General features: G+C 40.0%; 2 protein-coding genes across 4 annotated transcripts; one reads left to right on the top strand and one right to left on the bottom strand.

The window, feature by feature from the left end:
* On the top strand, nucleotides 26,494–81,942 carry APPL2 (adaptor protein, phosphotyrosine interacting with PH domain and leucine zipper 2). 2 transcript variants are annotated; one of them, XM_018048205.1, is made up of 21 exons: nucleotides 26,494–26,766; nucleotides 35,069–35,167; nucleotides 45,807–45,866; nucleotides 46,432–46,503; nucleotides 51,821–51,908; nucleotides 54,441–54,482; nucleotides 54,599–54,657; nucleotides 55,614–55,760; nucleotides 59,025–59,107; nucleotides 62,370–62,528; nucleotides 64,167–64,355; nucleotides 65,791–65,833; nucleotides 65,925–65,981; nucleotides 66,082–66,170; nucleotides 71,793–71,951; nucleotides 72,110–72,162; nucleotides 74,052–74,226; nucleotides 78,120–78,156; nucleotides 78,544–78,684; nucleotides 79,499–79,546; nucleotides 80,807–81,942. In XM_018048205.1, the coding sequence occupies exons 1-21, from the start codon at nucleotides 26,713–26,715 to the stop codon at nucleotides 80,939–80,941; spliced, it is 1,989 nt and encodes a 662-aa protein (XP_017903694.1). In that variant the 5' UTR covers nucleotides 26,494–26,712; the 3' UTR covers nucleotides 80,942–81,942. The 2 variants fall into 2 exon arrangements, with proteins under 2 accessions (XP_017903694.1, XP_017903695.1); XM_018048206.1 differs by having other exon boundaries at nucleotides 26,500–26,766; nucleotides 81,023–81,942.
* KIAA1033 (KIAA1033 ortholog) lies at nucleotides 84,070–143,747 on the bottom strand. 2 transcript variants are annotated; one of them, XM_018048203.1, is made up of 33 exons: nucleotides 143,600–143,747; nucleotides 140,513–140,652; nucleotides 139,568–139,621; nucleotides 139,409–139,474; nucleotides 138,570–138,615; nucleotides 138,039–138,106; nucleotides 133,569–133,651; nucleotides 132,031–132,073; nucleotides 131,289–131,392; nucleotides 130,586–130,706; nucleotides 128,847–128,970; nucleotides 128,618–128,745; nucleotides 127,540–127,700; nucleotides 122,953–123,079; nucleotides 117,531–117,656; nucleotides 115,397–115,504; nucleotides 114,775–114,921; nucleotides 114,571–114,650; nucleotides 113,326–113,431; nucleotides 112,729–112,845; nucleotides 111,445–111,613; nucleotides 110,617–110,771; nucleotides 107,845–107,919; nucleotides 107,485–107,589; nucleotides 105,008–105,142; nucleotides 102,292–102,400; nucleotides 97,764–97,830; nucleotides 97,179–97,265; nucleotides 94,357–94,504; nucleotides 91,240–91,336; nucleotides 90,130–90,326; nucleotides 89,700–89,799; nucleotides 84,070–87,770 (listed from the first exon to the last, which is right to left on the bottom strand). In XM_018048203.1, the coding sequence occupies exons 1-33, from the start codon at nucleotides 143,658–143,660 to the stop codon at nucleotides 87,703–87,705; spliced, it is 3,522 nt and encodes a 1,173-aa protein (XP_017903692.1). In that variant the 5' UTR covers nucleotides 143,661–143,747; the 3' UTR covers nucleotides 84,070–87,702. The 2 variants fall into 2 exon arrangements, with proteins under 2 accessions (XP_017903692.1, XP_017903693.1); XM_018048204.1 differs by lacking the exons at nucleotides 139,568–139,621; nucleotides 140,513–140,652; nucleotides 143,600–143,747 and having other exon boundaries at nucleotides 85,513–87,770; nucleotides 131,289–131,404; nucleotides 139,409–139,427.

Here is a 144,179-nt window from a genome sequence, read left to right as displayed (position 1 = left end):
ACAAACCCAGGCGGAGGCAAAGTCAACCTTTAGATTTCAATCCATCCTATTTCCAATCCATTTTTAACCTGGTACAAATCAGCATGTCCAATGTACAAAGGGATTGTGTTCTAATTTGTTTGTTTAGAATTGGTACCTGTCTTCTCACAGGGTAGGGCTCCCAGATCAACCCCCAGAGGCTTATTTATGCCTTGATGTTGTTCAGTTTTATCTATTTGCAGGAAAAAAGGCAGGAACAAGAAGTTTCAATGGTGGTAATGAAAGTAAATACAAAAGTGATGCAATGAATGAAGAATGTTTTTTAAATATTAAACGTCTGTCTTGGGGAACTCAAAAATGAGTTTTCTTTTACCTCAAAAGAAGAAGTAAAGGAGGTAAGTGAAAAGATTTGTGAAAATTATGAACATATATCCCAACCAATTTTGAGCACTTTAGAGGTGATTAGTTGCTGGCTGTTTGTTGTGAATTTCCCATTCCTTGGTCCTGATGCACCAGCAACATTCATTGTATGAGTATCAAAAAAGATAAAAGGTTCCTTTTTTTAGTTTTGCACCGAACAAAGAGGCGTTTGATGTAAAATCAAATGCATGAACTTTGGAACCATACAAGGATTAAAAATCAAAGCTCTGCTAAACAGAGACGCAATTAAGAAATCTCAGTTCCACTTTAGCAGGGCTTAAGTGAGTTTGTAAGCGGAAAGCATTAACTTTCAGGGTTTCTGGTCATTTCTCTAAAGAGAATAGGATATGAGATCTTGGGCATTATATATATTATGTAGTTTGAGTAATTGGGTGGCTAAGTAGAAAGGCTGAAAATAAGACAGGCGAAAAAGTATTATGAAAAACCAAAAAAAAAAAAAAAAAGAAAGAAATCTAAATGAGCAGAAATTAGCATGTAAAAAGCATCAACTCTGATTCCAGCCTTGGAAAAAATCAGTCTATGAACAAAATGGTACCACTAATGAATCCGAAAAAAAGAGGCATTGAACTGGTAATCTTCCAAGATGTTCTTCTCTGCAGTCAAGCCATAAAAGAAAAAGATAAGAAGAGATGGTGAAAATGGAACCAGTTACATTTTTTTTGTTCTTGCTCAAACTGCTTTTACATAAAACCAGAAAGTAAATCTTGATCCATTGTTTAAAAATACCCAGAAAGTACTCCAAATCTTTTCTCAAGAATAATTGTTAGGGGACTTCCCTGGCAGTGCAGTGGTTAAGAGTTCACCTGCCAATGCAGGAGGTGTGGGTTGGATCCCACATGCATCGTGGCCAAAAAACCAAACTGTAAACAACAGAAGCAATACTGTAAAAGATTCAATAGACTTTAAAAATGATCCACATCAAAAAAATTATTTAAAAAAAATGATTGTTAGAAATTGACATTCTCTTGAAAATTTGATAACCATCTCTTTTTATTAAATATTTTGCCTCTTTTCAATTTGTACTCTTGCAAAGAAGTTCTTCAATAATGTTGACTGGGAGACTAATAGCTTTAAAATCCAAATAAAATTCTCACCCTGATATTTAAGAACCAACTGACTGCAGCTATTTACAGTTCTTTCTTAAGACAAAAATAACTTTAAATACAACAGATCTTTTCTCAGACTGTCAATGATACAGTAAAGAAAGGTTTTTTTTTAAATCCATAAAATGTCAATAAGTATCTTTTGTATGAAAGGTAATTTCTAAAAACGTATTTATTTCCCCAATTTGAAAAATAAACATGCAGGTAAATCAACAGTTTCTACTGGGTTCCTTTTAGAGTTTTGCAAAACCAAGATTTTTCTCTTTTGACAGCATTCTTCTTTCCATAAAAGAAATAATGTTTAGGAGCACATTTCATTATTTACAAATGGAGTGACCATGGCCACAGACTGAAAAAAGAACATGCAGGTCTGTTAAGCATCTTGAGATGAATGGTTCCCTTGGAAACTGACAACACCCCCTGTTTCCTCTTGTCTACTGCCAAGGGGAGGGAGCCACACATCCGCTAGGTAACAGGGTTGATCGGGGGCTTGCATTTGGGACTAAAGCACAGACTGAGGGCAGAGAGAGCCATGAAGCCATCTACGGGGCCACAGAAGTTCTCTTGTGCTACTTCTTCAAAAATTGTTTAAACCTCTGGGCATAGCAATCTAGATCCTGTCTGTATAATATATACTTAATAATGGGGTGATTATCTGACACACAAATGGGCCTTTTCTCTCTTGCTGTAGTTGGTAATATGTTACATTCCCAGATCAAAGCAAGCATGCTTAAAAAAAAAAAAAAGAAGTAAGCCCTGTTGAAGCTACATTCAATAAGAGAGCAGTTGGTCTGGTCTCAGGACCCCAAGGACTTCATATATATGTAAAATTTGTTGAAAGGTTACTGTGTGCCAGGGCTTACTTGACATACATTTTCTGCATTAAATCTCACAGCGGCCTGATAAGACTGGTATTAATCTTTAGGCTTAAATACTGAGACAAAAGAAGGTTAAAATTCTGCCAGGGATCTTCCAGCTAGTCATGGCGTTCAGATTAGCTTACACTGACTACCGTGGTTAATGATGCATCTACCACCAGTATCCCCCTTACAGCCCTCACCAACTCAGCGTGCTCCAGCTGATGGAGCTCGAGCATGGGCATCTTGGGACCTAAAGGGCTCTTTTTGGAAACCTGTAAGGCACTTTCAATGACATGTGTTTGCAGCAGGCTGGAAACACCAGGAAATTATTGCAGCTTTGTCTCACTCCAATGACCCTCCTGCTCAATCTACCCCAAGCCCTTGTCCCTCAGGTAGGATTATTCTGAGATGTGTGTTTCATACTGTTTCCCAGAATTTCCCTATGGTATTATATTTCAGTTGCCCACTGAGGCCACTGGTTTCATAACACCTTCTTTACTGGCTTCATCCTTTCCCTGTAGCACTTGTCCACTCTCCTAACAATGTTCCTTGTACTTGCCAATAAGCAACTTAACATTCAAATCCTTGCCTAAGGGTTTGGTTTGGGAAGAAACTCTAAGACAGTCATGTAACCCAGCTCAGATATATAACTAGTCTTCAGATCCATAACTAGTCCTTAGGAGTATACTTCTTCTCAGGTTTCTACAAAGATCACAAATGAAGAATGTAATGGAACACCATATAGAAGGAGAATTATATGCATTTTATTATTCAGTTAAAAATAATGGTATTGATAAGGACAGGATAGGATGATCAAACAGTTAGCTTAGAAACCCTTAGAGAATTGTTGATAGAGAACTTTAGGGGAATTTGGCAGACCACAGTAAGACTAATGATCACTCAAGAAAATAATGGGAAAATTTTGAAACAATGTGAGCCTGCTTGACTCATAAAGTAAAACAAGTCACTTTGCATCAAAGTCAGACGGGCTTGCCTAATGATGAAATCAAGCTAACTTGCTTAGCAACAAAGCCATGCAACAGAAATAGGAGACATGCCCCCAAACAATAGAACATTGGTGGCATGAGACCCACATCCTACCCAGGGAGCTCAGTGAATTAGTAACCACAAAGCATGTTCTTTGTACCATGCCCCCCAAAACAATAAAACAATAGTAGAAAATAAGGCCTACAAACTACCCAATGAAATCATCAAGTTAATGACTTCCAAAACAGGTTCTGTGTATACACACACACACACACACACACACACACACACACAGTCATTTATGGGAAGGTGACTTTTCAAAATGAAAGAACCTAATTGTACTGACACCTGAAAATATTTTTCCAAAGTGTTAGCAACAGTCCTGGCCTGACCGTATAGGGAGGGACAAGTAAACTTCCCTGCCCTACCTGGGGGAGGAACTGATGAAGGAAACATGATGTCTACTCAAGAAAGACAAAGGAGATCAGCTCCCCCACACACACCTTCTTTCTCTATTTATAAAAACATAACCCATTGAGTACCCAGGGCAGCGAGCTCAGTGCTTGCCTGCCAGCTTGTGAACCTTACAAGCATCCTATTCTAATAAATCACTTCTTATCTATCACTTTGTCTCTCACTGAATTTCTTTCTGTGTTGAGACATAAAGGATTAAGGTGCCAGAGCTCTTCAGACACCTATAACACCTAACGGTTTCAGTATCACCCACTACCTCGTAGTAGTCTGAAGCCATTCATTCTGCTGATGTTCCGTGTGCACAGTTCTGGCAGGATGCAATCCCTGCTAACGGACTTTTTCAAGCATTAACTTACCTACCATTTTCAATCAATTGCTCCCCTGTGGACGGGCAGGGATCCAATTCCATTACTCTTGATGGACGGTGTAACTTCCTGGATGCAGTTCAGGAAGATTCTTCCCTGGGACCTGATGGTAGGTAACATCATCAACTATAATTTGGGACCACAGGAGTTACCGCTCAAGGCGGCTTTCTTCTCCATTTCATTTTCAATCCTTTTCTTGCTCAGTATGCCATGAAGGCAGTGGTTCCCAGTCTCATTTATCTAGTGTCATTTGAGAGGTGACACAGTTTTCTAATGATTTACACTTATGGTTTTCTAAATTTGAGAAGATTCCTGTTATCCTTCTAATAACTGGGTTTTCACTTTGTTTTCCAAAGTACTTTCTCTAGTAAGAAAGAAAGGGATGAAATTGAAGCTAAACCCCAGGGACCTGGAGATGGAAACTTCCTTAGCACATGGGAGTAGCATGGGGAGGACTGAGAACTCCTGGGAGGGCAGGCTCCTGTCACATGAGGCAATGCTCAGCATTTGGGAAAGCTGACATGAAGTGGGGGAGGGAGGAGGCTAGGGACTCAGAGACTTGAAGTTTTACCAAACAACAACGCAACGATTTATTATGGGCCTGTCATTATTTAAAGAGCTTTGTATGTATTATCTCATTTAATACTCAAACAATAAGAAGCATTTTTACTATCACACTCATTTTTTTTTTTCCCAGAGAGTTAGACAACCTACCACAAGTCCCAGAGCAGCAGGGTGGGAACTGAACTTGGCAAGTCTGACTCCAGATTCTGTGGTCCTCAAAATACTACATCACTCTGATTATTGAGACTCATCTCAAGAGTTTCTTTGTGTTAATTCCCCTATTTCCAAAACCCACCCCTTCTGTTAATTACATGAAATTAAAATAGAGAAGAAGGCAGGCTTCTCTGCTACCATCCTCACTCACTCATTTGCTCATCCATATATTAAACTGACAACTTTACTGAGCACCAGCTATGTGCTAGGTGCTCTGCTCCCTATGTGAGGATACAGCAGGAAACAAGACAGAAAAGACCCCTCCCCTCTCAGGGGAATTATACCCTTTGGGCTTGAAATTGACAATAAATATATAACAAATAAGAAAACTGAGACAGTGATAAGTTCCCAGGATATTATAAACATAAATGATGGAGAGGGTCTAAGGGGCGATTTTAGATTCAGTCAGCAATGACATCAGGGCTGAGACCTGAGTCACAAGAAAAGCCTTAATGACAACATCTGAGTAAGACAGCCCCAGTCAGAAGATAAAAGAACCAACTTGATGTCTTTGAAAACAGATGAAAGGGCAGCATTCTTGGAGCGAAGCAAGTCGGGTTGGGGTCAGGGAGCATAGGTAGGCAGGGACCAGATTAGGCAGAACCTCACAAACCATGGAAAAGACTTTAGATTTTACAGAAATTTGATGAGGAAACATTGGAGAGCTTGAACTGGGAAGTTAGATGACCTGCTTCACATTTTTAATGTTTTTCATTCCCCTCCGTCACTGCTTGCAGAAGGCAAAGTTCCCTCGTGATTGATAGACACTTATCTTTGCCAGTGTTGATCCTCAAACAGGTAGCTGCCACTAAGTTCCTTTCCTGATTTCTGGAATTCTGTAGCATGTGTGCGTGTTCAGTAATATCTGACTCTTTGCAAACCCGTGGACTGTTTAGTCCACCAGGCTCCTCTGTCCATGGAATTTTCCAGGCAAGAATACTGGAATGGGTTGCCACTTCCTACTCCAGGGGATCTTCCCCACCCAGGGATCGAACCTGCGTCTTTTGCATCTCCTACAGGTAGATTCTTCACCACTGCAGCACCAGAGGTGATCTTAGCGGTACAGCTCCCCCATTTGTGACTTACTCTTACAGCCCATGATTAGGCTACAACATCGTCAGCCAGCCCCTAAGGCAGTGCCCAAACTCTGTTTGGCCTGTGTGCCCCTCAGTGTGTTGGGAGCTTCCTAGGCGTCCTCTAGCTTCCCAAAGAGATCCCTGAGCCATGTCTGCTAAATTGTACCCTAATCTTTGTGACCCCATGGATCATAGCCCACCAAGCGCCTCCGTCCATGGGATTCTCCAGGCAAGAATAATAGAGTGAGTTGCCATGCCCTCCTCCAGAGGATCTTCCCAACCCAGGGATCAAATGCAAATTTCTTATGTCTCCTGCATTGGCAGGTGGGTTCTTTACCACTAGCGCCACCTGGGAAGCCTGGAAACATTAAATTCACAGTTCATCTGCGTGACAAATATGTGGTGTGTGTGGGAGAATCCCTGACGAATTACTCCATTTGAAAAAATTGATAATATTTGAAAAGATAATATTGGGCAGATACATAATGAAAAAAGTTTGCACAATGTGAGAGTTTTAAGTTAAGGTTTATTTGGGGCAAAATGAGGACTGCTGCCTGGGAGACAGCATTTCAGATAAACTCTGAGAAACTGCTCTGAAGAGGCGAAGGGAGGAGCTGGAATGTATAGGAGTTTTCCCATCTCTCTTTACATTTTATGGTAAAAACTGAGGCCCGTGAGGATTGTATGCTTTGCCAAGTCACACTTTTAGAATGTGGCAGTGTTGGGCTTTGATCCAAGATCTTTTGACTTCAATAACTGGATTCTCCTCTTCAGGACACATTATATCAAAGAAAATGTTAAAGAAGCATTTGCTTCACCTAGACGTCCATCAGCAGATGAATGGATAAGAAAGCTGTGGTACATATACACAATGGAATCTTACTCAGCCATTAAAAAGAATGCATTTGAATCAGTTCTAATGCGGTGGATGAAACTGTAGCCTATTATACAGAGTGAAGTAAGCCAGAAAAATAAACACCAATACAGTATATTAACACATATATATGGAATTTAGAAAGATGGTAATGATGACCCTATATGCGAGACAGCAAAAGAGACACAGATGTGTAGAATAGTCTTTTGGACTCTGTGGGAGAAAGCAAGGATGGGATGATTTGAGAGAATAGCATTGAAACATGTATATTATCATATGTGAAACAGATTGCCAGTCCAGGATTGATGCATGAGACAGGGTGCTCAGGGCTGGTGCACTGGGATGACCCTGAGGGATAGGATGGGGAGGGAGGTGGGAGGGGGGTTCAGGATGGGGAACACATGTACACCCATGGCTGATTCATGTCAATGTATGGCAAAAACCACTACAATACTGTAAAGTAATTAGCCTCCAATTAAAATAAATAAATTAATTTTTTAAAAAAGAAGCATTTGCTTCAAACATAAATATATTGTTGGAAACACAATAATGACATTAAGTAACATTTCTTTGAACGTTGATTATGCATTGGGCACTCAGTCCTTGCAGCAACTTATGATGTAGACAACTGAGACACAGAGAGGTTAAACAACCTGTCTAAAGTCACACAGCTAGAAAGTGTCAGGGCTAGTATTCAAACCCAAGGTTCACATGCTTACTAGCATACAGCCCCTCCGGCTAACTGAGTCTACCACCTTGCAACCTCTTGTGCTGGAAACCTAGGTGTGGCTCAGCTAGAGGAAGACCCTGGCCAAGAGGTTGGTGGGTTCTTAATAGTCAAAAACAAAAATCCTCGGACTTCCCTGGCAGTCCAGTAATTAAGACTCTGCACTTCCACTGCAGAGGGCACGAGTTTGATCCCTGGTCAGGGAACTAATATTCTACATGCCATCTGGAGTGGCCAAAAATGAAAACAAATCATAAAAGTTCCCAAGACAGGAAAGTAAAAAAAAAAAAAAAAAAAAAAGGGATCAAAATTGTATCTGACTTAGGAAATGGTAATCCGCAGAAGCTAATTGAAAGTAACTCAAAAGATAGAGAGAAAAAAAAAAAAAAGACCATCTTGAATACAAATCCAGTGGGCAACAAGAAGTTTTATAAATTAATAGTGACATTTATTGCTTGGGAAACTTTTATTGCATTTCCTTGAAATTACATAGTGAAATTATTTCAAAATGGGCCATTTAAGTTGATTAGCACTGAAAATCCCTCCCTAGCATGAAACAAAAGAGTCTAACACAATTGCTACTTTTATTTTGCTTCATCCTTATTTTTTTCTGCTGAAAGCAGCATATTTTGCATACAGACTTTGTATCTGTCTCTTGAATAGACTCTAGGCTTCTCACAGTCTCCCATCCCAACTGCAGGAAGGTTTATGTCACACTCAGCAATGCCTCGGATGGCTGAATACTTTTTCTTCCCCAGATTCTGATGAACTGAGGTCTTTCTGTGCTCTTTTAGAAAGAAGTTCTTCAAACTATCTTGAATCCAGTTTTGACATGTGATGGCTTCTATGTTTATAGTGACAGTTTTGTAGCATCACAGTCTACAATGTTTAATTTTTTATCGAGATGCATGATAAAGCTTTATCAAGACATTTTTCACAATCAACTATAGGTATTTTCAGCTTGTACATGTGAGTTTATGTTAGAATGTATACATGCTGGAACAGAATAGAAAACAAATTGGAATTTGAAACATTACATGTGTTAAACAGAATTTGAGAAACAGAGACCCGATTGAAATAAAAAGACGTTTATTTGGGGTTTGTTGGGACTATAGCCTGGGAGCTACAGATTCCAGAGGCACTTGAATTACTTTCTGCCAGACTACAAAATGGAGCAGAACTATATAGGCAAAATCTCAAGCTTACAACTGGTTACATGAGTTATTTATCAAGAATTATAGTTGGATCTGCAAGGAGATCAAACTGGTCAATCCTAAATGAAATCAACCCTGAATATTCATTGGAGGGACTGATGCTGAAGCTGAAGCTCTGATACTTTGGCCACCTGGTGCGATGAGCAGACTCATTAGAAAAGACCCTTATGCTGGGAAAGATTGAAGGCAGGAGGAGAAGGGGCCCATGAGGATAGGATGGTTGGATGACATCGCCAACTCAATGGATATGAGTTTGAGCAAACTCCTGGAGATAGTGAAGGACAGGGAAGCCTAGCATGCTGCAGTCCATGGGGTCACAAAGAGTCGGACACACTGAGCAACTGAACGATAGTTGGATCTGGCAAGAAGTAAAGGTGTTGTTAAGTAAGGATTGGTTGTAATCCAAAATGGTTGCATAGATACAAGGGGAAACCTTGAGACCATAAGGTTGTAGCTGGCAAGTGATGTTCTGAATATGGCTGACGATATCCTTGGGTCTGGTACAGTACACAGAAAGTTCAAGTTCTCAGTGCAGAGATCTGCCTGAGACCAGATCCTCAATGTGCACCCAGTTCCATGTTTATTTGCCTGAGCTGTGCTCCATTATTATTTCAATTTATCATCACTTGTATTCAATATAGAAAACTCCACATCCACATTCAAAACAGGCTTAGTAACTGAGGGAACCCAACACTGCCAGGAATGAGAAAATCTGAGTTCCTTCCATAATAAAGCCCCATGATTTGGGAAAGCTTGTTAACTTTATAAATTCATTTCCCCATTTGTAATCATAAATTGAGATTGATTTTATTGCCATCACTGAAGCTTTTCCCCCAGAGCTTTGATTACTTTCTCAATGAGATTATTTTCTACATTCTAGGAGAAATTTCATATCATATAAACTTCAGCTAAGTCTGACATTTAATACTGTTAATCTGTTTCTAAAACGAATCTTCCTGCCCCGTATCAGTTCAGTGCAGTCACTCAGTCATGTCCAACTCTTTGTGATCCCATGGACTGCAGCATTCCAGGCTTCCCTGTCCATCACCAACTCCCGGAGCTTGCTCAAACTCATGTCCATTGAGTCCATCTCATTCTCTGTCATCCCCTTCTCCTCTTACCTTCAATCCTTCCCTGTATCAGGGTCTTTTCCAAGGAGTCAGTTCTTCACATCAGGTAGCCGAAGTATTAAAGTTTCAGCTTCAGCATCAGTCCTTCCAATGAATATTCAGGACTGATTCCTTTAGGAGTGACTGTTTGGATCTCCTTGCTGTCCAAGGGACTCTCAAGAGTCTTCTCTAACACCACAGTTCAAAAGCATCAATTCTTCAGTGCTCAGCTTTCTTTATAATCCAACTCTCACATCCATAAATGACTACTGGAAAAACCATAGTTCTGACTAGATGGACCTTTGTCGGCAAAGTAATGTCTCTGCTTTTTAATATGCCATCTACATTGGTCATAGCTTTTCTTTCAAGGAGAAAGTGTCTTTTAATTTCATGGCTGCAGTCACCATCTGCAGTGCTTTTGGAGCCCAGGAAAATAAAGTCTGTCACTGTTTCCATTGTTTCCCCATCTATTTGCCATGAAGCGATGGGACCATTTGCCATGATCTTTGTTTTTTGAATGTTGAGTTTTAAGCCAGCTTTTTCACTCTCTTCTTTCACTTTCATCAAGAGGCTCTTTAGTTCCTCTTCACTGCCCCATATACAGTATGCTAAATTAGCTCTTCGTGAAAAGTACTCAATATTTCAGGGGGAAAAAAATAGGTTAAGACCATAAGTGGTCCAGCCAAGTTTCATCGCTGAAAGTAAAAAATGATCATTGCTTTACATTCTTTTCTTCTCCCTCGCCATTCCATTTCTCTTTAACTCTTTGCTTGAATCCACTTACTTAAGCCAAGCATCCCTTTTCTTTAATGGAGAATGTTCCCAGCAGTCAGCTTTGAGCTCAATTCTGCTCATTTCTAAGAAGGTTTTCTTTATCTATGAAGGTCTCAAACAAAAATTATTTTCCATGAGGCCTCCTCAGGCCATCCCCTGTAACCCTCTCCCCCAGAAAGTTTAATCATTCCTTCCTCCATATCCAGTAACACTTTGTAACCACCGCTGGTACAGCACATAAAACATTGTACTATTTTGGGGGAGGAACTGTTCCTTACTTATCTTTGTACCCTCAGTGCCTAGATTTATGGCTTGTATAACAGTGCCAAGCATAATGCTAGGCCTTATTATTGAATTTATTGAAAAAACGCAGTAACATTTTAGGGACCTCACTTAAGATCCTTGATTATGATGAATATCATGAGGAGAAGGATGGATTTTTATGGCAGAGACTGTTTACAATCTTCATTTTCCATTTCCTCCATCATAATAGAACCACTGGTTTTTGGTTGGGCACATGGCAGTACAGAATAAAGGTTGAATTTCTCAGCCTCCTTTGCTGTTGGGTAAGGCCATGTGACTCAGTTCTGACCAATGGGTTCTAAGCAGAAGTGTCATGTGATAGCTTCCAGGGATCCTCCTAAAAGGAGGGCAAGTTTATACCATCTGTTCTTTCTTTTTTCTACTTCTTCCTGCCTTGGATTAAATTTGATGGATACATCTGTGTCTCTTTTGCTGTCTCGCATACAGGGTTATCGTTACCATCTTTCTAAATTCCATATATATGTGTTAGTATACTGTATTGGTGTTTTTCTTTCTGGCTTATTTCACTCTGTATAATCGGCTCCAGTTTCATCCACCTCATTAGAACTGATTCAAATGTATTCTTTTTAATGGCTGAGTAATACTCCATTGTGTATATGTACCACAGCTTTCTTATCCACCAAGTAAGCTGGTACAAAACTGAAAAAAAAAAAATTGATGGATGGAGTCGAGCAGCCCTCTTGGGTCAAGAAGTGACTCAAGGGGTCAATGTATGGTGAAGCATCAAGACAGAGAGAGGAACAACCTAAGTGTCTGTGGATGGATGAATGGATAAAGAAATAGAGAAGTATACATTATTCGTTTAAAAAAGAATGAAATCCTGCCGTTTGTGACAACATGTATGAACCTGGAGGGCTTTACACTAAGTAAAATAAGCCAAACAAGGACAACTATGGTATGTTTCATTCGATGTGGAACTTTTTTAAAAAGTCAAATCATAAAAACATAGTTGAAAGGTGGTTGTCAAGGGCTGAGGATGCGGAAAATGGGGAGATGTTGGTCCAAGGGTATACACTTAGTCATAAGATAAATGTGTTCTGAGGATCTAATGTACGTCATGGTGACTATAGTTAACAATTATGTACTGTGTACCTGAAATAGGCTAAGAAAATAGATTTCAAGCATTTTCATAAAAAAAGTAACTATGTAACATGATGAATGTGTTCATTGACTTGATTGTGGTACTCAATTCACAATGTACACGTGTATTAAAGCATCAAGTTGTACACTTTAAATATATATGCTTTTGTATATTATACTTCAATAAAGTTGGAGGTGGGAGGGGATTAGAGACAGCCTAAATCTCTGAGGACCTCACAAAGTGCCATCTTGACATTAGACTGCTAATTCTGGGCTTTTATGTAAGAGAGAAATTTCTATGTTGTAGAAGCCACAGTTATTTGAGGTCTCTGTTACTGCTGAACCTAACCTTGATATTATATTGCATTTTGTTGCTTCTTTGTTGGTATATTTTGTAATATCTCATATCCCAAAACCTTCCCCCAGAGGTTTAGATGAATCATATCTGAAATCTCTAGACTAGAAAATTAAATTTATTATGTCATCAATTACACACACACATGCATTAGGGGCATCAATTAGCTTTTGTTATTGACTGCTTAGTGTAGGCCAGATTTGATGTTATACTTTATGTGCACCATTTTATTTAATTATTATAAAAAAGCTTATGATGTCAGGACTTTATTAACTTCTTATCAGTGAGGAAGCTGTAGATCAAGAAGCTAAGTAAACAGCTGGCTGGTAACCAAAGCAGGGCAGCCTTTCCTCTAAACCCATGTATTCACTGGACACTTGCTACAGGAGGGTCTCAGGAGAGACCCTTCCTCTGTCTACCCATCAGAGAGCTTTACTTGAAAATCCATTGACTGCCAACGCTGCAACTGCCAAGAACTCCAGGAGTGAAATTCTGCTATTGGCCAGGTAACCTGATACCCTCCTGGGAGAGACGCAGAAAACTAAAGAGTAAGGAAGGAACCCTCTGCTGACCTCTCTAGAGAAAGCCAGAGCCCAGAGGAACTCTCCTTTTGGTGAGTAAATTGGTGGGGGTAGTGGGAGGTGAGCGTTGGATTCACAGCACAAGCAGAGCTATGAAATGAAACCTGAAGTCAGAATGACACAGGCACACAGAAGCTATCAAATCAGCTTCATATCTAAAGATTTAGAGCGTCATGGACCTGAAACTCACATTCACAAGAAAGGCATTCAGGAAAAAAAAAATGATTTATACGTTTTGCTACCCTGACCACAATGATAACGCCCCAAACATGCTGAAAGGAGTTCAGGGTGGAGATTAGGAATAAAGTGTCCTGTGCTCTGGGAAAAACTGGCAGAACAGGCTTTAAGAGAGTTCAATATTTTCAGGAGGAGGTTTTATGAGCTCGAATTCTTGCATCTTGTCATATCTACAAAAGCACTAAAATCGTTAACAGTGACATCTGCTCCTCATGACTAGCAACAACCCTCTGCCAAAACGTGTGTCTGACTGCACGTACCCGCCTCTCCACTAAAACCATCTGTAACACTGACCGTCCCACCTCTTCTTTGAAGCAGTTCCTCAGAGCTATCTGAGAAGCTGTAGCCCCCTGGGGTATAGTTCTTATTTTGCCCCCAAAGAGCTCAACTCACAACTCTCATGTGCTTTATATAGATATTTTTCAGACAACAGTGATTATGTTCCCTTCATCATCCAAGGCATAAACGCTCATTCATTCAAGAAATATGTATTGAGGGACTACAACATGCAATGGCTTTGCTAAGCAGGGACTGGGTCACCCCGGATAGGAAGGAACCCTCCAGGATGGTGGCATCAGGTAGGAGACTCAGGTGTAAACAGATCTTTATAGCGCAGGGTGCCATCCACCTTTATGGAGGTAGGTACAGTGAGAAGCCATCTTCTGGTCAGTGAGTGTCCAAGACGATGGGGCAGGAGGGACATCCAGGAAAGAGTGGCAAGAAAGGGAGAGAATGCTCCTAAGAAAGGAAGGTGCAACTGCGCAGGCTCAAGAGAACCTGTTGCCTTCCAGAAAGTGTGCTTTCTTAGAAAGGCTGGAGCCCAGGTGTAAGGACAGAGAGTAGTTCTTAAAGTGATCAACTTCATGAAATGCTGCAGCAAATTTGCATTTTTCTGGTTGACCATCATTCATAGCTCCTGCCTTCACTTTCCATGGTGTTTGAAAAACATGATTGTTTCAAACTTCTCTCCTCCAAGAACAATGCCGTAAACCACTGTAACCTGGAAGGGTTAATTTTCACTCCATGCTGGATCTGTTTCTATGACTTTAACCTTTGTTTTTGTTATTATAGTCATACATAAACCTAGACAGTGTATTAAAAAGCAGACACATCACTTCGCCTACAAAGGTCCATATAGTCAAAAGTATGGTTTTTCCAGTAGTCATGTATGGATGTGAGAGAAGGCCATAAAGAAGACTGAGTGCTGAAGAATTGATGTTTTCGAACTGTGATGCTAGAGATGACTCTTGAGAGTCCCTTGGATAAGGAGATCAAATTAGTCAATCCTAAATGAGATCAACCCTCAATATTTATTGGAAGGACTGATGCTGAAGGACTGAAGCTCCAATACTTTGGCCACCTGATGGGAAGAACTGACTCATTGGAAAAGACTCTGATGCTAGAAAAGATTGAGGGCATGAGGAGAAGGGGTTGACAGAGGATGAGATGGTTGGATGGCATCACTGACTCAATGGACATGAATTTGAGCAAATTCCAAGAGATAGTGAAGGACATAGAAGCCTGGCATGTTGCTATTCATAAGGTTGCAAAGAGTCAGCCCACTGCCACTTCCAATGTGTCAGAGCTCAGCTAGGGTCATCATTTAAAGGCAAAAAGTGTAGCGAGAAACTGAGGCAGTTGATGTGGTCTGTCTGGACTCTCACAGGCCCTGGAGAGACCCAGACTATTCGACAGTGACTAGCACTTAATAGACATGTGTGGAAATTATGACCTCTGCAGACTAAGAAGTCCAAGATCAAAGTGCTGGCCAATTCCTGGTGAGAACCCTCTCCCTGACTTGCAGACAATCGTCTCCTCACTGTGCCCTCACATGGTGGGGAAGGAATGACCTTTCTTTCTTCTTGTAAAACCACTAACCCCATCACAAGGGCCCCACCCCATCTCATCCAAGTCTAATGACCTCCCAAAGGCCCCATTTCCAAATACCATCACATTGAGGGGTCAGGGCTTCAACATATAAATGAGTCGTTGAAGTTTACTTGCTAAATCATGTCTAACTTTTCTGTGACCCCCACGGACTGTAGCCCACCAGGCTCTTCTGTCCTTGGGAATTTTCTGGCAAGAATGCTGAAGTGGGTTGCCATTTCCTTCTCCAGGGGATCTTCCTGACCCAGGGATCAAACCCATGTCTCCTGCGTTGCAGGCAGATTCTTTACCACTGAGCCATCTTGGAAGCCCATATGAATGGGGGGGAGTGCATAATTGGGTCCACAGTATGCCCCAAATGAGACTTCATCTCTTAAACATTTCTACAATTCTCTAAGTCATAAATAACTCCTGAAAGTGAGACTGGTCCAACTTCCCAAAATATTTGTTTTTTTTTTAGCCATGATTAAGTGTGAAACATTTTATCTCAGCTGGGAGAACATCAGGAAAAAATCAGTTCTGTATGAGTCAAAGTTCTTTAATATAGAGGCTTTGTGACATTCCTCTTTCCTAAAGAACACTTAGAAATTACACGAGGGCAGAAGGTCACAGAGAAGTGAAGGGAGGATGGAAAATAAGCCTATGTCACCCAGAACTCAAGCTTCCAAACAGCTCTGTTCTCTTGCTCGTTAGCCTGAGCTCAGCTCTGGAAACAATTGCACAGCAAATGAGACACACACAGTTTTGATTACAAGGAAATACCTCTAATTTGTTTATTTTGGCTGTGCACAATGCAGGATCTTGGTTCCCTGAACAGGGATAGAACCCATGCCCCCTGCAGTGGAAGCACAGAGTCTTAACCACTACACCACCAGGGAAGTCCCATAAATCTCTAGTTTGTGAGATAGAAACAATTAGGGGAGGGGACAAGATTAAAAACAGTAGTCAGCATTGAGTGATTTTCTTGAACTGGGGGAATTATCCCCGGAATAATTTAGTGAGATGGCCCGAGCTGGTGCAGGGGCCAAAGGGTTGATTTCATGTTCATTCCACATTGATCTCTGCAGTGGTTGGAAAAAACGAAACAACTCTGGCAAGATCAAGCATCCATCTCTTGGTACCTGACAATGAAGCAGAGAAAGAGACTCCTGAGCAGAAGGTGGAAACAGAGAAAGTCTTAAAATATGTATGACTGATTTGGTTACCTCTTAGGAGGCGCTGGGGAAGAGGGAGGAAGTAAAATCACATTTCTTGAGAGGTCACTGGAACATGAGGTCTTAGAAGGAAGGGAGCCGGTCCATTTGTTCACTAGTTTGTTTCCAGCTCCCAGCATAAGTCCTGACGTGCAGCAGACATTCACTGTTTGTTGAAGGAAGGACAGACATGGCATAGAGCAACCAGTGGCAACCAGTAACTATTTTGAAGGAATGAATCTATCAATGAATACCCACTGTATGTCAGGCACTGCGTCATTCTTTCATTCAATTTACACATGTTTTCCTGAGTGAGCTCCTATCATTTGCCAAGCACTCTGCTGGACACCGTGGATTCCAACAAGAAAAGAAGCAGTTCTTGCCCTCAAAGAGCTTACAGTCTCGGCAACATAGACCTACAGGCAATGGTGATGCAATATATAACGATCACAAGCTGTATATCAGAGCTCAGGCACACATAGAAGAGGTCTTAAACCTTCCTGGAAGAACCAAGGCAATCCCCACAGAGGAGGCAGCCTTTGAACTGCGACTTAAAATGTGTGAAGGATCTCAGACATTTCAGGCAATGAGGATGGTGTGAGAGAAACTTGTTTACTACAAGAAGCTCATCCTTGGAGGAGAAAAAAATTCTGTGCGGCAAAGAAGTGGGAGAATGGATAGAGAAAGGAAGGGAGAGGCTTCCAGCTACTCATAAAAGGTCCAGTATTTCATTTAAAACAGTTGAACTCACCCTACAGAAAACAGAAATCAAGTTCGGCTTCATGGGTGTGTAGCTGGTGCAGTCCCACGGGACTTCATGCTTGGTTGGGCCCCATGCTTGGTTTAATGCTCTGCTGCCAGCTGTTCTGAAATTCTCAATAATTTAGTCTTTTTTCTTATTTATTTATTTAATTGAAGTACAGTTTTTGATGTACAGTGTTACTTGAATTATCCTCATGTTTAGTTGTGTCTGACTCTTTGTGATCCCATAGGCTATAGCCTACCAGACTCCTTTGCCCATGGAATTTTCCAGACAAGAATACTGGAGTGGGTTGCCATTTCCTACTCCGGAGATCTTCCTGGCCCACAGACTGAACCCTCATTGCCTGCACTGGCAGACAGACTCTTCACCACTAGCGCGTATTATACAGTGATTCACAATTTTTAAAGATTTATGGTTATTATGAAATACTGGTTATATTTCCTGTGTTGTAACTTACTTTAAATTTCTTCTTCAAAAAATTAATTAATTTAATTGGAAGATAATTACTTTCCTTGTAGCTTACTTTATACATAGTAGTTTGTAACTCTCAACCCCCCGTCCCCCCGACCCTTATGTTGCCCCTCCTACCTTCCCTCTCCCCACTGGTAACCACTAGTTTGTTCTCTCTGTCAGTCTATTTCTTTTCTGTTATATTTGCTAGTATGTTGTATTTTTCAGATTCCACACATACGTGATATATATGGTATCATGGTATTTGTCTTTCTCTGTCTGACTTATTTCACTTTAGCATAAGACCCTCTAAGTTGCCCCATGTTGTTACAAATGGTGAAAGTTTATCCTTTTTTATAGCTGAGTAGTATTCCATTGTATATATATGCGTATAGATCACATCTTCTTCATCCATTCACCTGTTGATGGAAATACTTTTATCTCTGAATTTGTGTTTCATAAGTGAAGTCCAATAAGACAGTGGTGTATACACACAAGCAGAGGAGGTATATGCCACGTGTACTTCTGCGTTATCTTGCTGCTTCACTCACCTGCAGTCTTCACTGATGCTCCATGAGCACAAAATTAAAGTAGGCACACTAGAGCCCCTTAGGCATTCTTAGCCCCTGAAAGCAAGAACAAGGGAAGCATATTGTGAAAGGCTCCAGCTCCCCCTAAGTGTTGATAGACCATGTGCATTTTAAGAAGTGAGATAAAACAGCTGGGCTAGTTTTGTTCTGTGGGCTATAAATACAAATTATATCACTTCAGTGATTCCTCATATGACTTAAACACTCATATTTCCATTTAAAACTGGCATGTGCAGATGAACAGTAAAGTTCATGCTAACCATTTCTCATGCAAAATTTTCTTTTCTTAGAATATTGTGGCAAATAAACATACCGTGACATGTTGAAAAAGAGATGACCAAAAAGGGGAGAACTTTATATTTTAGTAACTTTAATGGCACTCTCCCCTTGCTTTCTCAATATTTTGCGCCAGGTCCCATAAGCTACGTAGCCGGCCTTGATGGGGAGCTGTTAAAAAATCTTGACCAGGGAAGAAAGACACAAGACAAGTTATTTTTTCTTTAGAAAAATAACTCTCAGCAGAGTGGGGAAGTTAATATGGAAGGAGTTACAACAAAAAGAAAGAACACCTATTATTACCATCACACAGATGAAGGATGGTGAGTCCTGTGCCAGGGCAGTGGCGGGGGATGGAGAGAAAGTGATAGATGTGAGAGGAACTTGTAGGCAGAGTTCAAGGGCTGGGTGAGTCATTCCACTAGGGGAGGGGAAGATAGCTCGACTCCAGACTCCTGGCTTCAGCTACTGGGTGAAATTATTCACTGAGACGTGGAATAGAAGACAGAGTAGGGATGGTGAGGGAGGAGGGATAGGTTGAAGGCTGAGTTTGGTCTGGGAGAGGGGGTAGACTCCTTAAGCCTGAATTTATACAGTACTTCCTCTGTTGTCTTCCGGTAACTAACCCCATCTCCTCCGGCATTAAGGGTGTGGTCCTGACCTGGGCCAAGCCCTTTGTGTTTCAAGGTAGCATGTGCACACACAGCCACAGTTAGTGATCCAAGGAGTGGATAAGTAGGGGTCCTAAGGCAGGATTACCAGAGTCCTTAACTAACTAAAGACGGGAGACAGTCCTTTGCTCTTCAGTGCCAGAGATGAGCCTGCAGCTGCCAGCAGACACGCTTCTAGAGCCTGGGACTCAGGGCTGAGAGAGGGAAACCTACATGGAGAGGATAACTGGTGGAGAGCCAGCCCTGAGGATTTTGAGTTTCTCCTTCCAACAGTCTCCAGCTTCATGAATGCCCTTCCTGGTTAGACAGTCTCAGAAATCCAGCCTTCCCTCATGCCCCTCCACTTTCTCCCAGCTGTTTATATTTTCCTTAAGCTAATCAGAGTTCTGCCATGTGTGACTGAAAGAGTCCTATTTAAAACAGTATAGCTGGTCAGGTGCCCATGGAAACAGGCTTTGTAGATACTATCATTCCCATACCGTAGAGAAGTGATCTGAGGCTCAGAAGGTTTGGAAAACTTGAATAACTTGCCTGAAAGTTTCACAGCTAGCAAACCACGATGCCAATGGTTGAATACAGGTCTAACTGCAAAGTCAGTTATCTTTTTATAATGCCACACTTTCCTCATAACCTGTTCATTATTCTTAGCATTCTTTTCTATAAATATGGGGCTTCAACTTTAGGGATGGTCTTCCTACTGAACATCCAAGTTTCTTGCTTGATAACCAAATGCTATGAGGACCAGACAGTGGTTACTCTGGAGCATTGCCCATGCTCTGATTATTCCAATTTAAAAGTCACTGCTAACAGAGAGCCAAGTTGTTAATTTTGCAGAAGTTTAAAGTCAATGACCTTATGACCAAGACACTATTTTCTGAAACTGTTTTGTTTTATGAGTTCAAATGGAAAGTCAAGTCTTTAATCTTCAGCAAGGAGGTGATGATAAACTGAGCCCATGGCATTAGAACTTGAGAATATCTCTCTGGGAGTTTTCTCAAGCCTGCTTCTCTGTTCATGTCACGTACTCTTCTTCTTTTAAAAATTGAAGTATAGTTAACTTATAATGCTGTGTTAGTTTCAGGTATACAGAAAAGTGATTCAGGATACATACATACAATCAGGTTCTTTTTAATATGGGTTATTATAAGATATCAGATATACAGTAGGTCCTTGTTTATCTATTTTATATATAGTAGTGTATATGTGTGGAGAAGGAAATGGCAACCCACTCCAGTGTTCTTGCCTGGAGAATCCCAGGGACAGAGGAGCCTGGTGGGCTGCCATCTATGGGGTTGCACAGAGTCAGATACAACTATAGTGACTCAGCAGCAGCAGCAATGTATATCTGTTAATCTCAAACTCCTAATTTATCCCTCCCCTTTTCCCTTTGGTAACCATGAGTTTGTTTTCTATCTGTGAGTCTATTTCTGTTTTATATATAAGTTTATTTGTATAATTTTTTAGACTCCATATATCAGTGATATCATATGCTTGCTTTGTCAAACATACTTCACCTAGTATGATAATCTCTAGGTCCATCCACGTCACTGTAAATGGCATTATTTCATTCTTTTTTATGGCTGAGTAATATTCCATTCCTAAAGGAAATCAGTCCTGAATATTCAATGAAAGGACTGATGTTGCAGCTGAAGCTCCAATACTTTGGCCACCTGACTCACTGGAAAAGACCCTGATGCTGGGAAAGACTGAAGGCAGGAAGAGAAGGGGATGACAGAGGAGGAGATGGTTGGATGGCATTACCGACTAGATGGACATGAGTTTGAGCAAGCTCCGGGGGTCGGTGATGGATAGGGAAGCCTGGTGTGGTCCAGTCCAAGGGATTGCAAAGGATCAGACATGACTGAGTGACTGAACTGAACTGAATATTCCACTGGGCTTCCCTGGTGGCTCAGATGGTAAAGATTCTGCAATGTGGGAGACCAGGGTTCAGTCCCTGGGTTGGGAAGATCACTTGGAGAAGGGTATACCCACTCCAGTATTCTTGCTTGGAGAATTCCATGGACAGAGGAGCCTGGTGAGCTACAGTCCATGGGGTTGCAAAGAGCCGGACACGACTGAGCTACTAACTCTTTCACTACTTTTCAATATTCCATTGCATATATTTATCACATCTTCTTTATCTGTTTATCTGTTAATGAACATTTAGGTTGCCTCCATGTCCTGGCTATTGTAAATAGTGCTGCTATGAAGACTGGAAAATCCCAAGGACGGAGGAGCCTGGTAGGCCACAGTCCATGGGGTCACTAAGAGTCGGACATGACTGAGCGACTTCACTTTCACTTTTCACTTTCATACATTGGAGAAGGAAATGGCAACCCACTCCAGTGTTCTTGCTTGGAGAATCCCAGGGATGGGCGAGTCTGGTGAGCTGCCGTCTATGGGGTCACACAGAGTTGGACACAACTGAAGCGCCTTAGCAGCAGCAGCAGCATGAACATTGGGATGCATGTATCTTTTTGAATTAAAGTTTTTGTCTTTTCCAGGTATATGTCCAGGGTTGGGATTACTGGATCACCAAGGTACATTCCCACCAGCACTGTAGGAGGGTTCCCTTTTCTCCACACCCTCTCCAGCTTTTATTATTTGTAGACTTTTTGATGATGGCCATTCTGACTGGTGTGACGTGGCACATATTCCTCTTTACAGAATTTTTTCCCCTTTTATTCAAATTAACCTAAATGCAACCCAAAGAGAATCATCAATTAACTCATTCTAGGAAACTATAGCAGAAACCACTGTCCCCAAATTATTACTCCCCTTTCTTTTTTTTTCAATGATTGAATAGTATACCATAACACCACATTTCATTTACCCATTAATAGTTTTTTAAATAATTTTTTTTAAATTGACATTTTTGGCTGTGCTGGGTCTTTGTCGCTGCATGGGCTTTTCTCTAGTTGCAGTGAGGGGGGCTACTCTCTAGTTGTGATGTGCAGGCTTCTTAATTGTTAAGTGACTTCTCTTGTTGCAGAGCATGGGCTCTAGGGTATGCTGGCGTCAGTAGTTGCGGCTCCTGGGTTCTAGAGCACAGGCTCAATAATTGTGGTGCGTGGACTTATTTGTTCAACAGCATGTGAGATCTTCCTAGACCAGGGATTGAACCCATGTCTCCTGCATTGACAGGTGGATTCTTTACCACTGAGCCACCAGGGAAGCCCTATCTATCGATAGTTGATAAACATTTGGGTTGTTTCCCACTTCTTGGCTATTATGAATAATGCTACCCTGAACATTCATGTATAAGCTTTGGTGCAGAGAGATCTTTTCAATTCTCTTGTGTTTACACTAGGAAGGAGTTGCTGGGTCATTTGATAACTATGTTTAATATTTGGAAGAGCTGCCAAACTATTTCCCACAGTGCTATGCCATTTTACATCCCCACCAGCAGTATATGAAGAGAGTCTTTGGTTTTAGCTGGGCATACTAAGCCTGGGAAAAGGTGAATTTTCTAGCTTCCCACATATCTACGTGTGGCCATAAGAGAAAGTTCTGGCTTAGGAGATGGAATGTAAGAAGAAGAAGTACAAGCACTTTCTGGGGGAAGCATGGCCCCTGCTGCTTTATTCAACCTGCTGGTTTGGAAGGTAGACTTAATGACCAGAATACCAGCAGCCATCTTGGGCCATGGAGTGACTTTGGGAAGGGAAGCCGGAGGACAGGATCGAAGGAATCAGTGACTGATACTGTAGAAGGCCATGCCACCATCTCTAGACTTCTTAAGTGCTTAAGAGAAATAAAGTTCTATGGTGTTTGACACCATAATCTTTTTCTTATTAGTTACAGCCATATTTAACCCTACTGATACCTCACTGAGCAAATTTTCATTGAAAGCCAATTATAAATCAAGTCCTGAGTTTGGTGTTGAAGAAATAAAGATATATGAAGTAAGGCCTGAGAAAATAAAAGCAATCAGAAAAGAGCTCTTCCATTTTACTCCATTTAATCTACCAACCTACTGTCTTATCTATCAACCTGAATGCTCTATCCCTGCTTCTATTCCCCCCAGGGGTGACTAGGTTCCCACTCCTTTTTATCTGCTCAAGGATTGTGTTCCTGCAATTATCTCTCCACCCTTCTGTATCTTCCGTTTCCCCTGTTCCACTGGTTCATCCTCATCAGTGTACATATAACCTAAGAAATACAGTCTTCTCATCTCTCCATTTCTCCCAGACCTTTATGTTTTCTTTAAGCAAACAGGAGTTAGGTTTCTGTCAGTTGCAACTGAGAAAGTCCTGACTAACACAGGATACATAGATAGTTGCCTATGGAAACAACACTTGTACTTTTCCCCATTGGTCTTCAATGGGTAAAAAGATTGTAGCTCCGTAGAGTTCAGCTGTCTCACCCCAGAGGACATGGCAACTCTAAATTGTCCATTTCTCTACTTCCTGTCAGCAGCCTCACAGCTGTCCAGGGATTTCAGATACAGCTGGGTGGATGTTTGCAGTCTACCCTCACAAGAGGTTAATAGGGGCAGATACTTATAACGAAAAATGTCTCTTGTTTACATAAAAACTCCTCTTACATAGTTTTGTACAGATTAACTATTGAAGAGGAGAATCCTTGGCTTCAGAATTTAAATGAGAATCACAAAGAAGGCAGTAAAATAAGTGGGAGACACAGCGCTTAACATCGAGCAGCCTATATTTACTACATGAATGAATAATTGGATAAATTAATGAAATTAATTAAACATTTACAAATGTGTTGTATTTCCAGGTTGGTTTTATAACTCAGTTGTTTTGAATTTGGGATGTATTTTCCCGTAGAAACAATTTTATAAATGGTACTTAAGTGCCAAGAAATCCCACTAAGGCTGTTTAGCCCATAATGTAGCAATAAAACATAGAAAAGTAATGGCATCATGTAAGAACACAGTTTAAACAATCTTGAATACTGGTGTTTCAGGAAAAGTAACTTTAATCAAGAGATGAGGGGGTGCATGAAAAATGTTGTGGTAATTCCCAATGGGACTTCTGAGACCTTTCAAGTATTCTGTCCCCTTTTTACATCTATTTCAAATAAAAATGCATGCAATATCTCTCCCTTGATACAATCTTGTACTATTCTTATATTCAGAAGGACTTTCAGTGTTTGTTTGGTAGGCAGTTAACAACTGTTGTGTTTCTAATTGAATGGAAGGGTAGAAACAAAAAGCAAGATGGAAGGTTGAGGGAAATTCTTCTTAATTGGAAAGGAGTTGGAAGAAATAAGTGTGCTATAAATAGCAAACTTGTATTTGTTATTATGTGTCTCAGTATTCAGAATAGAGGGAAGGTGATACAGAGAGACTCACTATTTATAGACAGAGTAAGACCTGCATATAGAAAGAAAAGGCCCTACCAAGTAAGTCATGCTGGATGACAATCAAGTCACATCAGATGACAGTCAAGACTCAGAGAAGGTAGCAATCTTTGGTGCCAGGAAGGGAGAAGAAAGTGTTTGAGTCTGACCTTGTGGAAAAGGATTTCAGTCACAAAAGAGTTGGGAGGGGGTATGAGGTGAAATTAACTGAATGATGTGCATGAGGGCTAAGCAGCCTAAGTCCTGTCCGACTCTTTGCCACCCTATGTACCGCATCCTGCCAGGCTCCTCTGTCCATGGGATTCTCCAGGAAAGAACACTGGAGTGGGTTGCCATGCCCTACCTGTAGGGGATCTTCCAGACCCGTGGATCCAACCAGCATCTCTTACACCTCCTGCATTGGCAGGTGGGTTCTTTACCACTAGCGCTGAATGATACTTGACAGAAAATACAGGAAAAGGAAGAAACATGGTATGAGCGTGGTTCTATTCAACAAAAAGAAAGAATATGGTGGGGAAATGTTGGTGGATGATTTCCCCATGGAGCCTGCACCATGGCTCAGGAAAGGTTAATGCTGTCTAGAGCCAGACAGGGAATAATGGGCTTGGATTTTTCAAGTGATCAGGCAGAACATCACTGGCTTTTCAGAGGTGTTTGCAATTCAGACTGTGCCTTAATATACCTAGGTGTTTCTATAAAACACAGAATTTGTGTTTTTTAAAAAGTCATATTCTGCTTGCCTTTTTTGTTTGTTGGTTTGGTTTTGGTGTTTTTGTTTGTCTGTTTTTGGTGATATGTCCTATTACAAAAATCTTAGATTCCTAAAGGAGGAGATTCTGAAACCCTTGCCCTTGGTATAAGAAGATACCAAGTTTCATTTGCCAGTATTCAGCATCACCTCCTCTTCCCTCTTTCTCTTCTTCCTCTAGCTTCCATAACTGACTCTGACCAAATCATTCTTAGGGTCCCTTTAAAAAAAAAAATCTCTAAATGACAACACTGAACTAGATCATCTACCCTAAAAACTTAATTAGGACATTTTCCAAAATGATAAAACAGCAGTTCACGAGGATGAGACCTAACCATATTAGCCAAATAGCTGTGGTTTCCCAAAAGGTTACTTCTAAATACCACAAATGATTCAGTTACCTATTTTTTTTCCCCCTAGAACTAGCTGACCTCTCTGCTCTCAGAGCTGTCCGGAGGGCACTGAGATTTCTCTAGAAAAAGTGGTACGGGGAGCTTAAGATTTTCACACAGCATTTCACAGATTTTCAAAACCTATCGGTTCTTAATCTCCTTTACTCAAAAAGTCTGGGTACCACAAGCAGATAAAACCTTATCTTTGCGCTCTTGTGGCTTAGCTGGTAAAGAATCTGCCTGCAACGCGAGAGACCTGAGCTTGATCCCAACCCTGGAGAAGGCAAAGGCTACTCACTCCAGTGTTCTGGCCTGGAGAATTCCAAGGACTGAATAGTCCATGGGGTCACAAAGAGTTAGACATTACTGAGCGACTTTCACTCGCTTCCGCTCTTGAGTTCCCCCTCCTGGGCTTTAAATGCATTCACGAGCTTAAGCTGCTGCTGCTGCTGCTGCTGCTGCTAAGTCGCTTCAGTCGTGTCCGACTCTGTGCGACCCCATAGACGCGGCCCACCAGGCTCCCCCGTCCTTGGGATTCTCCAGGCAAGAACACTGGGGTGGGTTGCCATTTTCTTCTCCAATCCATGAAAGTGAAAAGTGAAAGTGAAGTCGCTCAGTCGTGTCTGACTAGTAGCGACCCCATGGACTGCAGCCTACCAGGCTTCTCTGTCCATGGGATTTCCCAGGCAAGAGTACTGGAGTGGGATGCCATTGCCTTCCCCGACGAGCTTAAGCCCTGACCCCTTAACCACGGACCCTCACACTCTACTCGCTCTGTGGGAGCCGGGCGGGGTATGCGGTTTCCCGCGAGAGAAGGGCTCTGGCGGAAGAGGCGGCCGCCACACTTCCGGTGGCCGCGTAGGGCGCTCGCCACACTTCCTGTTGATCCTGCTCAGCTGAGGGCTGGGCTGAGAGGAGGGCCGGCGGGCGGACGGCGGCGGCCACTGGCCAGGCGTGGGCGCGCGCGGGGCCACCCAGGGCACAGAGCATACGCTCGTCGCCTGAGCCTGGAGCACCCTCGACTGCCGTGCCATCCGCTCTCCGTCCTTCCATCCGGCCCTCGGCTCTCCGCGCGGCACCATGCCCGCTGTCGACAAGCTCTTGCTAGAGGAGGCGTTGCAGGACAGCCCCCAGGTACCTCCCGCCGCCCGGGTCCCCCTCGCCCGAGGGCTTGCGGCCGAGGAGGCCCTTCCAGCCCCGGGGTGGAGGCGGGGAGTACGCCGGGCCACCTTGGGGGCAAGGAGGGGTCGGGTCCCGGCCCAGAGTCCTGAACCCGGGATGCTCCGGGACATGGCATCCCTCAGGCAGAGCTGGAGACACCGGGAAAGCAACCCCCAGTCTTTGTGTCCCGACCCCTTTCCAAACTCAGCTGAAACTGGGGCTGCTTGGCCTACACCTGGGCTCCACTGCTTACTAGCCGAGCGCCCCGGGCAGATAATCTTTTCTGCCTCAGTTTCGTCATCTGTAAGATAGGGATAATAATTGTACCTGCCTCCTAGAGTTGTTAGAATTAAAGAAATGCCTGTAAAGTTGTTAGCGAGTAATGTCTGGCACAGAATATGAAGTCAGTCTTATTCCTGCTGCTGATATGCTGGGACCTGGTGGATTTAGGGCCAGAGTGAGAGGCAGAGAGCCTCGACCTCTTTCCCAGCGGTGCCAGACCTCCCCTTGGCCCCACTTTCCCATTCGTGAAGAGGAAATTGTAATAATACAATACCTCTCTCATTTGTCGCACAGGGAAACTTCATTAGCACTCCCGAGATGAGATTCAAGTCCTTTGAGCTCTGCAGAAAGCTGGTGTGTAAATATAGTGAGTGCAGAATGACTTTAGTTCCTAAATCAGTACACCTTTCCCCAGGGAAGCTTTGTTCACCTTCATTAACGTTTCCCCAGCTTCTTACTTACCCTAGTGGCTCTGCGTCCCTGGGTTATTTAAGTAAGGCTCTTTATTCCCTAGTATCTCAACTCTTAAAAAATGAGAGTAAGATTTTCAGAGTAAACTATTTTCCTCTCACAACTTCTCTTTGCTTTTTGCTTCCTTTCTATTTTCTTCTTAATGTAATTGGGCCTCCTGGAGATGATCCTTTGATGAACTTACCCACTCTACATCTCTCCACTTCAGACTTAGTAATCGAAGGACTCTGAGCTTAGAAACTTGTGCCCATTTCTTTGTGATCTTCCTTACATAGTCAAGAAATTGTAAGGAAGCCGTGATTTATTATTTTTTTTAATTGGCATCCTCAGGTCTGATTGACTTTTTCAAAGACTGCTTTGAAGTCTCTGCACTTCTGGCATTTTGATGGGACAAAAGCCCTTGGTAGAAGTCATTTTGTCCATCCTCAGACTTGTTATGTGGGATCTGAAGATAATAAAGTGGGATTTGTATCATTTTGAACAAGGATTTCCACTTGCTTTGTAGTTGGAGAAACTGAGATGCAAAGATACATTGCTTTCCTAATGGAGCATGGTGATGGCTGAGCCAGATTAGAGAGGCTGCACTAACTGAATCTCAGTGTTGCCGTCACTGAGGAGTTAATATTTGGAATTTTTGGCTCTCACATCAGTGAATATGCACTAGTTCTGAGTGTTTTCAGGATGTACTCAGCTATCAGGCAGGCTAAAGAGGACTGGCAAGCAAGTTGGGACACCTGGGTCCTAATTGTGGCTCTAACATTAACTCATCATTTGATTTGGGTGAATTCCTCATCCCTGTCCTGTGACTGGGGCTTCCCAGGTGGCACAGTGATAAAAAACACACGTGCCAATGCAGGAGACACAAGGGACCCGGTTCAAACCCTGAATCAGGAAGATTCCCCTGATGGAGGAAATGGCAACCCGCTCCAGTATTCTTGCCTGGGAAATCCCATGGACAGAGCAGCCTAGTGGGCTCCATGGAGTTGCAAAGAGTGGGCATGACCGAGCGGCAGCACGAGCCCAGTCGTGTGACTGGCTCGGTTTTTCCCATCTGCAGAATGAGGAGCAGATGATCTTTAAGGGGCTTAAAGTTTTATCATGCTTGAGGAAGAAGAGGTATGGAGGCCTTGTCATTCGTCTTTAGGGTTCCTCTTTATGTGATGAATTTGTCATTGCTTTTGAGACGTGAGTGCCACTTACAAGGGTTCTTAGTGAGGTTTGAAAGGAAGCTAACTTCTAGGACGATCTCTGATAACCATCAGAGTATAGTGTTCTTGTGTGGGGCCTGTGCCTAATGTAGCTTTCCCTCCAAGAAATTCATAGACTTATAATTGGAAAGAATCTAATCCAACTCCTTCATTTTATCTATAAAGAATAAAAACCATAGCAAACACCTGTATCATATATGCATTTTATGTGCCAGGCACTGTTCTCAATACTTTACGTATGTTAACTCATCTAATCCAACAATCTTTTGAAGTAGGTCCTCTATTAAAATTACCAAGGAGCAGAGAAGTTAAGTAATTTGCCCCGAAGATTATACATTAGAGTATAAGAGCCAGGATTGGAATTCAGGCAGTCTGCCTGTGTTGTTGAAGTTAGCCCAACCCACCTAGCACCTGGCTTTTCTGTCATCAGTGACCTAGAATATTTCACTAAAAGGAAGCATTCTTAAGAAACCATCTATTGTTTGTTTCCTCTTGTTTTATGTGGAGTATTTATGAGGGTTACTCCGGTAACCTGGTTGCATAGGATTCGTTAATGAGCACAGAAGCTTTTATGTTTAAACTCAGTGACCCAAGAGGAGCTGAATAACGGTTCATTGACCTTAGATACATCTGTTCACGTCCTTTTTTCTTTATAGTTCACAGCCCTGCACAATGTAGTATAAGACTAGTTGATGAGTGTACATGTATTATCTCTGGTTCAGTTCAGTCGCTCAGTCATGTCCGACTCTTTGCAACCCCTTGGACGGCAGCATGCCAGGCTTCCCTGTCCATCACCAACTCCCAGAGCTTATTCACACTCATGTCAGTCGAGTCAGCGATGCCATCCAACCATCTCATCCTCTGTCATTCTGTTCTCCCGCCTTCAATCTTTCCTAGCATCAGGGTCTTTCTAAGGAGTCAGTTCTTCCCATCAGGTGGCCAAAGTATTGGAGCTTTGGCATCAGTCCTTCCAGTAAATGTTCAGGACTGATTTCCTTTAGGACTGATTGGTTTGATCTCCTTGCAGTTCAAGGGACTCTGAAGAGTCTTCTCCAACGCCACAGTTCAAAAGCATCAATTCTTCAGTGCTCAGCTTTCTTTATAGTCCAGCCCTCACATCCATACACGACTACTGGAAAAACCGTACATAGCCTTGACTAGATGGACCTTTGTCAGCAAAGTAATGTCTCTGCTTTTTAATATGCTGTCTAGGTTGGTCATAACTTTCCTTCCAAGGAGTAAGCGTCTTTTATTTTCATGGCTGCAGTCACCATTTGCAATGATTTTGGAGGCCCCAAAATAAAGTATCTCTTTGTTTCCACTGTTTCCCCATCTATTTGCCATGAAGTGATAGGACTGGATACCATGATCTTCATTTTCTGAATGTTGAGTTTGAAGCCAACTTTTTCACTCTCCTCTTTCACTTTCATCACTTTCATCTTTAGTTCTTTGCTTTCTGCCATAAGGGTGGTATCATCTGCATATCTGAGTTTATTGATATTTCTCTCGGCAATCTTGATTCCAACTTGTGCTTCTCCAGCCCAACATTTCAAATGATATACTCTGTATATAAGTTAATAAGCAGGGTGATGATATACAGCCTTGATGTCCTCCTTTCCCCATTTGGAACCAGTCTGTTGTTCCATGTCCAGCTGTAACCGTTGCTTCTTGACCTGCATACAGATTTCTCAGGAGGCAGGTAAGGTGGTCTGGTATTCCCATCTCTTCAAGAATTTTCCACAGTTTGTTGTGATCCACACAATCAAAGGCTTTGGCCTAGTCCATAAAGCAGAAGTAGATGTTTTTCTGGAACTCACTTGCTTTCTCAATGATCCAACGGATGTTCACAATTTGATCTCTGCTATATGAGCAACAGAATGTTTTAGGGATTAAGATACTTGTCTCTGTTGCTGTTTGGGAGCCTCTGAACCTGGCTGTGCTGTGCTAAGTCACTTCAGTCGTGTCTGACTCTTAGCAACCTTATGGACTGTAGCCCACCAGGCTCCTCTGTCCATGGAATTCTCCAGGCAAGAATACTGGAGTGGGTTGCCATTCCATTCTGCAGGGGTTCTTCCTGACCCAGGGACTGAACTTGTGTCTCCCTTGTCTCCTGCATTGGCAGGTGGGTTCTTTACCACTAGAGCCACCTGGGAAGTCCGCTGCTCCTGGCCAAGTGCTGGTAAATGCTGGAATGTAATGACAAATAAGATAAGAATGCCTGCCCTCTGCTGGTTCAGAGTCTGTTCTGGGAGACAGATAAGGAGAGCAGCAGTTCCTGCACTGTGTGAATACTACTGTGATAGGAACACAAATGCAACTTTGAGCTGCTGTAGCTTGCCCTTCTCCAGGGGCTCTTCTTTTTCCTGTACGTGGTGTGCTTTTGAGATAAAGTGAAGCGCTGTTGCTTGCTGTTTTGTTATGGTGTTTGTTTCCTTTGCAGTTGGCACAACTGAAGCACAGACAGTGTTAAGACTAAGTTCTGAGATTATGCAGTGAGAGGTCCAACTGGGAAACCAGGCCTTTTTTTAACTCAAGCAAGATGCATCAGAACATTACCTAGTGGTTTTGTCTTCATTGTGGAAGACTTTTGTCCTGCTGTACTCTTTGTTTATAATACATTTTTATTTCAGTAGACTTGGTTCTCAGAGAGGGCAATGGCACCCAACTCCAGTACTCTTGCCTGGAAAATCCTATGGACAGAGGAGCCTGGTAGGCTGCAGTCCATGAGGTTGCGAAGAGTCGGACACGACTGAGTGACTTCCCTTTCACTTTTCACTTTCATGCATTGGAGAAGGAAATGGCAACCCACTCCAGTGTTCTTGCCTGGAGAATCCCAGGGACGGAGGAGCCTGGTGGGCTGCTGTCTATGGGGTCGCACAGAGTTGGACATGACTGAAGCGACTTAGCAGCAGCAGCAGCAGCAGCAGACTTGGTTCTACTGAGACATTTCTGTCCCTCTCCCATAATATGGGACTAAGAGTTTTGTTTTTACCTTAGATATATATATGTAGTATTTATACTTGTATATATTATATGTGATAAATATTGAAACATTTTAAATATATATAAAATATACACATACGTGTGTGTAAATTTTATAATCACAGCTATTGAAATTGTGCCATTATATAATTAGATGCTGTTTTTAGGTGTGAAAAATGTTTAGGACTATTTTATTAGATTACACTTGGTATCTTTATTGTAAGATAGAAGGTAGTGTGGAGCTAAGGCTAAGGTGTTTGGTTTTGTTCTTCTATCCAGGCATACTCTTTATAGAGTAGTAGAGAAAGGATGGAATTTAAATCTTGATCTAGCAGGTGACTCAACCTCTCTGAGCTTGTGTTTCAGCCTGTGTAAAATCACAATAAAATACTTGCTTAATTCTTATGAAGAATAAGTAACATACGTAAAGTGTCAATATCTCCATGCTTGCATGTTACAGTAACTCCATAAAGGATTGCTGTCATTGTCCTTATAATTATATGCAACAGTGTCCTCTGGATTTTTTGGTAGAACTTTCCAGCAACTAGTGTACCTTTGACTGGTCCTATTCCTTCTTCTTATCTCAGAACATTCCTGTTGTTCCATGTATAAGTTTAAACAGATAAGAGAGCTGATAAATGTGGATATTAAAACAGTGTCTGAGATAGCTGGGTATTTTTTTTCAAGGATGATCGTGGCCTCGTTCAGTTAGAAAGGGAAGATAGGAATGTTTTTGTCAGTTTTAATGAGTATCATGATAAACATGTTCAGGATATTAAAAAAAGACTTGTGATGTAGTTTTGGCTGTTATCACAGGTAAGAGCATGATAGTAGGATGACCAAAGAGAAGCCAGCTCTAGACAGCTGCATCCTGCCTCCAGACAGGATGGGGGGCTGTGGGCCAAGGAGCATGCCCGCTGACGAGACCCACCTTTGCTGGGTGATGGGTGCAGACTCCTGTGGTGGAAAAAAGGTCGGCCATTGGTGCCAGCCTGACTTGGGTTTACATTGCAGCCCTGCTGCTTCCCAGTTGTGGGAGGTTTCTTAACCTTGATGAGCCTCAGTTTTATCATCTGTAAAATGGGTTAGTTTAACTGTGGTATCTAATAAAGTTGGTGGAAGGATTAGATGAAGCAGTATTTAGTGCTTGACACAGTGTCTGATACATAGGACATACAGAGTAAATGGTAGTTTTTCGTTTTCTTTCTGCTCTCTTTGTGGAGGATATTTTTACAAGCCCTCTCATTTCATCCTACAGCTCATTTTCCATTCTGTTTTGTTTCTAAGAGTTTTAAAAACAGTAAGTAAGATTCAGCTAAATGGTTGTGAGTAGTGTTTTAAAAAATTAAATAGCCTTGATCTAGTTGTATCACTCTTTCTTTCTCTTAGACATACTGTTATAGCAAAGAAAGGAGCCCGAACCATAAGGAACATTGAAGAACTCCGTCATCATTGACACCATGAGTACCGAAAGGGTCTCTCCTATTAGCTGATGTTTATGTCAGTAGTTAACTGTGTAGATAATGTTGCCGTAGTGTTGAAATGAAATCATGCGTGTGAAGCCAATGTGTAATAAGCAACCGACATTCATTATCTGCTTCGTGATCACTATCCTCTGCTGCCACTATGTGTTAGACACTGGTAGGCACCTTAAGTATTTTCTCTACTTCTAGTGCTACCTGCAGATTAGTGTTAGGGCCTGAATCTGGACCCAGGACTGACATGGTCCCAAGGGGATCGCAGAGCCTTTGAGAGGCCCCAGTAGACTATAAGCTTCTGGAGAACAGAGCTGGTTCTGATCACCACTGAATCTCAATTCCCATCACAGTGTTTCATCCAATATTGGATGAAGGCCAAAGTATATACATGAATGAATGACTCCAGAGTAATAGACTAGTCACTGTAGGTTCCAAAAACATCTTTTAGCAATCTTTTTTTCAAATAGTATATTTGAAAGAGATATAATAAAGAATTCTAAACCAATGTTTTTCACCTACTCATTGACATCCAGTGATGGATTAAGAGATCCAGTGGGTCACAGCCATGATTTTTGTTTTATTTGTTCTGATCCTTCTGTTGATAGGAATTGGTACTGAAGAGTTTATTGGTTTCAGAGAAGGTATTTTTAGCCATAAAGACCTCAGGCAAAGCCAGGATAATATATACTGCTGTGAAGTGCCCCAGAGTTTGTCAACAAAATCAAAGGTCAGACAATTCAAATGCCTGGATTTCTCTTCTAGTTAATTGGGGGATGCTTTTGGGTCAGTTATTGTTCTCTTGCCCAAGATAAGTTAGAAAAAGAAAGAAGGAATTGAAATTAATTTGCAGGGAAATTATGCACCTTAATGGATTGTTCTTTGTAAGCTGCCCTGGAATCACCTTATTAAAGACATTTCTGTAGTTGCCTCTCTGTTCTGTGCCTAGTGGGTTGTCTTCTGAAATAGAGATCCCATTGTCACTAATGTTTCCCATTGTGCTGGACACATTAACAGTAGTCCCTTGAACAGACATGGTCTCTTATGTGATGCCGTGATACTTCTTTAGACATCTTCCAATATATAACTGTTTTCTTAGTGCTCAGCAGATCAGGCACTCTGCATGAAAATGGTAGGAAATACCTTTCATCTAAGACATTGCTCAGCTGTTCTTGAAACCCTGAGTATTCCCAAAGGAACGGAGCTAGCGTTCTAAGTTTCTATTTGAGTTTTGTGCCCAGAACTTCTGCTGGCATGCCCACAGTACATGAAATTTCCTGGCCATGAGTTTTAAAACGTGGTTTACTAGAGTGTGACGAAAGACATGGAGATTGATTGTAGTGTCTTAAGCAGAAGGAATGACACACTCCTGCAAGACACTCAAGATTGCAGAAAACCAGACGGATGGTTAACTACTGCGATGATGCAGTGCTGGGTGACCACACCCCAGGTACACAGACAGGACTGACACTGAGTTCAATTTATGGGCTTGAAGGGAGAGGCTGCCCTTTTTAACACTATTTTATTGGATGAACTTTACTGGTGCTTAGGTAGAGGCTAAAGTCGAGACAGATAATAGCCCTTGCGCCTTAACCCTTTAGAAACTGGCTTTCCTTCTCTGTTCCCAGTACTCGAACTGTATTCAGTTTGGCCTTGGCCTTGCACTGCAGTCCAAAGGATTAGAAAAGGAATTCTAAATTAAAGCTCCAGGAATCAACTTGTATCAGTATTAGCAATAAAAAAATAAAGCCAGAGAACAGGCATCTGCCCTTCCCAGTTCTGTGTGTGTATGTGTATTTGTTTTACTTCTTTTGTAACTTTTCCACTTAGAAATAATACTGGCCTCTTTTCTTGCAGACTCGCTCTTTACTGAGTGTATTTGAGGAAGATGCCGGCACTCTCACGGATTATACCAACCAGCTGCTCCAGGCGATGCAGCGCGTCTATGGAGCCCAGGTATCCTCCTGCCCGCTCACCTGGAGAGGAACAGAGTAGGAGCCCTCTGCCCTCACCTTGAACTTCTCTCAGGAGGTCGAGAGATTTGAGTCAGAACACCCCCCTTTATATTTTTAAATAAAATCACAATTGTTTTTCTCTTCTCTTCATCTCAAAAAACTAAGGACAGTTTGCTTTCATAGCCTAAGAAAGAGGGTAATTTTCCTGTAACTAGTAGAACCAGTAGAAAGGTACATCACTGCTTTTTAATAAAAAAAATGCAGTCCCAAAAGGAAACATTTGGGTCTCCTCTTCCTACTTGTGAATGAGTGGGTTCAGTACTCTGAGGCATGGCTCTTTTGTTTCTCATGAATATCAGTCTTAGATGTCAGTGCAGGCACATAGAGATGTTTTTTCAAGTGCTTCCTCTGAAAAGACTTGAGTCAGTTCTAGAACAGTTGGGTGGTTCTTTGTTTTGAGGAACAAGTATCTTTGTCTTGCAAAACCATGGAAAATAAATTGCTGAGTAGCAAAAGTGAATCTTTTTAAGATCAAGAATTGCCTATGTATGTTCCTTTCTAGGATAAAACTTGAGAGTTACTTTAAAATTTGTTACCTTACACATCAAAATATTATGGCAACCGGTTTCATTATTAATTCCTAGCTGACTTAAATCTGTCCATGTTACTGTTTCTTTTTCTCACCTGTGATCTCTAAATAAATACCACATTCAGTGTATAATAGTATATATTAGTAGTCATGTGTAGTCATTTATTATTACTTATTCTTCATGTATAACACTTTTATCATTGTTTTATTAATCGCTCGTTCATATCATATATGGGAAAAAGACTCAGTCCTTGCCATTAGGGAGCTTACGGCTGGGTTGGGAGACAAAACAGTTAGCAAAGCGTGTAGAGGTGCTGGGAGAGAAAGGGTGCCTAACCCGGAGGATTGTGCTGGACACCCAAAAGGAGGACGATTGTGACGGTTGAGATTTATTGACGACTTCTTAAGGCCCAGGCACAGTTTCAGAGGCTTTTACCTGTAATCATTTCACTTAAATTCACTCACAACTCTGTGAGGTGAGTGTTGTGACTATTTTCTTCATTTTCTGGGTCAGGACATTTAAGGATTCTGACGATGAATGACTTCCTGCGTCCACCCTGTTAATACATGGTAGAGCAAGTCAGCCTGAAGCCAAAGCCCAGACTCTTAACTGCTAAACATAAGAGTGGTAGCCTGAGCTAGGGCAGTGGCAGCGGCAATAGGAAGAGGTAGACTGGTGACTGACTGAATGTGAAGGGGTCAGGTCAGTGAAGAGTGAATCAAGAATGATGCGCAGGTCTCTGACTTGAACGACAGGGTGCACAGTTGGGAGAACACAGGAAGAGGAGCAGGATGTGTGTGGGGCTGTGTGTGAGTGTGACAGTGACAGGGATGGCAGAGACGCCAATCTTAATCCTTCAAAGGCTGAGGTATCCATGGGACATCAAAGGGGGGAAAGAGATCGTATTGAAGGTTCAGATCCAGAGTTCAGGCTAGAGATAGAGATCTGCAAACTACTGTGTTATAAAAGTGTTACTTATTAATTGGAACTAATTTTAGTGACCAAAAGAATCACACAGTTATTTGTGGTTTTGCTTCTGGGGTAAAGCATTCAGAAACTAGGAGACCCACTTCGTCAGTTTTTCAAAAACCCTATTTATTTCGATTACGTTTTTTGTATTTTTTCCCTGAATATTAAAAATTTAAGAGAATAGAAAATTTTTTTACTGAAATTTGCTTGCTGTTCAGGAATTTGAGTATTGTTGTCAAATGATTGGTCTCCTGTTCAAGGTTTTAAGAGTCCCAAGACTTAAGGTACCACAACTCCGCCTCTCCCAAGAGTCTGTGCTCTGCCTCTCCATGTCTGTCAGAATCATTTACTTGGAGATGTCCAGACACTCTCTTATGTGTTTTTTTTTTTTTTCTTTTGAGCCCAGAAAACTGCGTTTTGCCAAAATTAAGTGGGTCTTGCATTCCAAGAGACTGTAACCGGCTCTCAGTTCACGCCACATGATCATCACATGGGCTCTCGTGCTGGCAGAAACCCTTCCTTCTGCCTAGGCGTTTCCTGTGGCAGAAGCTTAGCAGGAGCGTCTGGCTAATGCTGCCAGCGCAGTGACGGATTCCGGCAGTGTCCGGGGGCACTCAGATTGGCTGAGGTCAGGGCTAGTTGTTTTTCAGGTTTATTTGAACATGTTTTGTTTCTTAAGAAAACTTCTCTAACTCCTCTTTGACCCATTTGTTTATGTCCATGTATGTGGTTGGGAAGAAAGAGAGAAAGAGAGGGAGGGAGAAAGAGAAAGAGCTGCCACTATTTTCATTCAGTGTTTTCCCCCTAGGTTATGTTTTCTTGGTTTTATTTAACATTCTTCCTTAAATACTTCACACCTAGACCTGTTAAATTATATTAATAGAGTTTTGTAATTTCATTTTAAAATACAGGTGCTTAGCAAGATGTTTTTCATTATTACATTTTTGAACCAGGTTAATGCTGTTAATAAATGATAAATGTTCATAAAAGATATTTTAAATCAAGCCACATGGTAATTTTCTGGATTTTAATACAGTGAACTTGACCATTTGGGCCTTAGTTTTAGAAAGAGGAAGAGTGAAAAAAACTAGAGGAAAGTTCTGTGAGCAGTTTTGCTGATATTGGCTGGTTTGGGGGATATCTGTAATTTTATTTGTCTTAAGCAGTAGAATGAAGCTATGGGCTCTAAGCTGTTTTCAGCATTTTGCAGCAGTCCTTGGATCGCTTGTGGTTTCCTAAGTGTCAGACACACCATTGCGCACGCAGGGGCTGCGTACTCCATTGTGGGTCATCTGAATGAAAGAATTTATCTCCTGCTGCAGAGATGGTTTGCATACTTAGAAATCTCTGCTGTCTTTCAAACTATTGACTAAGTAAGTTTAAAACTTACATAGTATTTAAATATATGCATGTGTATACATATTCAGTAAAAATCTGCCCAAGTTTTGCATTTAATATATTTGTTTTGATTTCGTATATCAGCTGTACTTTTGTTTCTTTCCTAGAAAGGTTAAGGTTTTTAAAAATCTGTAAAAAATGGATTTATTAGGATCTGGCAAGTTTACTTTGGTAATACAGCTTCTCTCAGACACTGTACTGAGGAAACAGGGGAAGGTCAAATGATGTTACCAGCAGTGTTAGTGAAACCTGGCATCTCCTAGAACCCGTCTTTCTCCTCCAACAGATGACAAGCATCTGTAGTTGGTGCCTTCAGTCTGGATGGGTTTTTTCATTTGTTCTGGTGTTGTTTTTTTTTATTACATTTGGATGGAATTTTTTGACGTGAGAACCATGGTTCAGGCTCTTTCCCTTTCCTTCAGCAAAACATGGCTCGCTTAAACATGGTCTCATCTCTGCAGCTGTTCCTTTTTTATTTAACTTTTTTTGTTAAATTTTTTTTACAACTTTAAAACACACCCTGCAGCATATGGGATCTTAATTCCCCAAACAGGGATCGAACCCATACTCCTTGCATTGGAAGGTCAGGTCTTAACCACTGGACCACCAGGAACATCCCTTTGCAGCTGTTCTTAAACAGACCTTTTGGCGTGCAGAACTCCTGATCCTAAAATGTAAAAGCCCACACTGGAGTTGGGAATCATATCTTTTCAAACTGGGCTTAGGCAGCGGGAGGGTATAGGAGTAAAGTACTTTGCAAGATATGCGTACATTTGTTATTATAAAGAGGAAAATACTTTTCTTTAGAAATGATGATATATATATAGATACAGATTATAGATATCAGCTAAATAAGTCAATGTTCCTCTTGGGAAACAAAGTAGTGGGCATCCAGGAGTGTGAGCTTGTAATGGGGGAGAGAGAAGGATTTGGAAGGCTTCCAAATAGAGGATCAGAACTGTGTATTTTAATTATAAAAATAGTACGAGACACATAAATGTACCACACACTGGGCAAGACACCTCTTGTGTATAATTTCATTTAGCTTGCCCAATAAAGGAGAGGCATTATTATAGTAGGTGTTTACAGGCAGGGTAACTAAGAGAGCTTATGCAGCTTGCCTGTGATCATACAGCTGATGAGAGTCAGGATCAGAATTTGAACTCAGGTCTTTGACTCTAAAACTTTACTGCACTCGCATGCTATACCGCCTCGCTGTGCTCTCTTGACATACTGGTCTCTGGTAATGTCAGCCGAGGCTAAGGAAGTGGGAGTCTTCAACAGTTGTTCTTGTCATCACAGAACAACCCTGCTTAGCAGCCTAGCAGCTCTGTAGTGTGTTAAAGGTGGGAGCCAGCTCCTTTTTGTGTCCCAGGGAAACTCCCCTTATTTAATTGGGTTTTATTCATAATGGTTTCAATCAGTGCATTTTAACAGCTCTCAAAAACAGTCACATTGAGATTCATATGACAGGGATAGAGGAACATGTGTAGCTCAAGGCTGAGGTACAGGAGCAGAGAGCCCCTGAATGGTTCCTGGAAGCAACCTCAGAGACCTGGGTTTTTGCACTGGGTTTGCATATGGAATCTACACCCTTCCCTCGTACCAACATTGAAGGCGTTCAGATTGGTAGAGAAGATTATTCTGGGCCAGGCTCATTGCTTAGGTATGAGGTTAAGTGTGTGACCTTAGATGTATCAGCTCTGAGTTCGAGTCTTGGCCACTTGCTGGGTGACCTTGAGCAGGTCACTTGATTGCCTGCGTTTCCTTATCAGGTAAACAGAGGTCATATTGATATTAATAACCACCTCATAGGTTGTTGTGAGGGTTAATGGAGCTAATCCCTGTAAAGTATAAGATCAGTCCTTGGCAGGAAGTGCTCACCCTTAACATAACCACCTTCTCAGCCTTAGAATAATCATAGTTACGATAGCACTGTTACCCTGGGTCCACTGGTTGGATTAAATAGAACTTGGTCCTCTGATCTTGACTTTCCTGAAGGAGCAGTGTAGCTGCGTTCCTGACTCCTCACTGCGTCATTGATGTTTGCTCCTCATTCTAGACTTCATCCCCCGCTGGCTGCACAGGCTGCTTAGTGCCTGATTCCCAACCCCTGTCCACCTTCCCTCCCGGGCAGTCCCCGACGCTGGTACCAGCGGCCCCTGCACAACTAACTGTCTTTGTTCTCTGTGACAGTGTCTCTCCCGAGTCTCTGCCCACCATTCCTGATTGTTTTCTTGTTCTGGCACCCTTTGCTGCCTACCCCTTAAGTCTAATTCCACAGGAAGCCTTCTCTGGTTAGTCTCTACTAGCTTGCTGGTCAAGGTCACTGCAGCACAGCCTGGCCATTTCAGAATCTATTTCCAGCCCTCATCTCTAGGTCCTATTCCACACGACCTTTGCCTCTTGTCACTGGAGAGTGAGTTTTCCACTCTTACCTGGGCTACTGCAGCACCAGCCTAAGCAGTTTCCCTGTAGTAAGGGGATTGTCTTTCACTCTTCTGTCCATTCTTTACCCTCAAGCTACCACATCCAAACCTTCCCTCCCTCCCTTCCTGTCTCCAGATGCTTCTGTGGCTCCGAGATGAACCCCCTCAGTAAGGCACGCAGAGCTCTTTGTGCGCTGAGTCTCGGCCTGCTCCTCTAGTTTCGTCTTCAGCTGGCCCAGTGTGCCTGGCCCTGCACACATCTTGAGACTGTGCTGTGCCGTTCCTGCTGCCCGGAATCCCCAGGGGCCCCTTGTCCTGGCAAATGGCCTTCCCAGCAGGTGACTTTTAAGGCTGACTTCAGATCCGAGGTATCTGACGCCTTTCCTGTGTTCCTTTTCTCCCTTCTGACCAAAGCACCCAGACACCCTGTGCTTTTATGGGTCAGAACTCTGAGGGACAGCATGTGGGATTTTTTTGCCTCTCTGTGCACCGTGAGCTCCGAGAGCAGATTTTCTTTGTCTCCAGTGCCCAGCACCTTGCCTGGCCTCACTCACTAGTTGATAACTAGGTGTTAAATGAAGGATTGATGAGAATGTCGCTGTACCCTCACTGTGTGCTTGATCGTCCCTCCCAGGTCTGGGCCCCGCGATCAGCACCTTAGCTTGGGGCACTGCCATCGTGGGTCATCCGGTCTAGGGTCCAGCCATCTTGGACTCCTTCTCCTCTCCCATTCACTCAAGCCTGATGTTTTTGCCTCAGCGATACCAGGCAGATCTCTGCTGCCTTCTCTACTTTCTGGCTTCAGTTCAGTCACTCAGTCATTTCGGACTCTCTGTGACTCCATGAATTGCAGCACACCAGGCCTCCCTGTCCATCACCATCTCCTGGAGTTCACTCAAACTCAGGTCCATCGAGTCGGTGATGCCATCCAGCCATCTAATCCTCTGTCGTTGGCTTCAGCCTTTTCTCTTTCTCACTCAACTTCAAATGGTCTCCTGACTCTCATGTCATCCTCTTTCTCCCTTCAAGGTTTCTTTTACAACACAGCCACTTACGGAATTCTGCTCACGTCTGACCTTGTTATTCTCCTGCCCAGGTTCCTCAGGGCTTCCCTGGTACCTGCAGAGTATTGTCGGAGTCCTCAGAAGGCATCCCTCAGGGCCTGCCCCAGTCAGGGCTCTCTAACCTTTCTCCTTGCCTCGCTCCAGCCTGGGCTCCTGATCCCATCAGCTTGCGGGTAGTGCTGTGATGAATGAGACTCTCAACCACTTGACTTTAGGTAACGCTTCTGGCCAGATATTTGGTGGAGTTCACAGCAGTGCCTCCGCTGTGATGGTGACCCTAGTGGATTTCCTCTGCCCCCACTCCCGGCCTCTCCTTTCCTGTCCAGGGGCCTTCAGGCGGTTTCAGGTGACGGTTGCAATTGGTGAGTGCTCCATGCCACCATGAGGTAAACAGTTCTTTGTCCAAATCTCAGTTTTCCTCCTGGGAAAACTGGTCAACCACTGGTCTTTCTGCTTGGCACCAGCCTTGCGAAGTGCCGTTTAAAATAGAACATTCTGTCAGTAAACCCTTCATCAGGTTCTCTCTCTAAGGATTCCTATGACGCATCTGATAGAGTAGATAGTGACCAGAGCGCTATTCCAGAGTGCTGAAGGACTCTACTCCCAGAGCTCCATTATCCATAGAGTCTACATTTTAGACCACTGCTTTTGCTGAGCTACAGCTAGAAGAATAGAGAATTTATGCTGATATTTATAGGCCCTACGAGGCCTGCCCATGGAGTACAACTAAGTACAGTTTTGGACTTTGGATAGGAATAGTATTGGGTTGGCCAAAAAGTTCATTTGGGTTTTATAAATGAACTTTTTGGCCAACCCAATATATTGTTAAGAACTTGTGCTTTAGATTTTGAGTCTGACAGTTCTGAGTCGAGTTGTTGCCATTCTGGTTACTAATTGTGTAGTTACAGAAGAACCTTTCTCCTCATTTGTATGCAAGTAAGAATATTCTCTATATTGTAAGTGCCTTATAAGGAGTAAATGTGATGATATATAAACAATGCTTAACAGCAATTCAGGTACTTAGGAAAGACTCAGTAAATATTAGCAGCTACTTTTATTATTGTTACTACTAATATTTACTCTTCACACAAGTTCCAGTTTTACAGGTCTTATTGCGGAGATAATTAGGCAGGCTTACCTCACAGGGTGTGGATTAATTAATTGATGTTGGTAAAGCGTTTCATGAAACCTTTGTGTACAATAGATTAAGTATGAGTTAAGATTAAAGTTGGTCTAGTTTAAAAAGACTTCGTATCCTGTGCTCCGTACAGGGGAGTTTCATTTCTTTTCAGGGCAGGTGACAGGCCATTTTGTAACATGTATTGTTTTTGTCTTTGATGGAGTCATGCTTGTAGAACAGAATCTTGGTGCCTGGAATCACACACATCTGGAATTCACAGGACTCTCAGAAACTGCTTCTAGTGGAGACCTGGCAGAGGCCACTGTGCACAGGAGTTTTGGAAGCAGTTGTGTGGTGTTTGCTCTGCCCCTTCTCCCTGCGCCTCAGTGGCGTTGTGCACATAGCGCGTGAGCACCTCTCCCCATGAACACCCCCCGCCCAGGCCTGGGCACTGTCAGGTGCCGGCTGCTCCCTGGCAGGTATCTCCACTACACGTGAGGGTGCTTGCCAGGACCCTCCAAAGTAGAGAAGGATTCAAGCAGCCTGTGGCCCTTGCTTGTTATGAAAGCAAGGAGTGTGGTTATCCTGTTGATTGGTCTCTAAGGAGGCAGATATGGGGCAGTAATATTTTAGACTTAGCTACAATAAAGAAAAGAATGGACTAGAAGTGCAGAATCTGTTCCTGACTCTGAAGAGTTGTAGCTTCATGGAGAGCCTCCTGAGGGAGGTGAGGCCGAGGACAATCTGTGAGACATTTACTGTCTAAACAGGACCAGCACTTTATGACCCTTGGACTGGGCTCTTATTTGTAAATAAAGTTTTATCGGAACAAAGCCACACTCTTTTGCCCATGAATTATTTATGGCTGCTTTTGTGTCATGACAGAGACCATCCGTCCAATGAGTCAAAAATAATTGCTCTCTGGCCTTTTATAGGAAAAGTGTGTCATCTCTAGCCCAAAGTTGTGGTCTTCTCAGGTCTTTTCTCTTAGCAGGACTTAGCATCTTAAGAGCGTGGGTTTTAGACTCAGACAGACCTGGACTCATATCTCAGTCCTGCTGCTAACTAGCTGTGTGACCTTGGGCAGATGGCCTAATGTCTCTGTGCCTCCATTTCTTCTGTAGAATCAAGTTAATAGTTAGAACCTTCCTTACAGGGTTGCCAGGATGAAATGACACAATGCCAAAAATGCACTTAGTGTGTGGTATCTGGCTTGAATTAAGAGCTCTGTAAATGTTCACTGCTGTGGTTAGGATGATTCTGTGGCTCTGCAAATCATAGTCTCCATTGTGCTGTCTGGGGTGACTTGAACAGATCCATCTCAGACCCACTGCCATGAGCTCAAAGAAGAGGAGTAGGGGGTTTTCTGACACAGCAGAGTAGCAGCTCAGTGAATGGGCTGAGACCCTTGTTCCCCTGCACCCCAATCGCCAGAACAGCACTGCTGAAGATGGTGCACAGACTGTCTCCTGGCTGACTGCATCATCCCTGTCCACTCTGTATTCTGTTCCCCCCTTGTTTGTGATGTTGCCTTATACGATTAGGAAGTATTTTTGTCCTTATGCTGTGATCCCAGGTATTGTTTAAAAACTTGAAATTTAGATGAGGCTTCTAACTGTTTGTTCCTCCATTCATTGAGCACTTGTGGAGTGCTTCTCTGTGCTGAGAACAGTTGCACAGTCCTGTCTAGATCCAGGACACAGTGCTTCTGGATTTGTTCCTTTGCCTCCCTCTTGGCTACATGACTGCCAGCTCTAGTTTGTTTTCAAAGTGGTGGCACCCCAGTAGGATGCCAAAGCTGGGAATTTTTGTTACGTTTGCTGACTTTATCCTGGGGGAGAAGAGAGCATACCGCATTTCAGGGTCTACTGATGGCTGTTTCTTGGGACAGAAGAAGGAAACTGGGGAACAGGTTGACCAGTTATCTGCAAAGAAGGCCAAAAAACCATGGGATTAGGCTCTGATGGATCTTACAAAGGAGGCCCATGAAAAATAAAACAAGCCCTGGCAGAACTCAGGCCTTCACCCCTAGGGCACAGCAAACCCAGGAGAATTAGAACAGCAGTGGAGGTCAAGGCTGGCCAGTACCCTCCCCTCGTCTGGCACCGTTCCTCTCTTAGGAGTATACCCTAAACCTAAAGAGAAGCCTTCACTGAGCTATAGACATGTAAGACACGTTTTCTAGGCCGGATGTGTTGATGCTGGGAGGATAGTGGTAGACAGCTGCTGTGTAGCCAGAGATTGGAGAGAGAAATACAATAAGGTGAAAGTGGACCATGTCTGCCAGTGAAAAACAGTACAAAAGGGACCTCCCCAGGCACTGTAGCTGTGCTTCTGAATTGCCATCCATCGTTGGTAACACAGTGGTAACACATGGGTAACACTGACTTAGTGCTGTGTTTTTGGTAGAATCCGACTATGTGTCGTGTCGTAATGCTGCTTACAGCTGGGCCACAGAGTCCTGCATGCCCTCACTCTGCCTGCCTTGCCAGGCTTGTCTCACTTCCACACCCTGTACCCCAAGCTCTAGCTACACCCAGCTTTATAGCTTTTCAGACATGCTGGGTGCTTTTCTACATGCCCATTCCTCCTGGAAAGCTCATCCCTGTGGCCAGTTCCTGGTCTTTCTCCAGGGATCTGTCTGCTTGAAACATCTCTTCATTAGAGACCATCCAGCTCCTCCCGTCAGAGCCTCCTAATGCATCCAGTCTTTCCTCTGTGGGTCTCATCATGCTTGTAACTAGTTTTTAATGTCTGTTTCCCCAACAAACCCTGTGAGGGCAGGGACCAAACCTTGGTTGGATGTTTGGCACACTTTAGTGGTTTACTACATTTGTTTACTGACTGAATGACCAGAAGGAGCATTGATTTATAAATGGTGGGTATGAGAAAAGCTTTTTTATAAAAAAAATTTTTTTTTTGTTTTGGTCTTCTTTTTCAAATAATTTCTGAACAAAGTATTTTATTATTTTATAGATACATGTTATGTTTAAGGGATTCTCTGACATGGCATTATTTTCAGTGACTGTATGTGCGCTGGACAAATCTTACTTTTCTCTTTTCCCTACAGAATGAAATGTGCCTGGCTACTCAACAGCTTTCTAAGCAACTGCTGGCATATGAAAAACAGGTAACTTGATAAATATGTGGCATATGTCTTAAGAGAGTCCTAGGTGGAGTTCTTACAAAGGAATGTTCTGGGGGCATCCTTTAAAGACCTTCCTTCTAACTTTGTTTTTTTCCATAGGCCAGTTCCATTTTTTCTTGTTCTTGCCTTTTCTTATCCACTGATAAATTCTAACTGATGATTATCCGAAAGTCTTTATGGTATATTCTTATATATGTATTCTTAAAATTAGCTTACAAAAGTAATCAACTGCCCTGAGGGTTCGTATTTTTTGAGGGACTACAAGTGCATCAACACTAAGAATTCCAAGCGATAAACTGAAAGATACTATTATATCTAGATAGAAGGGTGATGACCAACAACGGGATAGCCTGGGAAGGGCAGCTGACAGCGTGGCTGGGGCAGAACAAGGGAGAGCTCTGGTTCTCTGCAGTCAGACACTCTGACATCATGTGCTCTTGGGACGGGAGGAAGTCAATCTAGAGGGCAGTGTCTTGTGGGATGATGCTATAGTGCTGAATCCCCTGGCATTTAGCTAACACCTGGCACTTTTTTCCTTTGGTCTTAGAATTTTGCTCTTGGCAAAGGGGATGAAGAGGTCATTTCTACACTCCACTATTTTTCCAAAGTGGTGGATGAGGTAAGATGGCAACATGGCAATTTTTTTTTTTTTGATTGAAGGATAAAGGTTTTACAGAATTGTGTTTGTTTCTGCCAAACATCAACATGAATCAGCCATAGGTATACCTAGCAAATTTTTATTTGATTCTTTTTTTGAACTTTCTTTCCTCTTTATTTCGGCCTACTTTTTATTTTTAGGTATCTACTTAAATATCTGAGAAGGTATCTCAGCCTTATCTTCCAAGGCTCATTTCATAAATGAGATTTGTATGTGGTTATGTTTGATTTTGGCTTGAAGGGACAGGCCTTGGTCCACATAAGCAATAGACTGAAAGAAAGACTTCTAAGAATTCAGGTTCCTAAGGAGGAAGAATTAGTGTCTCGGGGCTGCTGTAATAAAGTTACACATAGGTGGCCTGAAACAATGGAAATGTATTCTCTCACAGTTCTGGAGGCCACAAGTATGAAATCAAGTTGTTGGCAGGGCCACGTTCCCTCTGGATCATCCAGAGGAGAATCTGTCCTTGCTTTTCCCAACTTCTGGTGACTCTGGGTGTTCCTTGACTTGTGGCAGCATCACCCCCGTCTCTACCCCTGAGTTCACATGGCCTTCTCTCCCCACCCTACCACCGTCTGTTTGCTCCATGTCTGTGTCCTATTCTCTTATTAGAACACTTGTCAGTGGATTTAGGGCACACCTGGATAACCCAGAGTGATCTTATTTTAAGATCCTTTATTGTATCTGCAAAGATCCTTTTCCCTAAAATTCACATGGTATAGACATCACTTTTCGGGGAGTGTGAGTCAACCCACTACAGAGAGATTTTGACAACTGTTCTTATGGCTCTGTTGTATAATATATTTGGAATATTTGTGAAAAGCATGTGTTGGTATAGGAAAAGTGTCTACATCCTGATCATAAAAAACTCAAGAGCTCAGGTGCTACAGGTGCTGGGCAGCACCCTCTGCCAAATTAGATGAGCGTAAACGACTTCATTTTTCAGGGCGTTTGTAGCGCTTACAGCAGAACATCTTCAGAGAATAAGCAAACAAGACAGCGCGCAGGAGCCGTTGCATTGCGCCACCGTCGATACGAAGGTGACGCTGTCTTCAGTTTAGAAAGCGAGAAACTAATGTTCACATAAATTTGTGCCAGTTGTCTGTTCATTCAGTTCACCAAGTCGATATTCATTCAACAAATACTGACCACCTGCTATTTAGCAGACGCAGTTCCAGGCACTAGGGATGTGGATACAAACTGTCCAGTTGGTAGTGAACTTTGTCCTCTGTTCCACTGCTGGGGCTCTTTGTATAAGAATATGGATGCATGTCTAGTCCAGAAGAGGAGGAAGATGAATGGAAAATGGAATTAGGGAAGAGCAACAAGTAATTTTGTTGAAGGTGAGAAGAATTTTCCTTAGTTAACAGTAAATGAATAGCCCAGGGGGAGAAGCGGTAGGTAGTCTGCACTCACTGAAGTTATGTTTTCTTGACCAAAAGAGAGTTGCTAAGGAAATGTGGTTATGTGTCAAAACCCTAAATTAGGATTTCCACTTTAAGATCTTTACTCTTAACTATATTTTCCTGGGCAGGAATGATGATTCTTCTCCTTTTTTTTTAATGAATTGATTTTTATTGAAACATAGTTGATTACAGCAAAGTGATTCAGATATATATTTTTTCTTTCATATTCCTTTCCATTATAGTTTCTTACACAGTATTGAATATAGTAGGGCCTTGTTGTTTATTTTATATGTAGTAGTTTATATCTGCTAATCTCAAACTCCTAACTTATTCTTCCACACCTTTTCCTCTTTGGTAATTTTAAGTTTGCTTTCTATGTCTGTGAGTCTGTTTCTGTTTTGTAAATAAGCACATTTGTATCATATTTTAAATTCCATATATAAGTGATACCACATGATTTCCATAGTAGCTGCACTGGTTTACATTCCCACCAACAGTATAGGAGCCTTCTCTTTTCTCCACACCCTCTCCAGCATTTATTATACCTCATTATAGTTTTCATTTGCATCTCTCTAACAATTAGTGATGTTGAGCGTCTTTTCATGAACTTATTGGCCAGTGATGATTCTTTCAGTGGGGAATGATTATTCCAAAAGGATGGAAGCTTGGAAGTGTGATTTTTATAGGCAGTATCATAGCCTTCTGGAAACTTAGCACTGTGACTTTTCACACAAGCCTCTTGATGTCAAGACTTAAGCCAGTGAAAGCAGTTAACTCAGGTGGGAAGTAGAGAGTAACTTTTGAGGTAGTTTTCTCTACCTGGGTCTATATCAGATTGACAATTTTTCAAAAGAAGTAATTTGACTCAGAAATTGAAAAATCCAACTAAAAGTAGAGATTTGTGTCACTTATATTTAATAGGATGTGTTGGATTCAGATCTTTGATATTATAGGCATATAGAGCTTTTTATCCTTGATGATTTCACCAAAAGCAAGATTTCTAGATTACTTATTTTTAGTGCATCTGAGACAGGAAAATTTTGACATTATTGATTCCATTGCCCAGTGTGTCAGGCCCTCTCCTCTGAGTGTTACTCATTCACGTTATTGTTTTATCCTCAAAAGAGTCATGCAAGGAGCATGCTGTGTTGCCCATTTTCTGTGTGATGATACTGAAGTGCCAAGAGAAGGTCTGTGTTCTTTGCATACTTCTCAGCAGAGGTGGTGTGTTTGGAAGTGATTATTCCTTACCTCCCAAGGCCCCAAAGGAAAGAGTTGGTGACACAGATCCCTTGATCCTTCAGAAGAAATTAGGAAGAAAATGAATAATTCGGAAATTTGCCATTCCTGAGGTATATAACCTTTAGAAAGAAAACCATTTAACCTCTCTGTGTTTTGGGTTTTTTCATCTGTAAATGACAGAAGCGGGATAGTCCACTTAACCAAGCTGTTATAAAGATTATATTAAATAATTAGAGCATTTGATGCAGAGCCAGTTCATTGAATTCATCTAATTAATTGTTAGTAAAAAAAAAAAAGGTACATTTCCTATTGCAGTTATTCAGGAAAAGTAGTTAACATGTTCTATCCTAATGCGTTTTTTGGCATGGCATTTTTCCCATGTGTTCCCGCACAGGGAGAAAAAAAAAAAACAACTGCCATCCTTTGGCTTGATTGAAAGACAAGGGGAACATTGACTGGCCAGCTGCTCCCTTGCTTGACAGATGGTTGACCTTAGGCCAGTTTTTAATCTTGTCAGAGCCTCTGAAAGCTCCACCCTGAAGGACCAGATCTGTTGGGAGATCTGTGTGCAAAAGGGGGATGTGGGTGTGTCTTTGATCGCTGCTGAAAGAAACTTCGCCTAACATTTACCCCAAAAAACAGTCCCTGGGTGATTTCTCCTTATACACACAACAGGAATCCCAGAGCATCCTCATAGTATCTGGAAGTCAGGGCCTTCCACTGTGTTCATTACCAACTACCACATGTTAAATGTTTTGGCCACTTTGTGAGCATGAAGGACAAACTGTATCCCAGACAATGTTTTGAGAAGAGCGTGAATTTTAGATCTCAGTAGCCTGATTCCAAATAGGAAAAGGAGTACGTCAAGGCTGTATATTGTCATCCTGCTTATTTAACTTATATGCAGAGTACATCATGAGAAATGCTGGGCTGGAAGAAGCACAAGCTGGAATCAAGATTGCCGGGAGAAATATCAATAACCTCAGATATGCAGATGACACCACCCTTATGGCAGAAAGTGAAGAGGAACTAAAAAGCCTCTTGATGAAAGTGAAAGAAGAGAGTGAAAAAGTTGGCTTAAAGCCCAACATTCAGAAAACGAAGATCATGGCATCTGGTCCCATCACTTCATGGGAAATAGATGGGGAAACAGTGGGAACAGTGTCAGACTTTATTTTTTTGGGCTCCAAAATCGCTGCAGATGGTGACTGCAGCCATGAAATTAAAAGACGCTTACTCCTTGGAAGGAAAGTTAATGACCAACCTAGATAGTATATTGAAAAGCAGAGACATTACTTTGCCAACAAATGTCCATCTAGTCAAGGCTATGGTTTTTCCTGTGGTCATGTATGGATGTGAGAGTTGGACTGTGAAGAAAGTTGAGCTCCAAAGAATTGATGCTTTTGAATTGTGGTGTTGGGAAAGACTCTTGAGAGTCCTTTGGACTGCAAGGAAGTCCAACCAGTCCATTCTAAAGGAGATCAGCCTTGGGTGTTCTTTGGAAGGAATGATGCTAAAGCTGAAACTCCAGTACTTTGGCCACCTCATGCCAAGAGTTGACTCATTGGAAAAGACTCTGATGCTGGGAGGGATTAGGGGCAGGAGGAGAAGGGGATGACAGAGGATGAAATGGCTGGATGGCATCACCGACTCAATGGACGTGAGTTTGAGTGAACTCTGAGAGTTGGAGATGGACAGGGAGGCCTGGCATGCTGCAGTTCATGGGGTCACAAAGAGTTGGACACGACGACTGAGCGACTGAACTGAACCGAACTGAGCCAGGGATTAACATCCTAGCTGTTCCACTGATTTGCTCTGTAGATTTAGATATTTATTTGCCCACTTATAAAACTGAGTATAATAAATAATACCCATCTGACAGAGTAGATGGGAACTAAGTGATATAAAAGCACAGAAAGCGGGCACACAAAGTGGTGCATGAGGTGCTCCAAAGTGTTCGTGCTGGTGATGATGATTTTTATTTCTCCTAGACCTTTTACAAAGACAGGATTTAGTAAGGCCTTGAGATGGAAGAGAGGAAAGAATCAAGAGCTGTTAAAATTATCTGGTGAGGAGGAGCATATCTGAATATAGCCTTCTTGTTCCTGGAAAGGTCTGCAATCTGGCTGGGTTGTCTCCGCAGGGAGCTTTCTCTCTCCATAGCATTTCCCAGGTCCCCAGTGCCTACACTTGCAAGGTAGGTAGGTTCCGAGCAGGCCAGTCTTTAAGGTATGACCTCAGCCCCATCTGAAAGAACATGCTCACACAGAGGCCTGGCAAAGTGTGTGGGCAAAGTGCCCACACATCAGAGCTTTTTCCTTCTCTAGGGACACGTGGCTCACGTCAAGAACACAGAGCCAGAATTTGCACAGTAAACAAACAATAACCATGGGCTCAGAAATTCCTGTAGTAAACTTAAATGGTGCATTGGCCAGTTAGAACCTTGACTTTAGTTTTTAATACCTCTTTGCCTATGTCATTTACTGCTTTATGAAGGGTAATTTATTTGCTGAGAAGTCTAACTGAGCTCTTTAATCACATGGAAGTGTTCAGTGTGATTGCTCGGTGAAATAAGACAGTGTCAGAAATAGTAGGTATTATTTTCTTCAACAGATTTCTCTTTCTTTCAGCTTAATGTTCTCCATACAGAGCTGGCTAAACAGTTGGCAGACACAATGGTTCTACCAATTATACAATTTCGAGAAAAGGATCTTACAGGTAAAATATCTGAGTTCAATGCCATATACTTTCAGAATATTAATTCTTTTAGTATTTTTTTTCTGCAACTATTTCTTTTAAGTGTGTGGATCATTGAGAAATACCCTCTTTTTCAGCTTTTATTAAATCCTCACAGTGTTCTTGGCTCACCTAAAGGAAGTCAAAGGCTAATAAGAAAACAGAGTTGGAAACAATTGTAATGTGACTAGGGCAGCTTGATAGGGCTGTACAGGGAACAGAAACAGCACATAGAAAGGCGTTATTACCCTTTGGAGGGTAGGGTGCCAAGGAAGGCTTCCGAGAGAAGATCTCTGAGCTGGGTTTTGGTAAATAAATGTTTACCAAGTAGACAGAGATAACAAGACTCATATTACAGGTTGTTGTTGATCAGTCGCTAAGTCATGTCCAGTGTTTGTGACTCTATGGACTGCAGTAAGCCAGGCTTCCTTCCGTGTCCTTCACTGTCTCCTGGAGTTTACCCAAACTCATGTTGGGGGCATTTGTAAAGGCATGCTGTTCTTGTGGAGCCATGAATACTTTGGAACGTAAGTGGGAAGCTTCAGGAGGAAAGGCCAAAGTGGGGACCATGCGGTATCCGTGCTCGATTCGGGGATGTAGCTGTGAACAACAACAGTGGAGCTCACATTTAGTGGGAGGGAGTACCTGTGACTAGTTCAGAGAGCCTAGTTGCTCTTTTGGATTAATTTTGGTTCTTCAACTAAAATAAAACTTTAGAATAATTTTATATCATTTGAAATGAAGGTAGTGAAAAAAAATATAATCTTGAAAAAACTTAGTTAATATTACTTTTGGGAATGTGGGTTTTCTAGTCCTTTTGTCCATTTTTATTTCATTGAAAATGTTCATTGCTCAGAGAGTAAAGAATTGTATTTTCTACAACACCGATATAAAAAATTGCAGAACAGAAAGTCTGAACCTGAGTGCTGAAAGCTCTGTTGTTCAGGATAGTACTTCGTCTTTAAAACTACAGCACCTTAAAGTTTTTGTTTTAGGCAGAAAAGATGCCATTCATGGAAGGCCAGATCTTAAACATGGAGCTTTCTTCCCCCTCACTTTGAGATCCCCTGTGATCATGTCACCCTAAACTCCCCCCAAGTAGAGCAGCACTTGGCAGCAGCAATGCTTGATAAATAAAACGTAATACATGTCAGCTTGTATGAAGAGAAATCTCAACTGAGCAGGATTTTTTATGTTTTTTAGTGTTGCTCATCTATAATCGCATGTAAATCCCAGAACTAAATACAGTCCTGTCCTGTGCTTTTTATCCAGTGGTAACTGAAAACTTCATTGAGTACATTTTAGAAAAAGATTTTCTCTAAATGAAAATATTAGAAACATGTAGGGGTGTCATTTGAAAAACAAACTCTTAAGTCTTTTGGAGACAGAAGAATCCCCCTGACGACTTGTATGGTCAGACTGATGTTTCTCAGGTTTGTTGGTGGGAACCTCAGCCTGAGGTGCCCTGCAGCCTTGATGACATGGCCCTTGTTAGTCCAGAGGGCTCAACTTGTGGAGCAGTAATATTTACCAGGATGATAATTTTTTTTTTTTAAGAGAATAAAAGTATCCAGTAATAGTGAAAAGAGAAGTCTCTTAGTATTCATGAAAAAAGTTGTTATCCTTTTCTGATAACACCAAGACAGAGATTTGAAGGGTTTACCTTGGGTCATACCAACTCTTTAGTGACCCCATGGACTGTAGCCCACCAGGCTCCTCTGTCCATGGGATTTCCCAGGCAAGAATACTGGAGTGGGTTGCCATTTCCTCCTCCAGGGGATCTTCCCAACCAAGAGATTGAACCTGGGTCTCCTGCATTAGCAGGGGGGTTCCTTACCACTTGAACTATCTGGGAAGCCTGCTTACCCACCAGTATAAGTACATAATCTGAATGAATATAATACAAGAGTTTTTAAGCAAGTGATTTAAAATTGATAAGGAAAAAACTCTAAAACTGCTCCGATGGGAAGTAAAAGATGAGAAAGAAAGAAAAAGAATAGAAAGGCAGAAAGTAGCCTCCATATTAGAAAGAATAACAAAAATGTGAAGAGAAATTTATAAGCTGGAAGCAGTTTTGAGACAAAAAAACAATAGAAAATGTGAAAATGCTTTTCTCTGTTGATAGAGTAAAAATGGATTATTTTAGAATTGTAGAAAGTGTCGCTTCCTTTTAAATATCTCCATGCTTTTAAGTTTTTAACCTTGGATGGTCATTCTCTCTAACATTGACTTTGTTGTTTTGGTCTTAGACTTTGTTAAGCCGTCTTTATACATGATGTGTGTGGCACCTACATGGGGTAATATTTATTGGTATTGACTTGTTCCAAGTACAGTATACTAGATCGCTTCAGAAGTTTTTCATTAAAGCAAGCATCCCCAGTCACCAGGACCTGGGAGTGCTGGTGAAGACTTTCCCCTTCCTTGTACATATCTTTTTTCCTGGGAAAGCACAGAGCTCTGGGTTGGCATACTTTCTTTTTCTTTGTTTTAAGATGTTTCTTTTCTCTTATTCAGAAGTAAGCACTTTAAAGGATCTTTTCGGACTCGCCAGCAGCGGTAAGCATCTTCTCTGGTCTTGGTATGAGGGTTTAGTTTGTCTGTGGGTAGAGATGCTGAATGAATGTTCTTGCCTTTCAACCCATCTGGGTGCTAAAATGTCTGTTTATTTTTAGAGCATGACCTGTCAATGGCAAAATATAGTAGGCTTCCTAAAAAAAAGGAGAATGAAAAGGTAAGAAAACCTACCTTCCGTGTTATTTTTCACTTCATTTATTTAAGCTCCTTTCATGTTTTCCTGTTATGAATTTGTGGCATTGAGGGTGTCCTGAGAATTTTTTTTTCCTACACATGGATTTTTAAAAATACTTATTCCAAATCTCTTAAGTAGACTTCTGCTTCCCTATTCTAGCTTTTCAAACTGGTTTATTAAACATGAACTTGGAACCATTGTAAAATGATAATCATGTAATGATTCTAACTTAAGCTTGATACCTCATATGATTATCTGACTCAAATATACTCAGGCACTTGATCTCCTTGCCCTGGATGTAGCCTCTGATTCTTTAACTCATGCTTTCTAGCTTCTTAGGTGCTATAGAGAATATCGGGGACTTCCCTATAGCTCAGATGGTAAAGAATCTGCCTGCATTGCAGGAGACCCAGCTTCAGTCCCTGAGTCAAGATCCCCTGGAGAAGGAAATGGCAACCCACTCCAGTATTCTTGCCTGGAGAATCCCATGGACAGAGGAGCCTGGTGGGCCACAGTCCAAGGGGTCACAAAGAGTTGGACACAACTAAATGACTAACACACACACGCACGGAGAGTATCGAATATTTTCAGATGTATAACTTTCACTTCCGTTCCATGATTTCCTGGGAACAGTCTTATGAGTGAAGCAGAATGTGTATGGCTTTGATCGCATGCTGCCATATTGTTCTCCTAAAGGACTGTAGTTCTTTGTAGTACTGCCAGCAGAAAGTCTTGGCTTCACCCTCACAAACACTGAGATGCCATTACTTTGGTGTTTTTAATTTGACTTCTTAAAAAGTTGGGGGAGAACCTTATGTTTTTTGTCACAAGTATTGCTCTAATGAATAAACAAACATGTTTTGAAGTTGCCAGCCCGTACAGAATTGCCGCTTGCTTTGGACAGCTTGCCATTGGTTTTCCTTTCCTCTCTTAACCAGGTGAAGGCTGAAATCATGAAGGAGGTGGCAGCAGCCCGGCGAAAACAGCACCTTTCCTCCCTTCAGTACTACTGTGCCCTCAATGCGCTGCAGTACAGGAAGCGTGTGGCCATGATGGAGCCCATGCTGGGCTTTGCCCATGGACAGGTAGGGCTGTCCCCCTGCCCCGAGGCCTCAGACCTGACCAGCTGTGGAGAACAGCGTGGTGGTCTGCTGACGAAGCCCCTAGGAGACATGGAAGCATCATCAGAGAAAAAAACACAGATGCACAGCCTTCCTAGAAGCTACTAGATGCCAGCACTTGGACAGCTTCCAGAGGGGCTGGGTCCTCAGTAGCTGGACTTGTTAGGCTGTATGTGCAGGAAACAATGGCCCGTTCCCAGGACTCCCGTGGGGAGGAGCTGGCATGGCCTTTGTGTCTGATTCCAATGAAAGCCAGGCCTGGTCCAATTTTCTGAGAAGCCTCTGACTCCCAGATTGGTAGAACTGGGCCTGCAACCCAGGACTCCGCATGTTCCTTTGTCTTCTGTGTGGGAAGGGCTCTTCTCACAAGATAACCTTGCTGAGGTTATTGCCAGCACCTTGGCTTCTGGGGCATGGGGAAACATTGCCACTGCCTGATGAAGTCTCTGTAGAATACTGATCCACCTTCTTCCTCCCATTTCACGGACTACTGAACACTGTCTGCAGGGAGGCTACAGTTTCAGGATGAGGCCTTGACCTGGGACACCAGCCCTCGCACTTCACCCCTACCTACCCTGCGTTTGCCCCACTTAGCTTGGCTCCAAAACCTCACTTGGGCACATGAGAAACACCTGGGAATCTTCTCAGTTAACCTTCTAGGGACTGAAGGGAATGTGAAGAAGCAAAACGTTGAGAAGATAAAAAAAACAACTTTAAAAAAAACCCACATGTGAGCATCTATTATTTTTAAAATACATTTTAAAAATACATATTTCCAAAAAATAAAATATCCGTTTCATTCTAAAAGAGAATAAGAGAGAACCTTCAAACATTTAAGCTCAGCTATCTTCTCAATATGTTTGTTACATTGTTTAGTGGTGGGGACGGTAAGGTCAGCTTATGTCTTCGGAGGTAATATTTAACTAGAGCAATATAATCTGTGTGTCAGCTGAGTAAAGCTGACTAGCGCTGTCCAGCTGTGGGCCCCAATCCTGAGCAAATCCTTGGGCACTGCCCAGCTTCCTCGGAAGGGGCACATGTGTCTGCTCGTGTATACTCACACTCTGCTGCCCTCCCCTCTTCTGCTAAATACTGTCCCTCTGCCCCTGCCTTTGTCCTGGCATTGTTAGAGAATGCCAGTACTCCCTTGTTCTCTCTGACTAATACCTCTTGTTACATCTGACCTCCTTGATTAGCAGTTCTTGCCTTTGGAGCAGTATTCTTTCTCAGTTAGAGGCCCCAAGTCAGGGAAGGACCTGGACTCAGCATCTCAGAAAGATGAACAGCTCCAGGCCTGACAGGTCAGTGCTTGGGGAGCTGGGTTGGTCAGAGGAGGGTCCTCACAAGGCCTGAAGGATGGGTTTGATACTGACTTGTTTCACTGGCTTTCACAGCCAAGGATTCTAGCGCATCTCCCAGCCTGGCCGCAGAGGGGAAGACAAGACATCAGGTGCAGTAGCGCGGTGTAGCCCCTGCACCTAGGAAGGCAGAGCAGAGCACACCATCCTTGTTGGGTGGTGGCAGCATCGTTTTCGAGGACTGAGGATGGCATGTTTCATTTTTTATATGAAAAGTATGCAGATTTCAAGATAGAAGGCTGGATGAAAGTCTCACCCTGCAGACTTCTAAATTCTGGTAAAAACAATAGTTCCTTCCTGTAAACGAGGTTGTTGTCTGACACCGTGAATCTCTGGATGATTCTGAAGCATTCACTGTCCTCCTGCCTCATCAGCCCTCTACCCACTGCCCACGGAGCATCTGCTTTGGTAGCTGATGGTCATGTGACCACAGTACTTCTGCTGTTCACAGAGGGCCACAAACTGAGGGCTTCGGATGATGTTGCACCAAATGAGACTTCTCAGCACCATCCACTTCAGTGAAGGTGGTTTGACTCCAGTTTTTCCTTCTCTGGCCCTCAGTAAACAGGTTTCCAATTAAGCTATGATTCAATCTTGATGCCTACCCACAGATTGAGGTTTTGTAATCTGTGTACAGGTACATGAGAACACAAAAAACGTTGTATTTACAGGGTGAGTCATATCACGTGGTTGTAGAAGCCGGTGGTGAATGCCTTCCTTCCGTCAGGTGGTTTAAAGGACTGCATGAGCCTCTGCCCTCGGCCTTTACAGAATAGTAGAGGAGCTGAGGTATAGACTTAGTATCAATTCCAAGGAGTTCAGGGTGGGGAAGGAGAGGAAAAGCCACCTTCATGCTGTGCCCTCAGAAATGTAGAATGCTTATTTAACAGACTTTGATGTTTAACATTTCTGGGACTCAGAGTGGCATTTACAGTGTTGATCTCTGTATGGGTCCAAGATCACGGAGCCAGGTCATCTCCCTACAGGTATTCCTCGCATTAGGAATACCCCAAGCCTTGTGTTTCTGTACCGTAAGAACTAAGTACACTGGTGTATGTGCCTCCCCAGGGTGTCTGGGGGCCCAGGTGTGAGGATGTCAGAACTGTACCAATGATACCTCCTAGCCTCTTAGAGGTGAAAGGTGGATTTCCATGCCCACCACCCAGATAAGACCTGCTTCCACATCAGAATGTTGGGGAGCAGGAGGGCCCCGCCCCCAGTGTCCAGCACCTACACAGTGCCACAGCCCTGCTGTGTCCTTCTCATGCACGATCCCCTTTAAGTTGATGTCAGAGTTGGAAGGGCCTTTTAAGGATCTTCAGCCCCATTTTCCTTCTGCAAGCTGGCAGCCAGGTCACCATCTGTCTGGCCTATGTTCAGAGCCACACGTGGCTCAGTGAGAAGAGGCCGTCAGTGTGGCCTTCCCTTCACTGAGAGCTGCACACTGCTTCTCTGCTTCTTGCTGGTGCTGTGCATGTCACCGTGTTGGCTGCTGGAGACCCAAAGGTGAATAAGACCTAATACTGGCCCTGAAGAGATGACTCTCAATTCACACAGGAAAAAGGCAGATGATAATATGTAAATATTATCAGTAGTAGTTATTGATGAGGAGGGTATGTACCAAGCCCTTATACTACCTCTGGTCTTCACAGCCTTTCAGTAAGCTAGCAGGCTTCACCCCCCTCCCTCTACCGACGCACTGAGGGCTTTGGGAGTAACTCTCGGCTGGTGAGGTGGGCCTCAGCTGGGAGGCAGTGAATGCTGCGGGCAGGAGGGTCAACTGCCCTGGTGCTGTCAAGCTCACATTTCATGAGTTTTATCAATCACCTTTTCCAGACAGTTTTCAGAATGTCAAAATTGTATCTTTCAGATTAACTTTTTTAAGAAGGGAGCAGAGATGTTTTCCCAGAGTATGGACGGCTTCTTATCCTCCGTCGCAGACATGGTTCAAAGGTAATGCTGTGCTCTGGTTTGAATCTCCTTTGCCTTTTGTCTCTTCTTGTGAGTCAGTCTCTCTGCAAGGTGAGGGGAGGGCCCCACAGAGCCCCCGACCCTGACCGCCTCCACTCCAAAAACGCTCAGAGACGGCACCCATCTCTTTGCTGTGCTCTTTGTTGAGTAGTGTGCTTGGAAAGTCATGATTTCTGCAGTTCTTGACTTGTATGGAGCCAGAGTCCTATCTACTACAAATTCTAAATAAAAATTAAAACGTCCACAAGGGTACTTTCCCATTAAGTCCAAGTTCCTCTTCTTAACATCTTTTTTAATACTCAAGTTTCACGTTATAAGCCTATGAGTCCGGTGTAGAAGAGTGGCTTGCTTTTTTCTTTGAGAGCTAATGGGGTTATCAGCCAGAAGTGCTGCAGCTTTTCAGGAAACTCAGCATCATTTGTGAATGACAAATAGATAAATAAGACATTAAGCCTTTTTAAAATTCATTTACCAAACTGCAGCTCAGCTTTGCAAATGCAGACCGTCCTGCCCACGTTTAATTGAGGCTGCGGCTGCTCTGAGTCTCCTCGCTTCCTGTCATCAGTGTCCCCGCTAGTGAGCTCACGGAAGGCGCCCAGGCACTGCCAATGCCAGGCTCATTTCATTAACAGCACAGACGTGTGGTTCCTTGAGCACTCCTCACGATTCCTGGAATACAGAAATGTTGTCTCTCTGTATATATAGATGTATAACTGACAAGTCAGTGTACAAAATAGAAATATAAGTATAGGATCTTATTTTGTGTGGAAAAATGAGTGTTGTCCATTTTCTTGAGGATGCTGCATTTCAAAGTATCTTTAAAAGGCCAAGGAGCAGAATTTGTTTGGGCAATACATGGAGAGCTGCGGTTCAGGAAAGCGTATATTCCTTCGTGAAAGTCCCCAAACTTTTTTTCCTCTGATTGCTGCATGCACGTTAAATTTATAATTATGCTAGAAAGCAATTTGTGAAATCTGAATTCAATTTCCTGCCTTGTAATTTGATTGTGAACCCCAGGAGTGTCAGGAGAAAGTGAAAATAGGGAGCCCATTAACTTGTCACTGCAAAACGCTCTCCCTTCTCTCTCGCCGCCTCTCTCATCCTGCTTAACTCTCAGAATCCCATGGTTTTCTGTGTCTCTGCGAGAACTACTTGTGCTTCAGGGTTTTCTCGTGGACTAGACTTTTTTATTAACGGATGGCAGGACGTTTGTGCCCATTTCCGGCACGCTGCAGTGCTCGCGTCCTCTCCTTGCTGGCGTCTCTCTCTCTGAACTGTCACCAGGGCACCAGCTGTTCCCACAGTCTTGTGACTCGGCCCTGGCCACACACCCTGCTCCCGAGGGCTGGGTCTACTTTTGTGAGTTGCGCTTCTGCTGCCTGACGAGGCATTTTGCTACAGAGGCAGCAGGTGGGGTTCCCAGCTGAACTCGGGAGCCCCGGAACCTCCTGGTTCAAACAGTGAAAGCATACAGTTAAGAATTCTCATTTTCCTATCCCTTACATTTTCTTCTGGTGAGTAGATAAATACTGCTGCCCCCCACCCCCGCCAGCCTATGGGGAAGGGTCTTACTGCTGCACTGCCATATGTCAGCAGCCACCCCACCTGAGAGGCCAAGGGAAGAGTGTCTCATGGAGGCTCTGGGCTCTGTGATGCTTCCCCTGGAGATGGATGCCTGGCCTCCCATACAGGTGTGAGAGGATTCAGAACCCAGCCTGAACCCACATGGGTGGTATTTCAAACCACCTCTGGTGCCAGGGGCTTTGCTTTTAATCCCTACTCCAAGTGATAACATGTCAGCCTTTTTTATTGTTTTTTTTTTTTCCACACACACTTTTTAATTAAATAAAACATGATTTTGTAAAAAAACACAAAACTTTGAAGGGAACATTTGAAGATGGTGACTTTTCTCCCCTGTTCTCTGAATTCCTGCATTAGCTCAGAGTCTGAGCCTGAGTCCACACGGCTTGGGGAGGGGAAGGGGCTACAAGCTCCCTGCAGTTGTGTGCATGATGTGGTGGTGGTTCACATGAGGGCTCTTCTGGGGGAAAGCATGCTTACCTTTCATGAGATCTTCAGAGGCTTCTCACAAAAGCTGATGAGCCTACCAGATTCTGTATACGTTTGGCTTCCTCTTTCTACATCCTTACCGCTTAATTTTTTTTTTTTTTTTTCTCATTTCTTTCTCTCAGCCTTGGCAGTGACAGGCAGGTTAAACTAATGAGGTTCATTGGTGGAGCCCCAGGCATTCCATTCAAATGTCCAAACAGCCAAAATTAACTCAGACTGACTGCTTGTATCAGGGCAGCATTAAACAAGACGGCAGTAGACAGGCAGTAGACACTGAACCTCTAAGAGGAGAACGTGGAATGACCAAGCCTGAGCTCACTCACCTGCAGAGCGCTTTTGGAAGGAAATGCTGAGGAGCTCACTCTAAAACCCTCGACTCAGTGGCCCCCAGGCTTCGTTCTGAAATCAACAGTGGAGTTCAGTCCTGCCTCCTTACTGCAGTGGGGAAGTGGAACAGTGCCTCCAGAGTTTGTTTTCTTGGGTGGAGGGACCATCCTGGCAGATTGCGTTTAAGACTTTATAACCCAGGCTGTCCTCACTGGGTGTGGTAGCTGTTGGGGCCTCAGCTTATCGGGGAGAAAGGGCAGCTAGCTGCTTGTTTCAAGGTAAAGCTTCCAGGTTTTCCACACTTCAGGGCACAAGGAAATGAAGCCAGACCATAGGCAAATTATGGCCCGCCAGCCCGTGCCATCTCTGGGCAGTTGAGTAGCTGTCACACAAGGGAGAAGCATTGGCCTTGCCTTTGTGTTTGTGCTCTAGTTGCTTTCCAGTCTCCAGTGGCCATCTCCACTCCTGCCTAGATGGGTAGGTGGGTGCATAATGACGGCCGTCTCCTTCTTGCCTCCCCGGCACTTCCACAGCTGCCAGCACCTGTGGCTCCCGAGGATGGGATTGCCTTCTCAAACTCACACTGGTAGTTCTGAGCCTGGACACCACTGTGTCAGCAGAGTAACTGCTTACCTGGATTCAGGCCTCACCCAGTGCTATTCAGTTCTGCTCTGTTTGAAAACAGCAGTCTTGTTAACACTTTAGGTAACACAGAGTGGAGTCCCTGTGGTCTTCAGCTTTCAGGGCCTCGGGTGGAGCCTTGTGTATCCTGTGTCAGCCAGGAAGCCATGGGGAGGCTCCACCATCTGCTGTGACAAGTGACTGATCTGACACCTTCTGTCTCAAGCATCCAGGTGGAACTAGAAGTGGAAGCAGAGAAGATGAGGGCATCCCAGCAAGAATTACTTTCTCTCGACGAAGCTGTTTACACCCCGGACTTCGATGTGGCTGCACCCCAGATCAACAGGAACCTTATCCAGAAGGCTGGTTACCTTAATCTTAGAAAGTAAGAGTGCTCTGCCCGCCCCCTTCTAAAAGCTGTGTTCCCTAGTAGTGGCTGAGAGCACCTGTTACGTGCCCCATCAAAGGGTGGGGGTGTGTGAGGGTGAGGAAGAGCTCCCACCAGGCGCCCCTCCCGCCTGGGACACAGGACCTGGGCCAGGTCCCAAACTGTGCTGAGAGATGGGCTTGAAACAGTTGTGTAAGAACCCAGTACGTGGACTCCCAAGACACCACAGGCCACCCCTTCCTGCTCACCAGGGCCATTTGTAAGTAGACTGCTCTTAGTGGTCATCGTCCTAGACCACTGAGACCCTTCCCCAGACTCCCAGTGGGTGAGAGCAGTGTGCCAGTGACCCAGCACTGAGGCCAGAGTCTTGAGGGCCAGGAACTTATCAGAGTCGTCTAGATTTCTATAGACTGAACCTCATATTTAACCTTTAGGTCTTCCAACTGCCCATTTCAAATGAATGAGACACTCAGGTTTACCTGAGCCTAAGAGCAGAGCAGGTGCAGTGGTGAACTCCCACTGGTCAGACGCCCTGGCTGGGCTGGGGCCCCGATCACTTCATTTATCAAATAGAGCTGAAAACTGAACCTACATCATAAAATTGTTACAAAGATTAACTGAGGTAACTCCTAGCAGATAAAAGCACTCCAGTGTTAGCTGTTACCATTTTTGGAAATTGTAATTATTGAGGCTGGAAACCTAGTGCCCCATACATAGTCACACTCCGTACACACTGAATGAAGTAAATATATTCGACGCCCCTCAAATGGAGGGGGCATGAAGAGGAATTGCCAGCTGCTTTCCTTCCAGGGTGGAGCTCTTCGAGAGTCCGTAAAGCTTGTCAAGATCATAAGCCACATATCTCCTTTAGTTCTGTACCGAAAACTCCACAAGGTTCTGGTGTTACTGGTCAGGAACTGGATTTTTCTCTTGTAAACAGCCCACAAAACAAGAATAACATCTAAGCTGGAACAAAACCCAGTCTGATAAAAAGTGCCCAGGATTCTGGGGTATGTGCTGTGGGCTGAGGTGACCCTGGTAACTCTATAACTAGATTTCGAGCAGTTCAGCTCTGAGTCTTAAGAGAAGTGGTCTTCGAGGTTTTCGGTGTCCGATGGCTGACACTGGGTTGAGAAGCCAAGTCTGGCTGCAGTGGCGTAGGTGCCCCGCACACATCCTGGAGCTGGCCCTGGGACCAGCAGAGCCTGTCATCTCCCCACTCACTCAGGCTGCACTGTCCCCCCCACTGCTAGTCTTTGCACTTGAGTTCTTTTCAAAGCACTTTTGCTTTAATGTCAAGAAACCCATCGTTTCTGAAACACTGAAGTGAAGTGAAGTCATTCAGTCGTGTCCGACTCTTTGCGACCCCATAGACTGCAGCCTGCCAGGCTCCTCTGTCCATGGGATTTTCTAGGCAATAGTACTGGAGTGGATTGCCATTTCTTTCTCCAGGGGACATTCTCAATGCAGGGCTTGAATCCGAGTCTCCTGCATTGTAGACAGAGGCTTTACCATCTGAGCCACCAGGGAAGTCCTCTGAAACACTACCAGTACCCATAAAGAGGCAGCAAGACTCTTGAGGTGCCGTTCATGCTTCCTAGTGCTCATGGGCTTTTCACAATTCAATTCTCACAGTAAAACAGGGCTGGTCTCAACCACCTGGGAGAGACTCTACTTCTTCACCCAAGGTGGGAATCTCATGTGCCAGCCCAGGGGCGCCGTGGCCGGGGGCCTGATCCAGGACCTGGACAACTGCTCAGTGATGGCGGTGGACTGTGAGGACCGACGATACTGCTTCCAGATCACCACTCCCAATGGAAAAGCGTAGGCCACGCGGGTTTATGTGGGAGGAATGGGCAGTGAGTCCACCTCTGCGAGGGCCTCCTAAGTCACTCTGTGTGCTGGCCCTCCTTGGGGGAGGCCCCGCTCTGGGTGATGTTGACCTTTCCTGAGGGTGGTTTTATGTTCTCTTTAAACAAGGATACTGGACCATATGGAGTCCAGCCTGCCTTTTATAAGAAGTCCCAGGGAGGAGACTTCCCTGGAGGTCCAGTAGTTAAGACTCCATGCTTACACTGCTGGGGGTGCAGGTTGGATCCGTGTTCAGGGAACTAAGATCCTGCGTGCCATGCAGCCAAAAAAAGAGAAGTCCCAGGGAGGGTTTGTGTGTGGCTTTGGAGAAGGGGTGACCTACATGTGTAGAGCACGATGGAAGGAGCTATTGATCAGTAGAGACTCAAGAGAGAGGGGTGGTGCCAGGCTCTTCCTGTTACTAGACAAGCCTTTGTGTCCACATCGTGTGGGTTGGCTGTGCAGCTAAAGGGGAAGTGGGTGCCTGCCTGAGGCGTCCACTGCTCCAGCTGACACAGCTGACGTGAGCAGGACGTTCGGCTGCAGCAGTGTTGTGTCATTAACACGCTTGTCCCCACATACTGCTGTGCACCTTGGGCCCAGAAGTGACCGATCACACACTTACACAGATCATATCATCACAGTAGACCCTGTCTGAGCGAGATCCCCTCTCACTTGGAGCAGTGGTCTGAAACTGCTTCACGGAGTCCGGAGCCCCGTGAAGTGTTCTAGGCCTCACCTGCTTGTGGGGAGGAGTGGCCTGTGCTCAGCGCTGCTCTGCTTACATTTCCTTTCTCCACTGGGCTTCTGAGCTGAGATTCTCAGGGGAGGGCGCAGTGTTGTATGGTGTAGACCGTCTCTTCTCCCAGAATGGCAGAGCATATTCAGACATCATCCTTCCTCCCTGGGTGCTGGGAAATGACTTGGGAATGAAGATACCGGATTCTAGTCACAGTCCCAGGCAGTTATGAAACTCCTCTGGGCTTCACTTCCCTGAGGTAAGAAATAGGGATACGATCCACGTTCCCCAGCTCCCAGAGACGCGATGAGGAACGCAGGAACTGGCAGGTGAGGAGCCCTTCAGGAGCGATGCCTTTATGGAAGTAGGGCAGGATTACACGTGTCTTACTCCCAGTCCACGGCATGCAGAGATTCAGTTCTTAGGAAGGCGTGGAATGGCTGCTGGTTCTTTGGGTGTGGCTGGAGTGGTGAGGCCACAGTTTTGGCTACCTTGGATCATCTACGCAGAGCCACAAGATGGTCAACGCTGCAGAATCATGACCTTGGGCTAGCAGGTCTGAGTCCAGCCTGCTCACTATAGAGATGGGAAACCTGAGGCCCAGGGGAGGGAAGTATGCCCCAGTCACAGAGATCTGGGAAGCACTTACTTAAATGTACTTTATTTCAGGGGAATAATCCTCCAGGCAGAAAGCAGAAAGGAAAATGAAGAGGTAAAGATTTCGTTTGTTTCATTCTGTTGTAGTATGGTGGGTGACTTTGGGATTCAGCAGGTTTTGTTTTTTTTTTAAATGTCCTTTGCAGTGGATATGTGCAATAAACAACATCTCCAGACAGATCTACCTGACTGACAACCCAGAGGTAATTCACAGCCACCACCCCTGCATCTCAGCACTTTTCTTAGTGTGAAAGGTAAGCGTCCACCTCCTGGACCTGAGTGTGTCTTCCTGTGGATTTTTAGGCAGTCGCCATCAAGCTGAATCAGACGGCTCTCCAAGCAGTGACTCCAATTACAAGCTTTGCCAAAAAACAAGAAAGTCCATGCCCCAGGTAACTAAAGGACAAAAGAAAAGTAGCTTTTATGGAGCCAAACTTTGTATTAAGAATTTCACATGTACTAGAAATTTCATCTTTCCAGACCTCCCAGTTCAGCCCTGTACTACAGAAACAGTAACTCTGACCAGGAAAGGGTAAACACTTTGCTCAAGGTCACACCACAGATGGGGGGCCAAGCCAGGATTCAGAGCTGTCAGCTTTCAACATCAGCGTCCTTCCCTGGGCCCATGCAGCTCCAGCCTGAGCAAATAGAATGTGCACTGAGTGTCTAATAGGCGTTCTCCCCACATTTGTATCAGTATCAACAGAGTTATGGAACCAAAACAAAATTTTTTAAAATAAGGAAGAAAATCACCTTTTGTGTGTCCATGTTACAGCTGCAGGCCTTATCAGCACATACAGTGGTATTTTCATATGTGCATTTGTTTCACATACATATTTTCATATTTTTACTTTTTTCATAATTGTTGCTTTTAGTTCAGTTCAGTCACTCAGTCATGTCTGACTCTTTGCAACCCCATGAATCGCAGCATGCCAGGCCTCCCTGTCCATCACCAACTCCTGGAGTTCACTCAGACTCACAACCATCGAGTCAGTGATGCCATCCAGCCATCTCACCCTCTGTCGTCCCCTTCTCCTCCTGCCCCCAATCCCTCCCAGCATCAGTTTTCCAATGAGTCAACTCTTCACATGAGGTGGCCAAAGTACTGGAGTTTCAGTTTTAACATCATTCCTTCCAAAGAAATCCCAGGGCTGATCTCCTTCAGAATGGACTGGTTGGATCTCCTTGCAGTCCAAGGGACTCTCAAGAGTCTTCTCCAACACCACACTTCAAAAGCATCAATTCTTCAGCACTCAGCCTTCTTCACAGTCCAACTCTCACATCCATACATGACCACAGGAAAAACTATAGCCTTGACTAGATGGACCTTAGTTGGCAAAGTAATCTCTCTGCTTTTGAATATGCTATCTAGGTTGGTCATAACTTTTCTTCCAAGGAGTAAGCGTCTTTTAATTTCATGGCTGGAGTCACCATCTGCAGTGATTTTGGAGCCCCCCAAAATAAAGTCTGACACTGTTTCCACTGTTTCCCCATCTATTTCCCATGAAGTGATGGGACTGGATGCCATGATCTTCGTTTTCTGAATGTTGAGGTTTAAGCCAACTTTTTCACTCTCCTCTTTCATCAGGAGGCTTTTTAGTTCCTCTTCACTTTCTGCCATAAGGGTGGTCATCTGCGTATCTGAGGTTATTGACATTTCTCCCGGCAATCTTGATTCCAGCTTGTGCTTCTTCCAGTCCAGCGTTTCTCATGATGTACTCTGCATATAAGTTAAATAAGCAGGGTGATGCTTTGACGCCACACTATTCCATCAATTATTGTCTGTTTGACTACACTGGTTGTCTTCCCTTCCTTTACTTGCTGTTGTCATTTATAGTGAGCATTTTCACACAGACAGCTATCCTCTTGTTTAGAATGCTGCATTAGGATTTATTCTAGGAATGCCCCCCTTTATCTAAACGGGATTTTCCATTAGTTAAATAATAGAAGGCTGATTTATCTGTTATGCTGATGAAAGCGTGGTATCAAAGGGTGAGTTAAATCATGAGTGTATCAGGCACCCATCTTCAGTGGCATGGTAGAAAGAACCCCGTTACGTGTTTTACAGATACCGTCCAGTGATTCCAGAAGAAAGTTCTCAGAAAGCTCAGTTAAGTAACTTCCCAGGGTCTCAGTGCTGTGCAGTGTGGAGCCAGTGTTCACACACCCAATATGGGGATGTGAGGAGGAAGAGCATGAGATGAAACAGAAGAGAGGTTGAGTCTTGAAAGAATGGCAGCGGAGCAGGACTGCAGGCTTTGAGAAGTGGGGAGGCAGTCGGAACAGCGTGGGAAGACTGCTTGGTGACCGTTCTAGGAGTGGGTGGGGTGGGAGAAGAGAAGGGCAGAGGGCCCCATAGGATGTCCCGTGAGGAGAACTTGAGCCAAGGGAATGAAAATGAGGAGGCAACAAGTCTTGAGAACACTCCAGTGCCCTAATTTAAGGGTATCAGTTTACATACAAGTAGCATACTTATCAAGTGCAGCTTTAAGGAAAGCACTTTATGAATGGAAATGGAAATACAGATCGAGCCAGTGGGGCTCCTCTCTGAGCCTCGGATTGGGTCAGTGTCTGTCCTCTCTTTGTAAAGCCACGCGAGTGTGAGGGGACAGAGCGGAGAACATGCACTGAAGTCAGGAGACGTGGTCTTACCAACAGCTCTGCTCTGAACACAGATAGATGTCCCTGAGTGAGTCATCAACACTCCAGGCCTCTGTCCCGACTCTGACATGAAATGAATTAGACCACCTCCGAGACCACCTCTTCCTGCTCTTAAAACGCCGTCTTTCTGGGGTGCCAAAGTTAGTAATTAAAAGGTCTGATTGGCTTTCTGAAAAACAGTTTGCAGCTCAGATTCAGTAACTGATTTTTCTCTTCCGCTCTAGAATATGTAAACCACATTCTTAGAAAGGACCCCACAGAAGAATCCCTAGAAAAAAAAGACTAGCCAGCTGGCTGAATCTGCCCAGAGATTGGAAGGGTGACACACAGCTGCCAGGTGGTCTCTGAGCAGTGGAGGGGCGGGGTACTCTCTTAGGGTCCACTCATTAAGGATAAAGAAATGTTTTGATGACAGGGAATGAAGCAGAGAAACTGTTCTTGGGGAAATTGTGTTCACTTCCAAGCAAATCTCGTGTGGCCTTCACTCGTTCTGCAGTTACTTATATCTGATATTCATTCATTTATCCTGTTGTTCAACACACGTTTGTTAAATGTCCAGTATGTGGCCAGGCAATGAGCTAGAGCATGAAACTTACAGATTTGTAGGGAAAGACAGGCAAAAGGTAAATAAGTTGAAATACAGAAAGCATTATGGTAAAGATAAGAATGCTGTCATAAAGAATAAAGAGGAGACCAATTTAGGGCCTGTCTGGGGAGATAGTATTTAAACTGAGAAGTAAGAGAAGAGAAGTAGCCTCTCTTGCAGAGAGTCAGACATACTGCATTCCCGACATCAGCTGTGGAGGCTGAATGGCAGAGAAGAGCTTGGTGTCTTTTGGGAACTGAAAGGTATCAGTGTAACTAGATGATGGTCAGCCAAGGGAGGCCAAATAGATGAGCTTGGGAAGGAGGGAGACGGACAGACTATGAAGGAAGTCAGACTCACACCTTCCTCCAGTGAGTCACTTGTATCACACTCCCCTCTTAAAGACTGCGTTGAATAGCAGGTGTGACTCTGTCATTCTGGTTACTAAGGCAGTGTGATACTGTGGGAAAGACTCAGTTCTTAATCTAGCTCGCCCACCAGATGACCGAGCACATTCAGGATCATCAGCTTCTCTAGAGGCCATGGATTCCTTTTCTGTTAACAGTGGAGGTTAAACTAAGTGTGTCTCCTTGTAGTGATCATCTACTCTTCTGTCCATTGTATCCCTGTCCACTTTCCATTCATTATGCTCATTTGTCAGATGATACTATAAAATAGTTCCTTATAACATATTAAGTTACTGACACTTGACAAATTTGAAATACTGATACACAAAATATCAAATGAATGGAAAGATACTGAGAGTCTTCTTTTGGTTCAAATAGTGTAAGAAATCAAAATACTTTTACTTTCTTTGCCCCTCACAGGCATTTACACTCTAGCTGGGGAGAAAAGGCTGTAAACTTATGAAAGGTTAAATTATGCTGACACTGGGAAGAGAACAGACAGAGTGAATCACTGTTCAGACAGTGCTCTACTATCTGGCCACAATCTCCCAACAGCATGTGTGGGTCCAGTGCTGAGCCCTGGAGGCACAGGGAAGTCCAAGACTGTCCTCCTGACTTCCCGAGAAGAAACGCAGGACTGCAGAGGAGGGAGAGGGTCAGGCTGGCTTGCAAGGCCTGGTGGATGGAGGGCGATCTGAGCTGACGCTTGCAGTGTGGGAGAGAGTGGGTGAGCAGTGGAACTGAGGCAGAGTCGGTGGCAGGAGGAGCACAGTGGAGGGCGCATTGAGGGGGCGGAGAGGGAGGCCCTCAGGAGAAGGAAAGCCAGGTGGTTGAGTGCTAGGCCAAAATGTAGTGTTCATTCAGCAAACATTTGTGAGTGCCTACTGTGTACCAGTTCAGCGTTTCTCATGATGTACTCTGCATAGAAGTTAAATAAGCAGGGTGACAATATACAGCCTTGACATACTCCTTTTCCTATTTGGAACCAGTCTGTTGTTCCATGTCCAGTTCTAACTGTTGCTTCCTGACCTGCATACAGATTTCTCAAGAGGTAGGTCAGGTGGTGTGGTATTCCCATCTCTTTCAGAATTTTCCACAGTTTATTGTAATCCACACAGTCAAAGGCTTTGGCACAGTCAATAGAGCAGAAATAGATGTTTCTTATATGCAGAGTACATCATGAGACACGCTGGACTGGAAGAAACACAAGCTGGAATCAAGATTGCTGGGAGAAATATCAATAACCTCAGATACGCAGATGACCACCCTTATGGCAGAAAGTGAAGAGGAACTAAAAAGCCTCTTGATGAAAGTCAAAGTGGAGAGTGAAAAAGTTGGCTTAAACCTCAACATTCAGAAAACGAAGATCATGGCATCCAGTCCCATCACTTCATGGGAAATAGATGGGGAAACAGTGGAAACAGTGTCAGACTTTATTTTGGGGGGCTCCAAAATCACTGCAGATGGTGACTCCAGCCATGAAATTAAAAGACGCTTACTCCTTGGAAGAAAAGTTATGACCAAGTGATAGCATATTCAAAAGCAGAGACATTACTTTGCCGACTAAGGTCCGTCTAATCAAGGCTATGGTTTTTCCTGTGGTCATGTATGGATGTGAGAGTTGGACTGTGAAGAAGGCTGAGTGCCGAAGAATTGATGCTTTTGAAGTGTGGTGTTGGAGAAGACTCTTGAGAGTCCCTTGGACTGCAAGGAGATCCAACCAGTCCATTCTGAAGGAGATCAGCCCTGGGATTTCTTTGGAAGGAATGATGCTAAAGCTGAAACTCCAGTACTTTGGCCACCTCATGTGAAGAGTTGACTCATTGGAAAAGACTCTGATGCTGGGAGGGATTGGGGGCAGGAGGAGAAGGGGACGACAGAGGATGAGATGGCTGGATGGCATCACTGACTTGATGGATGTGGGTCTGAATAAACTCCGGGAGTTGGTGATGGACAGGGAGGCCTGGCGTGCTGCGATTCATGGGTCGCAAAGAGTCGGACACAACTGAGCGACTGAACTGAACTGTGTACCAAGTGATAAATATGATTTAGCTACAGCTCCTGCCCTCAAAAACCTGTCTTAAAGAGAGAAAGATACAGGAAATTAACAGGTAATAGAAGAAGCGGTCTAGCATCATGTGGAATCTCATGCATAGAACCAGCTGTAGGTAGTGGGAATATCCCAGGAATTTTAACCACGGACGTGAATGACATCTTAAAAGATTTATTGGAAGAGTAAGTTAGATCTTCTCCCTTATCTACCTGTAAAAGTCACATAGGCATTGGACATGTATTCATTTGATTGTAAACTTAAGGTCAAAAGGCATTAAAAAAATTTTTTTTCCAACTTTGTACTCCAGCCAGAATGTGAAAGGTTCAGAGATGGAAAATGACAAGATAGTTCCGAAAGCGACAGTCGTTATACCTGAAGCTGAACAACTAATTGCGCCTGGAACACCTATTCAGTTTGACATTGTACTTCCCGCTACAGAATTCCTTGATCAGAACAGAGGCGGCAGGTATGGGCTAATAAGGGGGGTTATTTCTGGGAGAATGTCATTCTCCCGCCCCTCACCCCCACCCCCCGAGACCGTCCCCTTCTTGCATAGAGTTCAGGTGTTAAGCATTCTTTGAACTGATGCCCTTGGGATTGTTTTGACTCTGGCTGTCCCCCTAGGCGTACCAACCCCTTTGGTGAAACTGAGGATGCAACATTTCCAGAAGCAGAAGGTAAGTGGCTTATTCTGTGTGCTTTTTCTTTCCCCAGCACAGAATAATCAGGGCCCTTGAATGTGAAGTCATGTTCCAAAAAGCTTTGACTTGAACTGTGAATTGAAATTATGACCCACAGGTGTTCTGTGTGAAAACTCATTAGGACAGAATGCTATTAGGACAGGTCTAGCGTAAAAACTCGGAGAAAGCAATGGCACCCCACTCCAGTACTCTTGCCTGAAAAATCCCATGGATGGAGGAGCATGGTGGGCTGCAGTCCATGGGGTCACTGAGAGTTGGACACGACTCAGTGGCTTCACTTTCACTTTTCACTTTCATGCATTGGAGAAGGAAATGGCAACCCACTCCAGTGTTCCTGCCTGGAGAATCCCAGGGACAGGGGAGCCTGGTGGGCTGCCGTCTGTGGGGTCGCACAGAGTCGGACCCGACTGAAGCGACGGAGCAGCAGCAGCAGCATAAAAACTCAGGGGTGGTTGACATTTTCTGCAAGCACCGTACCATTTAGCCACATCCATTACCTTTTTGTAGCTCCTGCAGAGCAATGTTGCCAAATCTAAATCTGCTATCATATTACTGCAAAACAGACTCCAAGAGGATAAAATCCAGATATCTTAAATATGCTATTTCATTTTAGAAAACCAAAAGCACAAAAACAACTCATTCTTAAATTTGAAGATGACATGAAATTGGGGGGGAAAAAAAAGGTATTTAATTCATTATAACTCAGATTGTTATTGTCTGATTTACATTCTTATAAGGTACATAACACACCCGATAGAGCTAACCATAACCTGCTTCCCCACAGAGCTGCAGCTCCCAGCCGGGACAGTTTATAAGTGCTGGCAAGGCCTTTTGTTTTAACACGGCTTCCTGACTGAAGCCACAGAATGTCATTAGAATGAAATGCCACTTATTTAAAAGTAGGACTTGTGAAGAGGCAGTCCTCACAGCTTTAGGCAGAAAAATGAAAAATAATGTTATTAAATAGGCTGTGCCTCAGATCTGACTCTCTAGCTGACTTTTCGCACAGTCCACACTGTTTGTTACTGGTCTAAACAGAAAATATCAAACTTGTAAAAACTATCTTCATATGGGAGTAACCATTTATATAACATGTCAGTTATATTTCCCTAATGTGTTTTTTCACCAGTTGTTTTTTAGGGGCTAGGATACTAATAGGGAAGACAAGTGAAGAAAATGTAGGCTTCTTACTTTCAAATGGTGGAAAGGAGAACTGTTGTTCTTACAGGAAAAAAACGATCTTTCAAACCTTCTTCATGATTTCCAGTTGTGATTGCTGTTACTGTTTGTCAGGTTATGTGTCATTATCAAGAAGCAAATACTGTAAGCTCATTAGCATCAAGTAAGTTAACAGTTTGAGACCTCCCAGAGTTTATGGAATGTCATCACTGCCCTTCAGTAATAAATGATGTGCATAAATTGAGTGAGATCCAACATCTGGTCTTACTTTCTTCAAATAAATTTTCTTCTATAAGGATTTTGTCAGCAGGCCAAATGTTCTATTATCTGGAAAAGCTCATTTTCAGAGAGAAGATAAGATGATACACTTTCTCTTACATGTGGTCACCTAGAGTTTTAGTGCTAGAAGGACATTCATCTGGTTTCATTTTATAGATGAAGAAAAAGATGCTTTTCTAGTCTAATGAATAGTTCCAAACAGACATATAGACAATAGAAGATTCAGAGCTTTGGCGGTTTGTGGTTTACATAATCAGAGTATTGAGAAGTTTTGGCTTTAGAAAGCCCTCCAGAAAGCAAGGAAAATCTGAAGTTGGCCTGTCCTCAGACCAGCACGTGTGCCTCTTGTACGTGGGTCGGCAGGCAGGAAGTGAACATGATCCTGAGCAGAAAATGCTCTCTTGCAGACTCCCTTTTGCAGCAGATGTTTATAGTTCGGTTTTTGGGATCAATGGCAGTCAAAACAGACAACACTACGGAAGTGATTTACGAAGCAATGAGACAAGTATTGGCTGCTCGGGCTATCCATAACATCTTCCGGATGACAGAATCTCATCTGATGGTCACCAGTCAGACTCTGAGGTACGTTCAGTTTCATTTTCGGACTTTCTTACAGCTTCTACTAATTCCCTGTTAAGTCACGTCTAATCATCTAGAATGTTCACAGCAGAATACTTGCTTGATTGGATTAAGTGAAGACACTATTCATGTTTCTGCTTTGCTTTTTATAATACATTTCAATTTCATAAGATACACTGGCTAAAAGAAGTGCTCTTAAAGACAAAAGCTGTTATTTTTAGAAACTGGTGTTTTTAGTGGTGAGTGAATCCTGCCCCATTATGCATAAAGATGCTGTCATTTGAGTGTTTCTCTCTCTCAGAGCTTACAAATGAAAGGGGTTTTGTTTTTTCTTTTTCACCTCAGTGTACTGTGTAATAAAAATTTAAAAACTGAAAACAGAACACGAGCCTACCTGAGATAACTAGACCACCACAAGGAAAACCTGGTTAATATTTCTTGGGCTGAAAATAAACAAGTCAAGCCATATCAACTATGTGATTTGGGGTTTCAAGTAACAAGAGCTGTATGAATGATGGCAAACAGTGGTCAAGCTGTGGTTGGCACAGGTTTTATTAAGACCTGCACTGTCCATACTGCAGCTACATGTAATATCTGAAACCTAAGTCATCTGAACTGAGAAGTGTAAAACACATACGAATATTTAAGCTCTCATACTATCGTACCCACCTCAAAGAGAAAGCAAAGTAATTGTTATGTTAGTAACATGTCTAGCTGATAATAGTTTTGATCTATTATATTAATTTCACTTGCTTTCACTTTTTTTTTTTGATGCAGCTGCTAGAAAATTTTGAATTACATATAAGGCTTACATTAAATTTCTATGGGACAGCAGCACTGCTTTAGAGCCTTATTCCTGACTCTGGCATTTATTAGTTGTTTGAACTTGAGCGAGTTACTTAACCTTTGTGCTTCGGTTTCTTCAGTTATAAAATGAAAACAACCATATCCTACTCCACATAGTGTTGTCATGAGGAATAAATGAGTTAATTCATGTAAAACATTTACAGCCATGACTGGCACATAGAAAGTGCTCAATAAATGGTAAGTTTCAAAAAAAGTTAACCAGTACTTTGGCAAAAATCAAATATAGTTTCTTCCATTTATTAAAATCAGTCCTTTTCATTTGTTACAAACCTACTAAGAATGAGGGTTTTTAAAAAATTATTCATTTTAATTGGAGGCTAATTACAATATTGGGGTGGTTTTTGCCATACAGCGACATGAATCAGCCATGAGTGTACATGTGTCCCCCCCCATCCTGAACCCCCCTCTCCATCCTCCCCCCAACCCCTCTGGGTTGTCCCAGAGCACTGGGTTTGAGTGCCCTGCTTCAAGAATGAGGTTCTTACGAATAAAAACTTACATTTATTTAAAGGTTTTCTCCAAGTATGCCCTGGACCTTTCATAGGCATTGTCTCATTGTTCTTATAATCATCACCAAAAAGATTAAATTTATGTAAAAGCACTGAGAAAAAACATAGTGCATCAAAGAACACAATCCAAAAAAAGTGCAAAGACAACACACAGAATGGGAGAAAACATTTTCAAATCCTTTGTCTAATACACAGAACTCTCACATATCAACAAAGGAAAAACTCAGTTTAAAAATGGACAAAGGACTATCTATTCCTCCAAAGATATGTAATTGGCCAACAAGCACATGAAAATATGTCTGTCATTAGTAACTAACATGTAAATCATATCCAGAGCCACTTCATACCCACAAGGATGACTATAGATTAAAAAAAAAAAAGAAAATAGCAGGTGTTAGCAAGGATGTGAAGCAACTGGAACCCGTTGCTGGTGGGCATGTAAGATGGTTCAGCCACTGTGGGAAGTAACTTGGCAGTTCCTTTGTAGCTTAAACATAGAATTCCATTCCCGAGTTGATAGCCAAAAGAATTTAAAACAAGTATTCATATAAGAGTACTATACACAGTAGCCAAAAGGTAGAGAAATAATCCAATGTCCATCAAAAGATGAATATATAAACAAAATGTGGTATATACGTACAGTGGGATACTACTCAGCCTTAAAAAGGAATGGAGGTTCAAGAGGGAGGGGACATATGTATACCTATGGCTGACTCATGCTGATGTATGGCAGAAACCAACACAATATTGTAAGCAATTATCCTCCAATTAAAAATAAATTTTAAAAAAAGGAATGAAGTATATACTACATACTACATATGTAGTATATACAACACAGATGAACCTTGAAAACATTATACTAATTGAAAGACAGACAAAAAAGCCACATACATCCAGAATAGGCAAATCTACAGAGACAGAGATTAGTGAGAAATGCCAAAAGCTGAGAAGAAAGGAGAATGGGAAGTGACTGCTCTAATGGATACAGAATTTCCCTCTGAGGTGATGAAGCTAGAACTAGATAGTGGTGATGCTTGTTCAGTCCTGTGATGTGTTAAGTATCAAGAATGGTCAATTTGATGTTAGGTCTATTTTACCACTATATACACACACATCCTTATATGGGAATTCATATGTTTTTTAGAAGTCACACAGAAAATCAGATCTTTTAAAAGCAAATACAGGTTACCTGTTATACACAGCAAACTAAAAGTTTTAAATTTCCATTTATAGAAAACTTTTACAAAATACTTCGGTTATCCCAACTTGAGGGAAATGCTTATGATGTGTATTTTAAAAATTATTAAATTCATACTCACTAATGAAGACATAAATAATTATTTAGCTTTGCAGCTTAAAATTCCATGCATATTTTGTTAACCACCTCTTTGAAATTTATGGAGGGTCTTACCCCAGTTTTACAAAGCAAATGAGAGAAGTCACGGTGACTTGCATAAGATCATAAAGTTAGTATCCAGGAATTTAGTCTTGGGCCCTCTGATGATAAATATTGTGTTTTAACAAATATAAGTGTATATTTTTCAAATTGTTACCATGGGGTGGGGGACAGCTTTGTTGAAATATAACTTAACATACTGTATAATTTACCTATTTGCAGTTTTTTAGTATGTACATATTTGTACAACTGTCACCCAGTTTTAGAACATTTTCATCATCCCCCTCAAAAAAACTCACACCCATTAGCAGTCACTCCCTTTCCCCTGCAACCTGCTCAGTCCTAGCCACTAATCTGTTTTAACAGATTTTCCTATTCTGGACATTCCATATAAATGTAATTATAACCATCTTTTAACAGAGTGAATAGATATTTCACTTTCACTTATGAAATAGCACATCAGTAATAATTTATATACACAATACTATGTTTTAGAAAGTAGAAATTTTTATCTATAAAATAACAGTTAATTCTCTAAGGTAGTTTTCTCAGACATGGATGATCCTTAAAATGCTGTTAAGAGAGTATCTAGAATACCTTCCTAAAGTTACTCCTCCTACACCCAAACTGACAAGTTTGGTTAAATCTGGGAACAGCTCTATTAAATCCCTTAACTGTTCTCACCTTTACCCCATGTTTTTGAGAAAACTTGTTAAAACTGAGAAGTATATGATTCTGGTACTTTAAGGGAAACAGGCTGATAGGAATTTCTGAGGAGGCTGCACAGAGTATTACCCATCCGTGTTAATTTTTCTGGAGAATAATAATGCTGCCTCTTTGGATAAGCACTAAAATACTGTGAAATCCACTATTTGCCATCATCTTCCATTAAAGATGCCCTGAGGTTTAACTGCACAGGTTCACTCAAGGCAGAAACCAGAGCACTCACTCCCTTTGGATGGTCCCATGGTGCTCTCACCTTGCCCTCAACCAGACAAAAACATGGAAATATAAAGTTTTCATATTTAAAGTTTTGTGTGGTTTCCTTCTGAAGTTCTACAAACTCATCTAAGAAAATAATTTTATCCAACATTTGTGATATAATAAATCTCTTAAATTTTCAGGTTGATAGATCCCCAGACTCAAGTAACAAGGGCCAATGTAAGTACCCTGTTGCATGCTAACTGTAGTGATTACTCTTTAATTCACCTTTGTAGTCACCTGAAACAGTGCGCACTTAAAAAAATTTACTTGCCAGATTAAGTGTCACTAGTAATGTGCACTGTTTTTATGGAAAGTGAAAGTGAAGTCGCTTAGTCCTGTCTGACTCTGTGACCCTGTGGACTGTAGCCTACCAGGCTCCTCCATCCATGGGATTCTCCAGGCAATACTGGAGTGGGTTGCCATTTCCTTCTCCAGGGGATCTTCCCGACCCAGGGATCGAACCCAGCTCTTCTGCATTGCAGGCAGACGCTTAAACCTCTGAGCCACCAGGGACCCTAATTCCAATTTGTTGCATAGTAAGAGTCTATTCCTGTTTTTTCCTAGTTTGAACTCACCAGTGTCACCCAGTTTGCTGCTCATCAAGAAAACAAGAGACTGGTTGGCTTTGTGGTCCGCTTGCCTGAATCCACAGGCGGAGAGTCTCTGAGCACATATGTTTTTGAAAGCAACTCAGAAGGCGAAAAGGTCTTGTTATTTTCTTCATCTAAAGATGCTGCAAAAGTGGCCGAAATAGCAGCTCAGTTGGGATAGCATTAGACCGAAGATGCCAAATTTCAGTCCAAAGATAGATATTTAAAGGGTTATTTTGCACAAACCTCTTCAGCATTTAGTTAACTATTCTTCAGGTCCCCACTGAGAAGTTTAAGAATACTTCCTATGAAGGCCCCACTGAAAATTGGAGTAAAATTTCCATATGGAAAGTACATATCAAGCAAAAAGAGTGAAGAACTTTAATGGTGAAATATAATTGCTTAGGAGAGATCAGGAAATGTTAAAAAGCAGTTCACCTCAAATTTCTTCTTTTCAAAAAGCTACAATGGAGAAAATATTTTCTCAGGGAGGAAACCAAGGAAGCAGATATGAGCAAAGTACATCTAAACTGTTCTTTGCTTTAGTACGAAACTTTGTGGCTGCCTTTGCTACTAGAATTAATCAAAGTGATTCAAACTTCTTTCATGAAGTATCTGTTAAGCACTGTGTGTATGAACATGCAGTGGCTAAATATGGTTGAGAGGAAAAAAGTACCCAGTAAGAATTTCAGACTGTTTAATACGGTCAGTTTTCACTTAACATAAAGTGGCAACAGCAGGCCAGTCCAGGTGGATGCTAGTGTTCAGAAGCCCCATCTGACGAACTTCCTGCAGCCAGATCCTCTGCCTCCGTGGTGATGTGAGCAGACTGTGACCTCACTGTACTTTCAGAGTCACATTTTCTTCTAAAGTTCTTACCCTTTTCTGCCTTTGCCAAACACTGCTTGTTGTTTTTTTTTTTTTTGCAGATATGTTATGCTATTAATTTGGGAAAAGAAATCATTGAGGTTCAGAAGGTAAGGTTCATTTTAGTGCTGGCTGAACAACTCAAAGTTATCTGTATACTTACCTTTCTCTCAAAAAGAAAAGTGATGCTCACTAGGCAGGGTGGCCACGTCTTGGACTTCCTTTTAAGCCTTCTGTGTGCCAGGCATTTTTGATCAGCTAGTTCCTGTCACTAGAAACACATGGCGTTGCTAACAAATACCACGGCTACAGCTCCTGCAGTGGTTGGCTGGGTTTCCTGTTTCAGATTAAAGGACACTAACCAGTATCTGCCGTGTGCTCTAAGGCCTCACTCCCCAGAGTGGTCACAGGCCCAGCAACACTGAGACGTTATCTGGAAACTGTCTGGAAGTGAAGACTCTCAGACCTCTCTATCAGTAGTTTATCATCTTTCATTTACCCAACTAATTTTTGAGAGCAAATTCTGTGTAAGAAAAATCCTTGCAGTTATAGCAGTGAGCCAGAGACACAGTTCCTGCCCCCAGGGGCTTCTAGTTCAGCACTGCCCAGCAGAACTTTCTGTAGTAACAGAGACGGTCTGTTTAATAGGCAGATTGAATGTGGCTAGTGTGACTAAGGAACTGGATTTGAAATTTTTAGTTTTAACTAATGTAAATAGTAACCTGTAGCCAGTAGGTATCACATTGTGCAGTTCTAATCCAGCAGGGAGGGGCAGGCAGGTCAAGGATTAGGACCAACATAATGAAAAAAGAACACTCACGGCAAGTTTGTATCTTATGGTGTAGATCAGAGTTGGCAAACTTTCTATAAAAGGCCTGATGATAAACCTTTCCAGGCTCACCATCTCTGCTGCCAAACTACTCAACTCTGCTTGACAGAGTTTTTAACACAAAAGCAGCCATAGTATGTAAATGAATTGGCATGGCTATATTCCAGTAAAACTTTATAAAAACATGTGATGAGCCAAACGGCCATAGTTGGCAATTCTTGGTATAGAGTAAAAGGAAAAAAAAGGAGTTTAAAGACAGCGGTCAGCGCTGTGAAAGAAATTCCTCTCTGGACTCTTTCCACAAAGATGATTCTTGAGTTTGCTATGTAAACGATATTTTGGCTGACAGGTACAACCTTGGCCTAGTTTTTGGGAGAAGTAATACAATTGAGGTGTGTTTTTTTAAGAGATGCAAGAAGGCATACCTAAGAGTCAGAAGAAATGAGGCTAGATTACAGAATATAATGACAGCCAAACCAAAGGGGTTTTAAGTGCATTTTAAGTGTTTTCTTTTCTCCTTCTTAAACTCCCGTAACTTCAGGATCCAGAAGCACTGGCTCAATTAATGCTGTCCATGCCACTAACCAATGATGGAAAATATATACTATTAAACGATCAACCAGATGACAATGATGGAAGTCCAAGTGAAAATAGAGGCGCAGAATCTGAAGCATAACTTCCTTGTGTCTCTGGGTGAAGAGCACCCAGAAAGGAGAGCTACCTCCTTAAGGGTTTTCAACTTCTCTGATACATACAGGCACACCACCTGGTTTCAGAATGCTGACAATCGCTTGTGGAATGTACTCTTGATGCCTTGATACTGAGACTTGGGAGGGAAACAGTAAGAAATGGTTGACAACATACCCATCTACAAATGTTATTTTAGGTGCTTTGTGGTAAGTCCTTTTCTTAGATTGCATTGTTCAGTGCTCAGAATGAAAGCTATGAAAAAAAATGCATTGTTCACTTTATTTCAATGTCATCTCTTTTTCAGTATCCTTTAAAAAAATGGTAAAAGTCTAGATTTATAATTTGATAGACACTAAATATTTCCTATTAATATAATCTATTTTTGTATTTTAATGAAACTGTAAGTGCCTGTCATTCTGAATTGGTCTGTTTATAATCAAGTCTGTCTCATCATTTTGACCTAACAGAATTAATTTGTGCAGTCAGGTGATGAGCCCTGTGCTTTGAAGTCCGCGAGCACTAGCAGAAACGCAGGTCTAGTTCTGGTAATTGTTCAAACATCACACAATAAAAAGAGAAGCAGATTAGTACCACAAAAGATGTCTGATTTTACAGCGGAACCTTAACGAACCAGCATTTGGAAGTGTATGGGCCTTTAGATACTGTTTTTAGGGGTGGAGCACCATGGACAGTGTACAGCTCCACTAATTTCTATTTCTTCTGAGCCAGACCCTCCTTAAAGAAGGGACCAATGAATTTTTAAACTCACTTGAAGCACAGCTGGCCGTGGGGCTTGGTAGAAAAGTTCCTATTTTCACCCTGACACATAGGTTCCAGACATCCTAGCCCATTAGGAAATAAGCGTAATGATCTTTAATTGATACAGTGTATTTAATTATAACCAAGTTCAACAGAAATACCACTGTCTTTGTAATAAATTAACCTAGCAATAAATGCTAGCAAATAAAAACTATCATTCTGTTTCTTTTTCTTTTTGTGGTTATTTTCTACAACATCCATGAAAGAAAACTAAAGTTGTTTCTGTAGCTTTAACAGCTAATTAAAAAAAAAAAAACCAAACCCCAGGACATAATGAAATCACAGCAGAGGGTATGTATGATGCAAGGTGAGTCGAATAACGTGATCTCAAGGCCAAATTTTTAAAAGGTGCTGCTTTTTTAATGGATTAATAAAACAACTTTTGTAACTCAAAGAGGCACCATCAGAAACACAGTGAGCTTGTCAAAACAGTATGAAATTATACACCATAAAATCGCAGCATAACCATAGTAGCTCATAGCTCAGTAAGTTCTGACAAGCTTCAAGAGCTACACCCTCTGAATTCTTGCTTAGAACTGTTCAGGGTGTAAAATAATATATCTACATAATAAAACTCAATAAAAATCGATGTTTTTAATGTAAAAATTTAATAATGTGTAGCCTATGGAAAGTATGGAAGTTCCTTAAAAGATGAAACAGAGCTACCATATGATCCAGCCATTATCAGTCCTAGGTATCTATCCAGTAAAGATGAAAACTAAAAGATTCATGCAGCACTATTTACACAATAGACAACTGGCTTCAGAAGATGTGGCAAGCACACACAGGCATATCACTTGGCCATAAAAGAGAATGGAATATTGCCATTGGTAGCAACATGGATGGACACAGATGGTACTATACTCAGTGAAGTCAAAGAGCTGTGTGTCACTTATATGTGGACTCGAGAAAATAATATAATTCTATATGCAAACATAAAAACAGACTGAGGTACAGAAAACATAAAATGAAAATACAAAATTAACTGAGCATCTTCCCAGGAGATAGTGGAGGACAGAGGAGCCTGCTGTGCTGCAGTTCATGGGGTCACAAAGTCACATGACCTAGTGACTGAACAACAAATTAGCAAACACACATGAACAAAAATTAGTATCCAGAATATATAAAATATCCCTAAAATTAGTAAGAAAAAAATGAAAAAAAAAATCATGAAAACATTTCATAGGAAAAAAAGGCTCAAATAGAAATGTGTTAAATCATATAAAAATCAAGGAAATGCAAATTAAAACCACAGATACGATACTGACCAGACTGCAGAAATCCAGCTCCTGGCAGGGAATGGGAGTCACCTCACCCACTTCTGGGATGGGACAACAGCCTGGCATTCTTTTCAATGAACCTGCAGGTAACCTGGCCCTACCACCAAGGAGGTTCACTTATGACACACCCCGGGGAAACAACACACATTCCCAGGGGCAAGTACAATGACGATTAGAGCAGCACTATTCACAGTATCCCAAATTTGGAAATAACCCAGATCTTGTCAACAGACTAAGTATCTGTGTATTCATGTAATCCAGGATGAGGGAAATAAAGCTAAATGAACTAGCTCTATATACATCAATGTGGATGAATTTCAAAAGTGATACTGAATTAAAGTCGTAAGCACACAGTAAAAATACATTTATATTAACTTTAAAAAATAACACAAACATCACCATATTATTGTTTAAAATAATGACAGTTGTAACCCTCAAGAGCAACGCAGTGCACTGTGGTTCCCTCTGCAGCAGAAAAGGGAGCAGGGCAGGAATAATGGGAGCATCCAAGCTCATAACCCACCTGGTGGCTACACAGGCCTTCTTTTTTCAATCACTAAATAGTACATACATACTGATATGCTTTTGCATGTATCTGATTTTTAAATAAAAATTTAAAATTCAGAAACAATGGGTGACTCCCTTTCTGTCAACTGAAATGTGCATTAATGCATAGGAAAGCCCTCTGAAAAATTCACAAGTGCCATGTAAATGAAAGGTGGAGGGAGGAAAATGAGACCTTTTCTTAGGCAGCTAGCCTCACCAAACTGCATCTCCCAGCACTGCCTTTTCATTGTTAGCCACCTGTCAGACCACCTTCAGGGAGGAGCAAGACCTGCCTCACACTGTCAACACTCCACTGAGTTATTTAAAAAGGAAGATTTTATGAGACCAACAGAGTGTCAAATACAGACTGTTTATCTTCAAACTTTTCAACAGCTAATAATTACATGCCAAGTAAATTTCTGCCAATAGGAGCAACCATAATAATAGCTAGTATTTATAACTGTTACTGTTTCCTAATAAAGTGGCTTTATACATATTAACTAAATCCTCAAACAATCTATGAATGATATTATTATACTATTTTAGGCCTCAGGAAATGAAGCACAGAAAGGTTAAGTAAACTTGTAAGCAGCAACTCAGGATTCAAATCACTCCTGGTTCCAGAATCTATGCTTCTGCTATATTAGCACACAGGAAACCAGAGACAAAGCAACCTCCAAATGTTTCAATGCATTCATCTCTGAAGATTCTGATATTCAGTAATTACATCAACTTAAAAGTGCATCTTTAATGCCTTACTACCTTTTGTACAGATTCTGGAATGTTTACTGTAGTACTACCACCTTTATATAAACAGGAGATTCTGGGTACAGAAGTGTTAACTTTTTGGCCCCTCACATTAATGATAATGACTGCATTACCAGAGAATGTTTCAATACACAAAGATCTTACATTACAGACTGTACAGCCCTTAAAGGTGACTCCAGAATTATGACATCAGATCTACACAGATTGAGTGAGAAATTTCACCTATTTTCCCGATTATATTCTCCACTCATGGGAAAAACCAGTGCTATTAGGTAAACTAGGTGATAAAGAAGAACCAAACTATTACAATAGAGGAAAATGTCTATATACTTGCCCAAATCAACCTTTCCTTTAAGAAATTTCTGTATAAACTAAACTCTCATTTGTCGTCACCATCTCTGAGTTCACTGCACAGTTCTATGACTTCAGTTAACCACTACAGACCCACTTATTCTGGACTTTTTTTTTTAAACTGAAATCTGTGACAATCTAAACTTTTAATTGTCCTAACATCTAAAAACAAACAAACAAAAAAATGTAGCATTAAATCTCTTAAGAAAAGGAATACCATCAGTCCGAAACTTCAGCAACTTAAGCTGGAAAAAGAACTAAAATTATTAAAACTGGCTAAAGTTCACCATTTATATTTGGCCAGTCCAGCATAAAAAAGTAAGAGGACAATGTATGTGATGGTATTGTCTCACCTTTCCCACAACCTTACAAATTTACCACCTCAGAAGAGAAAAGCAGAACATTTTCTCCAGCACAGTATTTAGAACACTCTCCTTTATTATACTGTTCCAGTCCAAGTCATGACTGCAAATGGCACTACAGCACCACAGATTAATGATCCCTTCCCAGGAGTAAGATTTAAAATTATACATTCATTTGGGTTCTTTTATTTGAAAACAGCAAGCAACAGAAAGATTAAAAATATAAAAAGGAAAGAACAAAAAGTCCACCTGGGCTACACAGAGGAGCCAATACTAATTTTATACTTGAAATGTCTTGCCTATATGCATGCAAGTATTTGTTTAAAGACATTTCCACATACTATTAGATTAAAGGGAACTCCAGAAAGAGTAAGAACTACTGGTTTAAGACATTCAATTCTGAACAAACATCCAAAGGAAGTAAATTTTGGAAATTGCATTTATTAATGTTCTATTATACATATTGTATTCTCTTAGAACTGGGGGAGAGGAAAGCCCCCCACTTAAGGGAGATAACAAATTTACCATCTTTTATAAAATCTAATTAGAATTGACAATGTTATGGTTAGTCTTTAATTCCTGAGAATTTGAACATTAAGTTTTCTATGAATTTACAACAAATGCTCACACAAATTTTAAATTGCAGTATGTCTGAAAAAAATGAAAATGTTAACATTAATACACTGGCAAGGAAAACCATCATCTAAACGTGTGCACATCTAACTTAGGTGTGAGACACTCAGCCCTGTTGCTCTGCACTTTAACAGCATTTAAATACGCTTAATCTTTTTCAGAGATTTCAAATAAGTAAACTTACTATACCTTATCCAGTCTGCAGTGACATTATTTTGAACTAAAGGTAAAATTTGATCTGTCACACTTTTTGTAATCATAGGTATCCATGGAGTCAGCATGTGACCTCTATCTAGTATGGATAAAATAACTGACTTATGTGGGGAAAATGATAGAAACCTTTGATTCTCTTCTAATTAGAATTTCTATTAAAGGAAATGATTTTAGGGAAGTTAGAGAAGAAAAAAAAATAATACTGTTGCTATGAAATGGTGACCAATTTGACAGAGTCAAATGCAAGATCATTACTATAAACATTTATGATAATAAAAATATAAATTATTAATTATGCAGCATGCTTCAGGGCCATTTCTACAGTTAGTATGAATTACAAATATTAAATGCCTGTAATCCATCCATTGTACATAATTCTATAAGTCATGTTGAAACAATAAAAAACATTTCCTACCTATTCTGTTTCTTCTGAATTTTAACAGTGAAAGTGTTCATCTTGAGCTGGCAAAGCTACCCTGACTGTGATCAATGAGAACAGACACGGCATTGTACACCCATTCCAAAAGCTGGAAATCAAACGTTAGAATTACTCACAAAATTTACCCAAAGAAATGCTTTATAGGCAAGTGCAATGGAAAAATCAAGTATTTCCTAAAATAATATTAGTATTACATGTAAAGTTTCAAACTTTGTTTTCACTGTAAAGGTATCATTGTATTATATTAAAATATTATAGGCCATGACTAACCATTTTACTATTAACTGATATAATCTTTACAAAAATAAAGCTAATAATAGCTTGTTCGGAACTAAATTTACTCTAAATCTTTCTGTACTTTTTAAATCAGTAAATGATTTAGTTATTTAGAACTTCATTCTCACAGTGGTAATTTTTTTAAAGCCTGCACAGTGCTAAATCTGATTTCTTAGATTATACTTGGTTTAAAGAAAAAAAATCTGCCGAAACCATCACCAAGACTTCAACTGAACCTAATGTAGAAGAAACCTGAGTTTGGATGTAGAAGCAAGAATTCATTCAGTTTTCTCGGGTATCATATATGCCTTCAGCCAAAAGTAAAGCGTCAAGCAGGACTCTATGGCTTTATCTGTATTTTCCTCCATCTTGAGTATTAAGTAAATCTTAAATTTAAAGCAGTTGTTGGAGGTTAAATAAGTTCTCAAAGCAATGTAAACGAGTTATAAAATCTCTCACCGGACAGCAGCAGCTCTTGTGAGCCACACAAAATTAACGATGAACCAGTGCACACTGGACATAAAGGATACACCTAGTGCCTCATCTCTAGTATCAATACCATCTTCATATGTCCCTTTTATAAGAATATTGATATGTATGCTTCATGAATTTCAGGCTCAATTCCTTTTGTTTAAACATATTTACTGGCTGTACACAGTATATGCACTGAATTTCCAATGACTGAGACAAAAATACGGATCAAAGACCTATGCAAATACAAATTATAAACATTCATGTAGATTATAAGAGATCTGAGGTGGCAGTTTAGGAATGTGGGTTAACCCTTTTAACACTTCATTTCAAATACCAGTTCCCAAGCAGGCACATCAAGCCTAAAAAGTCCAAGAAAAAAATCTAATTTAAAAATCTCATTCTCAACCTTCGAGAAGTACAGCTTTTAGACGGAGAATGGACTTCACTTTAGAGCACTGCCTTAGAGAGATGCAGCATCTAAATGTTTCCCAGAGATGTGGCCCAGGAAACACTCTGTTATTAGCTTATAATATCCACTTCACGTACAATTCTGATGATCTCACAGGGGCAACGCATACCATCAGTATCATTTGACAACAGGATCTGCAGACACAGTGCTGTCGGACAGGTCTCCGTTGCTTGTCTTAGTCTCTTCTGAAAGCATGAGTAAAAATAATGGACATACTTATGTTCATTTAAAAACACAAACTAAAGTCGAAAAGGACAATATTGCTAAATTTCAAATGAACAAAATGTTGCATCTACCAAATATTTCTCTAATATCACAAATTATATGCAGTTTATCTACCTTCATGTTTTAGAACTCTAGGCTAAATACTGCAAATGTGATGTTCTGACTAGTTTGTAATCAGGGTGTGGAACTGTTGAGACATCAGAACTGTGTCTGGAATGGGGTTGGTTTCACACTGCACATTCCTCCGCATGGGCAAGGAAACTGTAGTGCTGTTACTGGTAAAAACATGACTGCAAATTCACATATAAAACTGTCCAGAATGAATACCTTCCCAATTATGTTTATAGTTTATTTTTAAATGTGATTTTTTATTATGAACATAATAAAATGAATTCTGGCTTTCTGTGCAAAATTTCATACGCATATACTTCATTAACAGAGCAAAACTATTTAGCTAATACATTTAGCAACTCTGAGCAACCTTTAGCTAACAGCCCTACAGCAGAGCCACCACCCAGGCATCAGGCAAATATCTGGGTGACATACATTAACCCCAAACCCCAGAGAGTTCCTAAAGAATAGCAGTCCAAAGCAAGGAGCTCTACTGAGACTGCAATGTTTATTTTGTCTTAATGCTCTAGGCTTTAAAAGTAAATATCCAGTCCACCTGCAGACAAAGTTCTGGCATCATGACAGGCCTAGAGCCTGAGCTCTAGGCCTGAGCACAGCCTATGCAGTAACTGAACTACTGAATCTAAACTCTTAGATTCTAAGAGTTCAGTTACTGAATCTAAACTCTTAGATTCTAATCTAAACTGAACTCACAGTTCAGTTACTACTGACTCAGATTCTTCCAGATGACTCTGCTAAGTATTATTTTTAAATGAACCCCAAAATAGTAAATATGTATTTTTTCATTTAATAAATACTGAGTATCTTCCAGGCAACAGCCAGAAATCATTTTTCAAGCACACTTACTTAGTATAGATTCCAAAAATGCTTGCATATGCTAGTAATACTGATGTAACATTATCAATAGGGAACAGGGTAATGGATGTAAGTGGTCTACTGAAATGAATGATGTCTCTTCAGTGTGAAATACATATTTTAAAAATTTAACTGATAAGATTAATAAAATATCATAGTTCATGAAGTTCTTTTATTCTTGATCATTGTGAAATAAATATGGGCAAGAAGAAAGGAAGCAGAGCAAACATGAAACCCATCAAGTTGCTGTACGTAGTTTTGAGCGTCCACAGAGGAAGCCTAAGCGGCATAACTTCCATAACAGAAAAAAGGAAATTACCATTTTTCAGAGAAAACAACTGGTGTTAAATTTCAAATCTGGGAAATGATCATGAGGGTCCCTTAAGTATGAAATACTGAAGAATTTACACCCGCATAGATGATATCAGACAGAATCCTCTCCCCAGTGACCATCAGTTACTATGGCTGTACTGCTCTGATTGTCCAAGCTCCAGCTATAGAGGGGCATAGGAGGCTATTCACTCTGATACTGAAAGCGTCCTGAGTCACCTGGCCTGGCATTCAGTCAGCATCCAGTCAGCAGTCCTGCCCTCAGCAGCATTTAGTCTCCTCTAATCTGTTCCTTCTCAACTGCTAACAGCTGAAGGGTGAAAGAAAAAACCCAAACTTGGTGCAATTTTAAATTAAGAGAAGATGAGCTGAATAAAGTGTTATTCCAGAATGAAATGCATGTTAAATTTCAGTTTCACAAATGATCCACCTAGGCTTTACTTTTTAAAAAAAGGACATTTCTAGGTTTATATATTTTTTCAAAAAGAAAAGTCTGACTCAATAAAATGAGGTATTCATATCTATTATTGATGAGACTTACTAGTCTTTCCAAATAAAAGCCACTCACTAACCTTCTTTCTCTTTCTTTTCTTGGTTTTCTTCAGCTGCAGTCTTGTCAGCTCTGAAGAAAATTCTTGCACTGCTCAGTGAGAAATACAGCAATTCAAATTCCTAAGTAAATAAAAATATCAGAAATAAAAGTTGAAAATATATATTTTAGCAAAATATCAAAATTACCATATTTAATATCTCTTCATTTTTCTAAAATGCTCTAGTGAGTGCAAATCATAAATACAGAAACTGAACTAAGCAATCTATCCATTTTTAAAGATATGAGTCAAATGGCTTCCAAGTATCATTCATTTAAAAATATACTCTTTATGACCATTATTCATTTCACCTATTAAAATGGGAGTTTCAATATGATTGACATTTTTTCAGTGATCAAGAAGTAATGGGTATTAAAAAGTCAAACCAGATTTGACTATTATTCTCCTCTACCTGTAGATAAACATCCAGTCGTTTCTGAGTGAGATTCATGGTTTGTAGTAGTTTTTCATCCTGACTAGTTGACTGTACATTCTGTTGCTTAGCAACTGCTCTCATCTCCTTCAGGTATTTCTCTCTAACAGACTGGAACCAGTGAAGTGAGTCAAATTCCTGGTACTGATCCAAAAGCTTCAGAATGTAAGCCACACCTACAGTCATCAGCAAAACCAAATCAAATTACAATGTGTACACAAACTGTATTCCACTCTACCAATAATTCTTAAAATTAAGCTAACCATTTTAAAATTAATCCTCTTTCCAATTATGCTTTACAGCACAAATGAGAAACTTAGCAACATGGCTTAATTCCTCCTTAAAAAGATGTGATCCTAAAAAGAATTTTTTTTAAAAAAAAGCCAATCACAATGACGACCCTGTATGCAAGACAGGAAAAAAGACACAGATGTGTATACCAGACTTTTGGACTCAGAGGGAGAGGGAGAGGGTGGGATGATTTGGGAGAATGGGAATTATAACATGTATACTGTCATGTAAGAATTGAATCACCAGTCCATGTCTGACATAGGGTGCAGCTTGCTTGGGGCTGGTGCATGGGGATGACCCAGAGAGATGTTGTGGGGAGGGAGGTGGGAGGGGGGTTCATGTTTGGGAACGCATGTAAGAATTAAAGATTTTAAAATTTAAAAAAAAAAAAAAAGCCAATCAGGAAGATAAAAAGAAATATGGCTATGAAGATCTGCAGATCACCTGGAGATAACATAGGGCTGTAAGAGTGGTTCTCCTGCTAAAGAGACAAGTGAGGAAACTATAAGGAAACCAGATAAACTAAATAAAAGATGGTCCGACTGTAAAACTACAACAAAAACAAAGCCTAAATAATTAATCCAAGTGATTAGCAACACCAAAGGAGCATGAACAGTACAAATGGGAAACAAGTATGACCAATCAGATGACCCACCTAAAAAGTAAACAGTAAATAAACACAGCTTGTGAAAAACAAATCTACAAAGAGCACATAGATCTATTCTCAAGCAAACATTTCAAAAAATTCATTGTAAGGTAAACACAAAATTCATGGGAAAAGAATTTCATTAAGCTTACCCATGGCAAAGCCATCATCAGTAAAGGCAGCTCCAATTTTATTTTTTTTATTCAATTTCTCCTTGCAACTAATGGAATGCTCTACAAAGTTGAGGGTCTAAAAAGATATAACAACATATCAGAGAAACGACTGTGCTAAAAAGAGTGGTCAGAATTCAGTTCCTAAAACAGACATTTCAAAAATTATAAATAGGATCTCTTCTAAGTTCCTGCCTTTTTGATTTGAAACACTTGCCTCATATAAAAAGCCTCTTGGTGAGGTCACAATATGTGTAAGTATCTCATAACGGCTCTTTTCCAAATCCTTTAAATGTCAGCACTCCCTCAATCACCACTTAACCCAAGCACAGTGCCTTGTTATGAGATGCTTACATTTTACAGATGAAGGGACTAAGACTTGAGAAGTTTAGTACCTTCCCTAAAGCCATAATCTAAAGCAAAGTTGAGTCAGAAAAGTAGGTCTGCTTTATTTAAAAGCTTGAGTGAAGTCTCTCAGTCGTGTCCGAGTCTGCGATCCCATGGACTGTAGCCTAACCAGGTTCCTCTGTCCATGGGATTTTTCAGGCAAGGATACTGGAGTGGGTTGCCATTTCCTTCTCCAGGAGATCTTCCTGACCCAGGGATTGAACCCAGGTCTTCTGCATTGTAGGCAGACACTTTATTGTCTAAGCCACCAGGGAAGATCAATTTAAAAGCTTAAGTACTCTTAAACACAGCAATGCTTAGTTCTGCCCACCCAATTCATGCTATAATACTATTTCTTACCATATTCTTGGCTTAGAAAGCTTAGTGGTCATTTGGATTAACAAATTCCGGCCCCCCTCAAAAAAGCACTTCCCTAAAAAATTTAGCTCCTGTGAAATACCTTAACTAATCACAGCATTTATTCAACAAAGATTTACTGCAACTTACTATGTGTGCTCCGCTGCTTTAGTCTTGTCTGACTCTTTATGACTCTCTGGACTGTAGCCTGTCAGGCTCCTCTGTCCACGGGATTCTCCAGGCAAGAATACTGGAGAGGATTGTCATGCCCTTCCCCAGGGGATCTTCCCAATCCAGGGATCGAACCCAAGCCTCCTGTGTCTAATACACTGAAGGTAAATTCTTTATCCACTGAGCCACCAGGGAGGCTCAATGAAATAATTACAGTAAAAAAAAAGAATACCATCTAACACTCTACAGGGCAACACTCCTGACAATGACAGAAATGCAGCGCCTCTACACGGCCCGCCCAGTAAGCCACCGGCCACATCTGGCCACTGTGCACGGGAGATGCGGCTGGTGAAACTGAGCAAGGGAACTTTTTATAAAATTGTAACCGATTTAAATTTAAGTGGCCACTTGGGGGCTACAATAGCACAGCACAGGATAAAGAGAGGCCTGTTTAAAAATAATTGTGGTACAATATGATAAGTACTACAATAGCTTACACTGGAAACAAGATTATCAAGTTTCACTTTTTTTTTTTGCCTGTAAAACTTACTTGGCAATGAACTGCATTTTGTAAAATCTTTGTTAAAGATTTCTTCCTTAGATATTTCATGGTTTTTTCTGAAATTAGATTAAAACTCAAGGAAAACAATAGTGTCCCATACTTTTCTTCTTCATAGTACTAACCCACCTGTTTTCTCCATCACTAACTGAATTTTGACAGCTGCCCTGCAAAACTCCACTCTTCCTCAGACCCACAAATGGTTCCTCACTGATGTTTACTATGGCTTCAAATTTAGAAAGAAATATGGTGAGAACTCACCGTGAGTTAACTACATTATTACTGAAATATAACTAAGGTAGACTTGCTTCCAGTCTCACAACTATCTGAATATGAAAAGATAATGCTTATCAGATAAATGTGGACATTTTTTGCTACATGGTATAACAATTATTATGAGAGAGTATTAACAATAAGTGTATTTTAAAAACAAACAATAGAAAGGAAAATGCATGAAGAAAAAAGCCGTCCATAGCCATCAGATACTTTGAATTAATAATAATGGTTCTAAGTTGGCAGACTACAATCCATGGGGTCGCAAAAGAGTTGGACATGACTGAGCGACTAATACTTTCAGGTTTCCCTGATGGCTTAGACTGTAAAGAATCTGCCTGCAATGTGTGAGACACCGGTTCAATACCTGGGTCAGGAAGATTCCCTGGAGGAGGGAATGGTTACCCACTCCAGTATTCTTGCCTGGATGATTCCATGGACAGAGGAGCCTGGCGGGCTACACTCCATGGGGCTGCAAAGAGTTGAATATGACTGAGCAACTAACAATAATATGTTAGAATATCGGTGTTAATTCAGGCAGCAACATGAAAAAAGTTATTACTCTTGATCAAAGTTAGATGTAATCAGAAGTTACATCTGCTCAGTGATATTTAGACTTTAAAGCTATTCTTTTACAATTTTTTAAAGAGAGAGCTTTGTTAAAGAAAACTTTAGAGAAGAATAACTCTTTTTCCTAATATATACCTCTCTAATCTCTTCACTCCATTTTCCTCACTGTAATAACTGTTTTCATACTGCAATTGTGGTTATTTTTAAGATGTCAACTATAGAATTAGAGTGCCACACACTATACACGATAAAAAAAATTTAGTTTAGATGTTAATCTTTACTACTGAGTAGAGATATGCTATGCTATACTAAGTTGCTTCAGTCATGTCCAACTCTTTGCAACCAACGGTCTGTAGCCTGCCAGGCTCCGTCTGTGGTTCTTTACCGCTAGCACCACCTGGGAAGTCCCTTTAAATAGTATGCTTTTAAAAAACACTTCATATTTTAAGTCTATATTAATCACTTTAAATGACTATATAATTCAGTCCAAAGATTACATGGTATATATATAAAATGGAGTATATGCAAGTAATTTCAATCACACTAGGATTCCTCTGGCAGTTATTAACTAATAAGAATCTATCTTAATTATAAAGAAGTCTCATTCTGCATAGCTAGTAAGTAAAAATTCTAGGACACATTCACTAAGACCACATTTAGTTTTATCTACAACCAAAAAGTCAACAATACAGTCTGTGTGCATTTCTTGCTGTAAAAAAAAAAAAAAAGGATCTATTTATTAATACTTTAAAAAATTCATTTTGTGTATTAAAAATACTCACCAGAGGGGGAACAATGATATAGAAATTTCGGAGATGTATATTCTTTGGCCTCCGAAATTCTGGAGCAAAAACATCCACAAGCATTTTGAAATATTCTGTGCCTTCAGCAGAATTTCGTGTGTGATCACTGAGGACTGAATCCAAATGCCTAAATGCAAAAAAAGAAAAAACATATTTATTTGGCTCCTTTCTCAAAAGAAGAGGAAGCTTTTAAAATCCATCTCTCATTAGTTAAGAGCACTCAAAAATATGAATTACTTTAAGACATCTCTTAACTTCCTTGGAGTAAAGGATGAACTTTTTTTTTAACGGACAGAAGCTTATCATTGTTTAATTAACTTAGTCCCTAAAAGAGAATATGTAGCGCCTCTTGAAATTTTAGAGTTTTGTATTTTCTTCTTCTCAAAATGAACTGTGCAGAAGTCCATTTCATTGTAAATAAACTCCTTTTCATTTTAACTCTCTTCACTAACACTTCTACACTTCCTGACTTCAACTGTAATCGATCTCCTTTTCAAGAATCTAGTTTCCCACTCAACCTTCAGCCTTCCCTCATAGCTCAGTTGGTAAAGAATCAGCCTGCAATGCAGGAGACCCTGGTTCGATTCCTGGGTCAGGAAGATTCCCTGGAGAAGGGACAGGCTATCCACTCCAGTACTCCTGGCCTTCCCTTGTGGCTCAGCCAGTAAAGAACCCTCCTGCAACATGGAAGACCTGGGTTTGATCCCTGGGTTGAGAAGATCCCCTGGAGAACCGAAAGGTTACCCAGCTCCAGTATTCCGGCCTGGAGAATTCCATGGACTCTATAGTCCGTGAGGTCATAAAGAGCTCAGACATGACTGAGTGACTTTCACTCATTCACTGAGTCAACCTTCAGAAACATTAGCTGCTGCTTCTACATCCTTATGTATGGCTATTATCACTTTCAAATTACTATTCCTCCACCAATAAATGGTAGAAATCTCTCCTTTGAGATGCATGTGACCCAACTATATCCAACTATCCAATCACTCCCTCCTAAAAGCATGCATCTATTAACTGGTTTAACCCCTGTACTTCATTTATCTTGAACTATGATACCTGTTCCAGAAGACATTAATGTCCATTTAGAGAATCAATTTATTATCATAACCTCATAACTCCCTAGCATCACCTGCCATAAACTTTGTTTCACTTGATGAGTAAACATCAAGGCAAGAACACAACACAGGTACTCGCCATTACACTGCATCGGGGGCCCTGTGTCAGCACGTAAGGTGGATATATTAGTCTCTCCACTGGGAAGGTGTTTTTCCCCCTTGGGAAGGCGTTTTTCCCCCCTTTATGATTAATAATCACTTTGTGAGACAATGTTTTCATAGTGAATACTCTATTCTCCAAAAATGTTTGAGAATTCATTGATGGTTTCTGTCTGATGTCAAGTACTACAGTGGTAGTTGCAAAACTGGTTTTTCCCCTAAATTTTCTCATCCCTTTCATATTTACTAGCTGGCAAGCACTGTAAAAAGGAACTTCCCCTCTGTCTCTCCAACTTTTATTATCACTGTATCACAGACTCTTAAATTCATTATGATCAATTTCTACCATTACTCTTTTTGATTTTCAAATTGTTTCCACTTTGTCCAAGGGTGCCCCTTCATACCTGACCCAGTAACTGTTATAGTTATTAATGAGAAAACCCGGTTTTCTAAATACGTAACAATTCTGCATGCCTTTTCAAGTTTTAAATTGTGTTCCAAAATCACTACTTATAAGTCTATACATCTGCACTATTCAATAAGACTGTCATTAGCTATTTAAATTTAAATGAAATAAAGATTTTATTTCAATCCCCTAGTCCATTAGCCCTATTTCCAGTGTTCAACAGCTACATTCGGTAGTGACCACTGTACTGGACACTACTGCTCCAGATTACATAAAAGGACGGAGCAGTATTAGAACCATGCTGGCGAAGAGGAATATTAAAAAAGAGTGAAAAGAAAGGTAAGGGGCTTCTCTGGTGGCTCAGTGGTAAAGAATTCACCTGTCAATGCAGGAGACATGGGTGTGATGTCTGATTCAGGAAGATCCCACAGGCTGTGGAGCAACTAAGCCCACGCGCTACAACTACTGGGCCTGTGTTCCAGAGCCTGGGAGCCGCAACAAGGAGACCAGCGCAGTGAGAAGTCCACGCACCACAACCAGAGAGTGGCCCTCACGCGCCACAAACAGAGAAAAGCGCACGCAACAACACAGATGCAGCACAGCCAAAAATTAGTGAGAAAATAAAATTATTTTTAAAAATAGGTGAAATGAATTTTGTTAATGAGATTTTTTTTTTTAATTTCTTCTTTTTAAAAATTATTTGGCCCCTTAAGTTGGAGCACAAGAACTCTTCGTTGCGGGGCTTGTGGGATCTAGTTTCCTGACCAGGGATAGAAGCCAGGTCCTCTGCATTGGGAGTGGAGTCCTAGCCACTGGACCACCAGGGAAGTTCCAATTTTGTTAATGAGATATTTGGCATTCTTTTTTAAACACTAAATCCTCAAAATTAGTTATGAACTTTATACTTCAGCACATTTCAATATGGACTAACTACATGTCAAGTGTTGAACAGTCACATGTATTTGAAGGCACCGTCTAGAAGATCCCTTTTAGTGACACTGGAAAGATCTCAGAATACTGTAGTCTTAAAAAAATTGTATCCCGTAAACAGACCATTATTTGTATAATAAGAACACTGACATATCAGTTTATATGTTATCCTCTAGTCTTTAATGTTTAAATGATCATACATTTTTAAAATCTCCAAATTTAACTTATTTTTCCAAACATTAGATTACCTTGCTGCTTTTAATGTTTCTTCTGCAAGACCTTCTTCTTTGACTAGTTCTTCAAAATTTACAATATCTTCAAGATCAGGTACAAATCTACGTTAAGAATTTTAGAAGGCATTTATTAAAGCAAATTAAATATATGCAACTGACAGACATAAAAGCAGTACTGTAACACTGAACTTTTCAACAATATTTTTGGAAAGAACTTTGCATTTCAGTTATATTATTAATATCACCAGTTTATATTTGGAACAACTGAGTTCCAAAACTCAATTTTAGCATTTTTAATTATTTACATATAATCATCAAATTATAATCTTTAAAAATTATGTAGTCTATAGAACATTTCAAACTGCACTGATAAAAGAAATTAACTTCAAAAAATATAGATTTTCAAGTCTGCTATAGTCTTAAAATTTGAGAAAAATATTTAAGTAGTAGGATTAATGGTTTTCTTCCATATATGATCTCAAAATATATCCACAAGAAAAGAAAAAAGCCCCTTCTACAATATTACTTACAATAAAGATGGATTTAAATGACATAAAATTTCTAAATGGCATAAATAAGGCAAAAATAGTGCATCCATACCTAATGGCATTGCTGCTACAATGAAGGCCACCAGATCTTATCATTCGTACATAGCCCATAGCATTACCTTAAAAATCACATACACACAAAAAATCAGATGTTAATACAAATAACTCTAAGTTCTAATGATCAGGAATACAGTTATATATAGCAGTCAATTGCAAGGTTTCAACTCATAAAAACTAAAGAGATTTTGCTGTATTTTACTTCAGTTTTGCTCCAAAAAAATATAACTTACGTATTTGTGCACTTAAAATTTTGTTGCTCAGTCATTAGTGTCCAACTCTTTGACTATAAATGTACATAAACTTACACCATCTATATTAAATATTTTAAAAATAAGTGTTTTAATTGATAAATGCATTAAATTGAGCACATTTTAAAAAATCAAACATTTAAAGATTACTGTTATCATATGTCTGTCTGTCTCTCTCACACACACACAGAGCTGCAAGTGGTATCAAGAAATCCTTATTTGATTCCTCCCAAATTAGTATCTCCAACCGAGACTATTCCCCTAGGCTTTTTTTTATCCCATGCCTACATCTCCATGTCTAAGAAGAATTTTAATTTAAGAAGTTTAACTCCAACTAAAGATCTTCACACCCCCAATTATATTTTCTTCCTCAGAAACTGACAAGTCTATCCTTCCAATAGCTCAGGCCAAACCCAGGGAAGTCATCTCTGCCTCCTTCCTTACCCTCAATGTCGTCGTTTAGTTTAGTCAGTAGTGTCCAACTCTCTGTGACCCCATGGACTATAGCCCGCCAGGCTCTTCTGTCCATGGGATTCCCCAGGCAAGGATACTGGAGTGGGCTGCCATTTCCTTCTCCAGGGGATCCTCCCTGTGGTTCAAACCTGTCTCTCCTGCATTTGCAGGAGGATTCTTTACCACTAACCACCAGGGAAGCCCTCCTTTCCCTCATACTTTAATCAATGGCAAATTACACTGGCTCTACCTTCAAAATGTCACCAGAATTCAACCAGTTTTCCCAACCTTCACAGCTCTCACCCTATTCCAAACCACCAGCGGTTCTCGCCTAGAGTATTACACTATGCAATGGTTTTGTGATCTATTTCCACCTTCAGTATGCCACCCCCCGACAGTGTTTCCTTTATATAGCAGTTAGTGGTTCTTTGATTCTGCCCCTTGCAACTGTTCTGATACCACACCCTACCATCCAGGTCTTCACTAACTCCATTCCAGCCCCTGACTGGTTTCCAGAATTGCTAAGCAGACTCGGGACTTTTGCATTTACCACCACCTCTTCCTGGTAAACTCTTTCCTTAGCTATGCATGCACTTGGCTTATTCCTTCGTGTTATTTAGGTCCCCGCTCACGTGTCACCTACTTAGAGCTTTCCCTAAATATCATTAAACTGTATCATCCCTTGAATATCATTAAAATCATTTAAAATCATTAAGTGTTTAATGACGTGTCACCTTGCTCAGCACCTATTACTGATACGTATCTTTCTGTCTGTATCTCCCCCCATTAGAATGCAAGACCTATGATATAGCTTTTGTGTTCTTAAACTGCTCCACCCCTAAAGCCAACATTTCCTACTCAAATGAAATGAAAATACTTGTAAGAACAGACAAAAAGATAACAAGTAGTCAATACTTCATATATTACAATAATATAATTATGCACTTAGCAGACATCATCTGATATTGTTAAAAACCTTCAATTAGGTATCACTGAATCCAAGGCTTATCCCAACATAAGAAATGATGTTAAAATGCTTTTTTACTATGCATCTTAGAACAATGAAGTATCTAGTTTGATTGTTTTCCGTCAAATTGTTTTCCTCCAAATCAGCTGATTAAAATATGCTGCTGCTGCTGCTGCTGCTAAGTCGCTTCAGTCGTGTCCAACTCTGTGCGACCCCATAGACGGCAGCCCACCAGGCTCCTCCGTCCCTGGGATTCTCCAGGCAAGAACACTGGAGTGGGTTGCCATTTCCTTCTCCAATGAGTGAAAGTGAAGTTGCTCAGTCATGTCCGACTCTTAGCGACCCCGTGGACTGTAGCCCATCAGGCTCCGTGAGAAGCAAATAGGGAGCAGCAGTAAAGAGTAAATCTGTGAGCTAGACTACTGGGTTCAAATCTGAACTCTGTGCTTTTTAGCTACAAAACCTAGGTCAAGTTATAAACTTTGTACCTTAGTCTCTTCAGTTGTTAAATTAAGCTATAATGGGTTAAATACTGGGTTTACTGTCAAAGATATTACCAGCACCTAGAAATACTGTACTGTCCTCAATAAATATGTGGAATGAATGAATACTTCATAGCATTGAGTTTTACACGTGTTAGAACATATGAAGCACTCAGAATAACTTTGGCACATAATGAATGCTCAATAAATGTTAATGGTGGTGGTTATTCATTCAGCAGGCAGGTTATAAGACAAAAAGACTTCTCATTTTGCTCCCAGCTCTAGATTCCTTACTCCTTTTCTCAACAGAGTTAACAGACTCAAAAGCACATTACAATTTTTATGGGCAGAGGTAAAGAACTTTTTAGGAAAAACACTGCAAGCCTAACGGAGAAGGCAATGGCACCCCATTCCGGTACTCTTGCCTGGAAAATCTCATGGACGGAAGAGCCTGGAAGGCTGCAGTCCATGGGATCGCTGAGGGTCAGACATGACTGAGCGATTTCGCTTTCACTTAAGAAAAGAATAAAGAATAAAATACTGGAACGAAGTGAAAAGGATAATATTCACCAACTGTGCAATACATGCCAGGGACAGAAGTGACATGATTTTTGGGTACTGGGGAAAAATGTGTATTTTGATGTATATTGGGGAGGGGGGGGAATGACTAGTGTCCTAAGCTCATGAATTAATGATTATTTCATAGTACAAAACTACTTTTAGAAAATGTAAAAACATGAAATAAGTACTACCACAAGCAGTAGTCACAAGGGGAGAACACTTATTGGTGTGTGAATTTTAAAGTTTTAAGCAACACTGCTCTGAAGAAACAGCTCTTAATTTGAGTACCATGGACTCTAGCTTTGGGCATCTGACCTCTGGTATGTTATATGCAAAACTGTATGTGAACATGCATAGGGGCATTATTCTGAGGAAAATCAATTCAGTATTTTCATCAAATTCTCAAAAAGAGTTAAAAACTATTGCTCCATAAATTCACAATCTAATATGACATTAAATATCACTATGAATAAAACAATACTAGACAGTATCTCACTATTAAATTGTTTAAAATTAAAAATTTACAAAGGTAAAAGTCTCTAAGTTCTTGTACTAATACAAAACAGAAAGTTTTAATGTGTAAACCAATTAATTTATACAACTTTAGCTAGTGCTCACTGACTTTATTCCCTAACCAAATGTTTATCATACCTTTCCCACTAGTAAACTTAAAGCCTCTTGAGAACAAAGGCTAATTGTATTTTCAGCATCAAGAAAAATATCTGGTATAACAAAGGCTTTATAAATGTTTGATAAATGAATCAATGAATCTCAGGAGGCCAAATTTTGCCAAATTAGAGTCAATAAGGGGCTTCTCCAATGGGTCAGGCGGTAAAGAAACTGCCTGTAATGCGTAAGACCCAGGTTTGAATCGGGAAGAGCCCCTGGAGAAGAAAATGGCAACCTACTCCAGTATTCTTGTCTGGAGAATCCCAGGGACACAGGATACTGGTGGGCTACCATCCATGGGGTCACAGAGAGTCAGACATGACTGAACAGTTTCAGAGTCAATAAGAATTTACTGAACTGCTTGCGGTCTGCAACTGGGAAGAATACAAAGCATCTTCGGACATGGAGCCGAAAAACCCTGGTTAAAATGCCAGCAACACCACTTATTTCTGAGTTTCTCTTTTTTTTCATCTTTAAAAAGATGATTACATGCCTATCTCAAGCGTTACTGTGAGGACATTAATAGAGGTAATGCATATGAAAAGCTCAAATAAGTATACAGTTTTTTTAATCTTGGATTATTTTTAAGTGAAGTTCTTCCTTTTAAATAGTGTTACACATTTCAGAAAACAAGTTCTACTTGTAAGCCAGACAGACAACTCAAGAAATTATATATAAATATAAAATGATGGATCATAGGAAAATTATTCAATAACTTTTCACATAAACACTGCATATCTTTGCATTTAGGCTTAACCTAAGGGAATCTCTTTTAAAAGTCTGAAATAGGACCTTGAAAAGAACAGGCACCCAATAAATAATTACCAGTTGACTATTTACTATGAGTATGGCCTTTGAGATGAGTTATGTTTTTAATTTAACTGAAGAGGTTTTATTTATCCACAAAACATTTATTTATACTATTTTATTTATAAATATTTTATTTATCTATTAATTATTTGTGCACCAACCATCCAATCATACTTGAAAAACTTTTGGTAAGGAAAGGAATTTACTAATGGAATAAAGCCAAACTTAGGCACACACATATTAAAGTTTATTCCTATGAGATATTTATAATATATCAGACAGATTCTAGGCATTTGTACTTTACTTTCCAACATGTTTACAATAACTTACCAATTTGGCTGATGAGCTGCCTGAACTGATCAAGGTAGCTTTGTCCCTCTGGGGTTATTCCAAGTTTTCGGATGCCTCGATTGAATTTTTCTGCTCTTTCAAAAGGATACTGGAGAGAAAATTTGAAGACTGCCATTATTAATAAAGACTCCTAAAACATAAAATACCTACTAACTCAATCATACCAATATCACTGTTCTAATTTTGCATTTCCATTGTGTTAAAAAAAAAAAACAATTACTAAATTTAATGACAAAAAATTAGATATAGCACAAAAACTACCAATATTCAAGGTCAATATAAATATTTTAAAAGGGAATAATTATGAATGCCACCAAACTTAGATTTCCCATTACCAATATTAGTCTTCCAACTGCTCTATCAGATAGATAAAAGAAATCAATGCTTCCTAGAAACATCTGTTCAGAGATTTGTAGTAAGTTTCCATGGGCTGAAAAGTATTCAGTTCAGTTCAGTTACTCAGTTGTGTCCGACTTTTTGCGACCCCATGAATCGTAGCACACCAGGCCTCCCTGTCCATCACCAACTCCTGGAGTTCACTCAAACTCACGTCCATCGAGTTGGTGTGCCATCCAGCCATCTCATCCTCTGTCGTCCCCTTCTCCTCCTGCCCCCAATCCCTCCCAGCATCAGGGTCTTTTCCAATGAGTCAACTCTTCGCATGAGGTGGCCAAAGTACTGGAGTTTCAGCTTTAGCATCATTCCTTCCAAAGAACACCCAGGACTGATCTCCTTTAGAATGGATTGGTTGGATCTCCTTGCAGTCCAAGGGACTCTCAAGAGTCTTCTCCAACACCACAATTCAAAAGCATCAATTCTTTGGCACTCAGCCTTCTTCGCAGTCCAACTCTCACATCCATACATGACTACTGGAAAAACCATAGCCTTGACTAGATGGACCTTTGTTGGCAAAGTAATGTCTCTGCTTTTGAACATGCTATCTAGGTTGGTCATAACTTTTCTTCCAAGGAGTCAGTGTCTTTTAATTTCATGGCTGCAATCACCATCTGCAGCAATTTTGGAGCCCACAAAAATAAAGTGTGACATTGTTTCCACTGTTTCCCCATCTATTTCCCATGAAGTGATGGGACCAGATGCCATGATCTTCGTTTTCTGAATGTTGAGCTTTAAGCCAACTTTTTCACCGATAAAAAAAGGTTTTTCAAGTCTTAGTCAATTTTTTTTAATTATTCATTTTATAAAAGTAACAAATGGAAACAATTCTTATATAACAACAGCACCATTTATTTCTCTGAACATTAATTTCTGATTCAATAAAAATGAGTTAATATAATTTCGTGCTAACTAACCTATAATTTTATTAATTATTTTGCTGCCCTGACAATGAGAAGAATGCACAGCTAATATATAAGAGGGCTAGAACCAGGTGACACTTAAGAAAAGTAATAAAAATAGGTCTGGATGTGGCAAATCAAACATGAAATCCATCCAAGCCTGCTGGTTTCTCTATCCACACGGCTATAGGTGGCCTCTGTACTGTTAACACTTACAATTCGCTTCACTACAGGAAAATTCAGTCCAGAGGGTGAAAGTAAAATAGCATTCTTATAAATTATTGGTGGGATTGTCAACTGGTGCAATATTTTAGAGTACTCGGCAACATGTGTTAAAAATTTAAATAATCATATTCTTTGCCCTTTTCCGCTTCAAGGAATCTGTCTTTCAGAAACAGTCCCTAACACACAGAGATATATATGCAAGGATGTTATCTATAGCACTGTTGGCAGCACAGAGAAATCAGAAGCTACTGAATAAGTATTTCTCAGTAGGAAGTTAAAGGAGTTACAGTATGCATCTTTACTATCAACTGTGCAAAAGACTGAGGTAGATCTATAGGTACTGACATGTGATAAGCTCACTGCAAAACAGTGTTTAGTATCAGTCCATTTTTGTTAAGGAAAAAAGCAGTATTTGTAATGCACAAATACATGTTTATCACACAGACATCTGGAAGACGTCACATGACACTTAATAGCAACTGCTCCCAGAAATGGAATTGGGAGAAAACAGAAATGAAGGAGAACATTTAGTTTAAATGTTAAACAATACATTGTTTAAATGTTTCAAAATGAGCATGTTCTGCTTTTGCATTATTTTAAAATGAACAAAAGTGATACCTGGTTACATTCATCATTTCCTTTTTCCTTACACTTTCACTTACAAAGAATGCAAAGGGTAAGAAATTACAAGGGAAAATACAGAAAACTGGAAGTCAAACCAGGGAGTTATGTGAAAAATAAAAAAGAAAACAAAATCCCTAATAGAGTAACTCATAATGAATTTCAGCATAAACATTTGCTATATAGGCAACTGCTGAAGATACTGAAGGTTTGGTTCAAGACCCTGCAACAAGGCAAATACAGCAATAAAGTGAGTCATGTTAAATTTTTGGTTTCCCAGTGTAATACAACAGTTACGTTTTCACTGTACTGTAGTCTATTAAGTATTCAATAGCATTACATATAAAAAAATAACATACATGCCTTAATTTAAAAAAACTTTGCTGCTAAAAAAGGTAACCATCATCTGAAAATGCAGGATTGCCACAAACCTTCAATTTGTTAAAAAATATAGCACCTGCAAAGCACAAAGAAGTAAAGCACAGCAATGTAAGGTATGTCAATATATTCAGTAGTTGAATCAAACCACCTTTTCAAAAGAATATGTAAAATACCTTATGATCATTTTGGTCCTTGATTTCCCTGAAAAACCGAATATCTTTAATCAATCTGGATTTGATATGTTCATCATACATAAATTGGCTAAATATATAGAACTTCTTTTTCAAAAACTGGTAGGTGAAATTGACCTATAAAATTAAAATTGGATAAATTAAATATAAAAATTAATTTCAAATCAGTACTACTAAATAAAGTAATCCATTTATAAAGTCTAATTCATTTTGGACCTGAAATACTTAAATAAATGAGGTTTTTATTGCCACAGTTTATAGAACCTTCTAAAAGCTCTTAAATATTTTTATGACACAAAAAAAGAAATTAAAAAATATTCACATAATAATATGACTAAGAGCTATAGTGAGAATCATAAACCAGATTTGCCAACACGCTAGGTTTTATGTCATAAACCACATTTAGGAGATTATTACCAATCTGCATGAATGAACTGATACTAAAGTAAAAAACATGGTGCTCTTTGACCTTTCTTAAAGGAAGACAGTAAACATTCAATTATTTACCCATAAATATTTTGAGCACCTCTTACGTGCAAGACAATGTACCTGCTCTCATGCTAGACACTGCCCTTGTCATCACCAAGTGAATTCTAGTCGGAGGGACAGGCATTTTAAGACAAGTATAATACATGTTAAATAAACTAGGAAATCGCAACTGCAATAACCTGTAAAATGATAAGTTTAGATGTTTTGAGAATGGATTAAAAGGCCCTGATCTAGCCTTAGAAAACATTGAAAAAGTAGGGTTTAAGTTGCGATTAAAGTCAAAACAAGATTAATTCTGATCCACAGATGAAAAGAAATGAAGCCTCTCAGTCATGTCTGACTCTTTGCGACCCCATGGACTGTAGCCCACCAGATTCCTCCATTCATGGAATTTTTTAGGCAAGAGTACTGGAGTGGGTTGCCATTTCCTTCTCCAGGGGATCTTCCCGACTCGAGGATCGAACCTGGGTCTCCCACATTGCAGGCAGACGTTTTACCATCTGAGCCACCAGGGAATCAGTCTTGCATTAATTTCCATCCCCACCACCTTCAAATATTACCAATTATTTTGGCATATGTACGCCCATGTTAACTAACAGTCTTCATCACCCAGTTATAGAAATGGGTGCTTTCTCAGAACTTTTCTTGCAGCTTGAAACATTGCTTTTTCTTGATCTCCTCAGTTGTAGTAGCTCTTAGAAGATTATTACCCATCTTAATAGTGAGTAAATCTGCCAGTCTCTGATCTTATTTTTTCTGTGCTCAGCTCATGATCACCAGACATCAGGAATTTACATTTATTACTGTGGTTAACTAATTAACAGCTGTTTCTCCCGCCAGAGTACAATTACTAAGACCAAGAAATGTCTGTTTTTCTCATCTCAGCACCCAGCACAGTGCCTGAGACACATAAAATACAAGCATAATTACACGTTACATGAATGGTTGATAGATGAGGTCAAAGAAGAGTTTGATCCTGAAAGGTTCAGAAATCTCTATGCAGATGACTCCTGACTTGAAATCTGAAATTCCATCCATGTCTCATTTTTCTACTGGTAACCACTAACAAAGAGTTCCAACCATGTTACTTATCAGCTCAAACACAGCTTCTCCACTACACTAAAAATGGTCCTTTGCAACCTTCCAGTCATGTAACTTTTCCTTATTCCCTTACCCCCAAATATGCTTAATAATACTGTACTATTTAAACATTCTCATTATTCCTTCCTCAAGGAGAAACTGTAACCTGAAAAGCAGAGTAAATTTTAAGATTTCTCTTTTTCCAACAGAGGAAAAACAGCATATAAGCTCAAATGATTCATTCTCTCACATGACTGCCCATTTTTAGGAAGATTTGAGATATTTTTAGCAAATTGCTATTTTTAAGGGTATCAAATAACTAGTAAGTACCCTCCCCCGAAAAAGAGCACGCAAGTGTTAAGTGTTCGTCGCTCAGTCGTGTCTGATTCGTTGCGACCCTATAGACTGTAGCCCTCCAGGCTTCTCTGTCCATGGAATTCTCCAGGTAAGAATACTGGAGTGGGTTACCATTCCCTTCTCCAGGGGGGAATCAAACCTGGGTTTTCTGCATTACAGGCAGATTCTTTGCCTGGTGGCAAAGCCACCAGGGACTGATGTTAAATAAACTATCAATGATTTGCTTTCAAAAGCAACGTTTCAGAGACTATCAGACAATCCACATAGATATATATTTATGCTGATGTCTTCAAATTTGCAGTGTTATTTATAATGATCTTGGGATGGTAAGACATTCTAAAGTGACCTTTGAATCACAAAGCTTCCATTTCCACCTTACACAACTTCAGTGCCAGATACTTCAATTACAGCAAACAGAAAAATGGAAATTCAGGTATAATATGAACAGTTTTTTCAATGAAAACTGTTTTTAAACTTCCAAATTAAACAGCATCAAACATCTGTACAACCACCCCCTCCCAGAAGGTTCTTACTGTTGTATTCATGATTCCTGTGCCATGTGTTCGAATTGAATTAGCAATATGCCGAATATTAATAGTGTTCAAATGTTTGTTATTACTTGTTCGTTCAATAAAAATCTGTAATAGAACACACACAATCCATAGCAAACACTGGTCAGTTAATCTAAGAATTTTAGAACTCTATTTTATTAGAGATAATAGGAAAGTCATTCAAGAAGATAATACAGTCAAATCAAAGAAATAAATAATATCTCTAAACAATCATTGTTTCCTTTATTTTGCTAACTTTCACTGCTAAGAATCAATTCTTTGCCCCTCAGCCTTTCCTACTATACACCCACCCACGTTAAAAATTGTTTTTAATTTACTCACTTGATTATTGAGATTATAGAGATATCGAGATACAAATATATGAATGTTTCTCATAATTTCCAAGACATCCAGGCCCTACAAAACAATCCACATAAGTTCTATTATTAGTTTAAAATAATCAAACTTATCAATATAGTAACTTACTGCTTACATTAAGTCACCCAATATTTTAAAATTATTTTAAAGAACTACAGAAAACATACAGCCAAAGGTTAGAATAGGCTTCTGACACACACAATCAGGACTAACTGCTTGGGGAAATCTGACTGTTTTTATCTTTTGTGTAGAGAGGAAAAGTTAAAACTTCAAAGATCCATGACTCACATCATTTCCCGACGACTTCTGAGAATATGTCTTCTCAAGGATTTTTTTCTATATTTTTTAGAAAGTAAATTAACAGCCAGATTCTAAAAGGCAGCCAGAATATGTGGTGATCTCTAAAGAATACACTATTTTTCAAGCACTGTGCAAGGTTCTTTACATGGAATTCTCAAAAAGATATTATTCTTCTAAATTCCACAGCTGATCACCCTCTGTTTTTTCAGTCTTTTATCTTTACTGAGGCTTTCAATGGCTAAGTTAAAGATCTCTCTTGGTAAATGACACATGGCACTTGAAAATGTGTGGACTATTTTCAAGTACCTTTTGATATTGATTTCTAATGTAATTCCACAGTGATAAGAGAACAGACATTGTATGACTTCAGTTACCTTTAGACCATGAAATTTTTACACTTTGTTTCATGTCCCTGGATATGTTCCAGTGTCTCCTGGTTTACAGTCTAAGGGAACTTAAATAGAATTTCTATGCTGCTGCTGTGTGAAAATTGTATAAATCTTAATTATGTTGAATTGATTCATAGTGTTTTTCAGGTCTACTATATCCTTCTACTTTTCTATTCATTTTATTAATTTTTGAGAGTCTGATAAGGAAACTCCAACTAAAAATCTTAATTTATCTTAAAAAATTATTGTAATGTATAGTGGACTATATGTAACTTCGTTCTGTATTTTCTAAGTCTCCTATAAATGTGTTACTATACTTTCATAATTTAAAAAATAAAAAAGGACAAAAATAAATTCCACAGGTGAAGAAAATGAAACTAAGAGTTCTGCAAAGTCAAAGAGGTAGGAAGAGGCAGAACCCAGGGATTTTAGAAAGTCTAATTCCAAATCTTTATGCTTCTTTTAATTATACTGCTGCTGCTAAGTCGCTTTAGCCATGTCCGACTCTGTGTGACTCCATGGACGGCAGCCCACCAGCCTCCCTTGTCCCTGGGATTCTCCAGGCAAGAACACTGGAGTGGGTTGCCATTTCCTTCTCCAATGCATGAAAGTGAAAAGTCAAAGTGAAGTCGTTCAGTCGTGTCCGACTCTTCGCGATCCCATGGACTGCAGCCCACCAGGCTCCTCCATCCATGGGATTTTCCAGGCAAGAGTACTGGAGTGGGGTGCCATCGCCTTCTCTGTTTAATTAAACTAGACCATCCTGAATATAAGGACTTCTCAAATGACTCAGTGGTAAAGAATCCTCCAGTCCACACAGGAGATGCAGGTTTGATTCCAGGGTCAGGAAGATCCCCTGGAGAATGAAACTGCAACCCACTCCAGTATTCTTGCCTGGAAACTTCCATGGACAGAGGAGCCTGGTGGGCTATAGCCCACGGGTTCATAAAGAATAGGACACGACTGAGCGACTGAGCTCACCCATATGTACATTTAATATACAAGTTACCTAATAAGAATCCTTCATTCTTTAGTGATTACTCTAATATCTAATGAATGGTATCATGTAAACTATTCCATAGCTTTTCTAACTGGGGCTCAAAGTAATATCAAAACACCCCTTTGATTAAGTTTTTATTATAGATTTTCTTACATTTTAATCTAAAAATTTATTTACTCATTATTTTTCTTCCACTAGGCTACAGGTACATGAGCTAAGACTGTTTCTATTTATTTCTGTATCCCTAAACATACTGAGGGCTTCACAGGAGACCCAGCGGTAAAGAGTCTAACTGCAAAGCAGTCAATGGGTTCAATCCCTGGGTCAGGAAGACCCTTGGAGAATGAAATGGCAACCCTCTCCAGTAACACAGTGCAGTGTCTAGCAAGTTTTTGATAAATATTAATTTTATAAATAAGTGAATGAAAGGATATACAAACTGATCCTAGAACTGGCCCCTATATATGCAGTAAGATGAACAAAAAATTATGATCTTCAAATTTTGGAACTGAATTAATGGATTTTAGTAAATATTATATCTGGATTATCTTAGAAATAATTACATGCAAATTAACTGAAAACAAATCTTTGTACTCCTGAGATACAACCATATTGTAAATTAGTTTACTGAATTTACAAAGCTAAATATTTTGCACTCAAGTTACATTTTTCTAGGATATTAAAGCACATATATTATATCTAGTTTAAAATTCTTAACTGTGACCTTGACTAAACTTGTAAAAGTTCAGCAGACGTCACCTCACTATCCTGATTTGTTTCTGAAAAGCTGTATGTAAAAATGTATGTACCAAAATTTCAACAAAAGGTGAAGTACAAACATTTGGAAGCATGTGATAAATTCTTTTATAAAGGAAATCAGCACTAATTTTTTATTCTTCTCAACTGTGAGCTTTTTATATATAGCAAATATTTTCTTTTCACTTTCAACTTTGAAATATAAACACGGTACTAAATAATTTTTTAATTGTCTTAGAGAAATACTATTAAGTTACCATTAGACTATACTAAGAACACTTTATACTATACCTGTTCCAAAGTCTGACTAGGAAGATGGGCCTCTGTCATAACCAATCCATAACGCTGAGTAGCTAAATTTCTCATTTCACTGTAAGTAGCCCAGTCATGAAGAGCTACTGTCGTTAGATTGTAGAAAGTCTTGTCTAGGTAGTGAGTTACATAAGCTTCAAAAGAAACAAACAAAAAAATCAAAACTTTTTTTGATTCGTGGTAACAATAGGAAAGGAAGAAAAATGACACTAAAAAGCAAACACCTTGTCTTTGAACATTAAATTTCTTCCTTTAAAATAAGGTGCTAGGAATGGGACTTCCCTGGTGATGCAATGGATAAGAATTTGCCTGCCAACACAGAGGACACGAGTTCAATTCCTGGTCGGAAGATTTCACAAGCCATGGAACAACTAAGCCCAAGCACCACAACTACTGAGGCTATGCTCTAGAGTCCACAGGCTGCAACTACTGAGCCATGTGCTACAACTACTGAAGCCTGTGCTTCACAAGGGAAGCCACCACCACGAGCAGCCCACACACTACAATGAGAAGTCCCTACCTGCTGCAATTAGACAAAGCCCACACACAGCAACAAAGACACAGTCCAACCAAAAATAATAATAAAAAATGAATTAATTAAAAAGAAAAGACTGAGAGCTAAAAAGTGTTCTTTAAATAATAAAATAAGCTGCCAGGAAAACAAAAATGAAGAAACAAAAAGGAATTCAAGAATAAATGGACTAATACAAAGAAAGATTTTTCTCAAGGTTTTGTTTTTGTTATTTGTTCTTTAACAGAGCAAACACATATAGAATACGACCCTAAGAAGAAAACCAGAACACTCACCTCGAATGTCAATGAAACGATTGAAAAATCGAATTGGATTCAGAGAGAAAAAAAGGGCCAGGTCTTTCATGCCAACTTTGAAAGGGTTTCTGTCATCCAGCTTTAAATGAGTATGCACAGAAAGTCGCAGGTCCTTCTCTATTTCTTTGCACAACTTGTCCAGCAAATGCTATTCAGAAAAGAATTGATATCTTAAAATTTCAAAATGATATTCCAATTGTATGATTCTTCTAGATGTCCATGTTCTCAATGTGAAGAGCTTTATACTCAGTACAATGATGAAAAAATTTGTCAAACTAAATACTCCCTGGTAAAATACTCTTTCGCTGGGAAAGTCAAATTATTTTGCTATCCATTTTAAATCAATGACTCTTTTTAACCAGGAAGCAGTCAGACGAGTTCTAATGAGTTCATTAGTATTTTAAGTATAATACCCTTGCAAAGAAAATCAAAAGCTAATCTCTGGTAGTTTCACCAAAAGAAACATGAATATACAACATGAAGCATAAAATTTATATAAACCAGAACATAGGAAGAAAGATCCTGAGAACATGCAAGAGGAAAATTTTTGAATGCTTCCATGTAAAATTATTAAAAAACCACAAAACTCACGTAGTTAACAGCAATGAAATTAATCATGTTTTCTGGTGTACCATGGGGTTCTAAACACTGACCAAGACATGTACCTTATTTTCTAAATATGAACATTCAGCACGAGAAAGTATATTAAAACTCTCACATTTTTATCAAACCTGAGTAAGGTTTATATTGTAAAATTGACTCATTTTTAATTCCTCCCTCCATATAAAAATACTGCTGGCTGAAAATACAGTTTTAAAGATGGCAGTGTTTTTAACACACACTTCTTTAGAACAATGAGAGATTCATTTAAATTGTTACACAAGAAACAGGATTTACTTTTAAATATAAAAGATTTCAGTCATTAGCTCTCAAAATGAAATTCAACACTGATAGTTGTCTTAACTGTATTACCATGAGCAGCAGACAATATTCAAACCAATTTTGTATTTGCAGTCTTCTAATGAATAGGACTTTAAATTCAAATATACTACTTACTAAAGAAAAAGAAAAAAATAATTCCAAATTCCTAATCTGGATTTCTATACAAAAAATTAGGAACTAAAGACCGATTACAGTTCCTTTGTTCTAGACAGTGATTTGCAAGTAAGAATCATAAATTTGTGAAAGTCTGCTTCAACCCAAAAAGTTTTTCCAAACACGGCATTCTAAACACATCTTATGCTTTTCAATCTCAAATGTTACCTCATTTAAAATTTCCGTAATTTCCTTGTCATAGCAATCGAGAAGCATCTCACAGGACTCCAAATGCCTTGCATGCATCATGGCGGGCACACAGTCACGTAAAGCGCTGAACATGTACTGACGAGGAGGAGGAGAATGTACATGCATTTAGAGAAACTACGTCTTTGAATTACATTACAGAAGTTACCTATCTTAAAAGACAAAGCCTCAATCTGATGGCTGTTTTTCTACCTATGACTACCTTACTTTTCTAAGTAAGAGCTGAATTTTACTCTCCAAAGCATATGCCAATACCAAAAAAAAACAATCACATTAACTAATCCTTTTTATCTTAAGCATTCAAATACGTTCATTTCCACAAGGAAATGGAAAGATCTGAATACCTTGCTGACAAATAAGTCAATTATTTTGACACAAACTAAAACCCAATTAATTCATTTGTATTAATATAAAATTTATATGCATAGCACTGTTAAAAAACAGCACCAGTTTTTAAATGGTTTATTAAATGATCTATTTTAAAATTAATTAAAATGGTTTGCACAGTGAATAACAAAAATGAAGAAATAATGCTCTTTACACTATTCTTTTACTTACATGTAGTCTGGCTGCATCAACAGCATTTTCATATACGTCATCTAAATAAATCGGGAAGACAGCTCGATGCCAGTACAGAAAACAGCAGTCACACTGTGTCTGGACTCTACAATGTAAAGTAGTAATTAATGCTACCAAAAGTGAAGTAAACCCCCAAAATAATGAAAAGAATGGCATTATTTACTGTAAAGGTAAGAGCTGTCTATTCATATCTATATTCCCTATATCACTTAACCCAAAATTAGCATAGAAAAGTCATAAAATAAGTATTTTTCAAATGGTAACAAAACAGTCCAGTATCTGACACTGTTGGAATCTTATAAATGCATTTTATTTTTAAAGCATACTTAAAAAAATGTAACTTTACCACAGTTTAAATTGTATTATTTGATATGACCAGACTCACAAGACCTGCACCACACGTACCATTTTACCTGTCTCAAAGGAGACCTTTCAAAAAACTGTGACCAAAACAGCAACAACAAAAACCAGTGGCACTCAACCTATTTATCATCTCTGCCAAGTGACTATTTCACACTTTATAGGGCAACAACTTGATCATAAATATCTTATAGTGAAGAAAAGTTCAGTATTTCTTCCATGGATAGAAAGTGAAATGCCACAAACTACAAAAACCTGAGCTTCTCAGAATAACAAAAACATTATGCTATAAATATGAGCATTAAATAAAAATTGTGCTGTAATCTTAGTTCGACTGGAAATCAAAATTTCCCTCTAAGAAACTCAATGCTTACTTGATAAAAAGAAAACAATAAAGCCACAGGAGTTATACAAATAACCAAAAATGAATCCATCTTAGTGACTGTCTAACCAATGATGTAACTCAAATTCTGTCCCAAATAATTATGGAAGACTATGTGAGATGGCTCTAAGTCTCTCACAAGTAGATGAAGCTTTGTTACAAAGCAGCAATTCTGAGTGCATTAGAGATATGCATCACAATAAGCACAATAGTTCCAGAGTCTGCCAGATGCTCTAAGGGCTATATCACATTTTTCAAGTGAGTTCTTCCAAAAGCTACATCCTTACTACAGGAGACAAGTAAAAGAAATACAAACCCTTGTCAGAGTCTCATTCTAGTCATGCCACAGAAATTATGAGGAGGAACCAAAGGTCTACCTAGATTATATTCCTTCTACTGCTAGACTATTAAAAAAAAAGAAAAAAAAGCCCTGATGTTTCCATCACCCGTATCTTTTGTTACCATTAGCTATCCCTACTTACCTTTCTCGAAGTTCACTGATAAGATCCAGCTTCTTCATGACTACTTGAAGGGGAAAGAGTTCTTCATCTTTAAATGTTTTCTATTGGGGAGGGAAAAAGCACAGAGAAGTCGCACTTGAAGGACAGGTTTCTTAAGCCAGTAAAAAGGGAAGCGTGAAATCTCAGGTCTCATTTTTACTCTGTAAGTAACAGCAATACACTTACCATTTGTGTGCCCACACTCAATGCCAAAGAAACAATTAGTCGTCGCTGCTTTGTGCTTGGTCCATTTAGAGTGTTTTCAGCCAAAACTAGAGCAGAGAGCACATCAAGACGCTGTTCACTATATTTTTTGTCAGAAATTACTCTTTTCTTAAAGATAAAAGGAAACAGGACATACCAGCTTTAAATTTGAGGCAGTAACAAAAGACTCATGAGGAAAAATTTTCCAGTTATCTTTTCCATGATTCAACTTAACAGCACTTAAGACAAATACTTTCCCTGTTCACTTCTTATGATGTCAGACGCTTTATTTCCATACATTCTTGCTGAGCACCGTCAGGAACAGCAAATTACTAGGCGTACCTCAAAATTACCGTATCAATTTAACAAGGAAATAATTTAAGAAAGACACAATGTTATTTTAATAATGCACAGTATGTCCTTTTTTAGTAGAACTGTGTTAATGCTGGAAATTCAGGCTAAAGATAATCCTGATCACTCTCGGTAAAATCATGGAATACCCTGGAGATTATAACCAAGAATACTGTGGATAAACATGCTTAACTAGAAAACACAAAACAACAGAAGGGCAAAGTAGAAAGACAATATAATTATGCTTTTATACCTTGGCCACAGAAATAGAATTAAGCGCCTGATGCTGAAGGTGCTGCGTTATATGCGAGACTGAGTCAGCCACAACCATGCTTCTCCTGTAGAACATATGCTCTATCGCCTAGAAAGAATCAGAAGTGATTCTGTGAGAATCAACTTAAAACTTAAAATATTTAGGCACAATTCTAGAATGTCTTCATGACTTTGGGCCTGGTAAGAAATTTATAAATGAGATGAAAAAGGCACTACTATAAAGGGTAAGACTGGTCAATCCAATTGTATTAAAATTATAAATTTCTGTTTATCAAAAGCCACTATAAATAAAATTGAAAGATAAACCAATGTATGAGAAAATACCTGCCACACACAAGAGATTAGTACTCAGAATATGTGGACACCAAATGAATCAAACACTTTTTTTAAAAGGCAAACAATTCAACAAATACCTGAACAAAAGAAATGAAAATATTTCTCCAAAAGAAGCAGTTAATAATATTTGAAAAGATATTATCATTAATCATCAGGGAAATGTTAAGCATAAAGTCATCTATAAACACTAATTCATAAGTTTACGTGCACACACACAAAAAGTTGATAATACCAATGCTGGCCAAGTAGGGAACTACAGAAATCTAATATATTGACAGAGGTATGTAAACTGATGTTAACTACCTGGAAAAATAATCTAGCATCATCTTAAAAGCTGATTATATACACAGCATAAAACCCAGCAATCCACTCATAGGTTCGTAACACCCCATAAAAACTTTTGCACAATTACACCAAGAAACCTAAATTAATACAAGAATGGCAACATGATTTAAAATAGCGAAAACTGGAAACAACCCAAAAGTCCAAGCCCAGGAAGACTACACAGTAATGAAAATTAATGAACTACAGCTACTCATTCCAACATGGTAACACCCTTGAGTAAAAAGAAACCAAGCCAAAGAATACATGAGACATCACTCCATTAATAAAAACTTCAAAAACACTTCTAACTAAACAATGAGTGGTTGATAAGTTCAGTCATATGCCACAAACTAAAAAGAAACAAGGGAATGATAAAGTTCAGGACAGCAGGTCCTCCAAGTGGGTAGATTAGGATGCAGTCTGGGAAGGACAAGACAGGGGGCTTTGAAAATACTGGTAACATTCGCTTTCCTAAATGGGATGATAGGTTTTTAAGTGTTTAGTATTTTTAAATTATGCTTACATATTAAATATGAGATATACATGCATTTATGTGTACATATATATACTTCTGTATTTGCATTTCATTAAAAATAAATATAACTGATAATACCTTAAAGGAAAAAATGGCTAAAAATCTAAAGACAAGATCTCCAAACTATATTTATTTCCCAAGCAAATCTAAAGAAAGTGAAGGTGAAGTCACTCAGTCGTGTCCGACTCTTTGCGACCCTGCGGATTGTAGCCTACCAGGCTCCTCCGCCCATGGGATTCTCCAGGCAAGAACACTGGAGTGGGTTGCCATTTCCTTCTCCAAGGGATCTTCCCAACCCAGGGATTGAACCCGGGTCTCCCACATTGGAGGCAGACGCTTTAACCTCTGAGCCACCAGGGAAGCCCTAAAGCCACTATTAACAGAAATTCACTAGCAAATCTTTAGCTCAGGTTTTACAAAAAGCTACATGTACGCTCTCCCGCCTATAGTTTTATTTTTTCACTTATGAGTATGCTAAGAAACGTTTTACCACATTTTCAAAACCTTTCAAATCCCAAGATTACAACACTTCCTCTAAATTACAAAATAAACAGCCTCATGCTGACTAGCCTCATATGCATTTTAATACTATAACGTTTTATGCGTAGTTTTTAAAACTCATGCAACACATTTAGAACTTCCATGAGTAAAACTGATATTTTGACTAATCTTTTCCTTTTCCTTTTCTCTTTGACTACGTTAACTTTTAATAAAGTTTAAGTATATTGGCCATTCACAGAAAATTATTCAAGAAATTTCTGTCACTGGCTAGTTCCTTTATCTAACTAAGAGACAAATATACATTCCCATAATTTTTTATACTCATAATCAAGAAGTCAAATCTTACCCCTAAAAATCCTACTTTATGCTTGGATCACTTCTCAGTGATAATGGCAAGGTAAAATAATCCAAAACTTACCTTGAGAAGTTCAACAAGCCTGCACAACGCCTTCACTGATGTTTTGGTCATTGGCTTTTGCATGGACATGTAGAGATTCATTGTGGTTTTAATAATGGTACTAATACTATAAGCATATAAAAAGCCCTATAAAAAATGAACATAAAACATCTATTAAAATCACAATAAAAGGTTTCATTTCTTCAAGATTTCATTCTCTGTGTGATAATAATTCTTCAACTCGCCAATATCTAGTGCTTCTAGAGTGCATTTAAGATTTTGAAATACTCTTTACATGCAGTATTATACATGGTGGTGAAGTTTCAAAGTTATGCAACCTATTTGCTGCAGCTTAAGACAAGAGCTAAGGGCTCTAAGGAAGTAGGAACTGAAAAATGAGGAAAAAGAGAGCTGTTCTCTGGCCAGTACAGACGTTCCACACCATTCCTCAGTTCCAAACCAATCTCCCCTTTCTTTCTCATCCAGAACCAACCCCTACCATCCATCTGCTACTATGTCCCCTGCTTATTGCTGCTAATCGACTTTCTCTCCCTCCAGCTCCAAGAACAGGGTCTCTCTTACCCTTCTACTTATAAAGGAAGCCAGAAGTCCTCTGAGGATTAAAAAAAATTTAGTGCTAATAAACCCAAGGAAACAGTATAGAATACAAAATAAGAAAAAGGGTATTACTTCTCAAACATATTTTCATTTAGATCCAAAAAGGACACACAGAAACAGAATAATGCAGATTCTTTGGGTTTATAGAGAAGAACCAAAAAGAGATACATGTACAGTTTAGAGATGAACCTAAACTATATTATTGTGAATATATCCAAGGAGCCAGGGCAGCAGCTATATGCCAGTGATTCTCAACCTTTTTCTCCAGCTCCACCATGAGTAACAGTGGCTGACTAAAGGAATGACACAATGCAGGGAGGGAGAATTTTCTGTGAACCAATAATAATGGTGAAGAGACGCAACACAATTAAGAAATGAGAGAGGAGGTAGCTTCCTAAGAGGTGGCAGTAAGATCAGAGCTTGGGGGATACATGCAGCAGTCGCAAGTCTTACCTTGCCAGCTACAGGGCTATTACACCAGACCCTGAACCTACTGCAGCACTGGGCACAGTGAAAAAGCAGAGACAAGGAACAGGGCAAGTGTAGCTCTAAGGCAGGCAGAAAAAGAGGGTTTTTTGGGGGGAGAAGTGGGAGGAGGCAGAGAGGTCACAAGCTACTATTACCTCATTCCCAAATTAATTCATGGCCATTAATTTGTGAAGGATATACATGAAGGATGACTTTTAAACACCTAAATGGGATGGGGGAAGGTCTGGGGTCTGTTTCTGTAAAAGGCAGAATAGATAAGTTGGACCAACGTTCCTGTATAAAACAACCAGAAAATCTGGACAAAACATTTTCTTTAACTGTTGGAAGGTATCAAAGAGCTATCAAGAAAATAAGAAACCACAAGGCCATGATAGCGAGAAGACAGAAACCCAGAGACATGAGCTCGGCATTTGAGGCTGCTTTCCCATAGAGGCATCTGTCCATTCCAAAAGAGGATAACAAAGACGGAAGCCAGACATATCTTTCAGGATCCCTGAGGATAAAAACAGGAGCTCATGGCCCATCAAGGAGAGGAGGGAGTCCTGCTAAATCAACCAGGCTCTGAATTGGGATTCTTAAAAACTTTCCCCTAAAAAGTCAGGGTGAACTAGAAAAAAACAGCCATCATACAATTTAGGTCCTAATTTAGATCATCTAAACCCATGACCGGGCTGAGGTAATCTCAGTTACTAGTTGTCCTAGACTAACATGTATTGGAAGCAAATATTAAATTCTCTCTGGAGGAAGAAACACAATACCCAGATCTTCAAATTATTTCTATAGTTCTATATACAATTTGGGTTATTAAAAATCACTAGGCATAGAAAGAGATAAGATATATTCAAAAAACAAACAAAAAATAGATTAGAAATAGCTAGATAATGCAATCATTGGACATGAGCTTCAAAGTAATTACGCTAAGTACGCAAAATGAAATAAAACACAAAATTATTTTAGAAAATTGGAAACTATAAAAAAGAAACAAACTGAAAATTAAAACTAAGAACTAAGAAAAAGTTTTAAAAGTCAGTAGATTAATATTAAGTCAGTAGATTTAATAGTAGGTTAGATGAAGAAATAAAAAACAGAGAATAGAACAGGAACAGTACTTAAGGAGTTGATGACTGAGAATTTTCCACAAATTCCAAAAGCTTTACAAATCCCAAGTAGCAAAAACACATAGAAAACCTCATGTAGGTGCATCAAAAAATACTGCTTAAAAACCAAAAAGTAAATTTTATAAGCAATCCAACAAAGACATATATTGAAAAAAACAGCAAAATTGACAGCTGCCTTGCCTTCTCAACAAAAACAAAGGAAGCCAGAAAACAATAAAAAATTAAGTGAAATTTTAACAGGTATTCCACAAGTAGAAAGATGAGGGGATGCAAAAAGGATAAAAAGCAACAGAGCAGGTAAATATACGGGTAAATCTAAATGAATACTATTAAAAAACAACAGCAACAATGCCTTACATGGTTTAAAATATACACAGAATCAAAATACACAACAGCAGCATAGGTGAGAAGGGGTAAATAGAATTAAAAAGGCTTAAGAGCCTTATCTGGAGAAGGAAATGGCAAGTACTCTTGCCTAGAAAATCCTATGGACACAGAAGCCTGGTGCAGTCTATTGCCCATGGGGTCGCAAAGAGTCAGACACGACTGAGTGATTTCACTTCACTTCAAGAGCCTTATACTGTCTGGAAATTGAATTACTCATTTATATTGGAGTTGAATGTTCAATAATGCATCTTAAAATCTCTATAGTAACCACTAAAAGAACAGTAAAATACTGAATGAAAGTAACAGAAGGAAAAATAAACAATTCACAAGAGAGCAAGAAAAGAATATAGACACAGAACAAGTGAGACAAATAAAAAGCAATTAATCAGGTGCTAATTAAATATGAGTATCAGTATTGACATACATAAGAGTTTCATTGGGGAGAAATACATGTTGCTTAAACACGACCAAGATGATCACGGTGGTGTGATCAGTCACCTAGAGCCAGACATCCTGGAATGTGAAGTCAAGTGGGCCTTAGAAAGCATCACTACGAACAACGCTACTGGAGGAGATGGAATTCCACTGGAGCTATTTCAAATCCTAAAAGATGATGCTGTGAAAGTGCTGCACTCAGTATGCCAGCAAATTTGGAAAACTCAGCAGTGGCCACAGGACTGGAAAAGGTCAGCTTTCATTCCAATCCCAAAGAAAGGCAATGCCAAAGAATGCTCAAACTACTGCACAACTGCACTCATCTCACATGCTAGTAAAGTAATGCTCAAAATTCTCTAAGCCAGGCTTCAGCAATACATGAACCATGAACTCCCTGATGTTCAAGCTGGTTTTAGAAAAGGCAGAGGAACCAGAGATCAAATTGCCAATATCCGCTGGATCATGGAAAAAGCAAGAGAGTTCCAGAAAAACATCTATTTCTGCTTTACTGACTATGTGAAAGCCTCTGACTGTGTGGATCACAATAAACTGTGGAAAATTCCGAAAGAGATGGTAATACCAGACCACCTGACCTGCCTCAAGGCTGTATATTGTCACCTTGCTTATTTAATTTCTACGCAGAGTACATCATGAGAAATGCTGGGCTTGAAAAAGCACAAGCTGGAATCAAGATTGCCGGGAGAAGTATCAATAACCTCAGATATGCAGGTGACACCACCCTTACGGCAGAAAGTGAAGAGGAACTAAAAAGCCTCTTGATGAAAGTGAAAGAGGAGAGTGAAAAAGTTGGCTTAAAGCTCAACATTCAGAAAACGAAGATCATGGCATCTGGTCCCATCACTTCATGGGAAATAGATGGGGAAACAGTGTCAGACTTTATTTTTCTGGGCTCCAAAATCACTGCAGATGGTGACTGCAGCCATGAAATTTAAAAGACACTTACTCTTTGGAAGAAAAGTTATGACCAACCTAGATATACAGCATATTCAAAAGCAGAGACATTACTTTGTCAACAAAGGTCTATCTAGTCAAGGCTATGGTTTTTCCAGTAGTCATGTACGGATGTGAGAGTTAGACTGTGAAGAAAGCTGAGCGCCGAAGAATTGATGCTTTTGAACTGTGGTGTTGGAGAAGACTCTTGGGAGTCCCTTGGACTGCAAGGAGATCCAACCAGTCCATTCTGAAGGAGATCAGCCCTGGGTGTTCATTGGAAGGACTGATGCTAAAGCTGAATCTCCAATACTTTGGCCACCTCATGCGAAGAGTTGACTCACTGGAAAAGACCCTGATGGTGGGAGGGATTGGGGGCAGAAGAAGGGGACAAAAGAGGATGAGATGACTGGATGGTATCACTGACTCGATGGACAGGAGTTTGGGTGAACTCCGGGAGTTGGTAATACACAGGGAGGCCTGGCGTGCTGCAATTCATGGGGTTGCAAAGAGTAGGACACAACTGAGTGACTGAACTGAACTGAAAGGAGACACACATTAAATAAAGGAGCCAAACAGGTTGGAAATAAAAGGATGGTAACCAATGGACCTTGCAGACAGACCTAATTAAAAGAAAACTGGTACAGCTAGCTATGTTACTATCACACACAAGAGACCTATGACAAAAAGCATTACCAGACATGATAAAAAGTTTGACTCACCATTAAGCTATAACAATTCTAAATGTTCTGTGCCTATTTAGTCTAAAAATGCATAAAATAAAAGTTGACAAAGCTACAAAGGATAAATAAGACAAATCTATAACACAGTGGGCGATTCCAACCCAATTATCTCAGTAACTGACAGAGTATTCAGACAAAATAATTAAATATGATCCTTCTTGATATATATAAAATACCATGACCAACAAAAAGCAAACTACATTCTTTTTAAGTGAACATGAAATGTTTGCCAAGGTTGTCTATAGCCTGATCCACCATGCAAATCTCAACAAACTTCAATACTGAAAGTATTTTCATACTGGGAGAAATCAATAATGGTAACTAGGAAATCCTCATGCATTTGGAAATGAAGAATTCTATTTCAAAACAGTCAAGAGAGCAAAGAAGAAATCACAATGATTTTTTTTTAAGTATTTTGAAGTAAAGAATAATACAGATACAACACATCAAAACTTATGGGATACAGCTAAGAAGTCAGGACTTGGAAGGAGTATATATTTGCATATATTAGATGCATATATTAAAACCATATATTAGAAAATCTAAACAAGTCACACAGATTCAAGCTTACATAACCAAATCAATTTCAGTTTTAAACACAAAAACATATTTCACCCTTCATAGTTCTTTCACAGTGTACCTTCTGTACAGTGGATTAACAAATAAATGATCCAAACATTCTAAGAAAGAAGATGAAACTACCTGTATAAAAACATTACATCTACTGGTGAGGTCTTCAGCAAATTTATCCATTCTCTGCTCTTTAGATAAAATAGATTCCATTTTCATCATCCATGAGCTCACAAAGACGTAGTAAGACTGTACATCTCTAACAAAGGAAAATATTGAGGTTATTCAGCACAGGAAAGAAAATTTACTTCCATTTCTTCATACTGGCTAGAATAAACTATTTCCTGGCAGCAGTCAATTCATCTTTCAGATTTTTTTTTTTTCAGATTTTCAAAATATACATGTTATACATACACACATAATTTACTTAAGCAACAAATATTCACTGAATATCTATACAGGCCAGGCATTGTTTTTCAGCACTAAAAACAAAAAACAGCAGTAAACAAAACAGACAAAAATTTCTGCTCCCAAGAAGCTTATATTCTAGAAAGAAGAGTTGTGCAATAAAGCAATCAGTAACTGAACTCTGAGATGTCAGATATGTGCTTCGGAAAAAATACAGCAGGGAAAAGTGAGTGGGACAGCAAGAACAATTTTAAACACAATGATCAAAGCAGCCTTGTTGAAAAAGTGATCGTGAGCCAAGATTAGAAGGAGATAAATAAGTAATCCATGCAAATATATAACAGATGAGAATTTTAGGAAAGTAAACAACAAATGCAATCATCTCAAAACAGAAGAGTGTGTGCCATGCTCAAGTACTAAAAGAAGTCAGGATGACTGAAGAGCAGAGAACAGGGGTGAGAACAGAAAAGGAGATCAGAGATACACACGGGTGAGTGGGCTGGAGGAACAGGTAAAGTGGAGAGCAGAAAGGGATTTGTATAAGGCCTGGTAAGGACTTCAGTGGAAAGCCTCTGGAGTGAAGTTGCTCAGTCGTGTCTGACTCTTTGCAACCCCATGGACTGTAACTTACCAGGCTTCTCCATCCATGGAATTTTCCAGGCAAGAGTACTAGAGTGGGTTGCCATTTCCTTCTCCAGGGGATCTTCCTGACCCAGGGATCGAACCTGAGTCTCCCACATTGCAGGCAGACGCTTTACCTTCTGAGCCACCAGGGAAGCCCCTCTTTAGACTCAACCTTGTTGGTACTAAAGGGACCAGTTTTATGGAAGATGATTCTCCCACAGCCTGGGGGAGCTGGAGTGAATGGTTATGGGATGATGCAAGCACACTGCATTTATTGTGCACTTTATTTCTATTATTATATCAACTCCACCTCAGATCATCAAGGCATTAGATCCTGAAGGTTGGGGATGCCTGCTAGCGGATTTGAGTGGACTGATCTACTCTAACTCTGGGGAGGATCAGTATCACTTTGGTTGGCATACTGAAAATAAACTATATAGGGGACAATGGTAAAAGCAGGAAAACCACTTAGGAAGTTCCTGTGATAATGCAGAGGAAAAGAGATGACAGCTTGAACCACAATGGAAGTATTTAGAATCTGAAAATAAAAGCTAACATTTACTGAATGCTTACTAAATGCCCAATCACTGTCATAAGCACTTTACACAAATTAACATTCAATCCTCACATTAACCTTATGAGGTAACTAACATATTATGATATCCATTTTACAGAACAGGAAATTGACACACAGGGAAATTAAGTAATGGGCCCAACATCATACTAGTACTCAGCTGAGCCAGGACTTAAGCCCAAATCTAGGAAACTGTCCCAACCTGGAAAAGCTGAATCAGTAATAAAATTCTACTAAGCAGGTTGCTTATTAACACTACATCACTCTATCAATACATATCAAATCACTCAGATGAGAACTTTCAGGGCACAACTATTTAAAGTATACTCCTCTTTTATTTTAAAAACAATAAATTAATTTCAATTAATTCAATGTGTTTTAAGGAGGTGAAACCTCACCATCAAATCTGAGAAAAATTATTTTGAGCCAGGATTCCATTAAACAACCACCACCAACAGTTGTACTCTGCCTCAAATGGTGCTAAAATTTGTTATTTGACTTGTGGATAATTTGATTTAAAAAGTCTGGAACACAGATAAAGGGCAGAATCCCAGGGCAACGCCTCCACTTTGAGGAGAATGTGATCAGGACTCAAGCAGGACTCCTCTCTCCTGGGCTTTACTTCAGTGTTGTGAATCTGAGGTTTCTTTGGCAGAGTTATGACAATGAAAAAGACACTGCCCCCTTCAGCTCAAATGAGCTCTGCAGTGACTGTGTAGGTATATTTTTGATAAATAAAAAAAAAAAAAGGAATTTGGAAACATTAAAATGTTATCATATGGGGGGAAGGAATCTTTGAAAGTCAACTTACTCAATATTTTACTCAAGAAGACTCAGTTCCTAGAGCACCTTGGACTGACAGTCCTCTATGTTCTGCCTATGCAGCTCTGGTGTAAGGGTCATTAGTCCTCAGGGTGGCTTACACAACTCTGCTGCAAAGGCTCAAGAGCAGGCTGGGCACGGGTCTGCCTGGCCTCTCTGACATGTACCTAGCTGTGTGCCCTGGCACCATTCATTTCTCTAAGCCTCATTTTCCTTACCTGAAAATGGGATGAAAATAGTACATTAGAGTAGTGTTAAGGGCTTGCGCTCTAGAGGTGAACTCCCAGCTCTGCCACACATTTGTTTAAATTTGAGTGAGGTCACTCTCGCTGTATCTCAATTTTCTCAGTTATAAAATGGCCATAACAACAGTATCTACCTCACAGGATTTTCTGATGATTAAAAAAGATGACACATATGAAGTTCCTGGAATATACTGGCTTACTGAAAGCACAGGGTAAATATTAGTTGTGATTTTACTATTTCCCATATGAGAAGATTGTTACAGGGTTTATGTAAGACTGTGCTTAAATCCTTTAGCAGAAGGCCTACTGCTGCTGCTGCGGCTAAGTTGCTTCAGTCATATCTGACTCTGTGCGACCCCATAGACGGCAGCCCACCAGGCTCCCCTGTCCTTGGGATTCTTCAGGCAAGAGTACTGGAGTGGGCTGCCTAGAACAAGCTTAAAAACGTTGGCAATTACTATTAATATCTGCCATGTTCATCTTTTGGTTCTGACTGAACTTCTGAAGCCACAGGAATTAAATCTGCTCCCTCTTCAACCTGAACGCCCTCCAAATATTTTAAAAAAACACATCATTCTTCAGATTTCTCTTTTAAAGGTCAAACCATATAGAGACTTTTCCATTAAGTCTTCAAAGGTCATGGTTCTCAGATCTAACATCCTGATCAGCTTCATCCACGGATGCTGCACTCTGTGGCCCTCTTAAAATGTGGTACCACCAAACACTAATTATGTGACCAGTAAGAATTCAATAAAACTACCAATTCCCCTAGCCTAGACATGGCAACTAATTTCTAAAATTTGGGTATAATTATTAATGTAATCTAAATATAAACTGACATGTTTAGCAATTGTATTGCATTGTTAAAGAACGTTAAGCCTCTGATAACAAAAATATCCAAATCTTTTTTAAGATTACTGCTAATAATTAATCTGATTCCTGTCTCTCCATCCTACTGAACTCATCTCTGTAATCTAACCCCAAACTTATGTCTTCATCTCTCAACTCTGTCTTAGCATGTATTGGAGAGCCCTGAAATCTCTGCCCTGAGTAGTCCTGCTTTAATTGAGTTGCTATCACTCTCCATGACTTTAATCACAGGACTTGGGAGTACTAAAAGATGCTTTAGGGGATCTCATACTTCCACACATACTCCTTCTTTCCCACTGTACAGGAGTGACACAACTTCCCCCTCAATAGTGAAGATCAACAGAAAGTGGGTAGTTTCCCATATTATCATATAACCACGTTACAGATAAAAACCGTGATCAGTACCGGGCCAGTGGCAAAGTCCCATGACACCTCACTTAAAATCTTCATCTAGGTCAACATAGAATTTTAGCACTGTACTCCAGGGAGAATCCAATATACTCCAGTGAGTAAACTTAACTGTTGAGCTAGATGATGAGAACATGGGGGTTCATTATACTATTTTCTCTATTTTGTGCATATTTGAAATTTTACATAGGAAGAGAAGCTAAAAGATGTAAATATTAGAAGAAACTAGGAGTTAAAAGTATTCTTTTAGGGAACAGGACTAAGGTATAGGAGGCAATTCAGCAGAGGACAATTATTTTCCCCTTTGAGCCGTTAGTACTTTTTAACTTCTTAAATACATGCATACATTACTTTCATAAAAATAAAAAAAGGATGGCATCAATCCTGCAAAAATCAACACTGAAGCACGTACACATGATGTTCTTAATTCATCAAATGCCATCTACTTCAGCGACTTCACTTCACACACAAAAAATATGTAATGCACCTGATAAAAAAGCATGTGTATGTATATATGAGTGTACGCACATGTATATGTATTTCCATAAAGCATAACTTGTCCACATCTCTATCTTAAGCTGAGGTTTATGCCTAAAACATTTAAAACAAGAACACACTCCTAGAAAATAAATCTCAGAGAGACTGCCCAGCCTTTTCTCTGGTAATGAGTATTATAATTCAAATGCCTTCCATACATTCAGAATCAGTGTAACAGCTGAAATATAAAAATATATAAATATTTTCATTATGGGTACTTATAAAACCTACTTGGTAAGTGACTGCGCTTTCTGCTGTAGGAAAGTATCTCTGTGTATTTTAATGGCCTGAAGACTTTTTTTGTCCAGAAGTTTGGCAGCTGCTGGTATTTTCTGGATCAAAAAATTATCAGGAAACCAAATAATATTAGCAGTTAGAGTGATCGCTGGTACCTGAAACAGGAAATATAATAAAGGGGGAAATCATTAAATGCAGGCTAAATAATGAACTGTTTAACAGTCTGACAACAGCCAAAGGAAGACAATTTATTTCAAGAAAATTATAAAAAGATACTCATTAATATGAAAAATTATGTTAACATGGCACAGAATTCATGGCAAGGCATTCCTGTATCTGGTGTGGAGCATGACATTAATTTTATTCTGCCCAAATATTAAACAACATACATAAGCATGTGCACACACACTTAAACACACTCATGGATTTTCAGATGAACAAAAATATGTAAAAATTAAACAGAAACTTGAAACATTACAACCTTTACTTTCACTTTATATTAGTGAAAAAAATGCAAAATACATATCCACGATGGCTGGGTTCTCATGGTCACTATACTTGATTCTACACAATATTAAAATTTTCAACTGTGAAATCAGGCACCACACCATGGAAACAGCAAAGACAGGAAAAAAAAATTATTTCATATTTTTCCTACTTCAATAGTGGGAATGAATGACAAAAAGAAGGAAGAGAAAGAGAAGAGAAAAATGTAGTAATAGTAATAGGAAGTTAATGTACAGGAAAAGATCCAGAAAAGCACCTACTAATCTGTATTTATATTATGGGATATTTTTATGTACAATGTTACTTATTTTTGGACAGCTTAGTTTTTTAAATGAATATTATGCTATTAGTTTTATAACTATTACAAAAATTACCATTTTTGTAAGCAGGAATAAAACACATTTTAAAATATCTAGTTTTTTTTTTTTTTTAATTTTAAGATCTTTAATTCTTACATGCATTCCCAAACATGAACCTCCCTCCCACCACCACTAAAATATCTAGTTTTATCCAAAATCTTTTCCATCTATTCAAATTGAAAAAAACAGAAGTTACAAATTCTTACCTTCTTACAAATGTCCAATAAAGACTTGTAAAACTTTTTATCGACAGTTCGAAAAATTTGAAAGTGCAATACAAAGAGTCCACAAACTCCCACATACTTGTCTCTCTGATCAATTTCAGAAGGTTCTCCTTATAAAACAACATGAGAGAAAAACAGAGTATACTTACAGTTCTGCTTTAAAGGAAATGAAAACTTTACAAACAAAAAAAAAAAATGTATTTTACATTACCAAGTCTGGCTTCTACATTTGCAAAAATTGAGCGAATACTATGTGCAAATTCTTCAGCAAAAGTGCTATTTTTCGACACAGATACTCCTCCATTGAGAGAATCAAACTGCTGTTCTATACAGGCCTACACAGGAAACATTTAGAGAAATTTAGACTCTCATTAGTTATTATGACTTAATATGCTATGAAACAATTAAATATAGAGTGATAAAATCCTACATTCATCATTTTAATTTTACTGAGGCTCAAGTTTTTAATCTAATCCAATATCTAAATCTTTCTGAATGGGAAATGTGTATATACTTATATATCTGAGCACCAGTTATGTGAAAGTAATAAAACTGAACTGAAAATCTGCAATCCTACATGAAGGGACACAGTGGAGCTTGGTAATGTACAGAAGGTGTATCTGATGAAGCATGGGAAAGCATGTTTTATTATTTTAATTTACACTTTTAAGAAGAAACTTTATTTTTTCTGGTTACAATTACTCTCTTAGCACTTTAATACATCATGTGTAGAAATGGCTCCTAGAAAAAGAATCCAAGAAAAAAATTCTTCTAAAATTAATGGATTTGTACTTAAATTGGTACAAACAAGAGCTGTGATCATTCTGTAAAAATTGTGACCATCTAAAATATAAATTAAAGGTAACCTTGAAATAGATTTTAAATGGAATATACAGTCGAACCTTGAACAAGTGGGGGTTAAATCACATATAATTTATTGCTAGCCCTCTGTATCCACAGTTCCTCTCCATACTTGGATTCAACCAACTATGGACGGTGTAAAACTATAGCGTTTACTATTGAAACTATCCATATATAAGTGGACCCGTGCAGTTCAAACCCATGCTGTTCAAGGGTGTACTGTAATGCAACTTCTGGTGAACACTACCAAAGCAGTGCCATCTAACAGAACTTCCTCTGATGATGGAAATGTTTTCTATATGTGCTGACTGGTATGACTGTTAGCCACAGCTGACTCTCCCCCCGGCCCCCCGTTTTACTGAGATACCACTGGTATGTAACATATTAAGTTTAAGGTGTGAGGGCTTCCCTGTGACTCAGCAGCAAAGAATCTGCCTGCCAACACAGAAGATGTGAGTTTGATCCCTGAGTCGGGAAGATCCCCTGGAGAAGGAAACAGCAACCCATCCCAATATTCTTGCCTGGAGAATGCCATGGACATAGCAGACTGGAGGGCTACAGTTCATGGGGCTGCAAAGAGTCAGACATGACTGAGCACACACACAAGTGTGATAATTATATTATATGTGGCTATTAAGCATTTGAAATGTTGCTAGTATGGCAGAGGGTGATTTAAACTTAAATAGCTACATGTGGTTAGAAGCTACCTGAATTGTATAGATCCAAATTATATTCCCTGTGTAGGAAGAATTAAAACAGACTTTTAAGAGGCTGTTTCACAAACCTAAAATCTAGAGATAAACAACAAAAAAATGCTTGACACAACTGTTTACATACTAATCCTCAAACAGTTCTATCATTTTACATAATTAAAAAAAACTTTATCCCAAATACAACCAGTATACTGTTAATTTCATTAGCTACTAGATACTGACATAATTATATTTTACAACATAACCAATGTTTTAAGCTTAAGCACTTTTAAAGAAAAATACAGTCACAATAATGTTATAAAAGTCCCCCACTACAATTCTGAGCTGGGTCTACTAACAGAAGCCCATTTATTACAGTCTGATACAGCTCTCATACCTGAAATATCATTCCATCAAGTAACTGCCCTTCTAGCTTCAGCAAGAACTTTTCAAATGGCTTTAGCTTTTCTTCCTGAATTCCAAACTTTGAAGGATTGTGATGAACAGATTTCAGTAACCTTGTAGAAAAGGAGGAGAAAGACCTTCAATTTGCCATTAAATTCTTATATTAAAACTATCCCCCAAAATCAAAGTTCTATATTTGTCATTACTTATTCGGCTCTACACATTTGAAAATTTGAACAAAAACAATCCTAATATATTTAAATTTCTAATCACATACCTTTTTATAGCATCTTCAATTCAGATACCTGGTACTCTCTAGATAAAATTTAGTGAAAACTTAATAGATTGAATAAAATAAAATGCCTTCACTTTAAAAAGTTTGGAATATAAAACAAAACCAAGCTGAGAATAAATGTTACTTGTGTAGAACACGGAAAATAAACTTGGGTCCTAAAATAGTCAAATTAACATTCACTACACTTTAAGAATTAGGATGCTTTATACAAGTATATCATACTCTCAAAAAGCCCATCTGCAATTAGAAGAATGGTTACTGTCCTCAAAGAAAATCTGAAATGAGATCCCTCTAAACATGTATCTTCAGGTCTCTTAAAGGATCTGTACTATTTATATTTATTTTTTAGTAATACATTAACTGTACAAAGAGAGCATTTTTAACATTTTAGTTAGCTCACCTTTTGTACATAGTCCAGTGGTCTTTTAATGTGATGTGGTTATCAATAATTTCATCCAGGGTAAGCAAAACTGTTAGCAGCTCTCCCAAGTGCTCATACATAGTCTGTCAAAAAACCTTTAATGATTATCATTTAATCACTAGTTAGAAGTTAAGCTTCATGTGGATCTTAAAGTTAAACACACTTGGGATAATTACTAACTTAAAGCAGTAGGGAAGTTAAGCTACAGATGAAACTACTAATACTCAAGGTGGAACAGCCTAAAATTGGAAAACCCTTCACCCAAATTTCATCCTTAATCATGATACGGTAGATCCTCTCAGACCACTTACAGCAGGGGTCCCCAACCTTCAGGATCTAATGCCTGATGATCGGAGACAGAGCCGAAGTAATAATAATAAAGTGCACAGCAAATGTAATGTGCTTGGATCATCCCCAAACCATCCATTCACCCCCTTTTCCCCCACCCCTGTGGTCTGTGGAAAACTGTCTTCCAAAAAAGTGGTCCTTAGTGCCAAAAAGGCTGAGGACCACTGATTTCGAGAGTCTGTATTGGGCCAATACTAGGAAGAGTTACACTCACGCTGGGTCAATAACGCCTCATCGAGTTCACAAATGAGAGAAGAAATGCAAGAAAGAAATCCTTTAATAGCTTTGCAGTAAGTATAGTACTCCCCAGTCATATAAATGTCAAAGTAAAATACACTAAAAATTATTATTTTACAAGTTAAATTACTTTTACCTGAAAATGAACTCCAGTTGTTTCTATAATTTTGGGTGCAATCCTGTAATAAAATAACATCCAAGTTTAAAAGAAAACCTCATTTTTTGGTCACAGTTCATGTTTATTTTAAGGAAAAAGCCTCTTGGAATTTAAAAATGTATTTACTTTTATTTAGGCTTTAGTCACTAAAATTTACACAACACAAGTTTACTATCATAGTCCACACCCAAAAAGAGAACTAACGTACTCTGCTTGCCTATACCCAACTCAGTGGGCAGGCATATGTCAATACATGGCCCATCTAGCTTGGGATGAAGCAGAGAAATAACAAAACTGATTCTCATTTATTGCTAAACTATTAGAATTTTTCCATTTTCAACTAGAATCTTTGCTATCCTACCCAAACTGGCATTTGGAAAGTAGTCCTCTCTCCAGTTGGGTTTATTTCTAGAGTTTTCATTCCTACTGAGAAAACAATGCATACAGATGGGATTACACCAAAATCAAAGCTCCAGGATAATTCAATTTTACCTCCCAGAAAGTCAACCTACTCAACAGTAAATAAATTAATACTTATACATTAAAGCACATATAAATATTCCGCAAGACAGAATACTTTAAAAATTAAACACAAAATTCAAATAAATTTCATCTTTCTAGGATGGGGGTGTGGTAGAGAGGGGTCTCTCTGAATCACACACCAGGTTCTACGGGGGGCTGGGGTAGCTATGCTCTCATTCCCTTCTGCCGTGAGGAGAACTTTAGTGAAAACACAGAACATAAAATAAATATCTGACAGAGTAGAAACACATGAGAATGAGAAACACACTCTTCCACTTTATAAAGAGAGTTAAGACGCAGCATGGAATAGGAAGAACAATGAATGGACCGGTGACCAAAAGAATCAGACTGAAACTGCTATGGAATTTTCGCAAATCTTTGGGCCTCAGTTATCTCTCTTCTCACAACTGACAACTCCTAATCATATACCTAAACAAAGGTATTTTAAGATTGTAAGTGAGCGGGGAAAAATTAAGTATAAAGTTTTAATCAAATGCAAGATATTACTCTGTGGTGGTTAGGAATACTAACTATGACAATTTGATCATTTTTCTTGATTTAGGGCAATGATATCCAAACTTGGAAGATCATTAGAATTATAGATTATCTAGTCCCCTCTCCCTAAGATTCAATAGTTTAAGTGTCACATGATTCTAATGAGCCAAGAATACTTCAATGTAAAGGAAAGCAATAAGTAAAGGGAACTCAGCACATTCTATATTAGCCCTTTTCTCTACAATTAAAGATTGTTTTGTCAACATTCTCATTCACAGATAATGGGTTCCTGCACCACGGTATAAACTGTCTTACTAACCTCTGCATTATACACATCAAGGAGTGTTTAAAACATCATGTGTGTTCAAAGAAAGCTGAATAAGTGACTGAAGGAATGAGTGAGTAAACACACAAAAAACTTTTAGATATTTAGCTAGTTTAAGAAAAAACATTCCTCACATCTCTATTAAAAATGCAAAATGACTTTTAAAATCCATTACTTGTTACTGATATAGAGGGCCGCCAGCTGATGGACCACATTCATCACCACTTCATAGCACCTCGTAACAAAACAAGACAGTTCCTGAAATGACAAGTTGAGTATATGTTACAAGTTGAGTAAACGTCATCATTTCTGACTGAGTTTTATGTTAACAATGCTAAACATAAACAAAACTGTTTTCCAGTAAAAATCCCCAGTTAACCTGCAATAAGATAACTTCAAGCATCCTTCAAGGAATCAGTTCTTCACTCACCTCCCACGGTCATTTCTACCTCTTTGCCTCCATAGCATTTCATTCATCCTTGTATTTAAGTCTTGCTTTCACTGCTCATATAATTCCTAAGTGACAGAGGCTGTCTTACTCCCTCTTTAAATAGCCACTGTCCAGTATGGTGGTTAATCTTCAACTGCTTCTCAATTTCTGCCTATTACATGAACATCTGAATGAATGAAGCTCAAAAGCTGCCAGTTTAGAAAGTGTGATAAGGAAGGGAAAGGGTCTTCAGAAATCACTCTGAAATAACTTCAAATGTTTATAACCTTTAACCCTACCTATTAACAGGCTTGGCACATATTAAGTGAAATATAGGTTTTCCCAGGAATGTGTGTGTCATTCTTAAAGAGATGGGAATACCAGACCACCTGACCTGCCTCCCGAGAAATCTGTTTCCAGGTCAGGAAGCAACAGTTAATACTGGACATAGAACAGATTGGTTCCAAATAGGAAAAGGAGTACGTCAAGGCTGTATATTGTCACCCTGCTTATTTAACTTATATGCAGAGTACAGCATGAGAAATGCTGGGCACAAGCTGGAATCAAGATTGCCAGGAGAAATATCAATAACCTCAGATATGCAGATGACACCACCCTTATGGCAGAAAGTGAAGAAGAACTAAAGAGACTCTTGATGAAGGTCAAAGAAGAGAGTGAAAAAGTTGGCTTAAAGCTCATCATTCAGAAAACAAAGATCATGGCATACAGTCTCATCACTTCCTGGCAAATAGATGGGGAAACAGTGGCTGACTTTATTTTTGTGGGCTCCAAAACCACTGCAGATGGTGATTGCAGCCAGGAAATCAAAAGACGCTTACTCCTTGGAAAGAAAGTTATGTCCAACCTAGACAGCATATTAAAAAGCAGAGACATTACTTTGTCAACAAAGGTCTGTCTAGTCAAGGCTATGGTTTTTCCAGTGGTCATGTATGGATGTGAGAGTTGGACTATAAAGAAAGCTGAGCGCCAAGAATTGATGCTTTTGGACTGTGGTGTTGGAGAAGACTCTTGGGAGTCCCTTGGACTGCAAGGAGATTCAACCAGTCCATTCTAAGGGAGATCAGTCCTGGGTGTTCACTGGAAGGTCTGATGTTGAAGCTGAAACTCCAATACTTTGGCCACCTGATGTGAAGAGCTGACACTGGAAAAGACCCTGATTGAGGGCAGGAGAAGAAGGGGACAACAGAGGATGAGATGGTTGCATGGCATCACTGACTCCATGGACATGGGTTTGGGTAGACTCAGGAAGTTAGTGATGGACAGAGAGGCCTGGCGTACTGTGGTTCATGGGGTCGCAAAGAGTCGGACATGACTGAGTGATTGAACTGAACTCACAATTATCTTATTTAGAATCTAATTAAATTTACGGCTGTTCTAAACAATAACCTCTCTGTGGGCAGAAATTTGTTGGTTTTGTGCACTGCTGTATCCCAAGCACCAATAACAGTTTCTAACATATGCTAGGCTCCCAAAACATTTGTTGAATGTTTAAAACGAAATTATATGCAGCTGTGAGATCCACAATTTAAATGTTTTAAAAGTGAAAATAATGCATTTCAATTTTACTTAAACAGCTCCAGTTATCTCTTAGTAAACTTCTATAAATCTAATAAAAGCAAAGCAAAGACTAGAAAATGCAAGACAAATAGAAAGCACAAAGCAAAAGGCAGAAACGAGTCCTGATACGTAATAGACTATAAAATTTAGTAAAAGAACCAATTAAAACACAGAAATTTTCAGATTATATAAAAAAGCAAAATCTAAATACACCCAGTTTTAGAGAAACACAACTGAAACATGATACTGAAAGGCTGAAAGAATAAAAAAGAATTTAAAAAAAAGAAAATGCTAACTAAAGTAACTAATTAGTTACTAATTAGTTACTAAAGTAACTAATATCAAATAGATTTTATTAGCATTAGTATAGCTAATACATATGTAATTATATATCATATACATAATTATCACAGTTTAAGAAGGTCATCACACAATAAACAATTAGATTTACTGGGAATTATTAACAATTCTAAACTCATAAGCACCAAATGAAACATCCTCAAAATAAGAAATGCAAAATTTGACAAAACCAGAAGGAGAAACTGACACCTTCACTTCAACCTTGCAAATCAACATTTCTCAGACCCCAGCTCAGCAGGCTTCCTGTTAGGCTTTGTCAACAGGTGGCACTAAAAGGAAACCTAAAGGCAGGAAAAGGACATCCTTTCTATTTCTTGCTGTTTTTATCAACATAATCCAGGCAGGAGCAGTTCAACCCAGCAATTACAGCTTGCCCCAGGCTCCAGCTTCTTTCAGCACTGCTGCTGCTGCTGCACTGCTGCTGCTGCTGCTAAGTCACTGCAGTCGTGTCCGACTCTGTGTGACCCCATAGACAGCAGCCCACCAGGCTCCCCCATCCCTGGGATTCTCCAGGCAAGAACACTGGAGTGGGTTGCCATTTCCTTCTCCAAGGCATGAAAGTGAAAAGTGAAAGTGAAGTCGCTCAGTCTGTCCGATTCTTAGCGACCCCAGAAGCAATATTCAATTTTAAACTCTACCAGCAGCAGCCAGGCAGCACTGATTCCTCAGAGCTATGATATTAACACTAATTCCCTGGGGCTCCTCCTCCTAGCTCTCAGATTCTAATAACCTGAACCTTTTTCCTTTTTTACCCTAGATGTAGAGGTGATACTTGCGTCCTCTGGCTTACCTCATTGTTTTTCCTTTCAGCCCTCCAATTCTTATGTAACCAATTCTCTAGATTTAATATATATTCTTTTTTCCTTTAATTGAAGTACAGTTGATTTACAATATTTTATTAGTTTCAGGGGTACAGCAAAGTGATTCAACAATATATTTTTTTCCGGTTCGTTTCCATTATAGGTTAATTAAAAAAACTGAGTACAGTTCCCTGTGCTATGCAGTAAATCACTGCTATTTACCTATTTTGCGTATAGTAGTGTGTACCTGTTAATCCCATACTTCTAATTTATCTTTCTTCCCACCTTTCCCCTATGGTGACCGTAAGCTTGTTATCTATGTCTGTGAGTCTGTTTCAGTTTTGTAAACAAGTTATTTGTATTATTTTTTAGATCCCACACGTAAGCGATATATTTGTCCTTCTCTACCTTCACTTATAGTATGATAACCTCTGGGTCCAGCCATGTTGCTACAAATGACATGACTTTATTCTTTTCTGTGGCTGAGTAATATTCCATTGTGTATGTATATACCACATCTTCTTTATCCATTCATCTGTTGACAGGCACTGAGGTTGCTTCCATGTCTCGGCTACTGTAAACAGTGTTGCATTACTGGGGTGCACGTTAACTTTTCAAATTAGGAGTTTTCAGCTTTTCGGAATATATACCCAAGAATGGTATTGCTGGACCAAATGGTTGCTCTTTTAAATCTCCGCTTTTGAAATATTCTGTGTGATACTTGCTTTTGGACTGAACCCTAACTGACATGTACCATCACAGAGGACAACTGCAACAAAATGCTCTCAATTAGGTGAGAAGACCAAAACAAAGTGGTAAACATATAAAAGATTTGAACATATTAGCATGCCTGATTCAATGAAATATATCAAATCCTATATCCAACAGTCAGAAGGTAAGTGGGATTATGGCTATTGTTTCCTGATTTATAGTTTTTGCTTTCGTCATATAAGCACTGCTTTTACAACAGGGAGGGGAGAAACAACTTATTTCATTCTTTTGATAAATCAAGAGACCTAGAATAACTTGACACTGTAAAATAAAACTTTACAGTAATGAAAAGTATATCTAAATTGAAACATCTGGTTAAAAGCAGCATACGCTGCTGCCTTTAAAACTTCATCCTTGTCCATATAACAGCTTAATGATCTCCATTCGCCACTTTTTCTAACATAAATTATCTTTTCCTACTAGGTACAAACTTTAAATTGTTTTAAGAGGCATGGTGATAAACTGTCCATAAATTAAATTATACAAAGAAACTTATTTTGATAGCTTATGTCACTAAAAATGCTATGAAAATCTTTCAGGAATTACAATCTCTTTAAATATAATCCAATAGCAACAAAGTGCCTTAACCTCAGAGTACAATTTCTTAGCATCTGACATTTCAGAACTCTTTTCTGATTACGTGATTTACTCAAACTTTTTTTGGGGAAAAAAAAAAAAAACTCAATAAAAAGTAAAAACCACTTACCTGTAAGAATGAAATAAATCTCCCCATTTGAATTTGACAATCACCTTCCACCATGCTGGAATCTGTAGCTTTAAAAGGCAACATGAAGAATATTTCAAGTTTTTATCTTAAAGTGAATCAATATCAAAAAAGGAAAATGATTTTTATTCATTAGGACATCTTCCTATCTGGCTAGTATGAAAAATAGAATTTTACACTAAAGGGAAAAATGAAACAATCATTAATCACACAATTAAAAGCAACCATCTGTCCCACTATTTAACGAATTCAAGGAAAATCCTCATCTAGCTATTGTGCTTTGTAATTTATAAAAATATTCACAAATCAGTTTTACACAGAATTTGCTGCCGCTTGTTTACTGAGGTTTTCACCTATTTTCTAAACAAAAACACAAACCAACAAAAAAATGTGACTGTTCACTGCTCAAACTAACACTTCACATGATCATAAAAGTCCTAGAATTATCAGTTAATTTTATTTCAATCTCAAAAAAGGCACTACAACATTACAATGTGAAATTTTAAAACTTACCTCCTTCTCCATAAAACAAGAGACCATTATAAAATTTAGTTTCAGCCTGTTTAAAAAAATTAAAATAATTTTAAAGGTTGCTATTTTGTTTTTAAATTCCTAGGCTGTCTTCATTATCCTTATTTAATAATACACAGATGACTACATCATACACACAAATTTACTTAACATCAAAAACTGCTTATAATATAGGTAAATTCAATCTATCTTTAGAATACCAAAGACACTACTGATACTCAAAGTTACTTCTTGATTTCTTTAGCCTTTACTTTGTTTTATCTGACCACTCTAATTGTCCAACGTCCTCTCACAAGTTCATGAAAGAAAGCAACCATGTAGTACCAAAAACGTAAAAAAGAAAAATAAACTTTTTTAAAAATCTAAAGAAGAAAAGATGAAATTTACCATCTACCAGTTTCAACGGCTCATGGGTGAGGAAACGCAAAACATTAAAAATTCGAACCTTTTTTAAAAAAAATCAGGTATATCCAGAAGATCTGGTATATATGACAAGTAATACAGAAGGAATGCAGGCCCAGACTCAAACCATTACTACCAACAAAACGTTAGATGAGTGACACCCTTTTTAAGCTTCAATGTTCTCATCTATTCCTCACGTACCTCCCGGAGTGGTTATTACTGTTAATAGGGTTAGCATGGTGTTTGGTAAATAGTACTTAGTGAATGGTCTCATTTATTATTGTTAAAATAAATACATAGCTCACCCAATCTTCATGAAATATTTGTGCACACTTACACATATAAGCACATATTTGCTTTCTTTTTCATATTTGCTTGTAAATCATGTTTTTAATGTCTTAAAGAGTACAAATAATTACCTCATATTTTAATTTCTTGATTTCACAACAAAGCGCAGCATAAACAGTGATGACTTTGTTTAGGACCTAGTTTCACGGAGAAAAATACAAAAGGAAAGAAGTAAATTACAGAAGACAAAGCATTTTAAAAAATAGATTTTTAGGTTTAGGAATCTGTACCTTGTTTTCGGTCTTGATGAGTTCCAAAAGGGAAGACTGTTCATAAGGCAAAAGCTATAGAAACAAAGGAAAATAAATTCCTTTTTAATTTGAAAAAAATTATTAGAATTCTCAATACACAAATTGAGACTAGCTCTATTTTACTGAAAGTTGTGTTAGACCCTGTACTCAGCACCCGTCCCACAGCTGATAGGGACTGCTACCAGTTAGAGGATTTCTTTCTGGAGTGGTGAAAATGTTCTACAATTGACTGTGGCACAAGTCTATGGATACACTATAAACCTAAGAAATTGTATGATACACGAATTACATCTCAGGAAAGTTGCTATTAAAAAAAGTCAACATTGCTGCCTTAGGACAGCTGTCTAGCACACAATAAATGCTCAAAAAATGTTATTATTTTAGTAAGAGGCTATAGTTCCAAAGATGAAACAAAACAGAACCACCTCAAAATGGAACAGAGCAGCTTATTTTATATATATATTTAAAAAAAACCTCCCATATTAAGAGCCCCTAAATAGCATAAAGGAGCTTTTGAAAAATCATGGAAATATTCTTTATCTTGACTGGGATATGAGTTACAAGGGGATAGATGTTTGGTAAAATTCACTATACAATATATTTTAAATCTACACACTTTTCTGTATGTAAAATAGTCTTAATAAGAAAACAAAGCCCGAATATGCTATTCCAACCCTCTTCATTTTCTTGATAATGAAAAACAAAAGTCAGCTCAAAGACTGGAGTTTGCATCATTCTTTAAAAAAAAAAAAAAAAAAAAACACATGCATGGCTCAGAGTAAAGGAAATTAACCATGTTTCTCCAAGTTTCTTTTAGCTCTCTAGATGCCAAATAAAAATATATATCCCATTTTTGAACACTGTTTTCAAGGCATATATGTTCTGAAAATGTATACATAAATTAAAAATAAAACAAATTCCAACCTTTAATGCTATAGGATCAAGATTAAAATCCCAAACATCTCCAATTGAGTCATCCAGTGCATCCTCAATTCTTCTCAATTGAGAGGTATACTCCTCAAGAAATTTCCCATAATTCTTAAGCTGGACTTCAGCATGAATTTCTAAATATAAATTTGAAAAGTTTGTGAAAAGTAATGAATTACAAGACATTTACTTCGAATAATCTCAAAAGTCACAGAAAAGTAGATACTAAGCATTGTTAATGTATCACCCTAGAATGTCTGGACTTCTTGAAAATAAAGTTCTAAAGTTAAACAGTAATTGAATTTTCTGTCTTTTCCAAGTACAATAATGGTACATACAGTAGATGGTACTTTAAGAAATCATCTTAAAACTATAAAGTACTATGAAAAAGTCACTATACCATTTACCACATAATCTAAACAATCTGAAAATGCCTTAGACAACTCAGTGTCCTAATTCTCTATTTTAATCATAAATAACTACTTTGTGCAAAAAACCTGATTTAGGTGCAAAAATCTGAGCTGTCATAGAAGCAAAATTTTTAACTGTAATGCTCACAGTTAAAAGTAAACTAAGTAAACACAGTAAACTAAGCCTAAAAATACACCTAAATATTGTTTTTGAAATGATTTTAGATCTGCTTCATCATAATATTATTTCTGTAATGCCCCAAATTTATATTGCTAATTTTATATTTTATAATGTCCCAAGATATATTGTTTTAATTATCATAATAGAATCAGAAAAGCCAGTAAAGGACACAGAGTACAGAATATTGTATTGATATTTACAGATTTTACACAATAGAGGACTTCAGAAGTCATTGGAATAAACTAGACAAAAAAGTTTCCCTACTCATCAAAATTAGTGATAAAGAACCTGCTTGTCAATGCAGGAGATGAAAGAGATGTTGGGTTCAAAAAATCCCCTGGAGGAGGGCATGGCAAATCACTCCAGTATTCTTGCCTGGAGAATCCCAAGGACAGAGGAGCCTGGTGGGCTACAGGTCATTGAGTCGCAAAGAGTGGGACAGGACTGAACTGACTCAGCACCATACAATATATCATTACTTATTCCAAAGGGAGCGAATTCAACTCCAACTCAGATTCTCTTACTGATGTGAATTACTTTATTCAATTGCTGACTTCTTAAAAAAGTAAAACTTTTCTCTCCTCAAATTAGCAATGCAAAGCAACTGTAAGTATGTTTCAACTCAGTGAAGACCTAGCTTCACATTCTCCCCTACTTTGCAACTAATGCTCAGAATCAGGTGGATTCATTTAGTTAATACCTGGAATCAGGTGGATCCATTTAATTAAGGTTCCTGCTTTATTACAGCGTTAATCTAGGCAATTCCGGAAAACAATGAGTCATATTCCAAAAATTAATGAAAACCAGGCCCAGAGAAGAGAGCTCTTCCCTCTCTTATAGCTTAAATTTTAAAAACTGTGTAAGATTCTCAAAATCCCCAGTACCTGTCTAATTTTCAGTTACAAGGGAAATGACCAAAGCTGCATTTAACCAGCAAATGACTTCCTAATGACAACGCTAGAAAAACATGCCAATGAATTATTCATTTAGTCTGTTTGGAAATTAAAGTAGCAGGCAAGAGAAAACCTGTAATAACATTTAAAGTTCCTTGCCAGTAAGTTTTTAAGCTGGTAAAAGTTAAAATAAGATCTGAAATAAGAACTCTATAGTGATTCTTCAAGAGCTAAATTCCAAAAACCTATTAACATGCTTATCACTTCCAAGAGACTGAATTCCTTTTTTTATCTTTGTGTGGAAAATATCTTTGAGTGAATCAGATTGAATTGATTCAATCTACCTGAACCATTTTCAAACCCAAACATATCTTCAATCCAATATTTCACAGATACAGAATAAGGAACCGCTATCCATAAAACTTCATACATGACAAGGTGCAGTTCACTTTAACAAAGACAGAATCCTCTCCACAAACAAGTTGAAAGATCCTGTCACTACCACCAGGATTGTTTTTTCATGCTGTGTAACAGCTAGTAACTCATGGAAAGTTTTGTGAGAAACTGCTAACCATTCTGAATTAAACTCACCCTTTTGACAGGCTAATAAAACCTAGACACATCTAATGTGTCTGTCTTTGTAAAAATTAAGCAAAATTTACATGTAATTTTTAAAAACTACACCTTTTGAGAAAACTACATAAAAAATCAAATTCACAAAGCAGTTAAGGCCTATTATCTCTTATTTATCACCTATACAGATTCATATTACCAAAGATAAGAAACAGACTGCCAATTTGTATTCATCTTAAGTAGCTTCAATGAAACAGCTTGACCTCTATCTAAATTTTGCTACGTGGAACTGAATTTGTTAGGTTTTGGGGGGGTTAGACTTCTAAACTAAAATGAGACAATCCAATTTTATGAAGTAAAATCTGCAGGAAGATATGCTGTTAATTTCCGAAACCTGTCTAGGTGCGCTGGAAACCACGGGGCGTCACTTTTCGAAAAATACCACTAAACCTAAATAAAAGACATGGAAGGTAATACACTGACGTTCACATGTTTGTTTTTCACGCCTGTGTTCTTTTTCGCTACCTTCTACAGTTCTAAGAATATGAAGGCAAAAGCACTCAAAACTTCCCAAAGTTGGTTTGGAAGGAAAACGAAGAAAAACAGGAAACCGAAACAGGAACCTGGACCTCAACCTCACCTAAAACTGCACGCTCGGAGGCTCTGGCGAGAGTCCCAGGAGACCGAGGACAAGGCCGCCTCCGCTCCCCAGGATGCGGACCTCCCCGGGGGTGCCCCGCCCGGGGCCCCGGCTGCAGCAAGTGGACACGCCGCGCCCCCCGGGCCACGGCGCGCTCCGCAGGACAGTCACAGCCCCATACGCCAAGCTCTGGCCGGGCGTGCCTGACACACCATCACTGGGGCTCCCGACCCCGAAAGTTAGGTTCGCGAACGCGTCCCTCTCACACCCCAAGGCGCAGAAAGCTGCGCGCCCACCGCAACGCAAAGCCCTCCCGCAGGAGCGCTGCCCGGACGTCGGCGGGCCGATGAGCGTCCACCCGCAGCCCTCGCCCTGCCGCTCCCTTACTCTGTGAGCCGTCGTCTACGCGGTCGAACTCCCAGTCCGGGGACAGAGTCTCCACCGCCATCACCCCGGCGCCTACCACAGTCACAGCCCAAACCAGCCTTCGCTAAGACCGCGGCCTCACCCCGGCGGCTGTAGCAGCACGTGACTTCCGGCTTCGGCCCCGCCCCCGCTCGCGAGGGCCAGCGGGGCTAGACGCCCCTGCGGGCCGCGGGGGCCGCTGGGAAACCGAGTCCTCCGCGGGGGCCGGTGAGGCAGCCACAGCCGCGGCGGTGGCCCTTTAGGTGTCCCCTGGTTCCTCCTTGGGCGTCGCAACCATCCAGTTCATTTCTCACGCCACATCGCTATACCCTCAATTTAGCCCTGCAGTCTCCAGGAACTTTTTAATATTAGAAGAACTGCTCCCTCATTCTAACCTAAAGAGGGCAAAATTGATGGGGTGAGGGCTTAATAGGAAGGCGTGGTCCACTAGGACATGGCTGTCCAGGCACTTCTTACCAGAAGCTCGTTTAGCCAACGACTTCCCGGTCGCCAATGTCCGAGCTCTTGCCGCTCTTGTCCTGCACTCCCAATGCGGGTTGCT

Source organism: Capra hircus, chromosome 5, assembly GCF_001704415.2.
Source record: "Capra hircus breed San Clemente chromosome 5, ASM170441v1, whole genome shotgun sequence".
Lineage (NCBI taxonomy): Eukaryota > Metazoa > Chordata > Mammalia > Artiodactyla > Bovidae > Capra > Capra hircus.
This window is presented reverse-complemented; position numbering and strand designations above follow the sequence as displayed.

Bases quoted from the DNA above. Each gene is read 5' to 3' on its own strand.
- APPL2 (XM_018048205.1), top strand. From the start codon at position 26,713: ATGCCCGCTGTCGACAAGCTCTTGCTAGAGGAGGCGTTGCAGGACAGC. The intron at 35,168-45,806 runs GTATCCTCCTGC...TTTTCCCTACAG, and splicing joins AGCGCGTCTATGGAGCCCAG to AATGAAATGTGCCTGGCTAC. The intron at 66,171-71,792 runs GTAACTAAAGGA...TTTGTACTCCAG, and splicing joins CAAGAAAGTCCATGCCCCAG to CCAGAATGTGAAAGGTTCAG.
- KIAA1033 (XM_018048203.1), bottom strand. From the start codon at position 143,660: ATGGCGGTGGAGACTCTGTCCCCGGACTGGGAGTTCGACCGCGTAGAC. The intron at 123,080-127,539 runs GTAGGTTTTATA...TTCCTTTGTTAG, and splicing joins AAAGCGCAGTCACTTACCAA to AGATGTACAGTCTTACTACG. The intron at 90,327-91,239 runs GTAAGCTTAATG...TGATGACTGTAG, and splicing joins TGATGATGGCTTTGCCATGG to GTGTGGCTTACATTCTGAAG.